At 48.7% G+C, this 130,584-nt stretch overlaps 1 protein-coding gene across 4 annotated transcripts; it reads left to right on the top strand.

The window, feature by feature from the left end:
• Nucleotides 1-12,929: 12,929 nt before the first annotated feature.
• Nucleotides 12,930-127,789, top strand: LOC146073577 (uncharacterized). Of its 4 annotated transcripts, none has more exons than XM_083180813.1 (28): nucleotides 12,931-13,131; nucleotides 15,588-15,682; nucleotides 23,263-23,374; nucleotides 24,028-24,128; nucleotides 25,135-25,222; nucleotides 27,519-27,616; nucleotides 36,446-36,517; nucleotides 40,382-40,523; nucleotides 46,784-46,881; nucleotides 47,296-47,407; nucleotides 47,644-47,741; nucleotides 48,336-48,447; nucleotides 57,911-58,008; nucleotides 59,645-59,786; nucleotides 60,292-60,476; nucleotides 82,980-83,090; nucleotides 83,370-83,522; nucleotides 85,553-85,630; nucleotides 89,483-89,683; nucleotides 105,732-105,842; nucleotides 106,403-106,522; nucleotides 121,408-121,571; nucleotides 122,020-122,162; nucleotides 123,859-123,944; nucleotides 125,542-125,682; nucleotides 125,882-125,956; nucleotides 126,265-126,440; nucleotides 127,170-127,789. In XM_083180813.1, the coding sequence occupies exons 2-27, from the start codon at nucleotides 15,590-15,592 to the stop codon at nucleotides 126,328-126,330; spliced, it is 3,000 nt and encodes a 999-aa protein (XP_083036939.1). In that variant the 5' UTR covers nucleotides 12,931-13,131; nucleotides 15,588-15,589; the 3' UTR covers nucleotides 126,331-126,440; nucleotides 127,170-127,789. The 4 variants fall into 4 exon arrangements, with proteins under 4 accessions (XP_083036942.1, XP_083036939.1, XP_083036940.1 ...); XM_083180814.1 differs by having other exon boundaries at nucleotides 12,932-13,131; nucleotides 24,031-24,128; XM_083180815.1 differs by lacking the exon at nucleotides 126,265-126,440 and having other exon boundaries at nucleotides 12,933-13,131.
• The last annotated feature ends 2,795 nt before the right edge of the window (nucleotides 127,790-130,584 follow it).

Here is a 130,584-nt window from a genome sequence, read left to right as displayed (position 1 = left end):
AAACTTAACATTACAGTAAATAAATAACAGAAATAGGAACAGGTAACAGAGCGCCACAGTTCAATACATATTACAGCTTAGATGTAAGTAGTGAGCGTACTACTAGGGGCTGGTGGTAAAAGATGGAGAGGAGGACGAAGATGGTCGCGGAGTGTGAGTATGGGAGAGCAATGAGTGACATGTGAAGAGAAGAGGGCTCTGACAACAGGAGGGAATAGGGCCCTGCTCGGAGGAGCTTACAATCTAGTAGGAAGGGGAGACAGACAGATTACAAGAGGTGCAAGCGAGGGGGTGGTGGCTAGATAGCAGGATGTAAACAGGTAAGGGGTCGGAGAACCAGCTGGTTTATGCAGTGGAAGGGTACGCTTTGATGAATAGGTGAGTTTTCAGTGCCCGTTTGAAGCTTTGTAAAGTCGGGGAGAGTCTAATGGAGCGAGTGAGTGCATTCCACTGAAGGGGTGCAGCACGGGCAAAGTCCTAGTGTGGGAAGCAGTGATCAGGGTGGAGGAGAGATGACAGTCGTCAGCCGACCGTAGAGGGCGGGAGGGTGTATGAATGGAGATGAGGTTAGAGATATAGAGGTTTCCCTCGTGGACTCCCATGAGGGAAAATAGCGGGTGGCCGTCGGGCACCCAGCTGTCGGGGTTTTGACAGTCGGGTAAACGACTGCCGGGAACCCATCCGGCTCCCATATGGATGTGGGGTGCAAAGGAGAGGGAGGAGTCAAGAGTGACACCCAGGCAGCGGAGTTGGGGAACGGGGGAGATGATGGTGTTGTTAACAGTGATAGAGATATTAGTAGGGGGCATAGCTCTGGGTGGGGGAAAAATAATAAGTTCGGTTTTGTCCATATTCAGCTTCAGAAATTGCTCGGACATCCAGGAGGAGATAGCAGAGAGGAAGTTGGAAACCTGAGAGAGAACAGTGGGGGACAGGTCAGGAGAGGAGAGGTAGATTTGGGTGTCATCCGCATAGAGGTGGTATTGGAGGCCAAAGGAGAACGGATCTCTCAGGTGGCCCCGCCAGGAAGGTGGTGAGGTGGAGCCAGAGACTAAGAAGGAACCTTGGTGAGGTAAGAAGTAAACCAGTCAAGGACAGAGCCAGAGAGGCCAATGTTTTGGAGTGTGTGGAGGAGGAGAGGGTGATCCACAGTGTCCGAGGCAGCAGAGAGGTCCAGATGGATAGCAACATATGAAATCCAGAGCAGTCACTTGTTACTAATGCTTAGAAATGAAGCACAACTCGCTCAGAGTGTATGCCCCGTAGCGATGGCGATGTGGGGTCCAGCTCGTCACCATTACCAGGCTGGATCATTCGAGCCTACAGTATAAATCAAGTCCTCACCAGAGAACAATGGCTGTGACAGATCGCTCAGCGCTGGTGCGTCGCTGTGTGCTGAGCAATAGGTACTACACTACATTGCTGGTACGTCGCTGTGTGCTAAACGATCTGTACTACACTACATCGCTGTGTGCTGAGCAATAGGTACTACCCTACATCACTGTGTGCTGAGTGATCAGTACTACACTACATCACTGTACTGAGCAATCAGTACTACACTACATCACTGTGTGCTGAGCAATCGGTACTACACTACATTGCTGGTGCGTCGCTGTGTGCTAAACGATCTGTACTACACTACATCGCTGTGTGCTGAGCAATCGGTACTACACTACATCGCTGTGTGCTGAGCAATCGGTACTACACTACATCGCTGTGTGCTGAGCAATCTGTTCTATACTACATCACTGTGCTGAGCGATCGGTACTACACTACATCGCTGTGTGCTGAGCAATAGGTACTACACTACATCGCTGTGTGCTGAGCGATCGGTACTACACTACATCACTGTGTGCTGAGCAATTGGTACTACACTACATTGCTGTGTGCTGAGCGATTGGTACTACACTACATTGCTGTGTGCTGAGCGATCGGTACTACACTACATCACTGTGTGCTGAGCGATCGGTACTACACTACATCACTGTGTGCTGAGCGATCGGTACTACACTACATTGCTGGTGCGTCACTGTGTGCTGAGCGATAGGTACTACACTACATTGCTGTGTGCTGAGCGATCGGTACTACACTACATCGCTGTGTGCTGAGCGATCGGTACTACACTACATTGCTGGTGCGTTGCTGTGTGCTGAGCGATCTGTACTACACTACATTGCTGTGTGCTGAGCAATCGATACTACACTACATCACTGTGTGCTGTGCGATCTGTACTACACTACATCGCTGTGTGCTGAGCGATCGGTACTACACTACATCACTGTGTGCTAAGCAATCGGTACTACTCTACATTGCTGTGTGCTGAGCGATCGGTACTACACTACATTGCCGGTGCGTCGCTGTGTGCTGAGCGATCTGTACTACACTACATTGCTGTGTGCTGAGCAATAGGTACTACACTACATCACCATGTGCTGTGCGATCTGTACTACACTACATCGTTGTGTGCTGAGCAATAGGTACTACAGTCACTACATCACTGTGTGCTGAGCGATCGGTACTACACTACATCACTGTGTACTGAGCAATCGGTACTACTCTACATTGCTGTGTGCTGAGCGATCGGTACTACACTACATCACTGGTTATTGAAAAGGCCAATCATCTTGTGTGTGTACAGATACATGTGTAAATAAACAACACTTTATTTTGTCAAAAAGAGGGGTTGACACCATGCGCTGCTAGTGGATAGGGGTATTTACCTTGCTGAATAGAAATGAAATGAATACTGGACACACTGTATAATTATAAGTTTATAAATGGCAACATGCAAATATACAATTTAATAAAAAACATATGCAGCTCTGATAGGTGGCTGATCTAGACACCATCATTCTGCAAATCCCAAACTTTATTTTGTCAAACAAAACATTATGTTGCTGAATTTGTTTTCCTTCCTTATGTCGCCTCCTGCTGGTTGCACATGGTTTATCACTTAGCAAATGCTGGTTTATCACTTAAATGCTGTGCTCGCCACGCTGCGGGCACGGTGGCTCGCTATGCTCGCCACCTATTCTATTCTCCCTCTATGGGGGTCGTGGACCCCCATGAGGGAGAATAGCCGGTGGCTGTCGAGCCCCCGTGTGTCGGGGTTGTGACTGTCGGGATCCCGACGCCGGGTAAATGACTGTCGGGACCCCGTCCGTCACCCGTACAGTATATAAGATGATTGTGTATGTCACAGGTCTACGTCGCACTATTTTCCATAAAGAATCATCTAAATTCCATTTCTAAAAGCAGAGACACAGAAGCCGCTATTATTTTTATTACATCAGATATATAACAAGGTGGGAAGTCACAGATACATCCATGCCTACATTCTGATTGTATATACTGCTCGTCCCAATCCGAATGAGCCCCATAATATTCATACCGCTCTCTGCGCCTATATAAGCACAGCGCCAGTGACCGGTCTCATTTTCCGCTGTGGCCATGATTCAGCGTTGCGAGCAATTTTTAGCAACATTGTCAAAGCCTGCATTCGCATCTAGGGGTGATAGAGAAATGCGTGCGTCTCCAGCTGTGCGGGTGTAACTCGGTGCGGGCACATAGGATAAGTATGGCATGCGTGTAGGCAGAATTACAGGCGACTCAGAGGTGAGTATCTGCAGAGAAACCGCAGATCTCCTGTACCATGAATAAGGCTGGAGCCGCTGATAGCGCTACCGAGCGGATGTATAGCATCACTGAGCGCACAAGGGCTGCACATGGACTGACATCACTGGGCGCATGTGGGCTGGCATCACTGGGCGCATGTGGGCTGGCATCACTGGCTGCACATGGACTGACATCACTGGGCGCATATGGGCTGGCATCACTGGGTGCATGTGGGCTGGCATCACTGGCTGCACATGGACTGACATCACTGGGCGCATGTGGGCTGGCATCACTGGGTGCATGTGGGCTGGCATCACTGGGTGCATGTGGGCTGCACATGGACTGACGTCACTGGGCGCATGTGGGCTGGCATCACTGGGCGCACAAGGGCTGCACATGGACTGACGTCACTGGGCGCACAAGGGCTGCACATGGACTGACATCACTGGGCGCATGTGGGCTGGCATCACTGGGTGCACATGGACTGACATCACTGGGCGCACAAGGGCTGCACATGGACTGACATCACTGGGTGCATGTGGGCTGGCATCACTGGCTGCACATGGACTGATGTCACTGGGCGCACAAGGGCTGCACATGGACTGACGTCACTGGGCGCACAAGGGCTGCACATGGACTGACATCACTGGGCGCATGTGGGCTGGCATCACTGGGCGCATGTGGGCTGGCATCACTGGGTGCACATGGACTGACATCACTGGGCGCACAAGGGCTGCACATGGACTGATGTCACTGGGCGCATGTGGGCTGGCATCACTGGGTGCATGTGGGCTGGCATCACTGGCTGCACATGGACTGATGTCACTGGGCGCACATGGACTGACATCACTGGGCGCATGTGGGCTGGCATCACTGGGCGCATGTGGGCTGGCATCACTGGGCGCATGTGGGCTGGCATCACTGGGCGCATGTGGTCTGGCATCACTGGGTGCATGTGGGCTGGCATCACTGGCTGCACATGGACTGACATCACTGGGCGCACAAGGGCTGCACATGGACTGACATCACTGGGCGCACAAGGGCTGCACATGGACTGACATCACTGGGCGCACAAGGGCTGCACATGGACTGACATCACTGGGCGCACAAGGGCTGCACATGGACTGACATCACTGGGCGCACAAGGGCTGCACATGGACTGACGTCACTGGGTGCACAAGGGCTGCACATGGACTGACGTCACTGGGTGCACAAGGGCTGCACATGGACTGACGTCACTGGGCGCACAAGGGCTGCACATGGACTGACATCACTGGGCGCACAAGGGCTGCACATGGACTGACATCACTGGGCGCATGTGGGCTGGCATCACTGGCTGCACATGGACTGACATCACTGGGCGCACAAGGGCTGCACATGGACTGACATCACTGGGTGCACAAGGGCTGCACATGGACTGACATCACTGGGTGCACAAGGGCTGCACATGGACTGACATCACTGGGTGCACAAGGGCTGCACATGGACTGACGTCACTGGGCGCACAAGGGCTGCACATGGACTGACATCACTGGGTGCACAAGGGCTGGACATGGACTGACATCACTGGGTGCACAAGGGCTGCACATGGACTGACATCACTGGGTGCACAAGGGCTGCACATGGACTGACATCACTGGGCGCACAAGGGCTGCACATGGACTGACATCACTGGGTGCACAAGGGCTGCACATGGACTGACATCACTGGGTGCACAAGGGCTGCACATGGACTGACATCACTGGGCGCACAAGGGCTGCACATGGACTGACGTCACTGGGCGCACAAGGGCTGCACATGGACTGACATCACTGGGCTCATGTGGGCTGGCATCACTGGGCGCATGTGGGCTGGCATCACTGGGTGCATGTGGGCTGGCATCACTGGGTGCACATGGACTGATGTCACTGGGCGCACATGGACTGACATCACTGGGCGCATGTGGGCTGGCATCACTGGGCGCATGTGGGCTGGCATCACTGGGCGCATGTGGGCTGGCATCACTGGGCGCATGTGGGCTGGCATCACTGGGTGCATGTGGGCTGGCATCACTGGCTGCACATGGACTGACATCACTGGGCGCACAAGGGCTGCACATGGACTGACATCACTGGGCGCACAAGGGCTGCACATGGACTGACGTCACTGGGTGCACAAGGGCTGCACATGGACTGACGTCACTGGGTGCACAAGGGCTGCACATGGACTGACGTCACTGGGCGCACATGGACTGACATCACTGGCTGCACATGGACTGATGTCACTGGGCGCACATGGACTGACATCACTGGGCGCATGTGGGCTGGCATCACTGGGTGCATGTGGGCTGGCATCACTGGCTGCACATGGACTGACATCACTGGGCGCACAAGGGCTGCACATGGACTGACATCACTGGGCGCACAAGGGCTGCACATGGACTGACGTCACTGGGTGCACAAGGGCTGCACATGGACTGACGTCACTGGGTGCACAAGGGCTGCACATGGACTGACGTCACTGGGCGCACATGGACTGACATCACTGGCTGCACATGGACTGATGTCACTGGGCGCACATGGACTGACATCACTGGGCGCATGTGGGCTGGCATCACTGGGTGCATGTGGGCTGGCATCACTGGCTGCACATGGACTGACATCACTGGGCGCACAAGGGCTGCACATGGACTGACGTCACTGGGTGCACAAGGGCTGCACATGGACTGACGTCACTGGGTGCACAAGGGCTGCACATGGACTGACGTCACTGGGCGCACAAGGGCTGCACATGGACTGACATCACTGGGTGCACATGGACTGACATCACTGGGCGCACAAGGGCTGCACATGGACTGACATCACTGGGCGCATATGGGCTGGCATCACTGGGTGCATGTGGGCTGGCATCACTGGCTGCACATGGACTGACATCACTGGGCGCATATGGGCTGGCATCACTGGGTGCATGTGGGCTGGCATCACTGGCTGCACATGGACTGACATCACTGTGCGCATATGGGCTGGCATCACTGGGTGCATGTGGGCTGGCATCACTGGCTGCACATGGACTGACATCACTGGGCGCATATGGGCTGGCATCACTGGGCGCATGTGGGCTGGCATCACTGGGTGCATGTGGGCTGGCATCACTGGCTGCACATGGACTGATGTCACTGGGCGCACATGGACTGACATCACTGGGCGCATGTGGGCTGGCATCACTGGGCGCATGTGGGCTGGCATCACTGGGCGCATGTGGGCTGGCATCACTGGCTGCACATGGACTGACGTCACTGGGCACACAAGGGCTGCACATGGACTGACATCACTGGGCGCACATGGACTGACATCACTGGGTGCATTTGGACTGGCATCACTGGGTGCATGTGGGCTGGCATCACTGGGTGCATGTGGGCTGGCATCACTGGGTGCACATGGACTGACGTCACTGGATGCACAAGGGCTGCACATGGACTGATGTCACTGGGTGCATGTGGGCTGGCATCACTGGGCGCATGTGGGCTGGCATCACTGGCTGCACATGGACTGACGTCACTGGGCGCACAAGGGCTGCACATGGACTGACATCACTGGGCGCACAAGGGCTGCACATGGACTGACATCACTGGGCGCACAAGGGCTGCACATGGACTGACATCACTGGGCGCACAAGGGCTGCACATGGACTGACATCACTGGGTGCACAAGGGCTGCACATGGACTGACATCACTGGGTGCACAAGGGCTGCACATGGACTGACATTAATGGGTGCACAAGGGCTGCACATGGACTGACATCACTGGGTGCACAAGGGCTGCACATGGACTGACATCACTGGGCGCACAAGGGCTGCACATAGACTGACATCACTGGGCGCACAAGGGCTGGACATGGACTGACATCACTGGGTGCACAAGGGCTGCACATAGACTGACATCACTGGGCGCACAAGGGCTGCACATGGACTGACATCACTGGGTGCACAAGGGCTGCACATGGACTGACATTAATGGGTGCACAAGGGCTGCACATAGACTGACATCACTGGGCGCACAAGGGCTGCACATGGACTGACATCACTGGGCGCACAAGGGCTGGACATGGACTGACATCACTGGGTGCACAAGGGCTGCACATAGACTGACATCACTGGGCGCACAAGGGCTGCACATGGACTGACATCACTGTGTGCACAAGGGCTGCACATGGACTGACGTCACTGGATGCACAAGGGCTGCACATGGACTGACATCACTGGGTGCACAAGGGCTGCACATAGACTGACATCACTGGGTGCACAAGGGCTGCACATAGACTGACATCACTGGGTGCACAAGGGCTGGACATGGACTGGCATCACTGGGCGCACAAGGGCTGGACATGGACTGACATCACTGGGTGCACAAGGGCTGCACATAGACTGACATCACTGGGCGCACAAGGGCTGCACATGGACTGACATTAATGGGTGCACAAGGGCTGCACATGGACTGACATCACTGGGCGCACAAGGGCTGCACATAGACTGACATCACTGGGTGCACAAGGGCTGGACATGGACTGGCGTCACTGGGCGCACAAGGGCTGCACATAGACTGACATCACTGGGCGCACAAGGGCTGCACATGGACTGACATCACTGGGTGCACAAGGGCTGCACATGGACTGACGTCACTGGGTGCACAAGGGCTGCACATGGACTGACATCACTGGGTGCACAAGGGCTGCACATAGACTGACATCACTGGGCGCACAAGGGCTGCACATAGACTGACATCACTGGGCGCACAAGGGCTGCACATGGACTGACATCACTGGGCGCACAAGGGCTGCACATGGACTGGCGTCACTGGGCGCACAAGGGCTGCACATGGACTGACATCACTGGGTGCACAAGGGCTGCACATGGACTGACATCACTGGGTGCACAAGGGCTGCACATAGACTGACATCACTGGGCGCACAAGGGCTGCACATAGACTGACGTCACTGGGTGCACAAGGGCTGCACATGGACTGACATCACTGGGCGCACAAGGGCTGCACATGGACTGACATCACTGGATGCACAAGGGCTGCACATGGACTGACATCACTGGGTGCACAAGGGCTGCACATAGACTGACGTCACTGGGTGCACAAGGGCTGCACATAGACTGACATCACTGGGTGCACAAGGTCTGCACAAGGACTGACATCCCTGGGTGCACAAGGGCTGCACATGGACTGACATCACTGGGCGCACAAGGTCTGCACATGGACTGACATCACTGGGTGCACAAGGGCTGCACATGGACTGACGTCACTGGGTGCACAAGGGCTGCACATGGACTGACATCACTGGGCGCACAAGGGCTGCACATAGACTGACATCACTGGGTGCACAAGGTCTGCACAAGGACTGACATCCCTGGGTGCACAAGGGCTGCACATGGACTGACATCACTGGGCGCACAAGGTCTGCACATGGACTGACATCACTGGGTGCACAAGGGCTGCACATGGACTGACATCACTGGGCGCACAAGGTCTGCACATGGACTGACATCACTGGGCGCACAAGGTCTGCACATGGACTGACATCACTGGGTGCACAAGGGCTGCACATGGACTGACGTCACTGGGCGCACAAGGGCTGCACGGGGGCTGACGTCACTAGGCGCACAAGGGCTGCACATAGACTGACATCACTGGGTGCACAAGGGCTGCACATGGACTGACATCACTGGGTGCACAATGGCTGCACATGGACTGACATCACTGGGCGCACAAGGGCTGCACATGGACTGACGTCACTGGGCGCACAAGGGCTGCACATGGACTGACATCACTGGGTGCACAAGGGCTGCACATAGACTGACATCACTGGGCGCACAAGGGCTGCACATGGACTGACATCACTGGGTGCACAAGGGCTGCACATGGACTGGCATCACTGGGTGCACAAGGGCTGCACATGGACTGGCATCACTGGGTGCACAAGGGCTGCACATAGACTGACATCACTGGGTGCACAAGGGCTGCACATAGACTGACATCACTGGGCGCACAAGGGCTGACATCACTGGGCACACAAGGGCTGCACATGGACTGACATCACTGGGTGCACAAGGGCTGCACATAGACTGACATCACTGGGTGCACAAGGGCTGCACATAGACTGACATCACTGGGTGCACAAGGGCTGCACATGGACTGGCATCACTGGGTGCACAAGGGCTGCACATAGACTGACATCACTGGGTGCACAAGGGCTGCACATGGACTGACATCACTGGGTGCACAAGGGCTGCACATGGACTGACATCACTGGGCGCACAAGGGCTGCACATGGACTGACATCACTGGGCGCATGTGGGCTGGCATCACTGGGTGCACAAGGGCTGCACATGGACTGACATCACTGGGCGCACAAGGGCTGCACATGGACTGACATCACTGGGCGCATGTGGGCTGGCATCACTGGGCGCACAAGGGCTGCACATGGACTGACATCACTGGGTGCACAAGGGCTGCACATGGACTGGCATCACTGGGTGCACAAGGGCTGCACATGGACTGACGTCACTGGGTGCACAAGGGCTGCACATGGACTGGCATCACTGGGTGCACAAGGGCTGCACATGGACTGGCGTCACTGGGCGCACAAGGGCTGCACATGGACTGACATCACTGGGTGCACAAGGGCTGCACATGGACTGGCGTCACTGGGCGCACAAGGGCTGCACATAGACTGACATCACTGGGCGCACAAGGGCTGCACATGGACTGGCGTCACTGGGCGCACAAGGGCTGCACATAGACTGACATCACTGGGCGCACAAGGGCTGCACATAGACTGACGTCACTGGGTGCACAAGGGCTGCACATGGACTGACATCACTGGGTGCACAAGGGCTGCACATGGACTGGCGTCACTGGGCGCACAAGGGCTGCACATGGACTGACATCACTGGGTGCACAAGGGCTGCACATGGACTGGCGTCACTGGGCGCACAAGGGCTGCACATGGACTGACATCACTGGGCGCACAAGGGCTGCACATGGACTGGCGTCACTGGGCGCACAAGGGCTGCACATAGACTGACATCACTGGGCGCACAAGGGCTGCACATGGACTGACATCACTGGGCGCACAAGGGCTGCACATAGACTGACATCACTGGGTGCACAAGGGCTGCACATGGACTGACATCACTGGGTGCACAAGGGCTGCACATGGACTGACGTCACTGGGTGCACAAGGGCTGCACATGGACTGACATCACTGGGTGCACAAGGGCTGCACATAGACTGACATCACTGGGTGCACAAGGGCTGCACATGGACTGACATCACTGGGTGCACAAGGGCTGCACATGGACTGACATCACTGGGTGCACAAGGGCTGCACATGGACTGACATCACTGGGTGCACAAGGGCTGCACATGGACTGACATCACTGGGTGCACAAGGGCTGCACATGGACTGACATCACTGGGTGCACAAGGGCTGCACATAGACTGACATCACTGGGTGCACAAGGGCTGCACATGGACTGACAAATACACCAGGAAAATGAAGTGTATTTTCCTGGAGTATCTGACGGCAATTATCGGCCGTTTACCGCTAATTAGTGGCCGTATTAAAATGCTTAGTAAATTAGGAATTACCATTCTTTTGAAAGTAGTAGTCTATTGATGGTGTATACATTCGTATTTGTTAATACAAATACGAATGTGCCATCAATACGAATTGCCGTATTTTCGGGATAGTAAATCCCGAAAATACCAATGTGAAAAAAATAGTTTCCTTTAGTAAATTTCCCGCACAATTTCTAGGTATACAAGCACTAGGCCTAATACTAATAGTCGACAGTGACTAAATCAACACCTAAGAATGGTCGACATACCCTAGCTCGACATTGACAGAGGGTTGACATGGATTAGATCAACATAAGTTTTTCACATTAGTCTCACTCTATGTCCGCTTGGATAGTAAAGTATGAAAACCCACCTTTAAAGGAAAAAAATAGTGAAAAACTCATGTTGAACATATTTATTTCAACCATGTCTACCTTAATCTTGCGTCGGGTGTGGTATGACTCAACGACAGTCGGTATCCCGACTGCCTGGCCAGCGCAACAAAGCCTCTTGCGGGCTCGCTGCGTTCGCCACCTATTCTATTCTCCCTCTATGGGGGTCGTGGAATAGCCGCCGGCCGTCGGGAACCCGGCCGTCGGTGTTTTAACAGTCGGGATTAGGGATGCCAATCCCGGGGCATTTTTTCAATCCCGGATTTCGGGATTGAAAAATGCTCAATCCCGGGATTCTCGGGATCCCGGGATTGGCATCCCTAAAAGAAAAACATGCCCTGTCCACCCGTTTAATCGACATGGCAGGGGGGGGGGGTGGACATGGTCGGGCATCGACAACAAGGGGTGGGCATCGACATGGGGGGCGGGCATCGACATGGGCGGGCGGACAGAGCAGCGCTGCGGGGGTGCCTGCTGCAGCCCCGCAGATTACCTTACATAGGCGGGCTGGAGTGGGGCACATAGCGCTGCGGACGGTGAAGCTTGCAGGAGGGGAGGTCAGTGCGGCCGGAAGCAGTCACCTGTGATAGGCTGCTGTGGCCTGCGCAGCGTGACAGTCAGAGGTCACGCTGTGCAGGCCGCACGCCGGGGTCTGGAACAGCCGGGCAGCTTCAGAGCGGGTGCTCAGAAGCTGCTCGGCATTAGACTGCGTGCGCAGTCTAATCCCGAAATCCCGGGATTGGATACTCCAATCCCGGGATTGAAATCCCGGACATTTTGGGGCCAAATCCCGGGATTGGCCACCCTAGTCGGGATACCGACGTCAGGTTAATGACTGTCGGGATCCGGACTGTCGGGACCCCGTCCGGCACCCTCTTGCGTCAACCTTCAGTCATTGTCCCCGCCGACCGCACTGCCCTGCCGGTGTTCTAAAAAATTTATTTGAGCCCCTTGGAATTTACTAATATAATACTGGTAGCTAATTCCTTATCATCACCAGCGCGTACACCGGTACGTGGTCGACGTTTCACTGGTTTTTCACATTTTTTTCCCATCTTGTATATTATGCACCTATTATAGTGCACTAATGCAGTGCTCATTGTTATACCAGTCATGCACACACACAGTGTATATATATATATATATATATATGCAGCTTATATTGCTGTGTTACCGCTTCACACTGTCTACTGATGCTGCTGCTTTACTTCCACTTGTGTAGAAGCTGCCATTGTCTCTGACTCCTGTTGCCGTGGTATCATTTCCGGTCAGGTGACCAGAAGTGGGCGGAGCGAGCTTGAATGCAGGCCGGGCGACACTTTCCTGCTCCCCCTGCCCTCCCGGCTCAGATGGTACGTCCCGTCAGCCGGAACATTCGCGAAAGAGGATATAGACCGAGCGGCGTCCGGGCCCCGCCCTGTGCGAATGGCAGCAGCTGCAGTACTTCCCAGGCTGTGGATGTAGCCGTGGATCACGTGACACTGTGCAAACTATTGGGGACTATTCGGGGGGTGGGTTGGGTAAGTGTGTGTTTATTAAATGTTTGTATTGCGTTTATGTCCTGAGGAATAGGACACGTTCCCCGAAACGTAGTCTTGTATTAAAGGGTGTTTTACATTGTTAGTAGTCTCCTAGTTCTACCTTCATCTTTGCTGGATATATATCTATAGATGTGTGTGTGCATATATTATCTATATAGATGTATAGATAAATATCTATAATGGACATCTCGTGGTGGCACCCAATTTCAATAAGGAGTCAAACACATGTCGTAAGCGTCAACGTTTAGAGGCTTTTTATTGCGCCTCTTTGTCAGGACATACAAGTCAAGGGGGACAATCCCCCCGTTTTGCTACAGGTTGGGATAATTTGGTCTACAGCATGATGGTCGACACCATTAGGTCGACATGGGAAAAGGTCAACATGGTTCTAGGTTGAAAGGTTATTAGTTCGACAGGTCATTAGTTCACAGGTCATTAATTCGACAATGTCTAGGTAAACAGTGAAAAGGTCGACATGGGGTTTTTCACAGGTTTTTTTACCTGAATGTCAACACAGTCGACATGGACACAGTTTAAAGTGCACCGCATCCCCTCGCGATGCGTCGGGCCTCGATGCGCTCGGCACACTACTTTATTCTCCCACCACACCCTAGTGGATGGTAGGGCATGAAATACCACCTGTCGGCACATGTCGGCTCAAAAAACGGTGAAAAACCCCATGTCGACCTTTTGACTGTCGACCTAGACAGTGTCGAACTAATGACCTGTCGGACTAATGACCTGTCGACCTTTTCATATGTTGACCTAGAATCATCTCGACCTTTTCGTGTCGACCTAATGACTGTCTACCATCATGCTGTAGACCAAATGACCGCACCCCCTCTGCTACCCTGCCACTCAGCTTCCCCGCAGCCTCTCCTGCCCGGCCACTCATCTACCCAGCTCTACTGTACAGCCACTCAGCTTCCCTGCATCCCCTCTGCTACCCGGCCACTCAGCTTCCCCGCAGCCTCTCCTGCCCGGCCACTCATCTACCCAGCTCTACTGTACAGCCACTCAGCTTCCCTGCATCCCCTCTGCTACCCGGCCACTCAGCTTCCCCGCAGCCTCTCCTGCCCGGCCACTCATCTACCCAGCTCTACTGTACAGCCACTCAGCTTCCCCGCATCCCCTCTGCTACCCGGCCACTCAGCTTCCCCGCAGCCTCTCCTGCCCGGCCACTCATCTACCCAGCTCTACTGTACAGCCACTAGCAATGCAAATGAACATTTACAATTGTTTGTATAATACAATAAAATAGCTTGGTGGTAAGGCATCGATAACAATGAGGTATTAATATTATATATATATTGACAATTTGTTTTACCTGTTACAGGTTGAGTATCCCCTATCCGAAATGCTCGGGACCACGAGCATTCCGGATAGGGGAATTTTTCGGTTTTTGGAATATATTTTTTAAAGCATACTTACCTGTCCCCTGATGGTGTCCGGTGGTCCCTCGGCGTCCACAGCAGGCCTCCGGCATCTTCTCTGGGTCTCCAGCGGTCCCAGGAATGCATTGCGCGAGTGTGCGCGCGCATCGGTGACGTCACCGGCGCGCGCGCACACTCGCGCAATGCATTCCTGGGACCGCTGGAGACCCTGGAGAAGATGCCGGAGACCTGCTGTGGACGCCCGGGGACTTGGTAAGTATGAAAAGAGGGTTAGGGGGTTAAAAAAAAAAAAATTCGAATGATTCCAAAAACCACGGTTTTTGGAATAATTCGGATAAGGGATGTCCGGATACCGGATACTCAACCTGTATCATTATTCTCTATAAATATACAATTACAATAAAATAGAGTACATTATGAAAAATCGAGCATAAATATTTGAAGTGGTTTTTTTTACCAATGAATCAATTAATTATATAGAGCTGGGGGCCCGGAGCCTTAAGGAGACGCTAGTCAAGTGTAAAATTAAGGATTTAAGACAATGGGTGAGAGAATCAGAAAGTGAGAGATTTGGTAAGAAATCTCCAGTTTTTTTAAAGCAGCAATCATTTACACTTCAAAATCAAACTGGTTTTGCAGTGTAAATGATTGCCGCTTTAAAAAAACTGGAGATTTTTATACCAAATCTCTCACTTTCTGATTCTCTCATCCTATTAAATCTCACCCAGTGTGTCAGTCTGCAGTGCTGGCGTATGTAGCCCCACCCCCTTGCGGCTGTTTACCCCAATCCGCGGGTCGGCGGTGAGGAGGTGGAGCCAACATGACACACCTGTAATGTAATTGTCATGTTGGCCCCGCCCCTCACTACCGACCCGCAAATTGTGCGATTGGAGCCTGGTGACAATGCATACTTAGCATTGAGACATTGCTGTGATAAATAAAAAGTTTATTATATTGATGTAGTGCTGCTTCTAAATTGGAATTATATATATTTAAAATTTATTTTTTTCCCTGACAATTACTATGTCTATTCTGTTGTAGTCATGGATCGTACTATTGCACCATTGCCTGAACTATTAACACCAGAAATAACATTAAAGGACAATACAAATTCATCTGATCCGTGTAATAATAAGGTAACCCACTGATCACCTCTGGTTGTCTTATGGGGATTACAATATTTAATATCATTAAAGGTTTTTTCCTGATTAGATTCGTTATTCAAATAAATTAAACTTCCAACACAAACAACTAAACACTGATTTATTGTAACCTGTTTTTACATTTTTTTAGTAACTATTTTCGCCAACGACCCTATTTGTGAATTGTGTATTTTATTTAGTTTTTATTTATCAACATTAGTTTACATTGAAATTGTAATTTTATAATTGATATGTTAAGAAATTAGTTTCACTGCGGCCTATCTTAAACTCGTTTAATGCCAACTTACATTTGCGGCCCCAATATATGAGATATGGTTGATAAAACCGACATCACATCATGTGGTAAAACGGATTCGTTATGAAATACCGACGATCAAAATATCGACAGCTATTGACCGACGATCAAAATCCCCACATGGTCAAAATACCGACATTTAAAATTACAACAAGGTCAAAATACCGACATTTAAAATTCCGTCAAGGTCAAAATACTGACATATAGAATGTAGACATGGACACAGTTGGAAGTCAACCGCAGCCCCTCGCATCGCTCGATTCGCTCGTAATGCTTCAGGCACACTATTTTATTCTCCCACCACGGCCTAGTGGATGGTAGGGCATGAAATACCGCCTGTCGGCACATGTCGGCTCAAAAAACAGTGAAAAAACCCATGTCGACCGCGACCTGACGACCGAAAGTCATGTAGACTTTTTCACCTGTCTACATTCTATATGTCGCTATTTTGACCATGTCTGGATTTGAAATGATGGTATTTTGACCTTGTCGGTATTTTGACCTTGTCGGGATTTTAAATGTCGGTATTTTGACCTCGTCAGGATTTTGACCTTGTCAGGATTTTGACCGTCGGTCAATGGTTGTCGGTATTTTGACCGTTGGGATTTTGACTCCAAAGGTGGTTGTTATAAGTGTTCTGTGGTGGTTGTGTTACGTGCAATGATATGGCCTTACAGAAGGTATTCATTGACGTGTACCTCAAGGTATGTGATGTACTCAAGACAGGGGTAAGAAACTGCTCCAACTTGAAAGTAAATGGATTCATGTGCGCGGTCATACAGTCAGTCTGGGAGGTCTGAAGGAATCTTTAAACTTATGGTGTGTACACACGGTGAGATTCCCTTTCTATTCGACTTAAGATTCGATTGCTTTGCAATCTTTGCTATCTCTGTACTATTTACATACAATTCATACAATCTGCATTAGATTTGCACTATATAGTCATTGCTGCCCTTTCTATTTCGCTATCCGAAATGTGCGGAACGGGAGCGCGCTTCGTATCGGGATTGAAAGGTTAAAAAACCTGTTCATTCCCCATGCGATGTACTGTATATGCGATCGATGCGATTTAGACTAAATCTCCCCGTGTGTACACAGCTTAGGCTGTTTTTTTGTAAGTATTTTGCTTTTTGTGTTTGGACTATTTCTCTGACATGCAGCAGGGACCACTGGAATCACTTCGGGTATTAGAGCTGGGAATGCTGGGAGCTAGGCACGTCTTAATATTAATTAGGGGATACTGGCTCCTCCCCTCTAAGACCCACAATCCCCCAGTGAGAAAATTGTGCCAGGGAGTTAGGTCACAGTTTTTTCTGCTCCTGCACATTTTTCAAGCTTTTTGCTCTATTTTTTTACAAGAGTACTTTTCTCTTGGTAGCTATTGTGAATCCCTTCCCCACCTATTTAAAGGTGTGGGTCCGGGTATTCAGCGCCCCTGGAGATCCAGGTCGTCAGTCAGGACCTCATTAAAGGTGCCTGCCTGCACGGGTTCCGTGTTCCTGCCGCCCCTCCAGCAAAGGGGCCGCCAGTCACGAAGTGGAAGCCTCCGGTGGTGAGTAATGCGCTGAGCGCACTTTCCACACGCCGTCCCCTGCTCTCCGTCTGCCGCGCTGTGCGTTGTTCCTCTGCAGCGTTGTGAGGCGCCGCCATCTTGCGGACGGCGCGTCCTCGTGTACAGGTCCCACTCGGCAGAACTAAGTGCCGGAGGCATTACACGGAGGAGCGCTAGCAAGCGGGTGGCTCTGGACGCTGTCAGGTCTGTACAGGCTGGCTAGGTAAGAGGGAGAGGGGACTCGCTATTCAACGGAGGCGGGCATGGCGCGGCCATTACGCAGATACACAGTAAGGCTGACTCTTTCCTGTTCACAGGTGACTGCAGCTTAGAAGGCTCTGAAAAAGGTTTATTACGGACACAGTGTTTTGCGCTGTATTGGTCTTGGTGTTAACAGGGCTCATTCTCCTCCAGGTCTCACAGAACCCTGAGGTTTTTGGCTTGTGAGAGGTGTATCTGTACTCAGTGTGTGTGTGTGTGTAAGATCCTGTATCGCGCGCTGTTATTGGACCGGGCGAGCAGGGATCATGACGGGCAAGTCCAAAGCCTCTCAGAAGGTTTTTGCTTGTACTGTTTGTACAGCAAAGTTTTCTCAATACACAGCTGAGGGTAATGCCACTGTTTGTCAGTCATGTTCAGGTGCTGAATCTGCATCACTGGCGGGGTCTCAGGCGCCCCAGTGGGCCTCAACCTTGGTAGGTACTATGTCCAAGCTCACTTCTGAGTTGGCGCTGGCTCGCAGAGCTGAGCCTTCGTGGGCTACAGCCCTCGCAAGGTCTGTGGAGGGGTTAGCTAGCTCCATGAGCAGACCAGAGAGGCCCTCTACATCCACCAATAAGCGACCTTATCAGGCTCTTATTGTGGAGGATGATTTAGATGAGGAACAGGATCCATTTCATGAAATGGAGGATGGTGAATGGGAAGAGGTTCAGGATGCCATTCCTGAGGGAGAGCCGACACCTTTAGGTATAGAGGCTCTTATTATGGCGGTAAAGGAGGTGCTTCGTTTACCGGAGGATCCTAGACCAGAGCCGCAGGAGTTTGATCTGTTTGGCGGGGTTCAGAAAACGTCAGTGGTCTTTCCCTGTCCAAATCAGGATCAGCTTGTGGCAGCATGGAAGAACCCGGACAAACGGTTCCAGATTCCCAGACGTTTTCCTTCTCTGTATCCCTTTGAGCCAGCCGCTCTAAGCAAGTGGGAAACTCCACCGCCTGTGGACACCTCAGTTTCCCGGCTGTCCAAGAAGACGACACTGCCAGTCCCTGGGGCTTCGGCCTTGAAGGATCCTTCAGATAGAAAGATGGAGGCTACCCTCAAGGCCATTTATGTAGCAGCAGGGACTCAACTCAGACCGGCTATAGTTTCGGCCTGGGTAAATAGGGCAAATGTCAAATGGGCGGAGTTAATCATTGAGGAGTTGGAAGCCGGTATACCTATGGAGGAGCTACGCCGCCTAGCCGAACACATTAAGGAGTCGGCTATGTTCTTAGGAGAGGCTGCTAAGGATGTATCCTTAATTTCTTCTAGAATCTCAGCTAGCGCCATTTCTGCGCGGCGAGCTCTCTGGATTCGCTCTTGGCAGGCGGATGCGGAATCTAAAAGGGCTGTGGAGGGACTTCCCTTTTCTGGGGACATCCTCTTCGGGCCTGAATTAGACAAATGGATCTCATAGGCGACGGGGGGAAAGTCGGCCTTCCTACCGTCTGCAACTCCTCCCCCTCCTAGGCGACAGTTCGCAGGTCCGTCCTTTCAGTCCTTTCGGACCCAGCGCCCCTTTCGGGGCAGAGGAAGAGGCTTCCAGTCGTCCAGAGGTTCCAGGGCCAGAGCCCGTCCCCAGGCTGCTCCAAGAGTCCAGGACCCTAAGCCCCAGCAGAAGCCGGTGGCATGACGGTTTACCAGCTTCCGTCAATATTTTACCGGTAGGTGCCCGTCTGTTGGCCTTCAGAACCCAATGGTTCTCCCTGTCGGAGGATCCTTGGGTTCGCAGGGTAGTTTCAGAGGGGTACCGAATTCAGTTCGATTCCACTCCTCCGGTACGGTTCTTCACAACAGCTCTACCAGCAGCTCAGGAAAAGAGAGCGAGCCTGCTAGAGGCCATTCGGATCTTGCTGGAGGCTCAGGTCATCATGCCGGTCCCAGCAGCTCAGAGGAACACAGGGTACTACTCAACCCTCTTTGTAGTCCCCAAGCCGGATGGGTCAGTCAGGCCCATTCTCAACCTGAAGCCTTTGAATCTGTTAGTCTCTTATCAACCATTCAAGATGGAATCAATCCACTCAGTGATTGCCTCGTTGGAGCCAGGGGAGTACATGATATCCTTGGATATCAAAGATGCTTACCTACACATCCCGATTTGGATTTCTCACCAGGCCTTTCTCCGTTTTGCCATCGGTCGGGATCATTTTCAGTTCAGGGCTCTGCCCTTCGGATTATCGTCAGCGCCCAGAGTATTCACCAAAACTCTATCAGTGGCCATCGCATACCTCAGATGTCAGGGGGTGACCATAATCCCCTATTTGGACGATCTCCTAATCAAGGCCCCAACGAGGGAGTTACTGGAGAGTCAGGCGAGGTTAACTACTCAGACGCTCACCAGCCTGGGGTGGATAATGAATTTCAAGAAATCCTCTCTAGTCCCATCCAGGAGGATCTTGTTTCTAGGTCTTTGGCTAGACACGGAGGCTCTGAGAATCTACCTGCCGGAGGACAAGATCCAGGCGATCTTGCTCTTGGTTCAGAGGATCTTACGTCCACAAAAGATCAGCCTTCACCTGTGCACGCAGCTTCTAGGGAAGATGGTGGCAGCTTTCCCAGCTCTGACGTGGGGACGTTTCCACTCAAGACCGTTTCAGTGGGATCTTCTCAGGAAGGGTGCGGGCTCGCACCTGAATCTTCACAGAAGGATCCACTTGTCGGCCGAGGCGAGACATTCACTACTGTGGTGGCGACACAGGAGGAACTTGATAGAGGGTCGTCTGTTTGCAGTCCAGGACTGGATTGTGTTGACGACGGACGCAAGCCTCCGCGGCTGGGGTGCCGTAGTACTTCACCTCTGTCTCCAGGGCAGGTGGGACCTGCAGGAAAGTCACTTGTCCATCAATGTCTTGGAGATCAAAACCATATACAATGCTCTGCTGGAGGCTCAGGAATTCCTTCAGGGTCAACACGTAAAAATAAGATCGGACAATGCCACGGCAGTCGCCTATGTGAACAGGCAGGGCGGCACGAGAAGCAGCATGGCCATGAAGGAGGTAAGGAAGATCCTTCAGTGGGCGGAACGGTCAGGAGTAATTCTGCTGGCGGTATTCCTTCCAGGTCGGGAAAATCTAGAGGCCGATTTCCTCAGCAGGGAGGACCTACACCCAGGCGAGTGGTCTCTCAACCCCGAGGTGTTTTGAGAGCTCACCGACAGATGGGGAGTTCCCGAGGTGGACCTGATGGTGTCTCGGAAGAACCATCAGCTACCAGCATACGTGGCACGTACAAGAGACCCTCAGGCCATAGCGGCAGACGCTCTGTCAACGCCGTGGGAGTTCAGATTTGTCTATCTGTTCCCTCCACTTCAACTTCTGGGCCAGGTACTGAAGAGACTCAAGAGGGAACCAGTGCAGGCTATTCTCATAGCGCCCTGGTGGCCTCGCAGAACGTGGTTCTCAGACATCCAGAAGTTACTGGCAGACGAGCCAGTTCGGTTGCCCCTCAGACTGGATCTTCTTCTACAAGGACCCTTTTTTCATCAGAATCTGCCACAGCTGCATTTGACGGCGTGGCTGTTGAGACCGAGGTCTTGCGGGAGAAGGGAATTCCAAGAGCTGAAATTCCTACGATGTTAAGGGCCCGAAAGCCCGCCTCAGCAGCGCATTATCACAGAATATGGCGCTCATATGCGGGCTGGTGCAAGTCTAAGGGCTGGCCATTCCGGGTCTTCAGGTTGTCCCGCCTTCTGTTGTTCTTACAGAGAGGGTTGGACGGTGGTCTGAGACTGGGTTCGCTTAAGGTCCAGGTCTCAGCCCTGTCCGTCCTCTTTCAGAAAAGATTGGCCCTCATGCCTGAGGTGCAAACATTCTTTCAGGGGGTTCTTCGGGTCCAGCCTCCCTTCGTACCCCCCACAGCTCCTTGGGATCTGGATTTGGTACTGGCCTTCTTGAGGTCTGAGACCTTTGAGCCACTGGACAGGGTGGAACTGAAGTTCTTGTGCTGGAAGACAGTGCTTTTGCTAGCCCTGGCCTCAGCTCGCCGGGTTTCGGAGCTGAGTGCTCTGTCCTGTAAGCCTCCGTATTTAATTTTCCACGAGGACAGAGCAGAACTGCGTACCCGGGCCGGGTTCCTTCCGAAGGTGGTATCCTCATACCACATTAACCAGCCTATTGTGGTGCCGGCTTTCCAGGGAGATTCTCCGGAACAATCCTCTTTGGACGTGGTCAGGGCTCTTCGGATTTACGTCAATAGAACCAGGTCTATACGCAAATCGGATTCCTTATTTGTTCTCTATGACGCTTTCCGCAGGGGGTGGCCTGCGTCTAAACAGACAATTGCACGATGGATCAAGTGGACGATCCGCAGTGCTTATCTTCAGGCGGGACAGGTGCCCCCTGTCTCCTTGACGGCGCACTCTACCAGATCGGTGAGTACGTCGTGGGCCGCTGAGAGAGGGGCTTCTATCTCTCAGCTGTGCAGAGCGGCCACTTGGTCGTCTCAGAACACGTTTGTAAAATTTTACCAGTTCGATACCTTTGCCGCTTCGGCTTCGACTTTCGGTCGTCTGGTTCTGCAGAATCCTCAGCACTCTCCCTCCCGGGGCTTGGTCTTTGGAACCTCCCCGAAGTGATTCCAGTGGTCCCTGCTGCATGTCAGAGAAAAGAGGATTTTGGTACTTACCGGTAAATCCATTTGTCTGAGATCAGCAGGGACCACTGGACACCCGCCCGGCTGCTGGATTCTGCCTGTTGTGGTTGCTGTTGCAGCCCGGTCCGATACCTGCGTGTGGTATGTATGGTTATGGTTTTTTTATGTTTTTCTGTAACCCTTTCCTCTGGTGGGCCAATTTCCTCACTGGGGGATTGTGGGTCTTAGAGGGGAGGAGCCAGTATCCCCTAATTAATATTAAGAAGTGCCTAGCTCCCAGCATTCCCAGCTCTAATACCCGAAGTGATTCCAGTGGTCCCTGCTGATCTCAGAGAAATGGATTTACCGGTAAGTACCAAAATCCTCTTTTTGGCTTCAAAAGTGTTATAACCAGGGGGTTACGGTAATATCATATATTCCTATAGTCTTATTGCGCTATGGGTAACGGCGTGTATATTTTAGTGTGAAATTAAGATGAAATATAGAAATGCCATTTAACTTTAGTTGATAGTAAAATTTTATAAATACCAGCTAGTGAATAGGAGCTCGTTCCCCTTTTTTATAACTTGTTCCCCTTTTTTGTAACTTTTTTTATAATTGTTTTTTTTTTTTTTTTTTACAGTCAAGCGTCGCTTACATGTTCTAATAAAAAAACTGTTTCTAATATTAACACATTTTGAATATTTTCATTGCCCAGATATTGGTGTAGGTTTTTTAAAATATCATTACAATCACGTATTTAATATTTACACAAAACAAAGATTTATGTATGTCATTTGTGATGTCACTTTATATGTGAATATATACACGTGATATGTTATGGACTTTTTATGGATGTAAGCTTGTTGCATATTCCCCAGGGGCCGCTCCTTCTCCCAGCCCAGAGTCCTGATACATTACTTCTGGTGGTGAGGCCGGTAGCTGGTGCTCCTGGCCCGGGCGGAGGAGGGACCGTAGACAGGGGCAGTTCAGGTAAGTTATCTGTTTATTTACTGTCTTGTCACTTTATATAATTGTTGATTGTCCTAAAGACGGCTTTGCCCAGAACACCATAGACATTAATAAACCATACAGCATTCAGACACTGGAAGCACAGGAGCTAGATCATTGATCCAGGTTATTGCACTATACCTAGTGGAAATATCATCCTTTAATCCTACTTGAGATTCTCTTATCCTGTGGGAAGAGTTCTTTTCCATATTCTTTAACACTATCAAGAAATCTTTAAACCTAACTTCAAATGGTTTAGAGAACTTAACCCCTGATGAAGTCATTTATGACGAAACGCGTCGGATCATTTTTGGAAGAATTATATTATGGAATCCGTGTCTGTTTTGATCTAATAAATTTTACTGATTTTAATTGTATGGTCTACCATTTAATTGTTGATTGAGGTGGTGGATCACATCAAGCACACTTTATATCTTTTTCTTCTATCTATCTATCTATCTATTCCATCCTCCACTAACAGGGAGGATTTATAGAATGCTGCTATAACAACCAGCGCAAACGAAAGTCTATTCCACTTTTGAGAGATATATATATATATATATATATATATATATATCATGTATGTGTGTGCATTTATATATTTTTTCCTGATATTTACTATGTCTATTTTATTGTAGGCGTGGCTTGTGCTACTAATGAACCATTACCTGTACTAGTAACACCAGAAATAAGAAGAACGGACGGTACACCTTCATCTGATCCGTGTAATAATAAGGTAACACATTGATCACCTCTGGTTGTCTTATGGGGATTACAGTATTTAATAGGATTATAGTTTTTTTTTCCTGATTAGATTTGTCATTCAAACAAATTAAACCTCCAACACATCCAACTATACACTGATTTATTGTGACCTGTTATTACCGGTACATTTATTTTTAGCCAACGACTATTTTGAATTACATATTTTATTGAGCTTTAATTCTTAAGCATTAGATAACTTAGATCCAACAGATTGGTGCGACTCGCAGGCTCCGGTGCAATGCACGCGTGACTGCGCATCTCATCAGACCTGCTGTCATGTGATTGGTCGCCTCAATCGCATGAAAAGTGCCCAAATTGCATGTGAACGGCCCGAGTGTACAAGAGTCATACTTGATTGCACCAGTTGTTTTGGCCAAGTCACATATTCTTCTACCTCCTCCACTAGAGGAGACGGGGACTACGATGGGTATAGAATAGCCTGAGAGCAGAGTCTGGGCTCCAAACATTTAGTTTATTTCCCAGCAGTCCTGACTCCGCCTCGTTACCCCGTCCCCAGCCTCTGTATCTGTACTTGTATATAAGTTATGGGTGATGGCGTGTATATTGCAGCATGAAATTAAAATCAAATCTATAAAGGCCATTAAACGTGAAAGTTGATAGTAAAATGATATTTATACCAGGTAGTGATTGGGAGCTTGTTCCCCTTTTTTTATATAACGTATTTTTTTTTTTTTTCAGTCACGCGTCATTTAAATTTATCACTATAATCTAATAACAGATATTTTAAATATTAACACATTTTTTATATTTTCAGTGCCCAGATATAGGTGTAGGTTTTTAATGTTATATAGCAGCACTCACTGGATAAAAATGTTATTCCAATCACGCATTTACTTTTTACACAATGTCCTTTGTGATGTGTATGTCCTTTGTGATGTCACTTATATGTGAATATATACGCGTGATATGTTATGGAATTTTTTTTTATTGATTTAAGCATGTTGCATATTCCCCAGATTCCTGATCCCTCACTTCCGGTGGTGAGGCCGGTAGCTGGCGTGCCTGGCTCAGACGGAGGAGGGACCGGAGACAGGGGCAGCTCAGGTACCTATCTATTATCTTTGTCACTTTTTTTATAACTGTTGAATGTCCTGAAGACGTTATATGTGTACAAAAAAACGTTTTTTTTTGTTCACACCTTAAAAAAGAGGCCCAGCAGCCTCGAAACGTCGGTCTATGGCCCTTATTCTGGTCGGTGCGGATATATCCGCGTGCGTTCGGCCCGCCGATGTTTTGTGTCTGCGCATGTGCAGAGGCGTCTCTGCGCATGTGCGAGTGGGGCGTACGGCCAAATCCCGCATGATATGTGAACACTCCGAACAGGGGGTGGAGAGGGGCGTGAAGGGCTATTTGGGCTCATTACCATATGCATACGCCCCACGTTTCATGGGCGTTCCCATGGAAACGCTGGGCGTACGTATGGTAATGCGGCCGTGACGCACGTGTAGGGGGCGGACATATGACATCGCCGGATGTCAGCTGCCCGCCCAGATCCCTGCTTTTGCACGGAAAAATGTCCGTGTGGTCTGAGGTTGCGGGAGCTGGTGGAGCACTCGGTCCTGCAATCTGCGACCATCGAATGGTGGGGGAGGTTCCCTTAGATGGAGGAGGCATATTCCGTGAAAAATACACGTGCAGTCCGTTCGGCCAGCTTCTTACCGTGTACGGACGGAGTTGGCGATCCGTATGGAAGGCGGGGTTTCGGACGCACGGTCCTGGCCGCATAATCGGATCCGGCCGCACCGATCAGAATAAGGGCCTATGTGACACCTTTTTCACTAAAGATTTTTTCACATTCAAATCCGTGAGTGCCGCCCTCTTCCTTTTTACTTTGTATTACTATTGCTGGGAAGGCAACACGATATTGGGAGCTGTCAACCAGAATGCCGACCTACCTTCGAAAAAATATATATTTTTATAAATATAATTTTATATATATTTTTTTCTTTTATATTTAACTTGTTACTCGCAAATTATTATCCTATGTTGTAACTTAAATTTTTTAAGAATTTTTAAAACATACTGGGAATATCCTTTGCGCAAAAATTCATATAAAATGACAATTATTGATGGTAATTTAGAAATTAGGTCGCTGCTACTCTATATACTGTGCGGAGTTTGTATATTCTCCCCGTGCTTGTGTGGGTTTCCTCCAGGTACTCCGGTTTCCTCCAACACTCCAAAAATATAATGGTCGGATAATTGGCTCCCACAAAAATATAACCCTAGAATTTCTGTGTGTGCGTGTACATGTGGTAGGGAACATAGATTGTAAGCTCTACTGAGGCAGGGACTGATGTGAGTGTTCAATTATTCTCTGTACAGCGCTGCAGAATATGTGTGCGCTATATAAATAACAATAATAATAATATATCCTGACAACATTTCTTTAAGTGAAATGAAGCTTCCTTATATAATGGTTTTCAGGGCAGAGTCACCTTGCTCTTGAGGGTGGAATTGCTGCCCAAGCGATAGGCTGAGGGTGGGTTATTATAGGGACCATTGGAGCCTTGCAAGAGTCTGTTATGCGTAGATTGCCTGTATGTTACTGCAGAAAATTCAACCTATGTTGAAGGATTGAGCGCTATTACCCAAGCTGTCTTCCCAAAAGCGGCTGCTTGAATAAGGGGAAGGTCAAACCCTTAAAATATGCAAAGAAAAAAGGTAGTTTGAGCAGCGCTGACAGTGAAGGACACTTAATAATTAAGAATAACAATTTATTACACAATTGAAAATATATATTGAATCAATGAAAACATAACCACATGATAATTAGGGCAATGGGGCAACTGTCGGTAGGACCAAGTGGTGGGGGGGGGGGGACCAAAGAATATAACCTGCACTGATCCGTGGAAATGAGTCCCGATGGAATACAGTCCAAGGATAGATTGTCCGGGATATCGCTGGAGGAATCGGTCCTGAGGGATGTTGATAGGACCAATCTTAAACCTCAACCAGTGTTGCGAAGAGTAGTCCCAATGATGGTCTGTGGCTTCCAAATCGGGTGTATTTGGTATCAAAGGTGATCAGATGGATTAGCAGGAGATGGTCCAAAATGTCACTCAGGGTCCAAACCAAGGGGGGGCCCCAACGCGTTTCGCTGGGACTAAATGCCAGCTTTATCAACCTTTTTTCTTTGCCTGTATGTTACTGCCTGTAATTATCATTGCATATGGATTTAACCTGCTATACTGTGACCTGCTGTTGAAAATAAACATCAGTGTCTTCATCTGAGTCCCCATGTTTGTGATGCTTGTCTCCGTGCATATAAAATATGTGTGTGTGTGTGTGTCTGTGTGTATTTTTCTTCCTGATATTTACTATGTCTATTTTATTGTAGGCGTGGCTTGTGCTACTAATATACCATTACCTTTACTAGTAACACCAGCACTTAAAAGAAAGGACGATACAAATTTATCTGAGCCGTGTAATAAAAAGGTAACACATTGATCATCTCTGGTTGTCTTATGGGGATTACAGTATTTAATAGCATTATAGTATTTTTTTCACTACTTGTTTCCTAGCAGGGCGCCCAGATTTCATACGTATGCTAAGTAGTTCATTTATTCACTGCACCCTGAGTGAAATCGCATCGCATGGCCCTTTTTTGTGGCGTGAGATGAGAGGTGAGATGAGAGGTGAGATGAGAGGTGAGGTGAGATGAGAGGTGAGATGAGAGGTGAGATGAGAGATGAGAGGTGAGATGAGAGGTGAGATGAGATGTGAGATGAGAGGTGAGATGAGATGTGAGATGAGAGATGAGATGCGAGATGAGAGATGAGAGATTAGAGATGAGGAGAGGTGAGATGAGAGATGAGATGTGAGATGTGAGAGGAGAGATGAGATGAGATGAGAGATGATGAGAGATGAGATGAGAGATGAGATGAGAGAAGAGATGAGAGAAGAGATGAGAGAAGAGATGAGAGAAGAGATGAGAGAAGAGATGAGAGAAGAGATGAGAGAAGAGATGAGAGAAGAGATGAGAGAAGAGATGAGAGAAGAGATGAGAGAAGAGATGAGAGAAGAGATGAGAGATGAGATGAGAGATGAGATGAGAGATGAGATGAGATGCGAGATGAGAGATGAGATGAGATGAGAGATGAGATGAGAGATGAGATGAGATGAGAGATGAGATGAGAGATGAGATGAGAGATGAGATGAGAGATGAGATGAGAGATGAGATGAGAGATGAGATGAGAGATGAGATGAGAGATGAGATGAGAGATGAGATGAGAGATGAGATATGAGATGAGATGAGATATGAGAGATGAGATGTGATGATTTCCTCGTTGTACCAGAAGATATTGTTATGCAGTGCATCCACCCCAAGCAGTGTCGGTTGTACCGAATACCAATCACCGACACACCTATAGTTGGTGACGACTATCTGGGTGAGCTTGGGGAATCACCCATAATAACGGTCCATGGGATTGAACAAATTAACAATTTATTTAAAACATCTTTAAGTAATACATACAACAGTGTATATTATCCAATACAGGTGGGTAATAGCCATACACACCATACACACCATACACAGTGTATATTATCCAATACAGGTGGGTGATATATATTATATATAAATAGTGATATAGCACACACCACACACACCACACACACCATACACAGTGTATATTATCCAATACAAGTGGGTGATATATATTATATATAAATAGTGATATAGCACACACCACACACACCACACACACCATACACACCATACACACCATACACAGTGTATATTATCCAATACAGGTGGGTAATAGCAAGATATATTATATACAGGGATTTTGTACTTACCGTAAATCCTTTTCTCCGAGTCCACAGGTGTCACTGGAGTTACACTGGGGAATAGAAGGCGACCACAGGGAGCATGGGCACTTTAAAATAATTAATCAGTGTGACCAACTCCTCCCCTTCTACTTCCCCTCCCAGGCAGTCATAAAGATCGTGCCCGAAAGGGAGCAGAAAGATATAACACACATCCGAGAGGAGGTTCATCACAACATAACATCATTCAATACAAATAGTAGAAAAAGAATGTATATATATGAAAAAACAACACACACACAGAGTCAAACCAGACGAGACAGGTGTGTAATAACCATGTTTATATAACCCTGACAAGGGAAAACTCCAGAGGTTACCCAATAGGAACCTAACACTGAACATAACAGGTGGAGAACAGCGCTGAGGCGGGCGTCCAGTGACACCTGTGGACTCGGAGAAAAGGATTTACGGTAAGTACAAAATCCCTGTTTCTCCTTCATTCACTAGGTGTCACTGGAGTTACACTGGGGACGTCCCAGAGCTTTCAACCCGGGTGGGTGAGCGCTGAGATCCCCTTAAAACAGAGCGGCCAAACTGAGAAGCTGGTGCCGCAAAGGTATCAAACCTATAAAAGCGCACAAAGGTGTGCCGACCAGACCATGTCGCAGCACGACAGAGCTGCTGCAAGGAGACCCCACGGGCAGCCGCCCATGAAGGACCCACCGATCTGGTGGAGTGCGCACCTATGTTAGTAGGAGGCGTCTGAGCCTCAGCAAGGTATGCCTGACGAATTGTCAGACGGATCCATCTGGCCAGCGTTTGCTTTGAAGCTGGCCATCCACGACGCACTGGGTCGTAGGTAACAAACAAGACATCCGTCTTGCGAAGAGAGGCCGTGCGAGAGACATAAATCTGCAGGGCCCTCACCACATCCAAAGACCTATCCTCAGGTGAAGCCTCTGTGAATGCTGGAACCACTATGGTTGGTTCACGTGGAACGCTGAGACCACCTTTGGAAGGAAGGAGAGACTGGTACGGAGCTCCGCTCTGTCCGGGTGAAACTGGAGGAACGGTGAGCGACAAGAAAGCGCCCCTAGTTCCGAAACGCGTCTGGCCGAGGCCAGAGCCAAAAGAAGAACCACCTTCCAAGTGAGATATCGAAGATCCACCTCTTCTAACGGCTCAAATATCGATGACCTCAAATATCTGAGGACCAACTCTAGGTCCCAGGGAGCCGTAGGCGGACGAATAGGGGGCTGAAGCCTCAGCACCCCCTGGAAAAAAGTGTGGACTTCCGGAATGAGAGCTATACGTTTCTGGAAAAAAACTGAAAGTGCTGAAACCTGCACCTTAAGTGTATTCAGTCTAAGTCCAGAGTTTAACCCCTCCTGTAAAAACAGGAGCAACCGAGCCTTCTTGAACAGAGTAGAGGACACTCTGCGTCTTTCGCACCACGCCACATAGGATCTCCAAATACGATGATAGTGTCTGGAGGTGACTTCCTTCCTGGCCCTCATCATTGTAGGTATCACCGCCCTAGGGATACCTGCATGTCTCAAGATGGACCTCTCAGCAGCCACGCCGTCAAATGTAGACGTCCTAAATCTGGGTAGATGAAGGGACCCTGACTGAGGAGGTCCTCTTGGAGAGGTAGCGGCCACGGCTCGTCGATTAGAAGATCCGTCAGGTTGGTGTACCACGAGCGCCGGGGCCAATCCGGCGCTATCAGAAGCGCTGTTACCCCCTCCCTTCGGAAAGAGGTAAATGAACTGGAGCGGCCAAGGGGCGACCAGAGCGTCCACCCCTGCGGCCTGAGGATCTCGAGTCCGCGCGAAGTATGTTGGGAGCTGGAAGTTATGGCGGGACGCCATCAGATCCGCCTGCGGACACCCCCAACGATGTATTAGGGACTGAAATACCTGAGGGTTGAGGCACCACTCCCCCTGGTGGGCATGTTGCCGAATTAGAAAGTCGGCCTCCCAATTGTCTACTCCGGGGATGAACACCGCTGACAAGGCCTGAGCATGGTTCTGAGCCCAGAGGATGATCCTGCTTACTTCCTTCATCGCCGCCTTGCTCCGAGTGCCGCCCTGTTTGTTTATGTAGGCGACGGCTGTGGCGTTGTCGGACTGAACTCTGATTGCTCTGCTCCGCAGCAGGTGTCCCGCCTGCAGAAGAGCATAGTAGACTGCTCTGAGTTCCAGCACATTGATGGGGAGTAAGCTCTCCTGCCTCGTCCATAAACCCTGGAACTGGTGTTCCAGCGTTACCGCCCCCCAGCCTCGAAGGCTGGCGTCTGTGGTGAGGAGAGTCCACTCCCATATGCCGAACCTCCTGCCCCTTTGCAGGTTTTCGGAGTTGAGCCACCACAGCAGAGACAGACGGGCTCGAGGAGACAGGGTCACCCGCTGCTGAAGATGCAGGTGAGACCCTGACCACTGGTGAAGGAGAGACAACTGGAATTGGCACGAGTGGAAGCGGCCATATTGTACCGCCTCGAAGGAGGACACCATCTTCCCCAAGAGTCTGGTGCAAAGGTGCACCGTTACCTGTGGCCGTCGCAAGACCGACCTGACCAGGACCTGCAGGGACTGAACTTTGTCGGGCGGTAGAAAAACCTTCATCTGCTGGGTGTCCAGAATCATCACCAAAAAGAGAAGACGTTGGGACGGCTGTAGCTGAGACTTTGCAAAGTTCAGAATCCACCCATGACTGATGAGAGTCTCCTGGGTGAGCCGTATGTTGGACAACAGGGCCTCCCTCGAACGATTCTTCAGAAGAAGATCGTCCAAGTAGGGGATGATGGTAATCCCCTGTGCCCTGAGGACCTCCATCATCACCGCCATCACCTTGGTGAAGACCCTGGGGGCTGATGAGAGACCGAATGGCAGGGCCTGGAACTGTCAGTGTTGTTCCTGTATAGCGAACCGGAGGAAGGCCTGGTGAGGAGGCCAGATGGGGATGTGCAGGTATGCGTCCCTGATATCCAAGGATACCAGGAACTCTCCCTGTTCCAGTCCCTGAATCACCGACTGCAGGGACTCCATCTTGAATTTGACCGCTTGTAGAAACGGATTCAAATCCTTTAGATTTAGTATAGGCCTTACCGAGCCATCCGGCTTCGGCACCAGGAACAGACTGGAGTAGTATCCCTGAGTACGCTGATCCTCGGGTACTGGTATCACAACTCCCGTTGTCCGCAGCTTGTTGATTGCTGACAACAGAAGTTGCGCCTTGTCTCCTGAGACTGGAAAAACCTGTTTGGAGGGACTAACCTGAAATGGATCTTGTAACCCTGGGACACCAGATCCCTTACCCACGAGTCCTGACAAGACTGCAGCCAGATGTGACAGAAGGACAGCAGTCGGGCCCCGACTCTGGGATCCCCCAGATGAGACCGTGGACAGTCATGCGGCTGGCTTGGAGGACTTGGGCTCCTGGACAGCTGCCGAGGCGCCTCTGCCTCGTCCTCTGGAGCCTCTAGATGGAGCTCCGCCTCTGGAACGACCTCTGAATCTGGTCGTAGGCCGAAAGGACCGAAAGGAGGGGCCTTGAGGTGTCCTGCGTGTAGTTGGAGGAGCCGCTGAGGGAAGGAAGTGGGACTTACCCCCCGTTGCTTGGGAGATCCACTTGTCGAGCTCTGGCCCGAAGAGAACCTCCCCATTGAACGCCAGGGCCTCCACAGCACGCTTGGACTCTGCGTCAGCCTGCCATTGGCGTAACCAGAGAGCTCTGCGAGCTGAAATAGATAAGGCCGAAACCTTGGCTGCAACCATGCAGACGTCAGAAGAGGCGTCTATTAAATAATTGGATGCCTCCTAGATCTGTTCAGCAAGCTGAACAATAGAAGCAGGATCAGAGCCCTCACGGACCTCTGTTAGGATCTGAGAAGCCCATACCCCCATGGCTTTATTTACCCAGCACCCGACCTGGGCCGGACGCTGAATAATTCCAGCTGCAGAAAAAATGTTCTTAAGGGTTACCTCCAACTTACGGTCAGAAGTATCCTTAAGAGTGGTTGCACCCGGCACCGGGAGAACCGTCTTTTTGGACAGTCGTGAGACTGAAGAGTCCACTACTGGAGGAATCTCGACCCTCTTTCTACCCTCTGGTGGAAGAGGATAGGCAGCCAGAAACCTCTGAGGTACCTGGAATTTTTTATCAGGATGATTCCAAGCCTGCAATATATGTTCATCCAACTCCTCCGCTGGGGGGAAGGTGGGTGACTGCCTTTGTCTCTTTCCAAAGAAAGAAGGACGAGCAGGAATGTCTGTGTCATCTGACACCTTGCAGGCAACTTTTACCATATGTATAAGGTCCTCCAGACCTGGAGTGGCTGGGGCCGGCTCTTGCGTAACTAACGCCTGAGCCTCAGGTTCCACATCATCATCATAATTATCTGGAAGGGCAAATTCGCCCTCCTCCAGATCAGGCATATCATTGTAAAGCGCAACGGAATATGCTGCGCTATATAAGAAACTGTTAATAAATAAATAAATATCATCATACTCCCCAGAATCCCCAGAGGGCTGTAATACCCTTTTCCTGAGTAAGGTAGGGGGATTTTGCCTAGAAGATGAAGCAATGGCGCCCTCTGCAGGTGTCAAGGCCTTTGTTAAGCTCTGCACAGCAGAAGTCAAGGAAGCCTGTTGAGTTCTGGAAGTCTCTCTGTCCTTTTGAGCTGCAGAGAGCTCGCAAGCTAAATGAGACATCACATCAGCTAATTGTGATGCCCAAACAGGGGTATGCACGGGGGACTCTGGAGCTGGGGGTAAAGCAGTGCATTTGTCACATACAGAGTCACCCTCCTTAGAAGGTGTAAACTTAACAGCACACTTCTTGCAAGTAACCCTCTTGGAGCTACCCCCTGCCATGGTTCAACAGAACACCCAGCAATCACCACACACTACCAGACTGATCACAGATAGTAGGTATAGGATAGGCAGCAATATATTATGCTGGAAGGGAGAGACAGTGAAAGTAAAAGAGCTGTCACAGAGCCTTGTACAGCGCTATGGCATATACCTAGGAGCGCTATAGCTCTAAATTTGAGACACAGCCCAAACTGTCTCCACCTAGCTCTAATCCCCACTGTAACTCACAGACCGGATAGAGCGTTCAGCAGGACGGTCACCAGGGGACAGGAATCGCCCAACTGCAGTCAGGATAGATCTGCAGCGCAACTGTGGAGCCTCCAGCAGCGTGTTCAAACGGCGCCAAATGTCCAAGATGGCCGCCACGACTTGCAGGAACGCTGGGGTATGCCAAGGCCTGCTGGGAAGTACCGCACGGTAACTCCACCCCCCGCCTGGCAGCTCCGTCACCCATAATGGCGCCAGGTTTAAAAAACCCTCTGCTGCACCGCCGTTTGTGTCCCTGACCTTCCTCTAATAGGAAGGCAGGGTAATACTCACAGTGCTGCGGCCATGCCGTCGGCGGTGGGGCTGGGGGAGGATCGGGTGCACGCTGCGTGTGAGCGGCGCCCGTTACAGCTCCAGAGACGGTGGTCTCTATCAGCCAGGGAGCCGGGCGCAAACCCTTAAGCAGCAGCCGGCTCCCTCCGGCAGGCTCCCACGTCGCAGGCAGATAGTAGCAGCAACTATCTGCCTGTCCTCAAAGGCAAAACTTGCTGCTTTATGCCCTAATTACAAAAAGCCCAGGAGATGAGCCACATGTGACCTGCTCCCTTTTGGGCACGATCTAAGACTTCTTTTGGGGTTGAGTTGGATTGGCACAGGTAAGGTTTTAATGTTAATTTGAAATGTAAACCAACATATGTGCCGGTGCTCGGTAATGAATTAAACGGCAAGGGCTAACGGTTGGTGGTGCTCCCAAATGGAGTTCAAATGTTGAACTGTAAAGGAAAGTCAGAGGTGACTTGAAGGGAACCCGACAAGGTTTTTTGGGGCACGCTTGTAAGTAATAATATATGTTTGATATGGTGTCTAATATTTAAAACTTAACTTTTAATTATCGAAACACTTAAAAAATGGATTTAGCATAAGAGGGGTTGTACATTTACTGAGGAAATTCAGTTAGTTGGATTAATTCTTCCTCCTCCAAGCAATAAATCAAAGTAATGCTGACTAGGTCAGGTATTTAATTAGATAAACTTAGCGAAAATTGGTCACACATATAGCTATTTCTTATTCTGACATTTGTAACAAAAAATGATGTCTGTTTGTCATCTAGGATTGAAATAGCAATTCAGATGGCGCAGGACACACCACCCCTCAGTAGTCAATTAAAATTGTCTGTAATATCAGACGAGAAGACAGGGGTTTAAAATCACAGATTGACAGGAGAAAATCAGGATAGAAGTAAAGAGGTGTGAATGGAGCGTCACTCTCACAGCTGTTGGCTTCTGCTGTTGTGGTGAATTACGGCCGTAATTCACCACAACAGCAGAAGCCAACAGCTGTGAGAGTGACGCTCCATTCACACCTCTTTACTTCTATCCTGATTTTCTCCTGTCAATCTGTGATTTTAAACCCCTGTCTTCTCGTCTGATATTACAGACAATTTTAATTGACTACTGAGGGGTGGTGTGTCCTGCGCCATCTGAATTGCTATTTCAATCCTAGATGACAAACAGACATCATTTTTTGTTACAAATGTCAGAATAAGAAATAGCTATATGTGTGACCAATTTTCGCTAAGTTTATCTAATTAAATACCTGACCTAGTCAGCATTACTTTGATTTATTGCTTGGAGGAGGAAGAATTAATCCAACTAACTGAATTTCCTCAGTAAATGTACAACCCCTCTTATGCTAAATCCATTTTTTAAGTGTTTCGATAATTAAAAGTTAAGTTTTAAATATTAGACACCATATCAAACATATATTATTACTTACAAGCGTGCCCCAAAAAACCTTGTCGGGTTCCCTTCAAGTCACCTCTGACTTTCCTTTACACGATCTAAGACTGCCTGGGAGGGGAAGTAGAAGGGGAGGAGTTGGTCACACTGATTAATTATTTTAAAGTGCCCATGCTCCCTGTGGTCGCCTTCTATTCCCCAGTGTAACTCCAGTGACACCTAGTGGATGAAGGAGAAATAAATAGTGATATAGCACACACCATACACACCATACACACCATACACAGTGTATATTATCCAATACAGGTGGGTGATAGCAAGATATATTATATATAAATAGTGATATAGCACACACCACACACACCACACACACCACACACACCACACACACCACACACACCATACACACCACACACACCATACACAGTTTTATTTTACTGGATCCAGAACTTGTTGATACCGTACTCCTAGTCGTCTGGACTGATTCATATCTTACTTTACCTTATATTGCTTTACACCTTAAAGTAGATTATCCTATATTGCTTCAATTAATGTAGGCTAATAACCTCTAGAATACTAATTCGTTAGCGATATTTATATTATTGCCCAATAATCTTAACTCTTTTACTAATCCTTTCTTATACTTTAAATGAATAAGCGCTTTCTTTCCCTTCTAGGTGATCACCCTATTACCTCAGGTAGAAAAGTCTGTACACAAGCCAATAATATCCCGACTGTTAAGGCCAAAGGTGAGTATGACGTGGTTCCTCAGTTGTGTAGTTAAAGATACGGTTACAATTGTCTGTCAGTGCGTTCACTGGCTGCGGCTTCCACATTCAGAATACTATATATATATATACATTGACTTGGTGGCAATAGATCACTTTTCTTCGGGATAGCTCCTATGTGGCTGCAGTCTTGAAAGAGCGTCCCCTGGCTCTTGGAGAACCGGGTTTAGCTCTTTTAATTACTCCAAAATAGTTACATTGAATTAACTTATTTTCCTATAGCACCTCTGTTCTCGTATATCTCTGTTTCCCCTGTTCTACGGCTGTTATCCAGATTATATGTTTATGACGTTAGATCAACGGGCGGAGGGAAGCTAAATGCTATACGTAGCTGTCTCTTCTCTATTGCTGTGACAACTGCCTCTAGATTCTGATTCGCTGAGGTCTACCAATATGTTCCCGGCCCAAATTCTCCTGCACCTGTGTCGGTATAGCAGTATTGCCCTTAACTAGCTTCCCCAGGCTGGGTCACCGGGTTTCGCTATTTGTAAATTGAGCTGTAGCGTAAACTACACAAGGCTGGTCACTACCGCCGCTCCCTTGCTTGAAAGTGTCAGTGAGGTGTCCCCTGGCTCATAAGCCGGGTTTAACCCTCTCTTGGTCCTTGGTTTTGCTATATAAGATGATGGGAGACTAACTTTGATTTACTACATTCAGTGGAATAAAATCTATTCAGAGATCAGAATACTGAAGTATCATTTAGACTGAAGGAGTACTCTGAGGTGTCATCTAGTTTTCTGGCTGGAGTACTAGGAATGCGGTGCAAGCTAGGCTGTCTGCTGTCCCTAGCAATAACTTCACACTAGATAGGCAAGTGGGGTGCACTGTCTCTTCACTCACCACCTCTCTGGCAGATCTGTCACTTCTCCCCGGGCATCCTCAGGGCTTGGCGCCGCCTATCTATGACGCAGCCACTATCTAACTATATGCTGCTGCCCTCCCCGGCTGGTAGTCACCGCCCAGGATCTCCTCCTCTCTGTCGGGGCCTCGGCGTCACTCCTTAAGGTAGCCCCTCCCTCGTTTTCCGATGTAGGGAGAACTGGGGCTGGCCCGTATGGGGGCTGGACTCACCACGCCTCTTGAGGTGAGGTAAAACTCCGGACTCCCTATCCTGCTCCCTGCCTGGCCGTCAATGACGCGGCCTCTTCAGCGCCGCCCAGGTATGACGCGATCTCAGAGGGCTTCCCCGCCGGTGTCTCAGCTCCGGGAACCACCAGACTGGATGCCGGCTGTCAGCCTCCGGTCTCAGCGTATTCTTCTCTCACTCCCGGACCGGGTAATTATTCTCCCTTACACAGCACCGCTCTCCGCTTCTGCTATGCTGCGTTGCTCTGCACACACCATTAACGGCTCTCTGCTCCCTTAACCCTTTCTCCGCGCTCTCCTCCTGCTGGAAAGTTCTCTCCCCCTCCTTATATCCACTCTGTCTGAGCGGGCAACTGCTTTCTTGGGCACTCGCGCACCCCAACTTTATTTAACCCTATAAGTGGGCATCCACAGCCACTCGTCAGTCTCTCCCCCAACAGCAGCGATAATAGTACAGTCCACCATAAGTCATACGATTGGGCATATTCCATTTTGTTAGTGATAAGGGAGGTTCCGTTAGACTCGTATATTCATTCCTTTAATAACCATATTATTTCTGATACCCATGTCTGTTTCAAGAAAGGTATATAGTACTTTAGCCTATGCTAAACCATTTGGTTTATTTTAACCCCTCCGGTATTTCCTTTTTTTGAGGGGGCTAACATCTGTACAGTCTCATCCTTATATGTGCACATATACGGTACTTCTATAAAGTCCAAGGGTATGACTTAATAAAAAACATATTTTTAGCATGTTTATAAACATTTTACACTGTCTTAACGTCTTGTTTATATACCTAGGACGTGGTATTACAATGAGATCTCAGTAGTTCATATGGTAAAACCCCTAAAACAGCACCACTCTCCACGTCACCCCGAAGCGTGGCGAGGAGTGGCGGTACGCGTCCTCCGACCTTTTCATACCCCACTATTCACGACGACATGGATTTGATTTTATATAGTGTGGTGAGCGCAGCAAGGGGACGCAGAATACATGTAAAGTAATCCGCGTACCCTCGCGGGGCTCACTAGGCTCGCCACGCTTCAGGCTCGGTGGCTCGCTGCGCTCACCTCACTATGTAAAATAGACTCCACGCCGACGTGGATAGTGGGGGTATGAAAAGGTCAGAGGATGTGTTCCGCTGCACTCGCCGCGCTTCGGGGTGACGTGGAGAGTGGTGGTGTTTTAGGTGTTTTTTAGGTGCAGTGAATCGCAGCAGGGGGGGAAACGCGCGGGGGGGGGGCGGTGTGCCGCGAATTGAGGTAGGGGGGGTTCACGGGGGAGCGCGCGAATCGCGGGAGGGGGCGCTCACCTGGTGTGTCTGGTGAGTAGCTGTGTCTTTGCTGGGTAACATGGGGAGGCAGAGGGTGTCTGGCACTGTGCATACCTCCCAACATGACCCATGCCAGGAGGGACACAATGCTCTGCCGCTGGACTTTCTTCCTAATGTATGATTACCTCCATCTGTGTTGAACAGGTTAATTGATAGGAAAGGTGCTTCAACACAGGTGATGGCAATCATACATTAAAAGGAAAGTGCAGGAGCAGAGCAATGTGTCCCTCCTATGACTGTGGGCTCACTGGGCTGGTTCTCTGTCATGTGAGTCAGAGGCTCCACCCAGCGTTAGAGGGTCAGACACACTTTGAGTGACAGATGTAGCCAAATATATAAGAGATATACACACACAGTGCTATTTTTCAGCATATATATATACAGGGCTATTTTTCAGCAGGCTCCAGCAGGAACTGAGGCCCTTATTCTAGTTCACTCTTTCTGACAAAATCCTTCTTAGATGGACAAAGCCATGTGCACTGCAGGTGGGGCAGATGTAACATGTGCAGAGAGAATTAGATTTGGGTGGGGTTTTACTTCAAAGTGAGATCTATATTGCAGTGTAAAAATAAAGCAGCCAGTATTTACCCTGCACAGAAACAAAATAACTCACCCAAATCTAATTCTCTCTGCACATGTTACATCTGCCCCACCTGCATTGCACATGGTTTTGTCCATCTAAGAAGGATTTTGTCAGAAAGAGTGAACTAGAATAAGGCCCTCCGTTCCTGCTGGAGCCTGCTGAAAAATAGCACTGTATATATAAATATACTCCTGTAGGTGTGTCTGCTAATGGGACATACCATGTAAACTGCATTATAAGGGGGGGGGGGGGGCATCAAAGGATAAAACAGGGCACCCAAAGTGTATCCACGGAGGTTCGCTGTGCTGTCCACGGTTCGGGCCCGGTTGTTCGCTTCTGCTCCACGGGAGGTTTTTGTCCTCCCTGAGCTTGCCTTAGGACACCTGCGTTACACCCCCCCCCCCCCCTCATTACAAGAGCCGTTACCTTCTCCCTTGGGGCCTCCGTTAAATTCTCCTGGGCAGCCTGAATCAGGACCATTGATGGGGGGGATGTACCTGGTGATCTACATCAGGGGGGTTCCCTCCTCTGCCTCCGCCATGCTTCTCTGGGGGCCTAGGATGGTAAGCTACGTCAATGGGAGATCCCCGCCCCCCACCGAAAGTAGATACCAAGTCCATTTAAATGGACATTGCATTTTTATTATTTGGGATAATATTTATTTTAATAATATGTTAATTAAATTATTAAAAATGTTACTCTACCAGCGTCATCAATGGGCCATAAAGGGGTGTTACAGTGAAGTTGGCATTTTCCAACCACTTTGTGCTGTTTAGAATCGATAAATGATTTTCCTAATCAAATCCTTTTCTTGATTTTTAAGGCTAAGTACGAGTCCGGACAGGCGTTAAATTATCAAAGATTTGTCTCCGTACAACTGTTGAACAAAGTGATACCTGAATTGCCGCAAATTACAATAACAAACTTTGTTATACCACAAAAGAGTCAAGATGTTGGCAATAAGGGTAATTATTCTAATGAATGTACTTATAGTTTTACTGTAGTCATTATTTATAGAACAGATTTGATATTTGCAATTTGTATGTTATATGAAATATGACTTTTATTACTGGTATAAGGGATAGTCTGGGAAGCAGAGGCATCAGAAGGGAGATGAGCGTTACTCGCATAATTACAGAGGGATTCTGTGTGATCGGACCCAGGATACATTGCGTCTCTCCGCCATGTACTGTGCGATAGGACCCAGGATACATTGCATCTCTCCGCCATGTGCTGTGTGATAGGACCCAGGATACATTGCATCTCTCCGCCATGTACTGTGTGAATAGGACCCAGGATACATTGCATCTCTCCGCCATGTACTGTGTGATAGGACCAGGATACATTGCATCTCTCCGCCATGTACTGTGTGATAGGACCCAGGATACATTGCGTCTCTCCGCCATGTACTGTGTGATAGGACCCAGGATACATTGCATCTCTCCGCCATGTACTGTGCGATAGGACCAGGATACATTGCATCTCTCCGCCATGTACTGTGTGATAGGACCCAGGATACATTGCATCTCTCCGCCATGTACTGTGTGATAGGACCCAGGATACATTGCGTCTCTCCGCCATGTACTGTGTGATAGGACCCAGGATACATTGCATCTCTCCGCCATGTACTGTGTGATAGGACCCAGGATACATTGCGTCTCTCCGCCATGTACTGTGTGATAGGACCCAGGATACATTGCATCTCTCCACCATGTACTGTGTGATAGGACCCCAGGATACATTGCATCTCTCCGCCATGTACTGTGTGATAGGACCCAGGATACATTGCGTCTCTCCGCCATGTACTGTGTGATAGGACCCAGGATACATTGCATCTCTCCGCCATGTACTGTGTGATAGGACCCAGGATACATTGCATCTCTCCGCCATGTACTGTGCGATAGGACCCAGGATACATTGCATCTCTCCGCCATGTGCTGTGTGATAGGACCCAGGATACATTGCATCTCTCCGCCATGTACTGTGTGATAGGACCCAGGATACATTGCATCTCTCCGCCATGTACTGTGCGATAGGACCCAGGATACATTGCGTCTCTCCGCCATGTACTGTGCGATAGGACCCAGGATACATTGCATCTCTCCGCCATGTACTGTGTGATAGGACCCAGGATACATTGCATCTCTCCGCCATGTACTGTGCGATAGGACCCAGGATACATTGCGTCTCTCCGCCATGTACTGTGCGATAGGACCCAGGATACATTGCATCTCTCCGCCATGTACTGTGTGATAGGACCCAGGATACATTGCGTCTCTCCGCCATGTACTGTGTGATAGGACCCAGGATACATTGCGTCTCTCCGCCATGTACTGTGTGATAGGACCCAGGATACATTGCGTCTCTCCGCCATGTACTGTGTGATAGGACCCAGGATACATTGCATCTCTCCGCCATGTACTGTGTGATAGGACCAGGATACATTGCGTCTCTCCGCCATGTACTGTGTGATAGGACCCAGGATACATTGCGTCTCTCCGCCATGTACTGTGTGATAGGACCCCAGGATACATTGCGTCTCTCCGCCATGTACTGTGTGATAGGACCAGGATACATTGCATCTCTCCGCCATGTACTGTGTGATAGGACCCAGGATACATTGCGTCTCTCCGCCATGTACTGTGTGATAGGACCCCAGGATACATTGCATCTCTCCGCCATGTACTGTGTGATAGGACCCAGGATACATTGCGTCTCTCCGCCATGTACTGTGTGATAGGACCCAGGATACATTGCATCTCTCCGCCATGTACTGTGTGATAGGACCCAGGATACATTGCATCTCTCCGCCATGTACTGTGCGATAGGACCCAGGATACATTGCATCTCTCCGCCATGTGCTGTGTGATAGGACCCAGGATACATTGCATCTCTCCGCCATGTACTGTGTGATAGGACCCAGGATACATTGCATCTCTCCGCCATGTACTGTGCGATAGGACCCAGGATACATTGCGTCTCTCCGCCATGTACTGTGCGATAGGACCCAGGATACATTGCATCTCTCCGCCATGTACTGTGTGATAGGACCCAGGATACATTGCATCTCTCCGCCATGTACTGTGCGATAGGACCCAGGATACATTGCGTCTCTCCGCCATGTACTGTGCGATAGGACCCAGGATACATTGCATCTCTCCGCCATGTACTGTGTGATAGGACCCAGGATACATTGCGTCTCTCCGCCATGTACTGTGTGATAGGACCCAGGATACATTGCGTCTCTCCGCCATGTACTGTGTGATAGGACCCAGGATACATTGCGTCTCTCCGCCATGTACTGTGTGATAGGACCCAGGATACATTGCATCTCTCCGCCATGTACTGTGTGATAGGACCAGGATACATTGCGTCTCTCCGCCATGTACTGTGTGATAGGACCCAGGATACATTGCGTCTCTCCGCCATGTACTGTGTGATAGGACCCCAGGATACATTGCGTCTCTCCGCCATGTACTGTGTGATAGGACCAGGATACATTGCATCTCTCCGCCATGTACTGTGTGATAGGACCCAGGATACATTGCGTCTCTCCGCCATGTACTGTGTGATAGGACCCAGGATACATTGCGTCTCTCCGCCATGTACTGTGTGATGGGACCCAGGATACATTGCGTCTCTCCGCCATGCACTGTGTGATAGGACCCAGGATGCATTGCGTCTCTCCGCCATGTACTGTGTGATAGGACCCAGGATACATTGCATCTCTCCGCCATGTACTGTGCGATAGGACCCAGGATACATTGCGTCTCTCTGCCATGTACTGTGCGATAGGACCCAGGATACATTGCATCTCTCCGCCATGTACTGTGTGATAGGACCCAGGATACATTGCATCTCTCCGCCATGTACTGTGTGATAGGACCCAGGATACATTGCATCTCTCCGCCATGTACTGTGTGATAGGACCCAGGATGCATTGCGTCTCTCCGCCATGTACTGTGTGATAGGACCCAGGATACATTGCGTCTCTCCGCCATGTACTGTGCGATAGGACCCAGGATACATTGCGTCTCTCCGCCATGTACTGTGCGATAGGACCAGGATACATTGCATCTCTCCGCCATGTACTGTGTGATAGGACCCAGGATACATTGCATCTCTCCGCCATGTACTGTGTGATAGGACTCAGGATACATTGCATCTCTCCGCCATGTACTGTGTGATAGGACCCAGGATACATTGCGTCTCTCCGCCATGTACTGTGTGATAGGACCAGGATACATTGCGTCTCTCCGCCATGTACTGTGTGATAGGACCCAGGATACATTGCGTCTCTCCGCCATGTACTGTGTGATAGGACCCAGGATACATTGCGTCTCTCCGCCATGTACTGTGTGATAGGACCCAGGATACATTGCGTCTCTCCGCCATGTACTGTGTGATAGAACCCAGGATACATTGCGTCTCTCCGCCATGTACTGTGTGATAGGACCCAGGATACATTGCGTCTCTCCGCCATGTACTGTGTGATAGGACCCAGGATACATTGCGTCTCTCCGCCATGTACTGTGTGATAGGACCCAGGATACATTGCGTCTCTCCGCCATGTACTGTGCGATAGGACCCAGGATACATTGCGTCTCTCCGCCATGTACTGTGCGATAGGACCAGGATACATTGCATCTCTCCGCCATGTACTGTGTGATAGGACCCAGGATACATTGCATCTCTCCGCCATGTACTGTGTGATAGGACTCAGGATACATTGCATCTCTCCGCCATGTACTGTGTGATAGGACCCAGGATACATTGCGTCTCTCCGCCATGTACTGTGTGATAGGACCCAGGATACATTGCGTCTCTCCGCCATGTACTGTGTGATAGGACCCAGGATACCTTGCGTCTCTCCGCCATGTACTGTGTGATAGGACCAGGATACATTGCATCTCTCCCCCATGTACTGTGTGATAGGACCCAGGATACATTGCATCTCTCCGCCATGTACTGTGTGATAGGGCCCAGGATACATTGCATCTCTTCGCCATGTACTGTGTGATAGGACCCAGGATACATTGCATCTCTCCGCCATGTACTGTGTGATAGGACCCAGGATACATTGCATCTCTCCGCCATGTACTGTGTGATAGGATCCAGGATACATTGCGTCTCTCCGCCATGTACTGTGTGATAGGACCCAGGATACATTGCATCTCTCCGCCATGTACTGTGTGATAGGATCCAGGATACATTGCGTCTCTCCGCCATGTACTGTGTGATAGGACCCAGGATACATTGCATCTCTCCGCCATGTACTGTGTGATAGGATCCAGGATACATTGCGTCTCTCCGCCATGTACTGTGTGATAGGATCCAGGATACATTGCGTCTCTCCGCCATGTACTGTGTGATAGGACCCAGGATACATTGCATCTCTCCGCCATGTACTGTGTGATAGGACCAGGATACATTGCATCTCTCCGCCATGTACTGTGTGATGGGACCCAGGATACATTGCATCTCTCCGCCATGTACTGTGTGATAGGACCCAGGATACACTGCATCTCTCCGCCATGTACTGTGTGATAGGACCCAGGATACATTGCGTCTCTCCGCCATGTGCTGTGTGATAGGACACAGGATACATTGCATCTCTCCGCCATGTACTGTGTGATAGGACCCAGGATACATTGCGTCTCTCCGCCATGTACTGTGTGATAGGACCCAGGATACATTGCGTCTCTCCGCCATGTACTGTGTGATAGGACCCAGGATACATTGCATCTCTCCGCCATGTACTGTGTGATAGGACCCAGGATACATTGCATCTCTCCGCCATGTACTGTGTGATAGGACCCAGGATACATTGCATCTCTCCGCCATGTACTGTGTGATGGGACCCAGGATACATTGCATCTCTCCGCCATGTACTGTGTGATAGGACCAGGATACATTGCATCTCTCCGCCATGTACTGTGTGATAGGACCAGGATACATTGCATCTCTCCGCCATGTACTGTGTGATAGGACCAGGATACATTGCGTCTCTCCGCCATGTACTGTGTGATAGGACCAGGATACATTGCGTCTCTCCGCCATGTACTGTGTGATAGGACCAGGATACATTGCATCTCTCCGCCATGTACTGTGTGATAGGACCCAGGATACATTGCGTCTCTCCGCCATGTACTGTGTGATAGGACCCAGGATACATTGCGTCTCTCCGCCATGTACTGTGTGATAGGACCCAGGATGCATTGCGTCTCTCCGCCATGTACTGTGTGATAGGACCCAGGATGCATTGCGTCTCTCCGCCATGTACTGTGTGATAGGACCCAGGATGCATTGCGTCTCTCCGCCATGTACTGTGTGATAGGACCCAGGATGCATTGCATCTCTCCGCCATGTACTGTGTGATAGGACCCAGGATACATTGCATCTCTCCGCCATGTACTGTGTGATAGGACCCAGGATACATTGCGTCTCTCCGCCATGTACTGTGTGATAGGACCCAGGATACATTGCATCTCTCCGCCATGTACTGTGTGATAGGACCAGGATACATTGCGTCTCTCCGCCATGTACTGTGTGATAGGACCCAGGATACATTGCGTCTCTCCGCCATGTACTGTGTGATAGGACCCAGGATACATTGCGTCTCTCCGCCATGTACTGTGTGATAGGACCCAGGATACATTGCATCTCTCCGCCATGTACTGTGTGATAGGACCCAGGATACATTGCATCTCTCCGCCATGTACTGTGTGATAGGACCCAGGATACATTGCGTCTCTCCGCCATGTACTGTGTGATAGGACCCAGGATACATTGCATCTCTCCGCCATGTGCTGTGTTTGAAACAGAGCAGTATTCTCTAATTTTCCAATGGCGGAGTCATTCGTATTTGGAAGCCGAATTTACCGGTAGCCAATTACACACGACCCACCATCATCGCACCCATTTGGTCAGGATTTTGTTTACAATGGAGATGATAGTGTTCTTGGAAGTCTGCATTTATAAACCATTGGGCCGGATGTATCAAGCTGTAAAAAGTGATAAAGTGGAAAGTGATATAAAATCCGCCCCTACATGTCATTTTTCAAACCCAGACTGTACCATGACAGGAGCTGATTGGCTGGCTGTTTATCACTCTCCATTTTATCTCTATGTAAAGTTTGATACATCGGACCCCTTATGAGTTGACAATGATTTCACAGTTCACGTTTTGTAATCATACATTGATGTCATCTCTATTTTATTGTAGGCATGGCTTGTGCTGCCAATAAACCATTACCTGTACTGGTAACACCAGAAATAAGACGGACGGACGATACACCTTCATCTGATCCGGGTAATAATAAGGTAACACACTGATCGCCTCTGGTTGTCTTATGGGGATTACAGTATTTTGTAGGATTATAGTTTTTTGATTACATCTGTCCTTCAATTAAATTTAAATGAAATCTCCAACACATCCAACTAAACATTGATATATTGTGACCTGTTTGTACATTTTTAGTAACTGTTTTAGCCAACGACCCTATTGTGAATAATGTATTTTATTCAGTTTTAGTTTATCAGCATTGGATAGTTACTTTACATTGACATTGTCATTTTATAATTGATATGTGAACTAATGAGCTTATGTTAGAAGCACTTGTTCACGTCTCATGGGTGTCAGCAGTATTGTAAATCTTCTGTCACTTTATATGTGAATATATACACGTGATATGTTAGGGATTTTTTATTGATTTAAGCATGTTGTGTATCCCCCAGGGGCCGCTCTTTCACCTGGTCCAGATTCCCTCTTCCTCAGTTCCGGTGGTGAGGCCGGTAGCTGGTGCGCCTGGCCCGAGCGGAGGAGGGACCGGAGACAGGAGCAATTCAGGTACGTTATCTATTTATATATGTCTAGTGTCCACGTGTCTAGCAAACACTGCCATCTGTGGGCAGGAAGCGATACTACGTTGGGTGAAACTACGTCTCTTTCTCTCACACATGCAAAAACACAGAAGGTAGCAGACTGGGTTTCAAAGCTTTTTCTTTGAGCGGGCTTACTAGTGTGTGTGTGTGTGTATATATATATTTTTCTTCCTGACAGTTACTATGTCTATTTTATTGTAGGCGTGGCTTGTGCTGCTAATAAACTATTACCTGTACTAGTAACACCAGAAATAAGAAGAAAGGACGATACACCTTCATCTGATCCGGGTAATAATAAGGTAACACATTGATCATCTCTGGTTGTCTTATGGGGATTTCAGTATTTCATAGCATTATAGTTTTTTTTTTCCCTGATTAGATTTTTTATTCAAATAAATTAAACCTCCAACACATCCAACTAAACACTGATTTATTGTGACTTTTTTCCACTATTTAAGCCAACGACCCTATTGTGAATTGCGTATTTTATTCAGTTTTAATTTATCAGCATTGGATACTTTACGGCATTGAATACTGTGATGGGGAGCGATCGACACAGCTCAACGTATAGAGTCAGAGGCTTCGGGCACCATTGAATATACCTCTATGTAGCAAGGCAATTTTAGGTTGCGGAGTTATGGGGAAGCCCCGGACATTAGAAAACCGAGTGAAAACCGCGGTCCAGAGATTGGTTATCAGCAGCCACTGGATAAAAATGTTATTACAATCATGTATTTCATTTTTACAAATAGCAAACATTTATCTATGGAATTTGTGATGTCACTTTATATGTGACATCACATATATATATATATATATATATATATATATATATATATATGTGATATGTAACGGATTTTTTAACTGATTTAAACATGTTGCGTATTCCCCAGGGGCCGCTCTTTCACCTGGTCCGGATCCCCTTTTCATCACTTCCTGCGGGATGGGTGGTAGCTGGTGCGCCTGGCCCGGGCGGAGGAGGGACCGGAGACAGGGGCAGCTCAGGTACGTTACCTATTTGTTCACTGTTTTGTCTCTTTTTATATTTGGTGAACGTCCTGAAAACGGCTTTGCCCAAAATGCCATGGACATTAATAAATACCACAGTTGTTTAGATTATTGGGGTCACCCAGACAATTTTGTGTTTTACATGAAAACTGACTTTTAATCATCAAACGAGTTGCAAAATGACTAGAACGTACAGTCCGGACATTGGTGAGGGTAGAAATAACCATACGGTCACGCTGCTCCCACATCAGCTCAATGGGGGTGAGATCTGGTGACTGCTCTGGCCACAGACACAATACCAGCTGCCTGCTTCTTCCCTAAATAGCTCTTGCATCATTGGGAGGTGTGCACTGGGTCATTGTCCTGTTGGAGGAGGAAATTGGCTCCAACCAGACGCTGTCCCCAGGGTATAGCATTGCAAAATGGAGTGATAGCCCTTCCTTATGCAAAATCCCTATTACCCTGTACAAATCCCCCACTGCCTAGCACCAAAGCAGCCGCAGACCCTCACATTACCTCCACCATGCTGACAGGTGGCGTCAGGATCTCCCACTATACCAGCACCAAAGCAGCCGCAGACCATCACATTACCTCCACCATGCTGACAGGTGGCGTCAGGATCCCCCACTGCCCAGCACCAAAGCAGCCGCAGACCCTCACATTACTTCCACCATGCTGACAGGTGGCGTCAGGATCTCCCACTATACCAGCACCAAAGCAGCCGCAGACCATCACATTACCTCCACCATGCTGACAGAGGGCGTCAGGATCCCCCACTGCCCAGCACCAAAGCAGCCGCAGACCCTCACATTACCTCCACCATGCTGACAGGTGGCGTCAGGATCCCCCACTGCCCAGCACCAAAGCAGCCGCAGACCCTCACATTACCTCCACCATGCTGACAGAGGGCGTCAGGATCTCCCACTGCCCAGCACCAAAGCAGCCGCAGACCATCACATTACCTCCACCATGCTGACAGGTGGCGTCAGGATCTCCCACTATACCAGCACCAAAGCAGCCGCAGACCATCACATTACCTCCACCATGCTGACAGGTGGCGTCAGGATCTCCCACTGCCCAGCACCAAAGCAGCCGCAGACCATCACATTACCTCCACCATGCTGACAGGTGGCGTCAGGATCTCCCACTATACCAGCACCAAAGCAGCCGCAGACCATCACATTACCTCCACCATGCTGACAGGTGGCGTCAGGATCCCCCACTGCCCAGCACCAAAGCAGCCGCAGACCCTCACATTACTTCCACCATGCTGACAGGTGGCGTCAGGATCTCCCACTATACCAGCACCAAAGCAGCCGCAGACCATCACATTACCTCCACCATGCTGACAGAGGGCGTCAGGATCCCCCACTGCCCAGCACCAAAGCAGCCGCAGACCCTCACATTACCTCCACCATGCTGACAGGTGGCGTCAGGATCCCCCACTGCCCAGCACCAAAGCAGCCGCAGACCCTCACATTACCTCCACCATGCTGACAGAGGGCGTCAGGATCTCCCACTGCCCAGCACCAAAGCAGCCGCAGACCCTCACATTACCTCCACCATGCTGACAGGTGGCGTCAGGATCTCCCACTATACCAGCACCAAAGCAGCTGCAGACCATCACATTACCTCCACCATGCTGACAGGTGGCGTCAGGATCTCCCACTGCCCAGCACCAAAGCAGCCGCAGACCATCACATTACCTCCACCATGCTGACAGAGGGCGTCAGGATCTCCCACTGCCCAGCACCAAAGCAGCCGCAGACCCTCACATTACCTCCACCATGCTGACAGGTGGCGTCAGGATCTCCCACTGCCCAGCACCAAAGCAGCCGCAGACCCTCACATTACCTCCACCATGCTGACAGGTGGCGTCAGGATCTCCCACTATACCAGCACCAAAGCAGCCGCAGACCCTCACATTACCTCCACCATGCTGACAGAGGGCGTCAGGATCTCCCACTGCCCAGCACCAAACCAGCTGCAGACCATCACATTACCTCCACCATGCTGACAGGTGGCGTCAGGATCTCCCACTGCCCAGCACCAAAGCAGCCGCAGACCCTCACATTACCTCCACCATGCTGACAGGTGGCGTCAGGATCTCCCACTATACCAGCACCAAAGCAGCCGCAGACCATCACATTACCTCCACCATGCTGACAGAGGGCGTCAGGATCTCCCACTGCCCAGCACCAAACCAGCTGCAGACCATCACATTACCTCCACCATGCTGACAGAGGGCGTCAGGATCTCCCACTATACCAGCACCAAAGCAGCCGCAGACCATCACATTACCTCCACCATGCTGACAGAGGGCGTCAGGATCTCCCACTGCCCAGCACCAAACCAGCTGCAGACCATCACATTACCTCCACCATGCTGACAGGTGGCGTCAGGATCTCCCACTGCCCAGCACCAAAGCAGCCGCAGACCATCACATTACCTCCACCATGCTGACAGGTGGCGTCAGGATCTCCCACTGCCCAGCACCAAAGCAGCCGCAGACCATCACATTACCTCCACCATGCTGACAGGTGGCGTCAGGATCTCCCACTGCCCAGCACCAAAGCAGCCGCAGACCCTCACATTACCTCCACCATGCTGACAGATGGCGTCAGGATCTCCCACTGCCCAGCACCAGAGCAGCCGCAGACCATCACATTACCTCCACCATGCTGACAGGTGGCGTCAGGATCTCCCACTATACCAGCACCAAAGCAGCCGCAGACCCTCACATTACCTCCACCATGCTGACAGGTGGCGTCAGGATCTCCCACTGCCCAGCACCAAAGCAGCCGCAGACCATCACATTACCTCCACCATGCTGACAGGTGGCGTCAGGATCTCCCACTGCCCAGCACCAAAGCAGCCGCAGACCATCACATTACCTCCACCATGCTGACAGGTGGCGTCAGGATCTCCCACTGCCCAGCACCAAAGCAGCCGCAGACCCTCACATTACCTCCACCATGCTGACAGGTGGCGTCAGGATCTCCCACTATACCAGCACCAAAGCAGCCGCAGACCATCACATTACCTCCACCATGCTGACAGGTGGCGTCAGGATCTCCCACTGCCCAGCACCAAAGCAGCCGCAGACCCTCACATTACCTCCACCATGCTGACAGAGGGCGTCAGGATCTCCCACTATACCAGCACCAAAGCAGCCGCAGACCATCACATTACCTCCACCATGCTGACAGAGGGCGTCAGGATCTCCCACTGCCCAGCACCAAACCAGCTGCAGACCATCACATTACCTCCACCATGCTGACAGGTGGCGTCAGGATCTCCCACTATACCAGCACCAAAGCAGCCGCAGACCATCACATTACCTCCACCATGCTGACAGAGGGCGTCAGGATCTCCCACTGCCCAGCACCAAACCAGCTGCAGACCATCACATTACCTCCACCATGCTGACAGGTGGCGTCAGGATCTCCCACTGCCCAGCACCAAAGCAGCCGCAGACCATCACATTACCTCCACCATGCTGACAGGTGGCGTCAGGATCTCCCACTGCCCAGCACCAAAGCAGCCGCAGACCATCACATTACCTCCACCATGCTGACAGGTGGCGTCAGGATCTCCCACTGCCCAGCACCAAAGCAGCCGCAGACCCTCACATTACCTCCACCATGCTGACAGATGGCGTCAGGATCTCCCACTGCCCAGCACCAGAGCAGCCGCAGACCATCACATTACCTCCACCATGCTGACAGGTGGCGTCAGGATCTCCCACTATACCAGCACCAGAGCAGCCGCAGACCCTCACATTACCTCCACCATGCTGACAGGTGGCGTCAGGATCTCCCACTGCCCAGCACCAAAGCAGCCGCAGACCATCACATTACCTCCACCATGCTGACAGAGGGCGTCAGGATCTCCCACTGCCCAGCACCACAGCAGCTGCAGACCCTCACATTACCTCCACCATGCTGACAGGTGGCGTCAGGATCTCCCACTGCCCAGCACCAAAGCAGCCGCAGACCATCACATTACCTCCACCATGCTGACAGATGGCGTCAGGATCTCCCACTGCCCAGCACCAAAGCAGCCGCAGACCCTCACATTACCTCCACCATGCTGACAGGTGGCGTCAGGATCTCCCACTATACCAGCACCAAAGCAGCCGCAGACCATCACATTACCTCCACCATGCTGACAGGTGGCGTCAGGATCTCCCACTATACCAGCACCAAAGCAGCCGCAGACCATCACATTACCTCCACCATGCTGACAGAGGGCGTCAGGATCTCCCACTATACCAGCACCAAAGCAGCCGCAGACCATCACATTACCTCCACCATGCTGACAGGTGGCGTCAGGATCTCCCACTATACCAGCACCAAAGCAGCCGCAGACCCTCACATTACCTCCACCATGCTGACAGGTGGCGTCAGGATCTTCCACTATACCAGCACCAAAGCAGCCGCAGACCATCACATTACCTCCACCATGCTGACAGAGGGCGTCAGGATCTCCCACTATACCAGCACCAAAGCAGCCGCAGACCATCACATTACCTCCACCATGCTGACAGGTGGCGTCAGGATCTCCCACTGCCCAGCACCAAAGCAGCCGCAGACCCTCACATTACCTCCACCATGCTGACAGGTGGCGTCAGGATCTCCCACTATACCAGCACCAAAGCAGCCGCAGACCCTCACATTACCTCCACCATGCTGACAGAGGGCGTCAGGATCTCCCACTGCCCAGCACCAAAGCAGCCGCAGACCCTCACATTACCTCCACCATGCTGACAGGTGGCGTCAGGATCTCCCACTGCCCAGCACCAAAGCAGCCGCAGACCCTCACATTACCTCCACCATGCTGACAGGTGGCGTCAGGATCTCCCACTGCCCAGCACCAAAGCAGCCGCAGACCCTCACATTACCTCCACCATGCTGACAGGTGGTGTCAGGATCTCCCACTGCCCAGCACCAAAGCAGCCGCAGACCCTCACATTACCTCCACCATGCTGACAGGTGGCGTCAGGATCTCCCACTGCCCAGCACCAAAGCAGCCGCAGACCCTCACATTACCTCCACCATGCTGACAGGTGGCGTCAGGATCTCCCACTGCCCAGCACCAAAGCAGCCGCAGACCCTCACATTACCTCCACCATGCTGACAGGTGGGGGGAAATTTACCAAAATGGATTCGTAGAAAAAAGGTGTATTCGTAGGGAGAAATACACCTTTTTTTTACGAATTTGTATTTTCGGGATTTACAATCCCAAAAATACAACAATTCGTAGTCCTAAAGATGGAACATTCGTATTTGTAGTTACAAATACGAATGCCCTACACCATCGATAGGATATGACAGAAATCACCATTCAAAAGAATGGTGGTTTCTGATTTACTAAGCAGCCGTATAATAATAGTATATGATAATACGGCTGCTTAGTGGTGTTAAACACCCACGCAAATACGACAGGAAAATAGAACACCATTTTCCTGTTCTATTTGCATTTTAGCCTGCACGGATCAGTCAGATCCGTGCAGGCTGCAGTGTTAAAAAATAGAAAAATAAATAAATAAAAAAAAAAAACCGGCGTGGGGTCCCCCCCACAGCTGTAACCAGCACCAGGCTGAAGGAGCCGGGGCCGGTAATTAAAAATCAGGGAACCTGACAAATAGGGGCTCCCCGATTTTTAACAACCAGCCCCAGGCTCCAGGTCCGGGGCTGGTTCCCAAAATACGGGGGACAAAATGACTAGGGGTCCCCCGTATTTCTAGAACCAGCCCCAGGCACAACCAGCCGGCAGGCTAATGCCACAGCCGGGGGGAGACTTTTTATGCAAGTCCCCCCGGCCAAAGCATTAACTCTACCGACCAGTCAGCCTGGCCAGGGGCCCTGGGGGAGTGGGGACCCCCCCAATAAAGGGGTCCCCCCCCTCCAGGACTTACCTGACCAGGCTGAAGCCTGGTGCTGTCCTCGATGCCCCTGGGCGGTGGGCATCGAGCTGATAAATGTAGTAAAAAAAAGATGAACCTATTGTTTTTTACTGTGGCACTACAAGTGCCAGCAAGCCTCCCCAGCAAGCTGGGACTTGGAGAACCACAAGTCCCAGCCTGCTGGGCATTAAAGGGCCCGCTGGCACTTGCAGTTCTACAGTTAAAAAAATAGTGCACAAAACACACTGACACACTTTTAAAATAAAACTTTATTACACACAAAGCCCACACATACTAATACTTACCTATCTTCTTCCCATAGGTCGCCCTGGTCCTGTGTCGGCGTCTTCTGGTCCATGTCGTCTTCTTCCTTCATGTCGACGTCGCTGTCGGCGATGGCGTCCCCGTCCGGATCCGACGAAATCCATGTGGAGCTGTGGAAGGAAACCATACTCACCTGTCCCAGCGCGACGTAGTCCAGGTAAGGGTCTTTGCAAAAAAACAAACCGGCACCCGAAACCAGACCGGACTCACGGAGACGCACGTGTGTTTGTTTACATCGTGCGGCTCCGCCTCCCGAATGCCGCTATTGGCCGCCTTGCGGCCTAGCGGCTCCTGATTGGCCGCTAGGCCGCAAGGCGGCCAATAGCGGCATTCGGGAGGCGGAGCCGCACGATGTAAACACCGTGCGTCTCCGTGTCCGGCTGGTTTCGGGTGTCGGTTTGTTTTTTTGCCAAGACCCTTACCTGGACTACGTCGCGCTGGGACAGGTGAGTATGGTTTCCTTCCACAGCTTCCTCCATGGATTTCGTCGGACTCCGGACGCCGATGCCATCGCCGACAGGGATGCCGACATGGAGGAAGAAGACGACATGGACCAGAAGACGCCGACACAGGACCAGGGCGACCTATGGGAAGAAGATAGGTAAGTATTAGTATGTGTGGGCTTTGTGTGTAATAAAGTTTTATTTTAAAAGTGTGTCAGTGTGTTTTGTGCACTATTTTTTTAACTATAGAACTGCAAGTGCCAGCGGGCCCTTTAATGCCCAGCAGGCTGGGACTTGTGGTTCTCCAAGTCCCAGCTTGCTGGGGAGGCTTGCTGGCACTTGTAGTGCCACAGTAAAAAACAATAGGTTCATCTTTTTTTTACTACATTTATCAGCTAGATGCCCACCGCCCAGGGGCATCGAGGACAGCACCAGGCTTCAGCCTGGTCAGGTAAGTCCTGGAGGGGGGGGTCCCCACTCCCCCAGGGCCCCTGGCCAGGCTGACTGGTCGGTAGAGTTAATGCTTTGGCCGGGGGGACTTGCATAAAAAGTCTCCCCCCGGCTGTGGCATTAGCCTGCCGGCTGGTTGTGCCTGGGGCTGGTTGTTGAAATACGGGGGACCCCTAGTCATTTTGTCCCCCGTATTTTGGGAACCAGCCCCGGACCTGGAGCCTGGGGCTGGTTGTTAAAAATCGGGGAGCCCCTATTTGTCGGGTTCCCTGATTTTTAATTACCGGCCCCGGCTCCTTCAGCCTGGTGCTGGTTATGGCTGTGCGGGGGACCCCACGCCGGTTTTTTTTTTATTTATTTATTTTTTCTATTTTTTTTTTACACCTTGCAGCCTGCACGGATCTGACTGATCCGTGCAGACTGCTAGAAATAATTCGTATTAGCGGCCGTATATACGGCCGCTAATACGAATCATTACACCATCGGAGGGTTACAAAGCAGTCGTATATGACTGCTTTGTAACTGATCCTCCGGAACACGACTTTGCATACGACTTAAACAGTCGTATGCAGTCGTAGGGAAACTACCAATACGAAAAACTAGGTTTTTCATATTGGTAAATTTCCCCCGTGGTGTCAGGATCTCCCACTGCCCAGCACCAAAGCAGCCGCAGACCCTCACATTACCTCCACCATGCTGACAGAGGGCGTCAGGATCTCCCACTGCCCAGCACCACAGCAGCTGCAGACCCTCACATTACCTCCACCATGCTGACAGGTGGCGTCAGGATCTCCCACTATACCAGCACCAAAGCAGCCGCAGACCATCACATTACCTCCACCATGCTGACAGGTGGCGTCAGGATCTCCCACTGCCCAGCACCAAAGCAGCCGCAGACCCTCACATTACCTCCACCATGCTGACAGGTGGCGTCAGGATCTCCCACTCTACCAGCACCAAAGCAGCCGCAGACCCTCACATTACCTCCACCATGCTGACAGAGGGCGTCAGGATCTCCCACTATACCAGCACCAAAGCAGCCGCAGACCATCACATTACCTCCACCATGCTGACAGGTGGCGTCAGGATCTCCCACTATACCAGCACCAAAGCAGCCGCAGACCATCACATTACCTCCACCATGCTGACAGGTGGCTTCAGGATCTCCCACTATACCAGCACCAAAGCAGCCGCAGACCATCACATTACCTCCACCATGCTGACAGGTGGCGTCAGGATCTCCCACTGCCCAGCACCAAAGCAGACGCAGACCATCACATTACCTCCACCATGCTGACAGGTGGCGTCAGGATCTCCCACTATACCAGCACCAAACCAGCCGCAGACCCTCACATTACCTCCACCATGCTGACAGGTGGCGTCAGGATCTTCCAGCATCTGTTGCCTTGTTCTGCGTCTCACAAATGTTCCTCTGTGTGATCCAAACACCTCAGACTTCCATTCATCTGTCCATAACACTATTCCAATCTTCATCTGTGCAATGTCTGTGTTCTATTGCCCATATTAATCTTTGCCTTTTATTGGCCAGTCTCAGATACGGCTTTTTCTCTGCCTAGAAGGCCAGCACCCCGGAGTCACCTCTTCACTATAGATGTTGACACTGGCGTTTTCTGGGTATTATTTAATGGAGCAGCCAGTTGAGGACCTGCGAGGCATCTTTTTCTCAAACTAGAGACTCTATTGTACTTGTCTTCTTGCTCAGTTGTGCATTGAGGCCTCACACTCTTCCTACTCTGGTTAGAGCCTGTTTGTGCTGTTCTCTAAAGGGAGTAGTACACACCCTTGTTGGAAATGTTCAGTTTCTTGGCCGTTTCTCGCATGGAATAGCCTTCATTTCTAAGAACAAGAATAGACTGTTGAGCTTTACATGAAAGTTCTCTTCTTAGGCCATTTTGAGAGTATAATCGAAGCCACAAATGTGATGCTCCAGATAGTCCACTAGCTCAAAGGAAGGCCAGTTTTATAAATTCTCTAATGAGCAAACCCATTTTCAGCTGTGCTAACATAATTGCACAAGGGTTTTTAAAGGGTTTTCTAATAATCCATTAGTCTTCTAACGTGATTAGCAAACACAATGTACCGTTAGAACACTGGAGTGATGGATGCTGGAAGCATAATCACTTACCAAATTAACAATGTATAGAGTGTATTTCTGATTAATTTAAAGTTATCTTCATTGCTTTTCCTTCAATAATAAGGAAATATTTAGGTGACCCCAAACTTTTGAGTGGTAGTGTGTATGTTTGTGTTTGTCTGTGTGTCTGTGTGTCTGTATTTTTGTTTCCTGACAGTTACTATGTCTGTTTTATTGTAGGCGTGGCTTGTGCTACTAACATACCATTACCTGTGCTAGTAACACCAGAAATAAACAGAAAGGACGATACACCTTCATCTGATCCGGGTAATCATAAGGTAACACATTGATCCCCTCTGGTTGTTTTATGGGGATTACAGTATTTAATACAGGTTGAGTATCCCTTATCCGAAATTCTCAGGACCACGAGCATTCCAGATAAGGGATTTTTCCGGATTTTGGAATCATTTAATTATTACATACTTACATAATAACATACTTTCCTGTCCCCTGGTGGTGCCCCGATGGTCACTCGGCGTCCACTTTGTCCCCCCGGCGTCCACGGCAGGCCTCCAGCACCGTCTCCGGCATCTCCAGCGGTCCCAGGAGTGCATTGTGCGAGTTCCCAGGCGTGCCGGTGACGTCACCGGCGCGCGCACACACTTGCGCAATGCACTCCAGGGACCGCTGGAGAGGATGCTGAAGTCCTGGCATGGACGCCGGGGGACTGGGTAAGTACAAAAAAAGGGTTAGGGGGTAAAAAAAAAAAAATAATTATTATTAAAAAAAACACTGTTTTTGGAATAATTCGGATAAGGGATGCCCGGATACGGGATACTCAACCTGTAGCATTATAGTTTTTCCTGATCAGTCTTGTCCTTCAAATAAATTAAACATCCAACACATCCAACTAAACACTGATTTATTGTGACCTGTTTGTACATTTTTAGTAACTGTTTTAGCCGACGACCCTATTGTGAATGATGTATTTTATTCTGTTTTAATTTATCAGCATTGGATACTTTACATTGACATTGTCATTTTATAATTGATATGTTAGCTAATTAGTTTATGTTAGAAGCACTTGTTCACGTCTCATGGGTGTCAGCAGTATTGTAAATGTTCTTTCTAATAAATATTCTGATGTGTTCTTATGGCCCCCATACACTGGGGCGATTCACATACAATGTAGGTTCTTCTCGTGCGATTGCAGCGGTCAGTCGCATGGAAAGTGTCCAAATTGCATGTGATTGACAGCAGGTTCAATGCGATGTGCTGTCCCATGCTCCTGGCACTGGAGCCTTCATACATTAGGGCGACTTCCGCCCTCGGAGAAGTTTGTGATCGTCCCCTTGAGCCACCTGTGAGCTCCCTGGGCGGTGGTACTGCATGCGATCTATCACATGCGGTGCTTTTGCTTGGGATCGCAGCCTAGCCTGCCTAGCTCGGAAGCATCCCAACAGATCCGGTGCGACCCGCAAGCTACGATACAATGCGCACGTGACTCATCGCATCTCAACGGACCTGCTGTCAGTGACGTGCAATTTGGGCGCTTTTAATGCGATTGGTCGCCGCATTCTTATCAGAAGAGCTCACATTGCATGTGACACATAATACGTCCTCCACTAGGGGGTACGATGGGTATAGAATAGCCTGGAGAGCAGAGTCTGGGCTCCAAACATTTCGTTTATTTCCCAGCAGTCCTGACCCCCCCTCTGTACCCCGTCCCCAGCCTCTCGCAAACCACTTCAATAGTTGTATCTGCCTATGAGAAATAAGAATTTCTTAACCCTTTATGATTCATTTAAATGGACATTGTTTTTTATTATATTAGATATTTATATTTATTTTATATATCATTTTTTGGGAGGTGTTACTTAGAACCTAATTTGCATACTCTACCAGCGTCATCAATGGGCCATAAAGGGGTGTTACAGTGAAGTAACTGAGCAAATCCTTTTCTTGATTTTGAAGGTAAAATCCAGACTTGATGTCAATTATCAGGCGGAAAGCTTCCTTTCCTTACAAGTGTTGAACAAAGCGATATGTGAACTGCAGCAAAATACAAGGACAAAGTATGTTATTCGGCAAAAGAGCAAAGATTTTGGCAATGAGGGTAATTATTGAAATTAATGTATTTAAATTTGTATTTTGTCATTACTTCAACTTCAATGTCCTTTCTCTTTTAGCTGTGACAGTTTTCACTTTCACTTTGAGCTGTGACCATTTTTAGCCCACAAACTCTCCACCGCACCCCCAGTCTCCATCTGCTCCTACCTCCAGTCTCTGTCTTCACAGCTCCCTCCCTCCATATCCAGCAAGTTTGAAACAGTGTTCCTGCAAAACTTGCTTTCACTTTCTGTTATGACATCTTTTAACACACAAAGGAGCAATTTGGTCTGTCGAGTGGCCTCTAGTGGTCAGCGGTAGTACTTCTCATAGAGGTGAGGAGTAGTTAGCCTTTACACACACACACACATATAATTATTTTTATAAATTTGTGTGTATATTTATGTAATTAAATGTTTTGTGGTATATGATAACGAGTGAATCGTCTCCTAATATATGAATTGTACATGGAATTTATCAATATCCTATTTTTTTCAACAACCCTCTTAAAGCAAAGACACCAAATTCACGATCTAGAATTTTCTGGATGAGTCATGATGCGCAGCACGGTAAACTCATCCCATTTTCTGGAGTTCCTTTCGTGTATATCGGGAGGAAATCACTTGATTGTCATTTGGGAAAAGACGTCAATCTGTCGTGGAAGAGGAAATATGCTGAGCGAAGAGAAAGGAGAGAGGTGCTTAGCTTTGCTTTTTACATTCAATTCCGTTTTTTCCCCTCGTATTGCATGCTGTTCTAATTGTGACCTTCAATGTCCTTGTTCTTTCTAAGTTCTAGCCTCTCTGCTCCCAAATGTCCAAGGCATTTGTCTTGTAGGGTTCCAAGGATATGATGCTAAAGAGAGTATGGGAATTCTGTAGGGGACACCGGAGCTTAAGACGTGGGTATAGATGCGTGATGAGTGGAGCTGGAACTTTACATTAAAAAGTGATAGTTTTGTGCAATACGGGGCTGCTGGGTTGGCCAACTTCAAAGTAGACATTGGCCAGTTGAATCTGTTTGGACATCCGTCAGTCTTACCTTGCCATTGCTAGACCTCCGCCCACCACCATTTAGGCAACGTATTCTGTGAGTACAAGTTGTGCTGCTTGTGAAGGCATCTCCTAGGTTGCAGCTTTACCGAGTCACTGCTTGGTCCATGGAACCACACGCTTGTTAGATTTGACCAGTTTGACACTGGCGGTTTCCCATTCCAGTACTGGTCGCTGAATTTTGCAGGTACCTCAGGACTCTACCACCCGTGGCAGCAACTTTGGTATGTCCCCAATGTTCCTAGTGGATGAAGGAGAAAATAGGATTTTGGTAATTCCGGTAAATCGATTTCTCAGAATTCACAGGGGACACTGGACGCCCACCCAAAGCTGTTTAACCTGCCTTGTTTTTGTTGCTGTTCTTTGCGTGTTGTTTTGTGCAGCCCAGAGGTTCTCGAATTGTACCTGTAACGTGCCTCTGTTCTCCTTCTCCTCATTGTACCTGTTACGTGACTCTGTTCTCCTCCTCATTGTACCTGACGTGTCTTTGTTCTCCATCTCCTCATTCTACCTGTTACGTGTCTCTGTTCTCCTTCTCCTCATTGTACCTGTTACGTGTCTCTGTTCTCCTTCTCCTCACTGTACCTGTTACGTGTCTCTGTTCTCCATCTCCTCATTGTACCTGTTACGTGTGTCTGTTCTCCATCTCCTCATTGTACCTGTTACGTGTCTCTGTTCTCCTTCTCTTCATTGTACCTGTTACGTGTCTCTGTTCTCCTTCTCCTCATTGTACCTGTTAGGTGTCTCTGTTCTCCTTCTCCTCATTGTACCTGTTACGTGTCTCTGTTCTCCATCTCCTCATTGTACCTGTTACGTGTCTCTGTTCTCCATCTCCTCAATGTACCTGTTACATGTCTCTGTTCTCCTTCTCCTAATTGTACCTGTTATGTGTCTCTGTTCTCCTTCTCCTCATTGTACCTGTTACGTGTCTCTGTTCTCCATCACCTCATTGTACCTGTTACGTGTCTCTGTTCTCCTTCTCCTCATTGTACCTGTTACGTGTCTCTGTTCTCCTTCTCCTCATTGTACCTGTTACGTGTCTCTGTTCTCCTTCTCCTCATTGTACCTGTTACGTGTCTCTGTTCTCCATCTCCTCATTGTAGCTGTTACGTGTCTCTGTTCTCCTTCTCCTCATTGTATCTGTTATGTGTCTCTGTTCTCCTTCTCCTCATTGTACCTGTTACGTGTCTCTATTCTCCTTCTCCTCATTGTACCTGTTACGTGTCTCTGTTCTCCTTCTCCTCATTGTACCTGTTACGTGTCTCTGTTCTCCATCTCCTCATTGTACCTGTTATGTGTCTCTGTTCTCCATCTCCTCATTGTACCTGTTACGTGTCTCTGTTCTCCATCTCCTCATTGTACCTGTTACGTGTCTCTGTTCTCATTCTGCTCATTGTACCTGTTACGTGTCTCTGTTCTCCTTCTCCTCATTGTACCTGTTACGTGTCTCTGTTCTCCATCTCCTCATTGTAGCTTACGTGTCTCTGTTCTCCTTCTCCTCATTCTACCTGTTACGTGTCTCTGTTCTCCATCTCCTCATTGAACCTGTTACGTGTCTCTGTGCTCCATCTCCTCATTGTACCTGTTACGTGTCTCTGTTCTCCTTCTCCTCATTGTACCTGTTTCTTGTGTCTCTGTTCTCCTTCTCCTCATTGTACCTTTTACGTGTCTCTGTTCTCCTCCTCATTGTACCTGTTTCGTGTGTCTCTGTTCTCCTTCTCCTCATTGTACCTGTTACGTGTCTCTGTTCTCCTTCTCCTCATTGTACCTGTTACGTGTCTCTGTTCTCCTTCTCCTCATTGTACCTGTTACGTGTCTCTGTTCTCCTTCTCCTCATTGTACCTGTTACGTGTCTCTGTTCTCCTTCTCCTCATTGTACCTGTTACGTGTCTCTGTTCTCCTTCTCCTCATTGTAGCTGTTACGTGTCTCTGTTCTCCTTCTCCTCATTGTACCTGTTACGTGTCTCTGTTCTCCATCTCCTCATTGTACCTGTTACGTGTCTCTGTTCTCCTTCTCCTCATTGTACCTGTTACGTGTCTCTGTTCTCCATCTCCTCATTGTACCTGTTATGTGTCTCTGTTCTCCATCTCCTCATTGTAGCTGTTACGTGTCTCTGTTCTCCTTCTCCTCATTGTACCTGTTATGTGTCTCTGTTCTCCTTCTCCTCATTGTAGCTGTTATGTGTCTCTGTTCTCCTTCTCCTCATTGTACCTGTTACTTGTCTCTGTTCCCCATCTCCTCATTGTACCTGTTACGTGTCTCTGTTCTCCTTCTCCTCATTGTACCTGTTATGTGTCTCTGTTCTCCTTCTCCTCATTGTGCCTGTTACGTGTCTCTGTTCTCCATCTCCTCATTGTACCTTTTACGTGTCTCTGTTCTCCATCTCCTCATTGTACCTGTTATGTGTCTCTGTTCTCCTTCTCCTCATAGTGCCTGTTACGTGTCTCTGTTCTCCTTCTCCTCATTGTGCCTGTTACGTGTCTCTGTTCTCCATCTCCTCATTGTACCTGTTACGTGTCTCTGTTCTCCATCTCCTCATTGTACCTGTTACGTGTCTCTGTTCTCCATCTCCTCATTGTAGCTGTTACGTGTCTCTGTTCTCCTTCTCCTCATTGTACATGTTATGTGTCTCTGTTCTCCTTCTCCTCATTGTGCCTGTTACGTGTCTCTGTTCTCCATCTCCTCATTGTACCTGTTACGTGTCTCTGTTCTCCTTCTCCTCATTGTGCCTGTTACGTGTCTCTGTTCTCCATCTCCTCATTGTGCCTGTTACGTGTCTCTGTTCTCCTTCTCCTCATTGTACCTGTTACGTGTCTCTGTTCTCCATCTCCTCATTGTAGCTGTTACGTGTCTCTGTTCTCCATCTCCTCATTGTAGCTGTTACGTGTCTCTGTTCTCCATCTCCTCATTGTACCTGTTACGTGTCTCTGTTCTCCATCTCCTCATTGTACCTGTTACGTGTCTCTGTTCTCCTTCTCCTCATTGTACCTTTTACGTGTCTCTGTTCTCCATCTCCTCATTGTACCTGTTACGTGTCTCTGTTCTCCTTCTCCTCATTGTACCTGTTACGTGTCTCTCTTCTCCTTCTCCTCATTGTACCTGTTATGTGTCTCTGTTCTCCTTCTCATTGTACCTGTTACGTGTCTCTCTTCTCCTTCTCCTCATTGTACCTGTTGTGTCTCTGTTCTCCTTCTCCTCATTGTAGCTGTTACGTGTCTCTGTTCTCCTTCTCATTGTACCTGTTACGTGTGTCTCTTCTCCTTCTCCTCATTGTACCTGTTATGTGTCTCTGTTCTCCTTCTCCTCATTGTAGCTGTTACGTGTCTCTGTTCTCCTTCTCCTCATTGTACCTGTTACGTGTCTCTGTTCCCCTTCTCCTCATTGTACCTGTTATGTGTCTCTGTTCTCCTTCTCCTCATTGTACCTGTTACGTGTCTCTGTTCCCCATCTCCTCATTGTACCTGTTATGTGTCTCTGTTCTCCTTCTCCTCATTGTGCCTGTTACGTGTCTCTGTTCTCCATCTCCTCATTGTGCCTGTTAAGTGTCTCTGTTCTCCTTCTCCTCATTGTACCTTTTACGTGTCTCTGTTCTCCATCTCCTCATTGTACCTGTTACGTGTCTCTGTTCTCCTTCTCCTCATTGTACCTGTTACGTGTCTCTGTTCTCCATCTCCTCATTGTAGCTGTTACGTGACTCTGTTCTCCATCTCCTCATTGTACCTGTTACGTGTCTCTGTTCTCCATCTCCTCTTTGTAGCTGTTACGTGTCTCTGTTCTCCTTCTCCTCATTGTACCTGTTACGTGTCTCTGTTCTCCATCTCCTCATTGTACCTGTTACGTGTCTCTGTTCTCCTCCTCCTCATTGTACCTGGTACGTGTCTCTGTTCTCCTCCTCATTGTAGCTGTTACGTGTCTCTGTTCTCCTTCTCCTCATTGTGCCTGTTACGTGTCTCTGTTCTCCTTCTCCTCATTGTACCTGTTACATGTCTCTGTTCTCCTTCTCCTCATTGTACCTGTTACATGTCTCTGTTCTCCTTCTCCTCATTGTACCTGGTACATGTCTCTGTTCTCCTTCTCCTCATTGTACCTGTTACGTGTCTCTGTTCTCCTCCTCCTCATTGTGCCTGGTACGTGTCTCTGTTCTCCTTCTCCTCATTGTGCCTGTTACGTGTCTCTGTTCTCCTTCTCCTCATTGTGCCTGTTACGTGTCTCTTTTCTCCATCTCCTCATTGTGCCTGTTACGTGTCTCTGTTCTCCATCTCCTCATTGTACCTGTTACGTGTCTCTGTTCTCCATCTCCTCATTGTACCTGTTACGTGTCTCTGTTCTCCTTCTCCTCATTGTACCTGTTATGTGTCTCTGTTCTCCTTCTCCTCATTGTACCTGTTACGTGTCTCTGTTCTCCATCTCCTCATTGTACCTGTTACGTGTCTCTGTTCTCCTCCTCCTCATTGTACCTGGTACGTGTCTCTGTTCTCCTCCTCCTCATTGTAGCTGTTACGTGTCTCTGTTCTCCTTCTCCTCATTGTGCCTGTTACGTGTCTCTGTTTTCCTTCTCCTCATTGTGCCTGTTACGTGTCTCTGTTCTCCATCTCCTCATTGTGCCTGTTACGTGTCTCTGTTCTCCTTCTCCTCATTGTACCTGTTACGTGACTCTGTTCTCCATCTCCTCATTGTACCTGTTACGTGTCTCTGTTCTCCATCTCCTCATTGTACCTGTTACGTGTCTCTGTTCTCCATCTCCTCATTGTAGCTGTTACGTGTCTCTGTTCTCCTTCTCCTCATTGTACCTGTTACGTGTCTCTGTTCTCCATCTCCTCATTGTACCTGTTACGTGTCTCTGTTCTCCATCTCCTCATTGTACCTGTTACGTGTCTCTGTTCTCCATCTCCTCATTGTACCTGTTACGTGTCTCTGTTCTCCTTCTCCTCATTGTACCTGTTACGTGTCTCTGTTCTCCTTCTCCTCATTGTACCTGTTACGTGTCTCTGTTCTCCTTCTCCTCATTGTACCTGTTACGTGTCTCTGTTCTCCTCCTCATTGTACCTGTTACGTGTCTCTGTTCTCCTTCTCCTCATTGTACCTGTTACGTGTCTCTGTTCTCCTTCTCCTCATTGTACCTGTTACGTGTCTCTGTTCTCCTTCTCCTCATTGTACCTGTTACGTGTCTCTGTTCTCCCTCTCCTCATTGTACCTGTTACGTGTCTCTGTTCTCCTTCTCCTCATTGTACCTGTTTTTTGTGTCTCTGTTCTCCTTCTCCTCATTGTACCTTTTACGTGTCTCTGTTCTCCTTCTCCTCATTGTACCTGTTACGTGTCTCTGTTCTCCTTCTCCTCATTGTACCTGTTTTTTGTGTCTCTGTTCTCCTTCTCCTCATTGTACCGGTTACGTGTCTCTGTTCTCCATCTCCTCATTGTACCTGTTAGGTGTCTCTGTTCTCCTTCTCCTCATTGTACCTGTTACGTGTCTCTGTTCTCCTTCTCCTCATTGTACCTGTTACGTGTCTCTGTTCTCCTCCTCCTCATTGTACCTGTTTCGTGTGTCTCTGTTCTCCTTCTCCTCATTGTACCTGTACGTGTCTCTGTTCTCCATCTCCTCATTGTACTTGTTAGGTGTCTCTGTTCTCCTTCTCCTCATTGTACCTGTTACGTGTCTCTGTTCTCCTTCTCCTCATTGTACCTGTTAGGTGTCTCTGTTCTCCTTCTCCTCATTGTACCTGTTAGGTGTCTCTGTTCTCCTTCTCCTCATTGTACCTGTTACGTGTCTCTGTTCTCCTTCTCCTCATTGTACCTGTTACGTGTCTCTGTTCTCCTTCTCCTCATTGTACCTGTTTTTTGTGTCTCTGTTCTCCTTCTCCTCATTGTACCGGTTACGTGTCTCTGTTCTCCATCTCCTCATTGTACCTGTTAGGTGTCTCTGTTCTCCTTCTCCTCATTGTACCTGTTACGTGTCTCTGTTCTCCTTCTCCTCATTGTACCTGTTACGTGTCTCTGTTCTCCTCCTCCTCATTGTACCTGTTTCGTGTGTCTCTGTTCTCCTTCTCCTCATTGTACCTGTTACGTGTCTCTGTTCTCCTTCTCCTCATTGTACCTGTTACGTGTCTCTGTTCTCCATCTCCTCATTGTACCTGTTACGTGTCTCTGTTCTCCATCTCCTCAATGTACCTGTTACGTGTCTCTGTTCTCCTTCTCCTCATTGTACCTGTTACGTGTCTCTGTTCTCCTTCTCCTCATTGTACCTGTTACGTGTCTCTGTTCTCCTTCTCCTCATTGTACCTGTTACGTGTCTCTGTTCTCCTTCTCCTCATTGTACCTGTTACGTGTCTCTGTTCTCCCTCTCCTCATTGTACCTGTTACGTGTCTCTGTTCTCCTTCTCCTCATTGTACCTGTTTTTTGTGTCTCTGTTCTCCTTCTCCTCATTGTACCTTTTACGTGTCTCTGTTCTCCTTCTCCTCATTGTACCTGTTAGGTGTCTCTGTTCTCCTTCTCCTCATTGTACCTGTTACGTGTCTCTGTTCTCCTTCTCCTCATTGTACCTGTTACGTGTCTCTGTTCTCCTCCTCCTCATTGTACCTGTTAGGTGTCTCTGTTCTCCTTCTTCTCATTGTACCTGTTACGTGTCTCTGTTCTCCTTCTCCTCATTGTACCTGTTACGTGTCTCTGTTCTCCTTCTCCTCATTGTACCTGTTACGTGTCTCTGTTCTCCATCTCCTCATTGTACCTGTTACGTGTCTCTGTTCTCCTTCTCCTCATTGTACCTGTTACGTGTCTCTGTTCTCCTTCTTCTCATTGTACCTGTTACGTGTCTCTGTTCTCCTTCTCCTCATTGTACCTGTTACGTGTCTCTGTTCTCCATCTCCTCATTGTACCTGTTAAGGGTCTCTGTTCTCCATCTCCTCATTGTACCTGTTAAGTGTCTCTGTTCTCCATCTCCTCATTGTACCTGTTACGTGTCTCTGTTCTCCTTCTCCTCATTGTACCTGTTACGTGTCTCTGTTCTCCTTCTCCTCATTGTACCTGTTACGTGTCTCTGTTCTCCTTCTCCTCATTGTACCTGTTACGTGTCTCTGTTCTCCTTCTCCTCATTCTACCTGTTACGTGTCTCTGTTCTTCATCTCCTCATTGTACCTGTTACGTGTCTCTGTTCTCCTTCTCCTCATTGTACCTGTTACGTGTCTCTGTTCTCCTTCTCCTCATTGTACCTGTTACGTGTCTCTGTTCTCCTCCTCATTGTACCTGTTACATGTCTCTGTTCTCCTTCTCCTCATTGTACCTGTTACGTTTCTCTGTTCTCCTTCTCCTCATTGTACCTGTTACGTGTCTCTGTTCTCCTTCTCCTCATTGTACCTGTTACGTGTCTCTGTTCTTCATCTCCTCATTGTACCTGTTACGTGTCTCTGTTCTCCATCTCCTCATTGTACCTGTTACGTGTCTCTGTTCTTCATCTCCTCATTGTAGCTGTTACGTGTCTCTGTTCTCCATCTCCTCATTGTACCTGTTACGTGTCTCTGTTCTTCATCTCCTCATTGTACCTGTTACGTGTCTCTGTTCTCCATCTCCTCATTGTACCTGTTACGTGTCTCTGTTCTCCTTCTCCTCATTGTACCTGTTACGTGTCTCTGTTCTCCTTCTCCTCATTGTACCTGTTACGTGTCTCTGTTCTCCTTCTCCTCATTGTACCTGTTACGTGTCTCTGTTCTCCATCTCCTCATTGTACCTGTTACGTGTCTCTGTTCTTCATCTCCTCATTGTACCTGTTACGTGTCTCTGTTCTCCTTCTCCTCATTGTACCTGTTACGTGTCTCTGTTCTCCTTCTCCTCATTGTACCTGTTACGTGTCTCTGTTCTCCTCCTCATTGTACCTGTTACGTGTCTCTGTTCTCCTTCTCCTCATTGTACCTGTTACGTTTCTCTGTTCTCCTTCTCCTCATTGTACCTGTTACGTGTCTCTGTTCTCCTTCTCCTCATTGTACCTGTTTTGTGTCTCTGTTCTCCTTCTCCTCATTGTACCTGTTACATGTCTCTGTTCTCCTTCTCCTCATTGTACCTGTTACGTGTCTCTGTTCTCCTTCTCCTCATTGTACCTGTTACGTGTCTCTGTTCTCCTTCTCCTCATTGTACCTGTTACGTGTCTCTGTTCTCCTTCTCCTCATTGTACCTGTTACGTGTCTCTGTTCTCCTTCTCCTCATTGTACCTGTTACGTGTCTCTGTTCTCCTTCTCCTCATTGTACCTGTTACGTGTCTCTGTTCTCCTTCTCCTCATTGTACCTGTTACGTGTCTCTGTTCTCCTTCTCCTCATTGTACCTGTTACGTGTCTCTGTTCTCCATCTCCTCATTGTGCCTGTTACGTGTCTCTGTTTTCCTTCTCCTCATTGTACCTGTTACGTGTCTCTGTTCTCCATCTCCTCATTGTGCTTGTTACGTGTCTCTGTTTTCCTTCTTCTCATTGTACCTGTTACGTGTCTCTGTTCTCCATCTCCTCATTGTACCTGTTACGTGTCTCTGTTCTCCATCTCCTCATTGTACCTGTTACGTGTCTCTGTTCTCCTCCTCCTCATTGTACCTGTTACGTTTCTCTGTTCTCCTTCTCCTCATTGTACCTGTTACGTGTCTCTGTTCTCCTTCTCCTCATTGTACCTGTTTTGTGTCTCTGTTCTCCTTCTCCTCATTGTACCTGTTACATGTCTCTGTTCTCCTTCTCCTCATTGTACCTGTTACGTGTCTCTGTTCTCCTTCTCCTCATTGTACCTGTTACGTGTCTCTGTTCTCCTTCTCCTCATTGTACCTGTTACGTGTCTCTGTTCTCCTTCTCCTCATTGTACCTGTTACGTGTCTCTGTTCTCCTTCTCCTCATTGTACCTGTTACGTGTCTCTGTTCTCCTTCTCCTCATTGTACCTGTTACGTGTCTCTGTTCTCCATCTCCTCATTGTGCCTGTTACGTGTCTCTGTTTTCCTTCTCCTCATTGTACCTGTTACGTGTCTCTGTTCTCCTTCTTCTCATTGTACCTGTTACGTGTCTCTGTTCTCCATCTCCTCATTGTACCTGTTACGTGTCTCTGTTCTCCATCTCCTCATTGTACCTGTTACGTGTCTCTGTTCTCCTTCTCCTCATTGTACCTGTTACGTGTCTCTGTTCTCCTTCTCCTCATTGTACCTGTTACGTGTCTCTGTTCTCCATCTCCTCATTGTACCTGTTACGTGTCTCTGTTCTCCTCCTCCTCATTGTACCTGGTACGTGTCTCTGTTCTCCTCCTCCTCATTGTAGCTGTTACGTGTCTCTGTTCTCCTTCTCCTCATTGTGCCTGTTACGTGTCTCTGTTTTCCTTCTCCTCATTGTGCCTGTTACGTGTCTCTGTTCTCCATCTCCTCATTGTGCCTGTTACGTGTCTCTGTTCTCCTTCTCCTCATTGTACCTGTTACGTGACTCTGTTCTCCATCTCCTCATTGTACCTGTTACGTGTCTCTGTTCTTTATCTCCTCATTGTACCTGTTACGTGTCTCTGTTCTCCATCTCCTCATTGTAGCTGTTACGTGTCTCTGTTCTCCTTCTCCTCATTGTACCTGTTACGTGTCTCTGTTCTCCATCTCCTCATTGTACCTGTTACGTGTCTCTGTTCTCCATCTTCTCATTGTACCTGTTACGTGTCTCTGTTCTCCATCTCCTCATTGTACCTGTTACGTGTCTCTGTTCTCCTTCTCCTCATTGTACCTGTTACGTGTCTCTGTTCTCCTTCTCCTCATTGTACCTGTTACGTGTCTCTGTTCTCCTTCTCCTCATTGTACCTGTTACGTGTCTCTGTTCTCCTCCTCATTGTACCTGTTACGTGTCTCTGTTCTCCTCCTCATTGTACCTGTTACGTGTCTCTGTTCTCCTTCTCCTCATTGTACCTGTTACGTGTCTCTGTTCTCCTTCTCCTCATTGTACCTGTTACGTGTCTCTGTTCTCCCTCTCCTCATTGTACCTGTTACGTGTCTATGTTCTCCTTCTCCTCATTGTACCTGTTTTTTGTGTCTCTGTTCTCCTTCTCCTCATTGTACCTTTTACGTGTCTCTGTTCTCCTTCTCCTCATTGTACCTGTTACGTGTCTCTGTTCTCCTTCTCCTCATTGTACCTGTTTTTTGTGTCTCTGTTCTCCTTCTCCTCATTGTACCGGTTACGTGTCTCTGTTCTCCATCTCCTCATTGTACCTGTTAGGTGTCTCTGTTCTCCTTCTCCTCATTGTACCTGTTACGTGTCTCTGTTCTCCTTCTCCTCATTGTACCTGTTACGTGTCTCTGTTCTCCTCCTCCTCCTCATTGTACCTGTTTCGTGTGTCTCTGTTCTCCTTCTCCTCATTGTACCGGTTACGTGTCTCTGTTCTCCATCTCCTCATTGTACTTGTTAGGTGTCTCTGTTCTCCTTCTCCTCATTGTACCTGTTACGTGTCTCTGTTCTCCTTCTCCTCATTGTACCTGTTAGGTGTCTCTGTTCTCCTTCTCCTCATTGTACCTGTTAGGTGTCTCTGTTCTCCTTCTCCTCATTGTACCTGTTACGTGTCTCTGTTCTCCTTCTCCTCATTGTACCTGTTACGTGTCTCTGTTCTCCTTCTCCTCATTGTACCTGTTTTTTGTGTCTCTGTTCTCCTTCTCCTCATTGTACCGGTTACGTGTCTCTGTTCTCCATCTCCTCATTGTACCTGTTAGGTGTCTCTGTTCTCCTTCTCCTCATTGTACCTGTTACGTGTCTCTGTTCTCCTTCTCCTCATTGTACCTGTTACGTGTCTCTGTTCTCCTCCTCCTCATTGTACCTGTTTCGTGTGTCTCTGTTCTCCTTCTCCTCATTGTACCTGTTACGTGTCTCTGTTCTCCTTCTCCTCATTGTACCTGTTACGTGTCTCTGTTCTACATCTCCTCATTGTACCTGTTACGTGTCTCTGTTCTCCATCTCCTCAATGTACCTGTTACGTGTCTCTGTTCTCCTTCTCCTCATTGTACCTGTTACGTGTCTCTGTTCTCCTTCTCCTCATTGTACCTGTTACGTGTCTCTGTTCTCCTTCTCCTCATTGTACCTGTTACGTGTCTCTGTTCTCCTTCTCCTCATTGTACCTGTTACGTGTCTCTGTTCTCCCTCTCCTCATTGTACCTGTTACGTGTCTCTGTTCTCCTTCTCCTCATTGTACCTGTTTTTTGTGTCTCTGTTCTCCTTCTCCTCATTGTACCTTTTACGTGTCTCTGTTCTCCTTCTCCTCATTGTACCTGTTAGGTGTCTCTGTTCTCCTTCTCCTCATTGTACCTGTTACGTGTCTCTGTTCTCCTTCTCCTCATTGTACCTGTTACGTGTCTCTGTTCTCCTCCTCCTCATTGTACCTGTTAGGTGTCTCTGTTCTCCTTCTTCTCATTGTACCTGTTACGTGTCTCTGTTCTCCTTCTCCTCATTGTACCTGTTACGTGTCTCTGTTCTCCTTCTCCTCATTGTACCTGTTACGTGTCTCTGTTCTCCATCTCCTCATTGTACCTGTTACGTGTCTCTGTTCTCCTTCTCCTCATTGTACCTGTTACGTGTCTCTGTTCTCCTTCTTCTCATTGTACCTGTTACGTGTCTCTGTTCTCCTTCTCCTCATTGTACCTGTTACGTGTCTCTGTTCTCCTTCTCCTCATTGTACCTGTTACGTGTCTCTGTTCTCCTTCTCCTCATTGTACCTGTTACGTGTCTCGGTTCTCCTTCTCCTCATTGTACCTGTTACGTGTCTCTGTTCTCCATCTCCTCATTGTACCTGTTACGTGTCTCTGTTCTCCATCTCCTCATTGTACCTGTTAGGTGTCTCTGTTCTCCATCTCCTCATTGTACCTGTTACGTGTCTCTGTTCTCCTTCTCCTCATTGTACCTGTTACGTGTCTCTGTTCTCCTTCTCCTCATTGTACCTGTTACGTGTCTCTGTTCTCCATCTCCTCATTGTACCTGTTAAGGGTCTCTGTTCTCCATCTCCTCATTGTACCTGTTAAGTGTCTCTGTTCTCCATCTCCTCATTGTACCTGTTACGTGTCTCTGTTCTCCTTCTCCTCATTGTACCTGTTACGTGTCTCTGTTCTCCTTCTCCTCATTGTACCTGTTACGTGTCTCTGTTCTCCTTCTCCTCATTCTACCTGTTACGTGTCTCTGTTCTTCATCTCCTCATTCTACCTGTTACGTGTCTCTGTTCTCCTTCTCCTCATTGTACCTGTTACGTGTCTCTGTTCTCCTTCTCCTCATTGTACCTGTTACGTGTCTCTGTTCTCCTCCTCATTGTACCTGTTACATGTCTCTGTTCTCCTTCTCCTCATTGTACCTGTTACGTTTCTCTGTTCTCCTTCTCCTCATTGTACCTGTTACGTGTCTCTGTTCTCCTTCTCCTCATTGTACCTGTTACGTGTCTCTGTTCTTCATCTCCTCATTGTACCTGTTACGTGTCTCTGTTCTCCATCTCCTCATTGTACCTGTTACGTGTCTCTGTTCTTCATCTCCTCATTGTAGCTGTTACGTGTCTCTGTTCTCCATCTCCTCATTGTACCTGTTACGTGTCTCTGTTCTTCATCTCCTCATTGTACCTGTTACGTGTCTCTGTTCTCCATCTCCTCATTGTACCTGTTACGTGTCTCTGTTCTCCTTCTCCTCATTGTACCTGTTACGTGTCTCTGTTCTCCTTCTCCTCATTGTACCTGTTACGTGTCTCTGTTCTCCTTCTCCTCATTGTACCTGTTACGTGTCTCTGTTCTCCATCTCCTCATTGTACCTGTTACGTGTCTCTGTTCTTCATCTCCTCATTGTACCTGTTACGTGTCTCTGTTCTCCTTCTCCTCATTGTACCTGTTACGTGTCTCTGTTCTCCTTCTCCTCATTGTACCTGTTTTTTGTGTCTCTGTTCTCCTTCTCCTCATTGTACCTTTTACGTGTCTCTGTTCTCCTTCTCCTCATTGTACCTGTTACGTGTCTCTGTTCTCCTTCTCCTCATTGTACCTGTTTTTTGTGTCTCTGTTCTCCTTCTCCTCATTGTACCGGTTACGTGTCTCTGTTCTCCATCTCCTCATTGTACCTGTTAGGTGTCTCTGTTCTCCTTCTCCTCATTGTACCTGTTACGTGTCTCTGTTCTCCTTCTCCTCATTGTACCTGTTACGTGTCTCTGTTCTCCTCCTCCTCATTGTACCTGTTTCGTGTGTCTCTGTTCTCCTTCTCCTCATTGTACCGGTTACGTGTCTCTGTTCTCCATCTCCTCATTGTACTTGTTAGGTGTCTCTGTTCTCCTTCTCCTCATTGTACCTGTTACGTGTCTCTGTTCTCCTTCTCCTCATTGTACCTGTTAGGTGTCTCTGTTCTCCTTCTCCTCATTGTACCTGTTAGGTGTCTCTGTTCTCCTTCTCCTCATTGTACCTGTTACGTGTCTCTGTTCTCCTTCTCCTCATTGTACCTGTTACGTGTCTCTGTTCTCCTTCTCCTCATTGTACCTGTTTTTTGTGTCTCTGTTCTCCTTCTCCTCATTGTACCGGTTACGTGTCTCTGTTCTCCATCTCCTCATTGTACCTGTTAGGTGTCTCTGTTCTCCTTCTCCTCATTGTACCTGTTACGTGTCTCTGTTCTCCTTCTCCTCATTGTACCTGTTACGTGTCTCTGTTCTCCTCCTCCTCATTGTACCTGTTTCGTGTGTCTCTGTTCTCCTTCTCCTCATTGTACCTGTTACGTGTCTCTGTTCTCCTTCTCCTCATTGTACCTGTTACGTGTCTCTGTTCTCCATCTCCTCATTGTACCTGTTACGTGTCTCTGTTCTCCATCTCCTCAATGTACCTGTTACGTGTCTCTGTTCTCCTTCTCCTCATTGTACCTGTTACGTGTCTCTGTTCTCCTTCTCCTCATTGTACCTGTTACGTGTCTCTGTTCTCCTTCTCCTCATTGTACCTGTTACGTGTCTCTGTTCTCCTTCTCCTCATTGTACCTGTTACGTGTCTCTGTTCTCCCTCTCCTCATTGTACCTGTTACGTGTCTCTGTTCTCCTTCTCCTCATTGTACCTGTTTTTTGTGTCTCTGTTCTCCTTCTCCTCATTGTACCTTTTACGTGTCTCTGTTCTCCTTCTCCTCATTGTACCTGTTAGGTGTCTCTGTTCTCCTTCTCCTCATTGTACCTGTTACGTGTCTCTGTTCTTCATCTCCTCATTGTAGCTGTTACGTGTCTCTGTTCTCCATCTCCTCATTGTACCTGTTACGTGTCTCTGTTCTTCATCTCCTCATTGTACCTGTTACGTGTCTCTGTTCTCCATCTCCTCATTGTACCTGTTACGTGTCTCTGTTCTCCTTCTCCTCATTGTACCTGTTACGTGTCTCTGTTCTCCTTCTCCTCATTGTACCTGTTACGTGTCTCTGTTCTCCTTCTCCTCATTGTACCTGTTACGTGTCTCTGTTCTCCATCTCCTCATTGTACCTGTTACGTGTCTCTGTTCTTCATCTCCTCATTGTACCTGTTACGTGTCTCTGTTCTCCTTCTCCTCATTGTACCTGTTACGTGTCTCTGTTCTCCTTCTCCTCATTGTACCTGTTACGTGTCTCTGTTCTCCTCCTCATTGTACCTGTTACGTGTCTCTGTTCTCCTTCTCCTCATTGTACCTGTTACGTTTCTCTGTTCTCCTTCTCCTCATTGTACCTGTTACGTGTCTCTGTTCTCCTTCTCCTCATTGTACCTGTTTTGTGTCTCTGTTCTCCTTCTCCTCATTGTACCTGTTACATGTCTCTGTTCTCCTTCTCCTCATTGTACCTGTTACGTGTCTCTGTTCTCCTTCTCCTCATTGTACCTGTTACGTGTCTCTGTTCTCCTTCTCCTCATTGTACCTGTTACGTGTCTCTGTTCTCCTTCTCCTCATTGTACCTGTTACGTGTCTCTGTTCTCCTTCTCCTCATTGTACCTGTTACGTGTCTCTGTTCTCCTTCTCCTCATTGTACCTGTTACGTGTCTCTGTTCTCCTTCTCCTCATTGTACCTGTTACGTGTCTCTGTTCTCCATCTCCTCATTGTGCCTGTTACGTGTCTCTGTTTTCCTTCTCCTCATTGTACCTGTTACGTGTCTCTGTTCTCCATCTCCTCATTGTGCTTGTTACGTGTCTCTGTTTTCCTTCTTCTCATTGTACCTGTTACGTGTCTCTGTTCTCCATCTCCTCATTGTACCTGTTACGTGTCTCTGTTCTCCATCTCCTCATTGTACCTGTTACGTGTCTCTGTTCTCCTCCTCCTCATTGTACCTGTTACGTTTCTCTGTTCTCCTTCTCCTCATTGTACCTGTTACGTGTCTCTGTTCTCCTTCTCCTCATTGTACCTGTTTTGTGTCTCTGTTCTCCTTCTCCTCATTGTACCTGTTACATGTCTCTGTTCTCCTTCTCCTCATTGTACCTGTTACGTGTCTCTGTTCTCCTTCTCCTCATTGTACCTGTTACGTGTCTCTGTTCTCCTTTTCCTCATTGTACCTGTTACGTGTCTCTGTTCTCCTTCTCCTCATTGTACCTGTTACGTGTCTCTGTTCTCCTTCTCCTCATTGTACCTGTTACGTGTCTCTGTTCTCCTTCTCCTCATTGTACCTGTTACGTGTCTCTGTTCTCCATCTCCTCATTGTGCCTGTTACGTGTCTCTGTTTTCCTTCTCCTCATTGTACCTGTTACGTGTCTCTGTTCTCCTTCTTCTCATTGTACCTGTTACGTGTCTCTGTTCTCCATCTCCTCATTGTACCTGTTACGTGTCTCTGTTCTCCATCTCCTCATTGTACCTGTTACGTGTCTCTGTTCTCCTTCTCCTCATTGTACCTGTTACGTGTCTCTGTTCTCCTTCTCCTCATTGTACCTGTTACGTGTCTCTGTTCTCCATCTCCTCATTGTACCTGTTACGTGTCTCTGTTCTCCTCCTCCTCATTGTACCTGGTACGTGTCTCTGTTCTCCTCCTCCTCATTGTAGCTGTTACGTGTCTCTGTTCTCCTTCTCCTCATTGTGCCTGTTACGTGTCTCTGTTTTCCTTCTCCTCATTGTGCCTGTTACGTGTCTCTGTTCTCCATCTCCTCATTGTGCCTGTTACGTGTCTCTGTTCTCCTTCTCCTCATTGTACCTGTTACGTGACTCTGTTCTCCATCTCCTCATTGTACCTGTTACGTGTCTCTGTTCTTTATCTCCTCATTGTACCTGTTACGTGTCTCTGTTCTCCATCTCCTCATTGTAGCTGTTACGTGTCTCTGTTCTCCTTCTCCTCATTGTACCTGTTACGTGTCTCTGTTCTCCATCTCCTCATTGTACCTGTTACGTGTCTCTGTTCTCCATCTCCTCATTGTACCTGTTACGTGTCTCTGTTCTCCATCTCCTCATTGTACCTGTTACGTGTCTCTGTTCTCCTTCTCCTCATTGTACCTGTTACGTGTCTCTGTTCTCCTTCTCCTCATTGTACCTGTTACGTGTCTCTGTTCTCCTTCTCCTCATTGTACCTGTTACGTGTCTCTGTTCTCCTCCTCATTGTACCTGTTACGTGTCTCTGTTCTCCTCCTCATTGTACCTGTTACGTGTCTCTGTTCTCCTTCTCCTCATTGTACCTGTTACGTGTCTCTGTTCTCCTTCTCCTCATTGTACCTGTTACGTGTCTCTGTTCTCCCTCTCCTCATTGTACCTGTTACGTGTCTATGTTCTCCTTCTCCTCATTGTACCTGTTTTTTGTGTCTCTGTTCTCCTTCTCCTCATTGTACCTTTTACGTGTCTCTGTTCTCCTTCTCCTCATTGTACCTGTTACGTGTCTCTGTTCTCCTTCTCCTCATTGTACCTGTTTTTTGTGTCTCTGTTCTCCTTCTCCTCATTGTACCGGTTACGTGTCTCTGTTCTCCATCTCCTCATTGTACCTGTTAGGTGTCTCTGTTCTCCTTCTCCTCATTGTACCTGTTACGTGTCTCTGTTCTCCTTCTCCTCATTGTACCTGTTACGTGTCTCTGTTCTCCTCCTCCTCATTGTACCTGTTTCGTGTGTCTCTGTTCTCCTTCTCCTCATTGTACCGGTTACGTGTCTCTGTTCTCCATCTCCTCATTGTACTTGTTAGGTGTCTCTGTTCTCCTTCTCCTCATTGTACCTGTTACGTGTCTCTGTTCTCCTTCTCCTCATTGTACCTGTTAGGTGTCTCTGTTCTCCTTCTCCTCATTGTACCTGTTAGGTGTCTCTGTTCTCCTTCTCCTCATTGTACCTGTTACGTGTCTCTGTTCTCCTTCTCCTCATTGTACCTGTTACGTGTCTCTGTTCTCCTTCTCCTCATTGTACCTGTTTTTTGTGTCTCTGTTCTCCTTCTCCTCATTGTACCGGTTACGTGTCTCTGTTCTCCATCTCCTCATTGTACCTGTTAGGTGTCTCTGTTCTCCTTCTCCTCATTGTACCTGTTACGTGTCTCTGTTCTCCTTCTCCTCATTGTACCTGTTACGTGTCTCTGTTCTCCTCCTCCTCATTGTACCTGTTTCGTGTGTCTCTGTTCTCCTTCTCCTCATTGTACCTGTTACGTGTCTCTGTTCTCCTTCTCCTCATTGTACCTGTTACGTGTCTCTGTTCTACATCTCCTCATTGTACCTGTTACGTGTCTCTGTTCTCCATCTCCTCAATGTACCTGTTACGTGTCTCTGTTCTCCTTCTCCTCATTGTACCTGTTACGTGTCTCTGTTCTCCTTCTCCTCATTGTACCTGTTACGTGTCTCTGTTCTCCTTCTCCTCATTGTACCTGTTACGTGTCTCTGTTCTCCTTCTCCTCATTGTACCTGTTACGTGTCTCTGTTCTCCCTCTCCTCATTGTACCTGTTACGTGTCTCTGTTCTCCTTCTCCTCATTGTACCTGTTTTTTGTGTCTCTGTTCTCCTTCTCCTCATTGTACCTTTTACGTGTCTCTGTTCTCCTTCTCCTCATTGTACCTGTTAGGTGTCTCTGTTCTCCTTCTCCTCATTGTACCTGTTACGTGTCTCTGTTCTCCTTCTCCTCATTGTACCTGTTACGTGTCTCTGTTCTCCTCCTCCTCATTGTACCTGTTAGGTGTCTCTGTTCTCCTTCTTCTCATTGTACCTGTTACGTGTCTCTGTTCTCCTTCTCCTCATTGTACCTGTTACGTGTCTCTGTTCTCCTTCTCCTCATTGTACCTGTTACGTGTCTCTGTTCTCCATCTCCTCATTGTACCTGTTACGTGTCTCTGTTCTCCTTCTCCTCATTGTACCTGTTACGTGTCTCTGTTCTCCTTCTTCTCATTGTACCTGTTACGTGTCTCTGTTCTCCTTCTCCTCATTGTACCTGTTACGTGTCTCTGTTCTCCTTCTCCTCATTGTACCTGTTACGTGTCTCTGTTCTCCTTCTCCTCATTGTACCTGTTACGTGTCTCTGTTCTCCTTCTCCTCATTGTACCTGTTACGTGTCTCTGTTCTCCATCTCCTCATTGTACCTGTTACGTGTCTCTGTTCTCCATCTCCTCATTGTACCTGTTAGGTGTCTCTGTTCTCTATCTCCTCATTGTACCTGTTACGTGTCTCTGTTCTCCTTCTCCTCATTGTACCTGTTACGTGTCTCTGTTCTCCTTCTCCTCATTGTACCTGTTACGTGTCTCTGTTCTCCATCTCCTCATTGTACCTGTTAAGGGTCTCTGTTCTCCATCTCCTCATTGTACCTGTTAAGTGTCTCTGTTCTCCATCTCCTCATTGTACCTGTTACGTGTCTCTGTTCTCCTTCTCCTCATTGTACCTGTTACGTGTCTCTGTTCTCCTTCTCCTCATTGTACCTGTTACGTGTCTCTGTTCTCCTTCTCCTCATTCTACCTGTTACGTGTCTCTGTTCTTCATCTCCTCATTGTACCTGTTACGTGTCTCTGTTCTCCTTCTCCTCATTGTACCTGTTACGTGTCTCTGTTCTCCTTCTCCTCATTGTACCTGTTACGTGTCTCTGTTCTCCTCCTCATTGTACCTGTTACATGTCTCTGTTCTCCTTCTCCTCATTGTACCTGTTACGTTTCTCTGTTCTCCTTCTCCTCATTGTACCTGTTACGTGTCTCTGTTCTCCTTCTCCTCATTGTACCTGTTACGTGTCTCTGTTCTTCATCTCCTCATTGTACCTGTTACGTGTCTCTGTTCTCCATCTCCTCATTGTACCTGTTACGTGTCTCTGTTCTTCATCTCCTCATTGTAGCTGTTACGTGTCTCTGTTCTCCATCTCCTCATTGTACCTGTTACGTGTCTCTGTTCTTCATCTCCTCATTGTACCTGTTACGTGTCTCTGTTCTCCATCTCCTCATTGTACCTGTTACGTGTCTCTGTTCTCCTTCTCCTCATTGTACCTGTTACGTGTCTCTGTTCTCCTTCTCCTCATTGTACCTGTTACGTGTCTCTGTTCTCCTTCTCCTCATTGTACCTGTTACGTGTCTCTGTTCTCCATCTCCTCATTGTACCTGTTACGTGTCTCTGTTCTTCATCTCCTCATTGTACCTGTTACGTGTCTCTGTTCTCCTTCTCCTCATTGTACCTGTTACGTGTCTCTGTTCTCCTTCTCCTCATTGTACCTGTTACGTGTCTCTGTTCTCCTTCTCCTCATTGTACCTGTTACGTGTCTCTGTTCTCCATCTCCTCATTGTGCCTGTTACGTGTCTCTGTTTTCCTTCTCCTCATTGTACCTGTTACGTGTCTCTGTTCTCCTTCTTCTCATTGTACCTGTTACGTGTCTCTGTTCTCCATCTCCTCATTGTACCTGTTACGTGTCTCTGTTCTCCATCTCCTCATTGTACCTGTTACGTGTCTCTGTTCTCCTCCTCCTCATTGTACCTGTTACGTGTCTCTGTTCTCCTTCTCCTCATTGTACCTGTTACGTGTCTCTGTTCTCCTCCTCCTCATTGTACCTGTTACGTGTCTCTGTTCTCCTTCTCCTCATTGTGCCTGTTACGTGTCTCTGTTCTCCTTCTCCTCATTGTGCCTGTTACGTGTCTCTGTTCTCTTTCTCCTCATTGTAGCTGTTACGTGTCTCTGTTCTCCTTCTCCTCATTGTACCTGTTACGTGTCTCTGTTCTCCTTCTCCTCATTGTACCTGTTACGTGTCTCTGTTCTCCATCTCCTCATTGTACCTGTTACGTGTCTCTGTTCTCCATCTCCTCATTGTACCTGTTACGTGTCTCTGTTCTCCATCTCCTCATTGTAGCTGTTACGTGTTTCTGTTCTCCTCCTCCTCATTGTACCTGTTACGTGTCTCTGTTCTCCTTCTCTTCATTGTACCTGTTACGTGTCTCTGTTCTCCATCTCCTCATTGTACCTGTTACGTGTCTCTGTTCTCCATCTCCTCATTGTACCTGTTACGTGTCTCTGTTCTCCTTCTCCTCATTGTACCTGTTACGTGTCTCTGTTCTCCTTCTCCTCATTGTACCTGTTACGTGTCTCTGTTCTCCTTCTCCTCATTGTACCTGTTACGTGTCTCTGTTCTCCATCTCCTCATTGTAGCTGTTACGTGTCTCTGTTCTCCTTCTCCTCATTGTACCTGTTACGTGTCTCTGTTCTCCATCTCCTCATTGTACCTGTTACGTGTCTCTGTTCTCCTTCTCCTCATTGTACCTGTTACGTGTCTCTGTTCTCCTTCTCCTCATTGTACCTGTTACGTGTCTCTGTTCTCCTTCTCCTCATTGTACCTGTTACGTGTCTCTGTTCTCCTTCTCCTCATTGTACCTGTTACGTGTCTCTGTTCTCCTTCTCCTCATTGTACCTGTTACGTGTCTCTGTTCTCCTTCTCCTCATTGTACCTGTTACATGTCTCTGTTCTCCTTCTTCTCATTGTACCTGTTACGTGTCTCTGTTTTCCTTCTTCTCATTGTACCTGTTACGTGTCTCTGTTCTCCATCTCCTCATTGTACCTGTTACGTGTCTCTGTTCTCCATCTCCTCTTGGGCAGTTTGTTTTTTGAATGGGATCAATCTGTCGTGTTAAGTGGGAGTAGTCTATTAAGGGCCCTACACATGGAGAGGTTTGTGCCAGAGATTCAGCATGATAGATTTCACACTTCAGCGGAATAAAAAAAATAGAATAAAAAAAAAAAGTCTTGAAATTGAAATAATGGGTTGGAATAAAACCTGTGTCATCTTCATTTGTCTTTATTAGAAAAATAAATGAATAATGTAAAAAAAATGGTGTGGGGTCCCTCCCCATGATCATGACCAGTCCTGGTTTTTCAAATACCAGGGGGAAAAAAGGTCCCTCCATATTCAAGAAACAAGCAATCAGCACTTGAGCATTCCTGGTTCCCAAAATACCAAAATATGAGGGACAAAAGGAGTAGGGGTCCCCATGTTTTGGAAACCATCACCAGGATCACACAGACATTAGGGTAATGTCACAGCCGGGGGACACTTATTATATAAGGTCCCACGGCCAAAGCATTACCTCTGTGGCTGGTCAGCCCAGGTCGGGTCCCTGAGGGAGTGGGACCAACCCAATTAATGGCCCCCTTCCTTTAGCTCCAGTGACCTGTGTGGAATTAGAGAAAATTTTTTTTTTTTTTGGTAATGAACAAAATTCAGTTTCAGTTTGAGTATCCCTTATTGAAAAAATGTTCGGGACCATGAACATTTTGCAAAAGGGATTATTACGCATTTTTTTACATATTCACCTGGTCCCCTGGCGGTCCCTCAACATCCACAGTACCACCTGGCATCACAGCGACTATCAGATTCATCTTCAGTGGCATCCCCAGTCCTAAGGATGCAGTGCATGGGTGACGCCATGACATCACTGGTGCACCCGCGCAATGCCTCCTTGGGACCGGGGATGGCGCTAAAGACTATTCCAATGTCATGGACACCAGGGGACGAGGTGAGCATGAAAAAAAGGTGCATGTGGGTGGAACCCTGAAATACTCTGAAAACCTACGGTTTTTGGTATATTTCGGTTATTGGATATACGGATAAGGGATACATTATGGTCCACCTCTCTCACACCAGATTTTCAGCCGATGCTATATAATCCCGTTTTATTGCTTGTTTTGTTATTTTAACATATTCTTTCAATAAAATACAATTACTTTGGGCCATTTCTTTATAGTCACTGTAATGACATTATGCCATCACTGTAATATGGGGACCCAAGTAGGATAATGGTCAAAAGAGAATAAAACATTTAATTCCTCTTTTCTTACAGGTTGAAGATCACATCTTCGTAAAACGGAGAAGGACTTTAAAGCTCTGCAAGAAAATCGGATGCCCAGCAGAAATCTACATATTACACGTCGTCTATTTCCCAGAGTTTAAGGTTAATATATCCCGCCGCTGTTTATTTTATCAGTGAGTTTATGGTACTGAATTGTTTATCAGCATGTAATTAAGGAATATTCTTTTTTTTTTTTGAAAATATATTATTGGCATGGTATATTTTACTGTAAGCATAATAATATTACATTACGGTGTGTGGCAATAGGATTTATAGAAAGTGTGTGTGCGTGCGTATGCACATGTGTGCGTGCGTCCGTGTGCGTCCGCGTGCGTGCGTATAGAGAAGGAAAGACAACGAATCTGTTGCTGGCTTCTGTAGATATCAATTAATACTGAGAAACGAAGACGTCTCGCATCCAAGAACCTGAAAGAGGCGTTGCAACGTGATCCAGAGAAGGTCGCAGTAATTCACACCTACGAAGCGTATTTTCCAAAAATATCTGCTCACAAATATCATGAAACCATCGGACGGGTAAGATTATTATGTTTGTTTTTTATTTGTAGTAATATTTTTTTCATTCGTTTATGACTTTGTTCTCCCATATATTTAGTAGACACGTGGTGCACGTGCCTTACTCATGTAGATACCTGGGCCTCATTCGTCACAGCGACAAAGGTCCTCCTCGCCCCGCTAATGCTGCCCTCCTCTCCTGCCTACTGGTTACCTCTTCCCACCTCCAAAATTCTACTTGTGCTTATCCCTACCTCTGTAATTGTGTACCTCTCCCCATTAGACGCTAAACCTCTCTACCCATGACATGGTCCAGCATCCTCTAGACTAACTTTCCTCTGACTGCCGGACTGTAACGCTGCCGCATACACCTAGAATTATCCAGCAGACCAACCGCATTCTCTACACCGTCTGATGTCACAGATATGACGGCTGTTACTCATGCATGCTTTTAATCATTCTTTCATTGCAGTAAAAGTTTTTTTTTTTTACCATTTACCCAGGGAGCTGCTCATGCACAGTAGTCTCTGGGGGGTTCCTGTATGTGTGCAGTAGACTCTGGGAGAGGTTTCCTGTACGTGTGCAGTAGACTCTGGGGGGTACCTGTATGTGTGCAGTAGACTCTGGGGGAGGGGTCCTGTATGTGCACAGTAGACTCTGGCTCTGGGGGGGGGGGTACCTGTATGTGTGCAGTAGACTCTGGGGGAGGGGTCCTGTATGTGCACAGTAGACTCTGGAGGGTCCTGTATGTGCACAGTAGACTCTGGAGGGTCCTGTATGTGCACAGTAGAATCTGGAGGGGTCCTGTATGTGCACAGTAGACTCTGGGGGGTCCTGTATGTGCACAGTAGACTGGGGGGTCCTGTATGTGCACAGTAGAATTTGGAGGGGTCCTGTACGTGCGCAGTAGACTCTGGGGGGTCCTGTACGTGCACAGTAGACGCTGGAGGGTCCTGTATGTGCACAGTAGACTCTGGAGGGTCCTGTATGTGCACAGTAGACTCTGGGGAGGGGTCCTGTACATGCGCAGTAGACTCTGGGGGGTCCTGTGTGCGCAGTACACTCTGGGCGGTCCTGTATGTGCACAGTAGACTCTGGGGAGGGGTCCTGTACATGCGCAGTAGACTCTGGGGGGTCCTGTATGTGCACAGTAGACTCTGGGGGGTCCTGCGTGTGCACAGTAGACTCTGGGGGGTCCTGTATGTGCACAGTAGACTCTGGAGGGTTCTGTATGTGCACAGTAGACTCTGGGGGGTCCTGTATGTGCACAGTAGACTCTGGAGGGTTCTGTATGTGCACAGTAGACTCTGGAGGGTTCTGTATGTGCACAGTAGACTTTGGGGGGGGGTCCTGTACGTGCGCAGTAGACTCTGGGGGTGTCCTGTACGTGCACAGTAGACTCTGGGGAGGGGTCCTGTACGTGCGCAGTAAACTCTTGGGGGTCCTGTATGTGCACAGTAGACTCTGGGGAGGGGTCCTGTATGTGCACAGTAAACTCTGGAGGGTCCTGTATGTGCACAGTAGACTCTGGGGGGTCCTGTATGTGCACAGTAGACTCTGGGGGGTCCTGTATGTGCACAGTAGACTCTGGGGGGTCCTGTATGTGCACAGTAGACTCTGGGGGGTCCTGTATGTGCACAGTAGACTCTGGCTCTGAGGGGGGGGGGGTGTCCTGTACGTGCGCAGTAGACTCTGGGGGGGTCCTGTATGTGCACAGTAGACTCTGGGGTGTCCTGTATGTGTGCAGTAGACTCTGGGGGGTCCTGTATGTGTGCAGTAGACTCTGGGGGGTCCTGTATGTGCACAGTAGACTCTGGGGGGTCCTGTATGTGCACAGTAGACTCTGGGGGGTCCTGTATGTGCACAGTAGAATCTGGAGGGGTCCTGTACCTGCACAGTAGACTCTGGGGGGGTTTCAGGGGTCCTGCCCGATGTCTGCACCTGGGCCCTCTCCTCTCGCCCCTGGTCTCCATCTCTATAGCACTGATATATTATTAGTACAGGTTGTGTATAACATCCTCTCACCGCTGCTTTTCTTCTTTCCTGTACAGAACGCTAAAAACGGCGGCAGTGAGAATGGCGCTGCCGTTTGCAACAGCGCTGAGGATACCATGCCCGGAGCCTTCAGGGTGAGTTGTGCCTGTCCTCTGCATGTATGAACTATATCATGGCGCTTTACTGAGTACTGCAGCAATTACATAGATTGCAGCATTTCACATCAATCTCCAAGTCTCCTGGTATTTGGTGCCTGGACATAAAGTAGTCACTGCCAGGAGCTAAACCTTACAGGGATTGCTGGGACATGTTGTTTGACAACAGTAGGAGAGCTTCTGAGGTGGAGCAGGGGAGGCTGAGGTGGAGCAGGGGAGGCTGAGGGGAAGCAGTGGAGCTGTGGGGGAGCATGAGAAGCTGTGGGGGAGCATGAGAAGCTGTGGGGGAGCATGAGAAACTGAGGGGGAGCAGGGGAAGCTGAGGGGGAGCAGAGAAGGCTAAGGGGAGAGGCTGAGGGGGAGCAGGGGAGGCTGAGGTGGAGCAGGGGAGGCTGAGGTGGAGCAGGGGAGGCTGAGGGGCAGCAGGGGAAGCTGAGGGGGAGCAGGGGAGGCTTTGGGGGAGCAGGGGACACTGAGGTGGAGCAGGGGAAGCTGAGGGGAGCAGAGAAGGCTAAGTGGAGAGGCTGAGGGGGAGCAGGGGAAGCTGAGGGTGAGCAGAGGAGGCTGAGGGGGAGCAGGGGAGGCTGAGGGGAAGCAGGGCAAGCTGAGGTGGAGCAGGGGAAGCTGGGGGTGAGCAGAGGAGGCTGAGGTTAAGCAGGAGAGGCTGAGGGGGAGCAGGGGAAGCTGGGGGAGCAGGGGAAGCTGAGGGGGAGCAGGGAAAGCTGAGGGGGAGCAGGGGAAGCTGAGGGGGAGCAGAGAAGGCTGAGGTGGAGCAGGAGAGGCTGAGGGGGAGCAGGGGACACTGAGAGGGAGCAGTGGATGCTGAAGGGAGAGGCTAAGGTGGAGCAGAGGAGGCCCCACATTAATGGCTGAAGGGCTTGATTCAGACCTGATTGCATTAGGCTGTGGGTGGCTGCCCAGCACAGGGTAAGACCACCCCGCTCACCATGTCCCGCCCTGCGATGTGCCCGCATGTGCGGTGGGTACAGTTGGAGCCTGTTGCTGTATTATATCCATAGAGATCATGGGTTCGGCTGTGAATTGATCCCTAATGTTCGGCTGTGTTGATTTGTCACAGTTTAGGGCGTGATTACGCAGAGATCGCTAATTAGATTATTCCCACATCGACTGATAATTGAACGCGTCCGTGCATGTGTACTGCTCCCCTCGTATAAATAGTGACTGAAAATGCGTCTGGATGGGAAGTGTGATGGACCCGCAGTTTTACTGACAGAAAGCCGACGTTCTGGGGTGGAAACCGTCCATTTTATGGGTGTGGCAGAAAAACCGCAGGCGTGCCTGTAAGGATAAATGTGTAGCCCCTCGACCTGGTGGCCCCTTAGGTACCAGTGAGAATGTAAATTAACCCTACACACCAAACACACGGTGGCGAGTCAAGAAACATTCTGTTTAATATCACAAAGGCAGCTAGTTAAAAGCATAATACATGGGAGTATACAATATGTATGTGTTACATTCTGATTGGTCTGTTGGTCTGTTGTAGAGCAGATTCAACAGGGGGGGGCATACAAAATATCATACACAAAGAAAATGAGTAACAAGGGGGGTTTTCGATTATACAAGAGTTTGTGCAGGTGCACGCTGCATAGCAATTCCAAGAGGGGGGGTTGGGAGTAGAAGCTCAGTAGAAACAGATAAGACACACAAACTTAATATCAGCAACCTTGGAATGTAGCTAAGGAAAACATGATGAGAACAGACTACGTGCAAATTCTTATATGCTAAATGGGTTCTAAATTTTAACCCTTCAGTGCCCAGGTGTCTTAGGGGAGGGTCGGTGACACAGACGGCATTTGCGGGTGGATAGCGATTAGCGATACATCTACATTTCATTTGCAGATTTGCGCGGGACGCTCCCTCTGTCTGCCTGGGCGCCGGCTATCTTCTCGCAGGCAACCGCAACTTCTCACATTTACGATCCATGCTGAATGAGGCCCTTAGTGAAATTGCGTTTTCACAAGCAATCAATAACATGAAGGGCCTGACTCGGACGCACCAGTGATATCGATTGAGAGAAGAGATTCCCTTCTGTGTGCGCATGTACATAGCGCTGGGCATGCCGATAGTGTGTGCGTGTACATAGCGCTGGGCACGCCGATAGTGTGTGCGTGTACATAGCGCTGGGCACGCTGATAGTGTGTGCATGTACATAGCGCTGGGCATGCCGATAGTGTGCGCGTGTACATAGCGCTGGGCACGCCGATAGTGTGTGCGTGTACATAGCGCTGGGCATGCCGATAGCGTGTGCGTGTACATAGCGCTGGGCACGCCGATAGCGTGTGCGTGTACATAGCGCTGGGCACGCCGATAGTGTGTGCGTGTACATAGCGCTGGGCACGCCGATAGTGTGTGCGTGTACATAGCGCTGGGCATGCCGATAGTGTGTGCGTGTACATAGCGCTGGGCACGCCGATAGTGTGTGCGTGTACATAGCGCTGGGCACGCCGATAGTGTGTGCGTGTACATAGCGCTGGGCATGCCGATAGCGTGTGCGTGTACATAGCGCTGGGCATGCCGATAGCGTGTGCGTGTACATAGCGCTGGGCATGCCGATAGCGTGTGCGTGTACATAGCGCTGGGCATGCCGATAGCGTGTGCGTGTACATAGCGCTGGGCATGCCGATAGCGTGTGCGTGTACATAGCGCTGGGCATGCCGATAGCGTGTGCGTGTACATAGCGCTGGGCATGCCGATAGCGTGTGCGTGTACATAGCGCTGGGCATGCCGATAGCGTGTGCGTGTACATAGCGCCGGGCATGCCGATAGCGTGTGCGTGTACATAGCGCCGGGCATGCCGATAGCGTGTGCGTGTACATAGCGCTGGGCATGCCGATAGCGTGTGCGTGTACATAGCGCTGGGCATGCCGATAGCGTGTGCGTGTACATAGCGCTGGGCATGCCGATAGTGTGTGCGTGTACATAGCGCTGGGCATGCCGATAGTGTGTGCGTGTACATAGCGCTGGGCATGCCGATAGTGTGTGCGTGTACATAGCGCTGGGCATGCGGATAGTGTGTGCGTGTACATAGCGCTGGGCATGCGGATAGTGTGTGCGTGTACATAGCGCTGGGCATGCCGATAGTGTGTGCGTGTACATAGCGCTGGGCATGCCGATAGTGTGTGCGTGTACATAGCGCTGGGCATGCCGATAGTGTGTGCGTGTACATAGCGCTGGGCATGCCGATAGTGTGTGCGTGTACATAGCGCTGGGCATGCCGATAGTGTGTGCGTGTACATATCGCTGGGCACGCCGATAGTGTGTGCGTGTACATAGCGCTGGGCATGCCGATAGTGTGTGCGTGTACATAGCGCTGGGCACGCCGATAGTGTGTGCGTGTACATAGCGCTGGGCACGCTGATATCGTGTGCGTGTACATAGCGCTGGGCATGCCGATAGTGTGTGCGTGTACATAGCGCTGGGCACGCCGATAGCGTGTGCGTGTACATATCGCTGGGCATGCCGATAGTGTGTGCGTGTACATAGCGCTGGGCACGCCGATAGTGTGCGCGTGTACATAGCGCTGGGCATGCCAATAGTGTGTGCGTGTACATAGCACTGGGCATGCGGATAGTGTGTGCGTGTACATAGCGCTGGGCACGCCGATAGCGTGTGCACGGAGTGAGGATAGACGGGAGAGACGAGGACTCTGAAATGAATATGTATTGGGGGCTCGTTACTGCAGCGTTATACCAGCTTTGTGTCTCTGTACAATCTGATACATCGCGGTCACATTAGTAACGGTCTGATTGATGTTTGTCCTCTGTTGCCCGTGGTTACGATTGCTCAGGTTCTGTCCTCTCTCACCTTCAGGCATCGGACGTCACCATTGAACGAACCACCTCCCCAAAGGACAAGCCAGACCCAAAGACGCTGGTTTTCGGCAGCGTGTTCACCGATCACATGTTCATGGTTGAGTGGTCGGTGGAGAAAGGATGGGAACAACCGGCTATCAAACCGTTCCAGAATATCCCCATGCACCCGGCCTGTTCTGCCCTCCATTACGCCATCCAGGTGAGTACGGGGGAAGGGGGCACCGTATTGTCTAGCTTTGTGTTCAGCTTTTGGGCCCATTGCGATGTTATTATATAATATTATATCTGTTGTAGACAAAAGAAAAAGGTGGGTGTACAGCACTAGGTTTGTTCTGGAGAAGTATACACTACCACATGTGAATATTCATAGCATTTAATAATACAAATATAATTCAATGAGAGCTCTCATAATAATTCATAAACAATAAAAATACATAAAAAATACATATAATAGGACAGAGGCTCTCTGATGTAAATATCTCCACAATATTGGCACCAGCACGTTATATTTACCAGGGGGAGACGGGGGAAGTGGAAAGTCTCCTTAAAGGTCTGGCTGGATAGGTTATGTCCCAATCCGGATAAATGCCCAGTAGGTCCAGGTGATCCAAGCAGGTTTGTTATGGCAGTCCTTTTGGTATAAGCATACCTGGCACGACACTGCTGATGGCTGCTGAATTGGAGAGGTCCTGGAGACAATAGTGAAACCGGTCCGGAATAAAGTGCGGGATATAGTGCAGTCCTGGTATTGTGCAAATGGCAGTTAGGTGCAGTGGAGAGATACTGGATGCTGCTCAATGCGTTTCGACGCTAGCTCGCGTCTTCATCAGGAGCTTGACCAAGCTCCTTGACCATTTCCTTTTCTCCTTTTTGCTATATCCATACCTCTCCTACCCAATTGTACAGTATATCCATACCTCTCCTACCCAATTGTACAGTATATCCATACCTCTCCTACCCGATTGTACAGTATATCCATACCTCTCCTACCCGATTGTACAGTATATCCATACCTCTCCTACCCGATTGTACAGTATATCCATAAACCTCTCCTACCCGATTGTACAGTATATCCATACCTCTCCTACCCGATGGTACAGTATATCCATACCTCTCCTACCCGATTGTACAGTATATCCATACCTCTCCTACCCGATGGTACAGTATATCCATACCTCTCCTACCCGATTGTACAGTATATCCATACCTCTCCTACCCGATTGTACAGTATATCCATAAACCTCTCCTACCCGATTGTACAGTATATCCATACCTCTCCTACCCGATTGTACAGTATATCCATACCTCTCCTACCCGATTGTACAGTATATCCATACCTCTCCTACCCGATTGTACAGTATATCCATAAACCTCTCCTACCCGATTGTACAGTATATCCATACCTCTCCTACCCGATGGTACAGTATATCCATAAACCTCTCCTACCCGATTGTACAGTATATCCATACCTCTCCTACCCGATTATACAGTATATCCATACACCTCTCCTACCCAATTGTACAGTATATCCATACCTCTCCTACCCAATTGTACAGTATATCCATACCTCTCCTACCCGATTGTACAGTATATCCATACCTCTCCTACCCGGTTATACAGTATATCCACACCTCTCCTACCCAATTGTACAGTATATCCATACCTCTCCTACCCGATTGTACAGTATATCCATACCTCTCCTACCCGATTGTACAGTATATCCATACCTCTCCTACCCGATGGTACAGTATATCCATACCTCTCCTACCCGATTGTACAGTATATCCATAAACCTCTCCTACCCGATGGTACAGTATATCCATAAACCTCTCCTACCCGATGGTACAGTATATCCATACTTCTCCTACCCGATTATACAGTATATCCATTCCTCTCCTACCCGATTGTACAGTATATCCATACCTCTCCTACCCGATTGTACAGTATATCCATAAACCTCTCCTACCCGATTGTACAGTATATCCATGCCTCTCCTACCCAATTGTACAGTATATCCATACCTCTCCTACCCGATTGTACAGTATATCCATACACCTCTCTCTACCCGATTGTACAGTATATCCATACCTCTCCTACCCGATTGTACAGTATATCCATACCTCTCCTACCCGATTGTACAGTATATCCATACCTCTCCTACCCGATGGTACAGTATATCCATACCTCTCCTACCCGATTGTACAGTATATCCATACCTCTCCTACCCGATTGTACAGTATATCCATACCTCTCCTACCCGATGGTACAGTATATCCATACCTCTCCTACCCGATTGTACAGTATATCCATACCTCTCCTACCTGATTGTACAGTATATCCATACCTCTCCTACCCGATTGTACAGTATATCCATACCTCTCCTACCCAATGGTACAGTATATCCATACCTCTCCTACCCGATTATACAGTATATCCACACCTCTCCTACCCAATTGTACAGTATATCCATACCTCTCCTACCGATTGTACAGTATATCCATAAACCTCTCCTACCCGATTGTACAGTATATCCATAAACCTCTCCTACCCAATTGTACAGTATATCCATAAACCTCTCCTACCAGATGGTACAGTATATCCATACCTCTCCTACCCGATGGTACAGTATATCCATACCTCTCCTACCCGATTGTACAGTATATCCATACCTCTCCTACCCGATTGTACAGTATATCCATAAACCTCTCCTACCCAATTGTACAGTATATCCATAAACCTCTCCTACCAGATGGTACAGTATATCCATACCTCTCCTACCCGATGGTACAGTATATCCATACCTCTCCTACCCGATTGTACAGTATATCCATACCTCTCCTACCCGATTGTACAGTATATCCATAAACCTCTCCTACCCGATTGTACAGTATATCCATAAACCTCTCCTACCCGATTGTACAGTATATCCATACCTCTCCTACCCGATTGTACAGTATATCCATACCTCTCCTACCCGATTGTACAGTATATCCATACCTCTCCTACCCGATTGTACAGTATATCCATACCTCTCCTACCCGATTGTACAGTATATCCATACCTCTCCTACCCGATGGTACAGTATATCCATACCTCTCCTACCCGATTGTACAGTATATCCATAAACCTCTCCTACCCGATTGTACAGTATATCCATAAACCTCTCCTACCCGATTGTACAGTATATCCATAAACCTCTCCTACCCGATTGTACAGTATATCCATAAACCTCTCCTACCCGATTGTACAGTATATCCATAAACCTCTCCTACCCGATTGTACAGTATATCCATACCTCTCCTACCCGATTGTACAGTATATCCATACCTCTCCTACCCGATGGTACAGTATATCCATCCCTCTCCTACCCGATTGTACAGTATATCCATAAACCTCTCCTACCCGATTGTACAGTATATCCATAAACCTCTCCTACCCGATTGTACAGTATATCCATACCTCTCCTACCCACTTGTACAGTATATCCATACCTCTCCTACCCGATTGTACAGTATATCCATACCTCTCCTACCCGATGGTACAGTATATCCATACCTCTCCTACCCGATTGTACAGTATATCCATAAACCTCTCCTACCCGATTGTACAGTATATCCATACCTCTCCTACCCGATTGTACAGTATATCCATACCTCTCCTACCCGATTGTACAGTATATCCATTCCTCTCCTACCCGATTGTACAGTATATCCATACCTCTCCTACCCGATTGTACAGTATATCCATACCTCTCCTACCCGATGGTACAGTATATCCATAAACCTCTCCTACCCGATTGTACAGTATATCCATACCTCTCCTACCCGATGGTACAGTATATCCATACCTCTCCTACCCGATGGTACAGTATATCCATAAACCTCTCCTACCCGATTGTACAGTATATCCATACCTCTCCTACCCGATGGTACAGTATATCCATACCTCTCCTACCCGATTGTACAGTGCTCACATATCCTCACGTATTGGATTTCCCATCCTGACCCCCAGCTAACGTAGCTGTGTCACCCTATCATACAGCCACCAAGAGCCACAACACCTATCCCTGTGTAGCACATGCCTATTCCCCTATAGGGTGTAAGGGCGGTATTCAATCCCGGGTCCCAACAGTCGTGACCCGGTCCCGTTCTCGCCCGCTTGACTGCATCTCGGCAGGCGGGATTCAATATCCCGCCTGCCAAATGCTGAAAAGGGGGCGTGGCCGCGAGATACGTCCGGGAGCTAGCCAATCCATGGCAGTTCGCGTCAGAAAGGGCCCGACTGCTTCTAAAGTCGGGTCCGTTCTCCGCAATGCCCGTCCAATGCTGATATGTACCCCTATGGGTGGGCGTCACATAGAGCAAATATAGTCCTTTATTCCCAATAGTCCCCGGCAGATCTGTCCATCGTCCACATCACGTGTAGGTGACAGGATGCTGTGTGATGTGTGTGACGTGTGTGCAGGGTACATATTGCCTCCTGTGTAAGATGCTGTGTGACGTGTGAGTGCAGGGTACATATTGTCTCCTGTGTAAGATGCGGTGTGACAGGTGTGACGTGTGTGACGTGTGTGTGTAGGGTACATATCGTCTCCTGTGTGACGTGTGTGTGCAGGGTACATATCGTCTCCTGTGTAAGATGCTGTGTGACGTGTGTGACATGTGAGTGCAGTGTACATATCGTCTCCTGTGTAAGATGCTGTGTGACATGTGTGACGTGTGTGACATGTGAGTGCAGTGTACATATCGTCTCCTGTGTAAGAAGCTGTGTGACATGTGTGACGTGTGTGTGTGTGTAGGGTACATATCGTCTCCTGTGTGACGTGTGTGACGTGTGTGTGCAGGGTACATATTGTCTCCTGTGTAAGATGCTGTGTGATGTGTGTGACATGTGAGTGCAGTGTACATATCGTCTCCTGTGTAAGATGCTGTGTGACGTGTGTGACATGTGAGTGCAGTGTACATATCGTCTCCTGTGTAAGATGCTGTGTGACGTGTGTGAAGTGTGTGACATGTGAGTGCAGTGTACATATCGTCTCCTGTGTAAGAAGCTGTGTGACGTGTGTGACATGTGAGTGCAGTGTACATATCGTCTCCTGTGTAAGATGCTGTGTGACGTGTGTGACATGTGAGTGCAGTGTACATATTGTCTCCTGTGTAAAAAGCTGTGTGACGTGTGTGACATGTGAGTGCAGTGTACATATCGTCTCCTGTGTAAGAAGCTGTGTGACATGTGTGACATGTGAGTGCAGTGTACATATCGTCTCCTGTGTAAGAAGCTGTGTGACGTGTGTGACATGTGAGTGCAGTGTACATATCGTCTCCTGTGTAAGATGCTGTGTGACGTGTGTGACATGTGTGACATGTGAGTGCAGTGTACATATTGTCTCCTGTGTAAAAAGCTGTGTGACGTGTGTGACATGTGAGTGCAGTGTACATATCGTCTCCTGTGTAAGAAGCTGTGTGACATGTGTGACATGTGAGTGCAGTGTACATATCGTCTCCTGTGTAAGAAGCTGTGTGACATGTGTGACGTGTGTGCAGGGTACATATCGTCTCGTGTGTGACGTGTGTGACGTGTGTGTGCAGGGTACATATCGTCTCCTGTGTAAGATGCTGTGTGACGTGTGTGACATGTGAGTGCAGTGTACATATCGTCTCCTGTGTAAGATGCTGTGTGACGTGTGTGACATGTGAGTGCAGTGTACATATCGTCTCCTGTGTAAGATGCTGTGTGACATGTGTGACGTGTGTGACATGTGAGTGCAGTGTACATATCGTCTCCTGTGTAAGATGCTGTGTGTGACATGTGTGACATGTGAGTGCAGTGTACATATCGTCTCCTGTGTAAGAAGCTGTGTGACATGTGTGACATGTGAGTGCAGTGTACATATCGTCTCCTGTGTAAGAAGCTGTGTGACATGTGTGACGTGTGTGTGTGCAGGGTACATATCGTCTCCTGTGTGACGTGTGTGTGCAGGGTACATATCGTCTCCTGTGTAAGATGCTGTGTGACGTGTGTGACATGTGAGTGCAGTGTACATATCGTCTCCTGTGTAAGATGCTGTGTGACGTGTGTGACATGTGAGTGCAGTGTACATATCGTCTCCTGTGTAAGATGCTGTGTGACATGTGTGACGTGTGTGACGTGTGTGACATGTGAGTGCAGTGTACATATCGTCTCCTGTGTAAGATGCTGTGTGACATGTGTGACGTGTGTGACGTGTGTGACATGTGAGTGCAGTGTACATATCGTCTCCTGTGTAAGATGCTGTGTGACATGTGAGTGCAGTGTACATATCATCTCCTGTGTAAGAAGCTGTGTGACGTGTGTGACATGTGATTGCAGTGTACATATCATCTCCTGTGTAAGAAGCTGTGTGACGTGTGTGACATGTGAGTGCAGTGTACATATCATCTCCTGTGTAAGATGCTGTGTGACATGTGAGTGCAGTGTACATATCGTCTCCTGTGTAAGAAGCTGTGTGACATGTGTGACATGTGAGTGCAGTGTACATATCGTCTCCTGTGTAAGAAACTATGTGACGTGTGAGTGCAGGGTACATATCGTCTCCTGTGTAAGAAGCTGTGTGACGTGTGAGTGCAGTGTACATATCGTCTTCTGTGTAAGAAGCTGTGTGACGTGTGTGTGTGTGCAGTGTACATATCGTCTCCTGTGTAAGAAGCTGTGTGACGTGTGTGACATGTGAGTGCAGTGTACATATCGTCTCCTGTGTAAGAAGCTGTATGACGTGTGAGTGCAGTGTACATATCATCTTCTATGTAAGACGCTGTGTGACGTGTGAGTGCAGGGTACATATCGTCTCCTGTGTAAGATGCTGTGTGACGTGTGAGTGCAGTGTACATATCGTCTCCTGTGTGAGAAGCTGTATGACGTGTGTGACATGTGAGTGCAGTGTACATATCGTCTCCTGTGTAAGATGCTGTGTGACGTGTGTGACGTGTGAGTGCAGGGTACATATCGTCTCCTGTGTAAGATGCTGTGTGACGTGTGTGACGTGTGAGTGCAGGGTACATATCGTCTCCTGTGTAAGATGCTGTGTGACGTGTGTGACATGTGAGTGCAGTGTACATATCGTCTCCTGTGTGAGAAGCTGTGTGACGTGTGTGACATGTGAGTGCAGTGTACATATCGTCTCCTGTGTAAGATGCTGTGTGACGTGTGTGACGTGTGAGTGCAGGGTACATATCGTCTCCTGTGTAAGATGCTGTGTGACGTGTGAGTGCAGTGTACATATCATCTCCTGTGTAAGAAGCTGTGTGACGTGTGTGACATGTGAGTGCAGTGTACATATCGTCTCCTGTGTAAGAAGCTGTATGACGTGTGAGTGCAGTGTACATATCATCTTCTATGTAAGACGCTGTGTGACGTGTGTGACGTGTGTGTGTGCAGTGTACATATCGTCTCCTGTGTAAGATGCTGTGTGACGTGTGAGTGTGCAGTGTACATATCGTCTCCTGTGTAAGAAGCTGTGTGACGTGTGTGACATGTGAGTGCAGTGTACATATCGTCTCCTGTGTAAGAAGCTGTATGACGTGTGAGTGCAGTGTACATATCATCTTCTATGTAAGACGCTGTGTGACGTGTGAGTGCAGGGTACATATCGTCTCCTGTGTAAGATGCTGTGTGACGTGTGAGTGCAGTGTACATATCGTCTCCTGTGTAAGAAGCTGTGTGACGTGTGTGACATGTGAGTGCAGTGTACATATCGTCTCCTGTGTAAGATGGTGTGTGAGTGCAGGGTACATATCGTCTCCTGTGTAAGATGCTGTGTGACGTGTGAGTGCAGTGTACATATCATCTCCTGTGTAAGAAGCTGTGTGACATGTGAGTGCAGTGTACATATCGTCTCCTGTGTAAGATGCGGTGTGACGTGTGTGACATGTGAGTGCAGTGTACATATCGTCTCCTGTGTAAGATGCTGTGTGACGTGTGTGACATGTGAGTGCAGGGTACATATCGTCTCCTGTGTAAGATGCTGTGTGACGTGTGAGTGCAGGGTACATATCGTCTCCTGTGTAAGATGCTGTGTGACGTGTGAGTGCAGGGTACATATCGTCTCCTGTGTAAGATGCTGTGTGACGTGTGAGTGCAGGGTACATATTGTCTCCTGTGTAAGATGCTGTGTGACATGTGAGTGCAGTGTACATATCGGGGCAAATGTAATAGGGTGAGAGTTTCAGAAAATGAGAGATTTTGGGAGAGTTTTCCCATGTTTTTTAAAGCAGCAATCAATTACACTGCAAAACCAGGTTGAATTTGCAGTGTAATTGATTGCTGCTTTAAAAAACATGGGAAAACTCTCCCAAAATCTCTCACTTTCTGAAACTCTCACCCTATTACATTTGGCCCATCGTCTCCTGTGTAAGATGCTGTGTGACGTGTGTGACGTGTGAGTGCAGGGTACATATCGTCTCCTGTGTAAGATGCTGTGTGACATGTGTGACGTGTGAGTGCAGTGTACATATCGTCTCCTGTGTAAGATGCTGTGTGACGTGTGAGTGCAGGGTACATATCGTCTCCTGTGTAAGAAGCTGTGTGACGTGTGTGACATGTGAGTGCAGTGTACATATCGTCTCCTGTGTAAGATGCTGTGTGACGTGTGTGACATGTGAGTGCAGGGTACATATCGTCTCCTGTGTAAGATGCTGTGTGACGTGTGTGACATGTGAGTGCAGGGTACATATCGTCTCCTGTGTAAGATGCTGTGTGACGTGTGTGACATGTGAGTGCAGGGTACATATCGTCTCCTGTGTAAGAAGCTGTGTGACGTGTGTGACATGTGAGTGCAGTGTACATATTGTCTCCTGTGTAAGATGCTGTGTGACGTGTGTGACATGTGAGTGCAGGGTACATATCGTCTCCTGTGTAAGATGCTGTGTGACGTGTGAGTGCAGTGTACATATCGTCTTCTGTGTAAGAAGCTGTGTGACGTGTGTGACATGTGAGTGCAGTGTACATATCGTCTCCTGTGTAAGATGCTGTATGACGTGTGTGACATGTGAGTGCAGGGTACATATCGTCTCCTGTGTAAGATGCTGTATGACGTGTGTGACATGTGAGTGCAGTGTACATATTGTCTCCTGTGTAAGATGCTGTATGACGTGTGTGACATGTGAGTGCAGGGTACATATCGTCTCTTGTGTAAGATGCTGTATGACGTGTGTGACATGTGAGTGCAGTGTACATATTGTCTCCTGTGTAAGATGCTGTGTGAGTGCAGTGTACATATCGTCTCCTGTGTAAGATGCTGTGTGACGTGTGTGCCATGTGAGTGCAGTGTACATATTGTCTCCTGTGTAAGATGCTGTGTGACGTGTGTGACGTGTGTGACATGTGTGATGTGTGTGACGTGTGAGTGCAGGTACATATCATCTTCTGTGTAAGAAGCTGTGTGACATGTGTGATGTGTGTGACGTGTGAGTGCAGGGTACATATCATCTTCTGTGTAAGAAGCTGTGTGACATGTGTGATGTGTGTGACATGTGAGTGCAGGGTACATATCGTCTTCTGTGTGACGTGTGTGACGTGTGTGACATGTGTGACATGTGTGATGTGTGTGACGTGTGAGTGCAGGGTACATATCATCTTCTGTGTAAGAAGCTGTGTGACATGTGTGATGTGTGTGACATGTGAGTGCAGGATATATATCGTCTTGTGTGTGACATGTGTGACGTGTGTGATGTGTGTGACGTGTGAGTGCAGTGTACATATCATCTTCTGTGTAAGAAGCTGTGTGACGTGTGTGACGTGTGTTGTGTGTGACGTGTGTGACGTGTGAGTGCAGGGTACATGTCATCTTCTGTGTAAGAAGCTGTGTGACGTGTTTGACATGTGTGATGTGTGTGACGTGTGTGACGTGTGAGTGCAGGGTACATGTCATCTTCTGTGTAAGAAGCTGTGTGATGTGTGTGACGTGTGTGACGTGTGAGTGCAGTGTACATATCATCTTCTGTGTAAGAAGGTGTGTGACGTGTGTGACGTGTGTGACGTGTGTGACATGTGAGTGCAGGGTACATATCATCTTCTGTGTAAGAAGCTGTGTGACGTGTGTGACGTGTGTGTGCAGGGTACATATCATCTTCTGTGTAAGAAGCTGTGTGACATGTGTGACGTGTGTGACGTGTGTGTGCAGGGTACATATCATCTTCTGTGTTAGATACTGTGTGTGACATGTGAGTGCAGTGTACATATCGTCTCCTGTGTAACAAGCTGTGTGACGTGTGAGTGCAGTGTACATATCGTCTCCTGTGTAAGAAGCTGTGTGATGTGTGTGACATGTGAGTGCAGGGTACATATCATCTTCTGTGTAAGAAGCTGTGTGACGTGTGTGACATGTGTGACGTGTGTGACATGTGAGTGCAGTGTACATATCGTCTCCTGTGTAAGAAGCTGTGTGACGTGTGTGACATGTGAGTGCAGTGTACATATTGTCTTCTGTGTAAGATGTGTGTGACGTGTGTGTGCAGTGTACATATTGTCTTCTGTGTAAGATGCTGTGTGACGTGTGTGACATGTGAGTGCAGTGTACATATCGTCTTCTGTGTAAGATGCTGTGTGACATGTGAGTGCAGGGTACATATCGTCTTCTGTGTAAGAAGCTGTGTGACGTGTGTGACGTGTGTGACGTGTGTGACGTGTGTGACATGTGTGAGATGTGTGATGTGTGTGACGTGTGAGTGCAGGGTACATATCATCTTCTGTGTAAGAAGCTGTGTGACGTGTGATGTGTGTGACATGTGAGTGCAGGATATATATCGTCTTCTGTGTGACGTGTGTGATGTGTGTGACGTGTGAGTGCAGTGTACATATCATCTTCTGTGTAAGAAGCTTTGTGACGTGTGTGACATGTGTGTTGTGTGTGACGTGTGAGTGCAGGGTACATGTCATCTTCTGTGTAAGAAGCTGTGTGACGTGTGTGATGTGTGTGACGTGTGTGACGTGTGAGTGCAGGGTACATGTCATCTTCTGTGTAAGAAGCTGTGTGATGTGTGTGACGTGTGAGTGCAGTGTACATATCATCTTCTGTGTAAGAAGCTGTGTGACGTGTGTGACGTGTGTGATGTGTGTGACATGTGAGTGCAGGGTACATATCATCTTCTGTGTAAGAAGCTGTGTGACGTGTGTGACGTGTGTGTGCAGGGTACATATCATCTTCTGTGTAAGAAGCTGTGTGACGTGTGTGACGTGTGTGTGCAGGGTACATATCATCTTCTGTGTTAGATACTGTGTGTGACATGTGAGTGCAGTGTACATATCGTCTCCTGTGTAACAAGCTGTGTGACGTGTGAGTGCAGTGTACATATCGTCTCCTGTGTAAGAAGCTGTGTGATGTGTGTGACATGTGAGTGCAGGGTACATATCATCTTCTGTGTAAGAAGCTGTGTGACGTGTGTGACGTGTGTGTGCAGGGTACATATCATCTTCTGTGTAAGAAGCTGTGTGACGTGTGTGACGTGTGTGTGCAGGGTACATATCATCTTCTGTGTTAGATACTGTGTGTGACATGTGAGTGCAGTGTACATATCGTCTCCTGTGTAACAAGCTGTGTGACGTGTGAGTGCAGTGTACATATCGTCTCCTGTGTAAGAAGCTGTGTGATGTGTGTGACATGTGAGTGCAGGGTACATATCATCTTCTGTGTAAGAAGCTGTGTGACGTGTGTGACGTGTGTGTGCAGGGTACATATCATCTTCTGTGTAAGAAGCTGTGTGACGTGTGTGACGTGTGTGTGCAGGGTACATATCATCTTCTGTGTTAGATACTGTGTGTGACATGTGAGTGCAGTGTACATATCGTCTCCTGTGTAACAAGCTGTGTGACGTGTGAGTGCAGTGTACATATCGTCTCCTGTGTAAGAAGCTGTGTGACGTGTGTGACATGTGAGTGCAGTGTACATATTGTCTTCTGTGTAAGATGTGTGTGACGTGTGTGTGCAGTGTACATATTGTCTTCTGTGTAAGATGCTGTGTGACGTGTGTGACATGTGAGTGCAGTGTACATATCGTCTTCGGTGTAAGATGCTGTGTGACATGTGAGTGCAGGGTACATATCGTCTCCTGTGTAAGATGCTGTGTGACGTGTGAGTATAGTGTACATATCGTCTCCTGTGTAAGATGCTGTGTGACGTGTGTGTGCAGTGTACATATCATCTTCTGTGTAAGAAGCTGTGTGACGTGTGTGACATGTGTGACGTGTGTGTGCAGGGTACATATCATCTTCTGTGTAAGATACTGTGTGTGACATGTGAGTGCAGTGTACATATCGTCTCCTGTGTAACAAGCTGTGTGACGTGTGAGTGCAGTGTACATATCGTCTCCTGTGTAAGAAGCTGTGTGATGTGTGTGACATGTGAGTGCAGGGTACATATCATCTTCTGTGTAAGAAGCTGTGTGACGTGTGTGACGTGTGTGACGTGTGTGACGTGTGTGACGTGTGTGACATGTGTGACGTGTGAGTGCAGTGTACATATCGTCTCTTGTGTAAGAAGCTGTGTGACGTGTGTGACATGTGAGTGCAGTGTACATATTGTCTTCTGTGTAAGATGTGTGTGACGTGTGTGTGCAGTGTACATATTGTCTTCTGTGTAAGATGCTGTGTGACGTGTGAGTGCAGGGTACATATCGTCTTCTGTGTAAGATGCTGTGTGACATGTGAGTGCAGGGTACATATCGTCTTCTGTGTAAGATGCTGTGTGACATGTGAGTGCAGGGTACATATTGTCTCCTGTGTAAGATGCTGTGTGACGTGTGTGACATGTGAGTGCAGGGTACATATCGTCTCCTGTGTAAGATGCTGTGTGACGTGTGTGACGTGTGAGTGCAGGGTACATATCGTCTCCTGTGTAAGATGCTGTGTGACGTGTGTGACATGTGAGTGCAGGGTACATATCGTCTCCTGTGTAAGATGCTGTGTGACGTGTGTGACATGTGAGTGCAGGGTACATATCGTCTCCTGTGTAAGATGCTGTGTGACGTGTGTGACATGTGAGTGCAGGGTACATATCGTCTCCTGTGTAAGATGCTGTGTGACATGTGTGTGCAGGGTACATATCGTCTCCTGTGTAAGATGCTGTGTGACGTGTGTGTGCAGTGTACATATCATCTTCTGTGTAAGAAGCTGTGTGACGTGTGTGACGTGTGTGACGTGTGTGACATGTGTGACGTGTGTGTGCAGGGTACATATCATCTTCTGTGTAAGATACTGTGTGTGACATGTGAGTGCAGTGTACATATCGTCTCCTGTGTAACAAGCTGTGTGACGTGTGAGTGCAGTGTACATATCGTCTCCTGTGTAAGAAGCTGTGTGATGTGTGTGACATGTGAGTGCAGGGTACATATCATCTTCTGTGTAAGAAGCTGTGTGACGTGTGTGACGTGTGTGACGTGTGTGACGTGTGTGACGTGTGTGACGTGTGTGACATGTGTGACGTGTGAGTGCAGTGTACATATCGTCTCTTGTGTAAGAAGCTGTGTGACGTGTGTGACATGTGAGTGCAGTGTACATATTGTCTTCTGTGTAAGATGTGTGTGACGTGTGTGTGCAGTGTACATATTGTCTTCTGTGTAAGATGCTGTGTGACGTGTGAGTGCAGGGTACATATCGTCTTCTGTGTAAGATGCTGTGTGACATGTGAGTGCAGGGTACATATCGTCTTCTGTGTAAGATGCTGTGTGACATGTGAGTGCAGGGTACATATTGTCTCCTGTGTAAGATGCTGTGTGACGTGTGTGACATGTGAGTGCAGGGTACATATCGTCTCCTGTGTAAGATGCTGTGTGACGTGTGTGACGTGTGAGTGCAGGGTACATATCGTCTCCTGTGTAAGATGCTGTGTGACGTGTGTGACATGTGAGTGCAGGGTACATATCGTCTCCTGTGTAAGATGCTGTGTGACGTGTGTGACATGTGAGTGCAGGGTACATATCGTCTCCTGTGTAAGATGCTGTGTGACATGTGTGTGCAGGGTACATATCGTCTCCTGTGTAAGATGCTGTGTGATGTGTGTGACATGTGAGTGCAGGGTACATATTGTCTCCTGTGTAAGATGCTGTGTGACATGTGAGTGCAGTGTACATATCGTCTCCTGTGTAAGATGCTGTGTGACGTGTGTGACATGTGAGTGCAGGGTACATATCGTCTCCTGTGTCAGATGCTGTGTGACGTGTGAGTGCAGGGTACATATCGTCTCCTGTGTAAGATGCTGTGTGACGTGTGTGACATGTGAGTGCAGGGTACATATCGTCTCCTGTGTAAGATGCTGTGTGACGTGTGTGACATGTGAGTGCAGGGTACATATCGTCTCCTGTGTAAGATGCTGTGTGACATGTGAGTGCAGGGTACATATCGTCTTCTGTGTAAGATGCTGTGTGACATGTGAGTGCAGGGTACATATCGTCTCCTGTGTAAGATGCTGTGTGACATGTGAGTGCAGTGTACATATCGTCTCCTGTGTAAGATGCTGTGTGACATGTGAGTGCAGGGTACATATCGTCGTCTGTGTAAGATGCTGTGTGACATGTGAGTGCAGGGTACATATCGTCTTCTGTGTAAGATGCTGTGTGACATGTGAGTGCAGGGTACATATCGTCTTCTGTGTAAGATGCTGTGTGACATGTGAGTGCAGTGTACATATCGTCTCCTGTGTAAGATGCTGTGTGACGTGTGTGACATGTGAGTGCAGGGTACATATCGTCTTCTGTGTAAGATGCTGTGTGACATGTGAGTGCAGGGTACATATCGTCTTCTGTGTAAGATGCTGTGTGACATGTGAGTGCAGTGTACATATCGTCTCCTGTGTAAGATGCTGTGTGACGTGTGTGACATGTGAGTGCAGGGTACATATCGTCTCCTGTGTAAGATGCTGTGTGACGTGTGTGACATGTGAGTGCAGGGTACATATCGTCTCCTGTGTAAGATGCTGTGTGACATGTGAGTGCAGGGTACATATCGTCTTCTGTGTAAGATGCTGTGTGACATGTGAGTGCAGTGTACATATCGTCTCCTGTGTAAGATGCTGTGTGACGTGTGTGACATGTGAGTGCAGGGTACATATCGTCTCCTGTGTAAGATGCTGTGTGACGTGAGTGACATGTGAGTGCAGGGTACATATCGTCTCCTGTGTAAGATGCTGTGTGACGTGTGTGACATGTGAGTGCAGGGTACATATCGTCTCCTGTGTAAGATGCTGTGTGACATGTGAGTGCAGGGTACATATCGTCTTCTGTGTAAGATGCTGTGTGACATGTGAGTGCAGTGTACATATCGTCTCCTGTGTAAGATGCTGTGTGACGTGTGTGACATGTGAGTGCAGGGTACATATCGTCTCCTGTGTAAGATGCTGTGTGACGTGAGTGACATGTGAGTGCAGGGTACATATCGTCTCCTGTGTAAGATGCTGTGTGACATGTGAGTGCAGGGTACATATCGTCTTCTGTGTAAGATGCTGTGTGACATGTGAGTGCAGGGTACATATCGTCTTCTGTGTAAGATGCTGTGTGACATGTGAGTGCAGGGTACATATCGTCTTCTGTGTAAGATGCTGTGTGACATGTGAGTGCCGGGTACATATCGTCTTCTGTGTAAGATGCTGTGTGACATGTGAGTGCAGGGTACATATCGTCTTCTGTGTACGATGCTGTGTGACGTGTGTGATGTGTGTGACGTGTGAGTGCAGTGTACATATCGTCTTCTGTGTAAGAAGCTGTGTGACGTGTGTGATGTGTGTGACGTGTGAGTGCAGTGTACATATCGTCTTCTGTGTAAGAAGCTGTGTGACGTGTGTGACGTGTGTGATGTGTGTGACGTGTGAGTGCAGTGTACATATCTTCTCCTGTGTAAGAAGCTGTTTCTCATCTCAGTTCTAAGGATAAAGGATCTGACCTATCTCTCCGGCATCATCTCTGCAATTACAAAGGGAGTGATCTATATGAATGATGTATTGGGAATAAAGGACCATATCTGCTCTATGTCATTCCCAGCCATAGGGTTACATATCAGTGTACGTGTCACACTTACTATAGTTATCCGTGACACTTAGCGCTTCCGTGCTGCGTATTGTTCTCTCTACATTGCACTTACTGCCGGTCATGGTGAAGCCTCGAACATTAGCGCCACCTGCAGGGTATCTGCGGAATCAGGTGATTATTATTCCTCCTGTTGTATTGTAACAGAATATGCAGCACTATATATATAACCATTAACTCTGATCTGTCCTGTCTGTGAAGGTCTTTGAAGGATTCAAAGCTTATCGGGGAGCAGATGGGAAGATCCGCCTGTTCCGACCCCAACTCAATATGAAGCGGATGCAGCGATCGGCGAAACGGATGACTCTGCCGGTAAGTGGGAGAGGGCAGATATGTGTGTGTGTGTATGTGTATATATATATATATATATATATATATATATATATATATATATATATATATATATATATAGGAGAAGGATATATATAAGAAGGACAGAAAACCAAGGGACTGCTTTGAGTGAGCTCACTTCATACTCCCAACATCCTGCTCCCGGCTGCTTGATCTGGATATTCAGCTGTGATATCACCATCTCTACATCTGCTAAGACTGAATATCACTCTTTATGCTTCTATTTGCACTGTCAGGTGCAAACAAAAAGTCCAAGTGATAGGAGGCACTCAAAAAATGAATACTCCAGGCCAATGTAAGCAATACATCTGTATTAGCGCTGGACATGGTCACACATTAGTGTAGGCGGTACCAGGAGTAAAGAGGTCATATCGGTTCTGCGGATTCTTTGCAGTAAGAGTGGTAACAGTACCGTTGCTGAGGATACACCCTGTGGTATTCCCGGGCTGAAGGGCCTCTCCTGAGTATAACAGGACACTCAGTGAGTGTACACTCATATTTACACTCTGTTCTCATTCCAGGCTTTTGATAAGAAGGAGCTTCTGAAATGCATCAGTAAACTGATAGACGTGGACAGAGACTGGGTCCCGGACTCCACCGTGAGCAGCCTGTACGTCCGTCCAATCATCATCGGCACCGAGGTGAGATTCCCTTTGAACACATTGTATAACTCTAATAAAGAGTAACACTGTCTCTGGGCTGGATATCTTGGATATCTCATCGTGTAAATACACTGTACATCTTTAATAATTAAGGTGATCCACCCTATACTGTTAAACCATATCAACCCACTAATTGCTATTAGACAAGTTGGAAATAATCCCACGGATAACATCGGTCCAGGTGTGCCGATGGGACATACTTTGTCTGAATAAGGAACAGTTTAATGGTACATGATTGAAATTACACACACATCGAGGCAATAACACACAGCTTCATTTTAAATCACACTTTATTTTCTGCACCTGTCTGTATTTGAAGTTGAAAAGGTAATTTTAGAATATACCTAATAAAGTTATTTTTATTGTAGTCGTATTTAGTGTCTAGAGAATAGATCATCTCTTTTCTTTTCCCTATACACACTATAAATAAGGGATATTAATCAGTCCTGGTTACTATTACCCACACTAGGGGCTCAGGGGGTTATTAATCAGTCCTGGTAACTATTACCCACACTAGGGGCTCAGGGGGTTATTAATCAGTCCTGGTAACTATTACCCACACTAGGGGCTCAGGGGGTTATTAATCAGTCCTGGTTACTATTACCCACACTAGGGGCTCAGGGGGTTATTAATCAGTCCTGGTAACTATTACCCACACTAGGGGCTCAGGGGGTTATTAATCAGTCCTGGTAACTATTACCCACACTAGGGGCTCAGGGGGTTATTAATCAGTCCTGGTTACTATTACCCACACTAGGGGCTCAGGGGGTTATTAATCAGTCCTGGTAACTATTACCCACACTAGGGGCTCAGGGGGTTATTAATCAGTCCTGGTAACTATTACCCACACTAGGGGCTCAGGGGGTTATTAATCAGTCCTGGTAACTATTATCCACACTAGGGGCTCAGGGGGATATTATTCAGTCCTGGTAACTATTATCCACACTAGGGGCTCAGGGGGTTATTAATCAGTCAGGGTAACTATTATCCACACTAGGGGCTCAGGGGGTTATTAATCAGTCCTGGTAACTATTACCCACACTAGGGGCTCAGGGGGTTATTAATCAGTCCTGGTAACTATTACCCACACTAGGGGCTCAGGGGGTTAATAATCAGTCCTGGTAAATATTACCCACACTAGGGGCTCAGGGGGTTATTAATCAGTCCTGGTAACTATTACCCACACTAGGGGATCAGGGGGTTAATAATCAGTCCTGGTGACTATTACCCACACTAGGTGCTCAGGGGTTATTAATTAGTCCCGGTATTTATTATCCACGCTAGGGGCCCAGGGGGTTATTAATCAGTCCTGGTGACTAGTACCCACACTAGGGGCTCAGAGGGTTATTAATCAGTCCTGGTAACTATTACCCACACTAGGGGCTCAGTGGGTTCTTAATCAGTCCTGGTAACTATTACCCACACTAGGCACTCAGGGGGTTATTAATCAGTCCTGGTAACTATTATACACACTAGGGGCTCAGGGGGGTTATTAATCAGTCCTGGTAACTATTACCCACACTAGGGGCTCAGGGGGTTATTAATCAGTCCTGGTAACTATTACCCACACTAGGGGCTCAGGGGGTTATTAATCAGTCCTGGTAACTATTACCCACACTAGGGGCTCAGGGGGTTATTAATCAGTCCTGGTAACTATTACCCACACTAGGGGCTCAGGGGTTATTAATCAGTCCTGGTAACTATTATCCACACTAGGGGCTCAGGGGGTTATTAATCAGTCCTGCTAACTATTATCCACACTACGGGCTCAGGGGGTTATTAATCAGTCTTGGTAACTATTACCCACACTAGGTGCTCAGGGGGTTATTAATCAGTCCCGGTATTTATTATCCACGCTAGGGGCCCAGGGGGTTATTAATCAGTCCTGGTAACTATTATCCACACTAGAGGCTCAGGGGGTTATTAATCAGTCCTGGTAACTATTACCCACACTAGAGGCTCAGGGGGTTATTAATCAGTCCAGGTAACTATTACCCACACTAGGGGCTCAGTGGGTTATTAATCAGTCCTGGTAACTATTATACACACTAAGGGGTCAGGGGGGTTATTAATCAGTCCTGGTAACTATTACCCACACTAGGGGCTCAGGGGGTTATTAATCAGTCCTGGTAACTATTACCCACTCTAGGGGCTCAGGGGGTTATTGATCAGTCCTGGTAACTATTATACACACTAAGGGGTCAGGGGGGTTATTAATCAGTCCTGGTAACTATTACCCACACTAGGGGCTCAGGGGGTTATTAATCAGTCCTGGTAACTATTACCCACTCTAGAGGCTCAGGGGGTTATTGATCAGTCCTGGTAACTATTATCCACACTAGGGGCTCAGGGGGTTATTAATCAGTCCTGGTAACTATTATCCACAATAGGGGCTCAGGGGGTTATTAATCAGTCCTGGTAACTATTACCCACATTAGGGGCTCAGGGCTTTATTAATCAGTCCTGGTAACTATTACCCTCACTAGGTGCTCAGGGGGTTATTAATGAGTCCTGGTAACAATTACCCACACTAGGGGATCAGGGGGTTATTAATGATTCCTGTTAACTATTACCCACACTAGGGGCTCAGGGGATTATTAATCACTCCTGGTTACTATTACCCACACTAGGGGCTCAGGGGGTTCTTAATCAGTCCTGGTAACTATTATCCACACTAGGGGCTCAGGGGGTTATTAATCAGTCCTGGTAACTATTACCCACACTAGGGGCTCAGGGGGTTATTAATCAGTCCTGGTAACTATTATACACACTAGGGGCTCAGGGGGGTTATAAATCAGTCCCGGTAACTATTACCCACACTAGGGGCTCAGGGGATTATTAATCACTCCTGGTTACTATTACCCACACTAGGGGCTTAGGGGGTTCTTAATCAGTCCTGGTAACTATTATCCACACTAGGGGCTCAGGGGGTTATTAATCAGTCCTGGTAACTATTATCCACACTAGGGGCTCAGGGGGTTATTAATCAGTCCTGGTAACTATTACCCACACTAGGGGCTCAGGGGGTTATTAATCAGTCCTAGTAACTATTATCCACACTAGGGGCTCAGGGGGGATATTATTCAGTCCTGTAACTATTATCCACACTAGGGGCTCAGGGGGTTATTAATCAGTCCTGGTAACGATTACCCACTCTAGGGGCTCAGGGGGGTTATTAATCAGTCCTGGTAACTATTATCCACACTAGGGGCTCAGGGGGTTAATAATCAGTCCTGGTACCTATTATCCACACTAGGAGCTCAGGGGGTTATTAGTCAGCCCTGGTAAGTATTATCCACAATAGGGGCTCAGGGGGTTATTAATCAGTCCTGGTAACTATTACCAACACTAGGGGCTCCGGGGGTTATTAATGAGTCCTGGTAACTATTATCCACACTAGGGGCTCAGGGGGTTATTAATCAGTCATGGTAACTATTATCCACACTAGGGGCTCAGGGGGTTATTAATCAGTCCTGGTAACTATTATCCACACTAGGGGCTCAGGGGATTATTAATCAGTCCTGGTAACTATTATCCACACTAGGGGCTCAGGGGGGTTATTAATCAGTCCTGGTAACTAGTACCCACACTAGCGGCTCAGGGGGTTATTAATCAGTCCTGGTAACTGTTACCCACACTAGAGGCTCATGGGGTTATTAATCAGTCCTTGTAACTGTTACCCACACTAGGGGCTCAGGGGGTTATTAATCAGTCCTGGTAACTAGTACCCACACTAGGGGCTCAGGGGGTTATTAATCAGTCCCGGTAACTATTACCCACACTAGGGGCTCAGGGGATTATTAATCACTCCTGGTTACTATTACCCACACTAGGGGCTTAGGGGGTTCTTAATCAGTCCTGGTAACTATTATCCACACTAGGGGCTCAGGGGGTTATTAATCAGTCCTGGTAACTATTATCCACACTAGGGGCTCAGGGGGTTATTAATCAGTCCTGGTAACTATTACCCACACTAGGGGCTCAGGGGGTTATTAATCAGTCCTGGTAACTATTATACACACTAGGGGCTCAGGGGGGTTATAAATCAGTCCCGGTAACTATTACCCACACTAGGGGCTCAGGGGGTTATTAATCAGTCCTAGTAACTATTATCCACACTAGGGGCTCAGGGGGGATATTATTCAGTCCTGTAACTATTATCCACACTAGGGGCTCAGGGGGTTATTAATCAGTCCTGGTAACGATTACCCACTCTAGGGGCTCAGGGGGGTTATTAATCAGTCCTGGTAACTATTATCCACACTAGGGGCTCAAGGGGTTATTAATCAGTCCTGGTAACTATTATCCACACTAGGGGCTCAGAGGGTTAATAATCAGTCCTGGTACCTATTATCCACACTAGGAGCTCAGGGGGTTATTAGTCAGCCCTGGTAAGTATTATCCACAATAGGGGCTCAGGGGGTTATTAATCAGTCCTGGTAACTATTACCAACACTAGGGGCTCCGGGGGTTATTAATGAGTCCTGGTAACTATTATCCACACTAGGGGCTCAGGGGGTTATTAATCAGTCATGGTAACTATTATCCACACTAGGGGCTCAGGGGGTTATTAATCAGTCCTGGTAACTATTATCCACACTAGGGGCTCAGGGGGTTATTAATCCGTCCTGGTAACTATTACCCACACTAGAGGCTCAGGGGGTTATTAATCAGTCCAGGTAACTATTACCCACACTAGGGGCTCAGGGGGTTATTAATCAGTCCTGGTAACTATTATACACACTAAGGGGTTAGGGGGGTTATTAATCAGTCCTGGTAACTATTTCCCACACTAGGGGTTCAGGGGGTTATTAATCAGTCCTGGTAACTATTATCCACACTAGGGGCTCAGGGGGGATATTATTCAGTCCTGTAACTATTATCCACACTAGGGGCTCAGGGGGTTATTAATCAGTCCTGGTAACTATTACCCACTCTAGGGGCTCAGGGGGGTTATTAATCAGTCCTGGTAACTATTATCCACACTAGGGGCTCAGGGGGTTATTAATCAGTCCTGGTAACTATTATCCACACTAGGGGCTCAGGGGGTTATTAATCAGCCCTGGTAAGTATTATCCACAATAGGGGCTCAGGGTGTTATTAATCAGTCCTGGTAATTATTACCCACACTAGGGGCTCAGGGGGTTATTAATCAGTCCTGGTAACTATTATCCACACTAGGGGCTCAGGGGATTATTAATCAGTCCTGGTAACTATTATCCACACTAGGGGCTCAGGGGGGTTATTAATCAGTCCTGGTAACTAGTACCCACACTAGCGGCTCAGGGGATTATTAATCAGTCCTGGTAACTGTTACCCACACTAGGGGCTCAGGGGGTTATTAATCAGTCCTGGTAACTAGTACCCACACTAGGGGCTCAGAGGGTTATTAATCAGTCCTGGTAACTGTTACCCACACTAGGGGCTCAGGGGGTTATTAATCAGTCCTGGTAACTATTATACACACTAGGGGCTCAGGGGGTTATTAATCAATCAGTCCTGATAACTATTACCCACACCAGGGGCTCAGGGGGTTATTAATCAGTCCTGGTAACTATTACCCACACTAGGGGCTCAGGGGGTTATTAATCAGTCCTGGTAACTATTATCCACACTAGGGGCTCAGGGGGATATTATTCAGTCCTGGTAACTATTATCCACACTAGGGGCTCAGGGGGTTATTAAACAGTCACGGTAACTATTACCCACACTAGGGGCTCAGGGGGTTATTAATCAGTCCTGGTAACTATTACCCACACTAGGGGCTCAGGGGTTAGTTATCAGTCCTGGTAACTATTATACACACTAGGGGCTCAGGGGGGTTATTAATCAGTCCTGGTAACTATTACCCACATTAGGGGCTCAGGGCTTTATTAATCAGTCCTGGTAACTATTACCCTCACTAGGTGCTCAGGGGGTTATTAATGAGTCCTGGTAACAATTACCCACACTAGGGGCTCAGGGGGTTATTAATGATTCCTGTTAACTAGGGGCTCAGGGGATTATTAATCAGTCCTGGTTACTATTACCCACACTAGGGGCTTAGGGGGTTCTTAATCAGTCCTGGTAACTATTTTCCACACTAGGGGCTCAGGGGGTTATTAATCAGTCCTGGTAACTATTATCCACACTAGGGGCTCAGGGGGTTATTAATCAGTCCTGGTAACTATTACCCACACTAGGGGCTCAGGGGGTTATTAATCAGTCCTGGTAACTATTACACACACTAGGGGCTCAGGGGGGTTATAAATCAGTCCCGGTAACTAATACCCACACTAGGGGCTCAGTGGGTTATTAATCAGTCCTGGTAACGATTATCCACACTAGGGGCTCAGGGGGGATATTATTCAGTCCTGTAACTATTATCCACACTAGGGGCTCAGGGGGTTATTAATCAGTCCTGGTAACTATTACCCACTCTAGGGGCTCAGGGGGGTTATTAATCAGTCCTGGTAACTATTACCCACTCTAGGGGCTCAGGGGGGTTATTAATCAGTCCTGGTAACTATTATCCACACTAGGGGCTCAGGGGGTTATTAATCAGTCCTGGTAACTATTATGCACACTAGGGGCTCAGGGGGTTATTAATCAGTCCTGGTAATTATTACCCACACTAGGGGCTCAGGGGGTTTTTAATGAGTCCTGATAACTATTATCCACACCAGGGGCTCAGGGGGTTATTAATCAGTCATGGTAACTATTATCCACACTAGGGGCTCAGGGGATTATTAATCAGTCCTGGTAACTATTATCCACACTAGGGGCTCAGGGGATTATTAATCAGTCCTGGTAACTATTACCCACACTAGGGGATCAGGGGGTTATTAATCAGTCCTGGTAACTATTACCCACACTAGGGGCTCAGGGGGTTATTAATCAGTCCTGGTAACTATTATACACACTAGGGGCACAGGGGGTTATTAATCAATCAGTCCTGATAACTATTACCCACACCAGGGGCTCAGGGGGTTATTAATCAGTCCTGGTAACTTTTACCCACACTAGGGGCTCAGGGGGTTATTAATCAGTCCTGGTAACTATTATCCACACTAGCGGCTCAGGGGGATATTATTCAGTCCTGGTAACTATTATCCACACTAGGGGCTCAGGGGGTTATTAAACAGTCACGGTGACTATTACCCACACTAGGGGCTCAGGGGGTTATTAATCAGTCCTGGTAACTATTACCCACACTAGGGGCTCAGGGGGTTATTAATTAGTCCCGGTATTTATTATCCACGCTAGGGGCCCAGGGGGTTATTAATCAGTCCTGGTGACTAGTACCCACACTAGGGGATCAGAGGGTTATTAATCAGTCCCGGTTTTTATTATCCACGCTAGGGGCCCAGGGGGTTATTAATCAGTCCTGGTGACTAGTACCCACACTAGGGGCTCAGAGGGTTATTAATCAGTCCTGGTAACTATTACCCACACTAGGGGCTCAGTGGGTTCTTAATCAGTCCTGGTAAATATTACCCACACTAGGCACTCAGGGGGTTATTAATCAGTCCTGGTAACTATTATACACACTAGGGGCTCAGGGGGGTTATTAATCAGTCCTGGTAACTATTACCCACACTAGGGGCTCAGGGGGTTATTAATCAGTCCTGGTAACTATTACCCACACTAGGGGCTCAGGGGGGTTATTAATCAGTCCTGGTAACTATTACCCACACTAGAGGCTCAGGAGGTTATTAATCAGTCCTGGTAACTATTACCCACACTAGGGGCTCAGGGGTTATTAATCAGTCCTGGTAACTATTATCCACACTAGGGGCTCAGGGGGTTATTAATCAGTCCTGGTAACTATTATCCACACTAGGGGCTCAGGGGGTTATTAATCAGTCTTGGTAACTATTACCCACACTAGAAGCTCAGGGGGTTATTAATCAGTCCTGGTGACTATTACCCACACTAGGTGCTCAGGGGGTTAATAATCAGTCCCGGTATTTATTATCCACGCTAGGGGCCCAGGGGGTTATTAATCAGTCCTGGTGACTAGTACCCACACTAGGGGCTCAGAGGGTTATTAATCAGTAACGGTAACTATTATCCACACTAGGGGCTCAGGGGGTTATTAATCCGTCCTGGTAACTATTACCCACACTAGAGGCTCAGGGGGTTATTAATCAGTCCAGGTAACTATTACCCACACTAGGGGCTCAGGGGGTTATTAATCAGTCCTGGTAACTATTATACACACTAAGGGGTCAGGGGGGTTATTAATCAGTCCTGGTAACTATTTCCCACACTAGGGGCTCAGGGGGTTATTAATCAGTCCTGGTAACTATTATCCACACTAGGGGCTCAGGGGGGATATTATTCAGTCCTGTAACTATTATCCACACTAGGGGCTCAGGGGGTTATTAATCAGTCCTGGTAACTATTACCCACTCTAGGGGCTCAGGGGGGTTATTAATCAGTCCTGGTAACTATTATCCACACTAGGGGCTCAGGGGGTTATTAATCAGTCCTGGTAACTATTATCCACACTAGGGGCTCAGGGGGTTATTAATCAGCCCTGGTAAGTATTATCCACAATAGGGGCTCAGGGGGTTATTAATCAGTCCTGGTAATTATTACCCACACTAGGGGCTCAGGGGGTTATTAATCAGTCCTGGTAACTATTATCCACACTAGGGGCTCAGGGGATTATTAATCAGTCCTGGTAACTATTATCCACACTAGGGGCTCAGGGGGGTTATTAATCAGTCCTGGTAACTAGTACCCACACTAGCGGCTCAGGGGGTTATTAATCAGTCCTGGTAACTGTTACCCACACTAGGGGCTCAGGGGGTTATTAATCAGTCCTGGTAACTAGTACCCACACTAGGGGCTCAGAGGGTTATTAATCAGTCCTGGTAACTGTTACCCACACTAGGGGCTCAGGGGGTTATTAATCAGTCCTGGTAACTATTATACACACTAGGGGCTCAGGGGGTTATTAATCAATCAGTCCTGATAACTATTACCCACACCAGGGGCTCAGGGGGTTATTAATCAGTCCTGGTAACTATTACCCACACTAGGGGCTCAGGGGGTTATTAATCAGTCCTGGTAACTATTATGCACACTAGGGGCTCAGGGGGTTATTAATCAGTCCTGGTACCTATTATCCACACTAGGAGCTCAGGGGGTTATTAATCAGTCCTGGTAACTATTATACACACTAGGGGCACAGGGGGTTATTAATCAATCAGTCCTGATAACTATTACCCACACCAGGGGCTCAGGGGGTTATTAATCAGTCCTGGTAACTTTTACCCACACTAGGGGCTCAGGGGGTTATTAATCAGTCCTGGTAACTATTATCCACACTAGCGGCTCAGGGGGATATTATTCAGTCCTGGTAACTATTATCCACACTAGGGGCTCAGGTGGTTATTAAACAGTCACGGTGACTATTACCCACACTAGGGGCTCAGGGGGTTATTAATCAGTCCTGGTAACTATTACCCACACTAGGGGCTCAGGGGGTTATTAATTAGTCCCGGTATTTATTATCCACGCTAGGGGCCCAGGGGGTTATTAATCAGTCCTGGTGACTAGTACCCACACTAGGGAATCAGAGGGTTATTAATCAGTCCCGGTTTTTATTATCCACGTAGGGGCCCAGGGGGTTATTAATCAGTCCTGGTGACTAGTACCCACACTAGGGGCTCAGAGGGTTATTAATCAGTCCTGGTAACTATTACCCACACTAGGGGCTCAGTGGGTTCTTAATCAGTCCTGGTAAATATTACCCACACTAGGCACTCAGGGGGTTATTAATCAGTCCTGGTAACTATTATACACACTAGGGGCACAGGGGGTTATTAATCAATCAGTCCTGATAACTATTACCCACACCAGGGGCTCAGGGGGTTATTAATCAGTCCTGGTAACTTTTACCCACACTAGGGGCTCAGGGGGTTATTAATCAGTCCTGGTAACTATTATCCACACTAGCGGCTCAGGGGGATATTATTCAGTCCTGGTAACTATTATCCACACTAGGGGCTCAGGTGGTTATTAAACAGTCACGGTGACTATTACCCACACTAGGGGCTCAGGGGGTTATTAATCAGTCCTGGTAACTATTACCCACACTAGGGGCTCAGGGGGTTATTAATTAGTCCCGGTATTTATTATCCACGCTAGGGGCCCAGGGGGTTATTAATCAGTCCTGGTGACTAGTACCCACACTAGGGAATCAGAGGGTTATTAATCAGTCCCGGTTTTTATTATCCACGTAGGGGCCCAGGGGGTTATTAATCAGTCCTGGTGACTAGTACCCACACTAGGGGCTCAGAGGGTTATTAATCAGTCCTGGTAACTATTACCCACACTAGGGGCTCAGTGGGTTCTTAATCAGTCCTGGTAAATATTACCCACACTAGGCACTCAGGGGGTTATTAATCAGTCCTGGTAACTATTATACACACTAGGGGCTCAGGGGGGTTATTAATCAGTCCTGGTAACTATTACCCACACTAGGGGCTCAGGGGGTTATTAATCAGTCCTGGTAACTATTACCCACACTAGGGGCTCAGGGGGTTATTAATCAGTCCTGGTAACTATTACCCACACTAGAGGCTCAGGAGGTTATTAATCAGTCCTGGTAACTATTACCCACACTAGGGGCTCAGGGGTTATTAATCAGTCCTGGTAACTATTATCCACACTAGGGGCTCAGGGGGTTATTAATCAGTCCTGGTAACTATTATCCACACTAGGGGCTCAGGGGGTTATTAATCAGTCTTGGTAACTATTACCCACACTAGAAGCTCAGGGGGTTATTAATCAGTCCTGGTGACTATTACCCACACTAGGTGCTCAGGGGGTTAATAATCAGTCCCGGTATTTATTATCCACGCTAGGGGCCCAGGGGGTTATTAATCAGTCCTGGTGACTAGTACCCACACTAGGGGCTCAGAGGGTTATTAATCAGTAACGGTAACTATTATCCACACTAGGGGCTCAGGGGGTTATTAATCCGTCCTGGTAACTATTACCCACACTAGAGGCTCAGGGGGTTATTAATCAGTCCAGGTAACTATTACCCACACTAGGGGCTCAGGGGGTTATTAATCAGTCCTGGTAACTATTATACACACTAAGGGGTCAGGGGGGTTATTAATCAGTCCTGGTAACTATTTCCCACACTAGGGGCTCAGGGGGTTATTAATCAGTCCTGGTAACTATTATCCACACTAGGGGCTCAGGGGGGATATTATTCAGTCCTGTAACTATTATCCACACTAGGGGCTCAGGGGGTTATTAATCAGTCCTGGTAACTATTATCCACACTAGGGGCTCAGGGGGTTATTAATCAGCCCTGGTAAGTATTATCCACAATAGGGGCTCAGGGGGTTATTAATCAGTCCTGGTAATTATTACCCACACTAGGGGCTCAGGGGGTTATTAATCAGTCCTGGTAACTATTATCCACACTAGGGGCTCAGGGGATTATTAATCAGTCCTGGTAACTATTATCCACACTAGGGGCTCAGGGGGGTTATTAATCAGTCCTGGTAACTAGTACCCACACTAGCGGCTCAGGGGGTTATTAATCAGTCCTGGTAACTGTTACCCACACTAGGGGCTCAGGGGGTTATTAATCAGTCCTGGTAACTAGTACCCACACTAGGGGCTCAGAGGGTTATTAATCAGTCCTGGTAACTGTTACCCACACTAGGGGCTCAGGGGGTTATTAATCAGTCCTGGTAACTATTATACACACTAGGGGCTCAGGGGGTTATTAATCAATCAGTCCTGATAACTATTACCCACACCAGGGGCTCAGGGGGTTATTAATCAGTCCTGGTAACTATTACCCACACTAGGGGCTCAGGGGGTTATTAATCAGTCCTGGTAACTATTATCCACACTAGGGGCTCAGGGGGATATTATTCAGTCCTGGTAACTATTATCCACACTAGGGGCTCAGGGGGTTATTAAACAGTCACGGTAACTATTACCCACACTAGGGGCTCAGGGGGTTATTAATCAGTCCTGGTAACTATTACCCACACTAGGGGCTCAGGGGGTTAGTAATCAGTCCTGGTAACTATTATACACACTAGGGGCTCAGGGGGGTTATTAATCAGTCCTGGTAACTATTACCCACATTAGGGGCTCAGGGCTTTATTAATCAGTCCTGGTAACTATTACCCTCACTAGGTGCTCAGGGGGTTATTAATGAGTCCTGGTAACAATTACCCACACTAGGGGCTCAGGGGGTTATTAATGATTCCTGTTAACTAGGGGCTCAGGGGATTATTAATCAGTCCTGGTTACTATTACCCACACTAGGGGCTTAGGGGGTTCTTAATCAGTCCTGGTAACTATTTTCCACACTAGGGGCTCAGGGGGTTATTAATCAGTCCTGGTAACTATTACCCACACTAGGGGCTCAGGGGGTTATTAATCAGTCCTGGTAACTATTACACACACTAGGGGCTCAGGGGGGTTATAAATCAGTCCCGGTAACTATTACCCACACTAGGGGCTCAGTGGGTTATTAATCAGTCCTGGTAACGATTATCCACACTAGGGGCTCAGGGGGGATATTATTCAGTCCTGTAACTATTATCCACACTAGGGGCTCAGGGGGTTATTAATCAGTCCTGGTAACTATTACCCACTCTAGGGGCTCAGGGGGGTTATTAATCAGTCCTGGTAACTATTACCCACTCTAGGGGCTCAGGGGGGTTATTAATCAGTCCTGGTAACTATTATCCACACTAGGGGCTCAGGGGGTTATTAATCAGTCCTGGTAACTATTATGCACACTAGGGGCTCAGGGGGTTATTAATCAGTCCTGGTACCTATTATCCACACTAGGAGCTCAGGGGGTTATTAATCAGCCCTGGTAAGTATTATCCACAATAGGGGCTCAGGGGGTTATTAATCAGTCCTGGTAATTATTACCCACACTAGGGGCTCAGGGGGTTATTAATGAGTCCTGGTAACTATTATCCACACCAGGGGCTCAGGGGGTTATTAATCAGTCATGGTAACTATTATCCACACTAGGGGCTCAGGGGATTATTAATCAGTCCTGGTAACTATTATCCACACTAGGGGCTCAGGGGATTATTAATCAGTCCTGGTAACTATTACCCACACTAGGGGCTCAGGGGGTTATTAATCAGTCCTGGTAACTATTACCCACACTAGGGGCTCAGGGGGTTATTAATCAGTCCTGGTAACTATTATACACACTAGGGGCACAGGGGGTTATTAATCAATCAGTCCTGATAACTATTACCCACACCAGGGGCTCAGGGGGTTATTAATCAGTCCTGGTAACTTTTACCCACACTAGGGGCTCAGGGGGTTATTAATCAGTCCTGGTAACTATTATCCACACTAGCGGCTCAGGGGGATATTATTCAGTCCTGGTAACTATTATCCACACTAGGGGCTCAGGGGGTTATTAAACAGTCATGGTGACTATTACCCACACTAGGGGCTCAGGGGGTTATTAATCAGTCCTGGTAACTATTACCCACACTAGGGGCTCAGGGGGTTAGTAGTCAGTCCTGGTAACTATTATACACACTAGGGGCTCAGGGGGGTTATTAATCAGTCCTGGTAACTATTATCCACACTAGGGGCTCAGAGGGTTATTAATCAGTCCTGTTTACTATTACCCACACTAGGGGCTCAGGGGGTTATTAATCAGTCCTGGTGACTATTACCCACACTAGGTGCTCAAGGGGTTATTAATCAGTCCCGGTATCTAGTATCCACACTAGGGGCCCAGGGGGTTATTAATCAGTCCTGGTGACTAGTACCCACACTAGGGGCTCAGGGGGTTATTAATCAGTCCTGGTGACTAGTACCCACACTAGGGGCTCAGGGGGTTATTAATCAGTCCTGGTAACTAATTCCCACACTAGGGGCTCAGGGGGTTATTAATCAGTCCTGGTAACTATTACCCACACTAGGGGCTCAGGGGGTTATTAATCATTCCTGGTAACTATTACCCACACTAGGGGTTTAGGGGGTTATTAATCAGTCTTGGTAACTATTATACACACTAGGGGCTCAGGGGGGTTAATAATCAGTCCTGGTAACTATTACCCACACTAGGGGCTCAGGGGGTTATTAATCAGTCCTGGTAACTATTATACACACTAAGGAGTCAGGGGGTTATTAATCAGTCCTGGTAACTATTACCCACATTAGGGGCTCAGGGGGTTATTAATCAGTCCTGGTGACTATTACCCACACATGGGGCTCAGGGGGTTATTAATCAGTCCTGGTAACTATTACCCACACTAGGGGCTCAGGGGGTTATTAATCAGTCATGGTAACTATTACCCACACTAGAGGCTCAGGGGGTTATTAATCAGTCCTGGTAACTGTTACCCACACTAGGGGCTCAGGGGGTTATTAATCAGTCCTGGTGACTATTATACACACTAGGGGCTCAGGGGGTTATTATTCAGTCCTGGAAACTATTTTCCACACTAGGTGCTCAGGGGGTTATTAATCAGTCCTGGTAACTATTACCCACACTAGAGGCTCAGGGGGTTAGTAATCAGTCCTGGTAACTGTTACCCACACTAGGGGCTCAGGGGGTTATTAATCAGTCCTGGTAACTGTTACCCACACTAGGGGCTCAGGGGGTTATTAATCAGTCCTGGTAACTGTTACCCACACTAGGGGCTCAGGGGGTTATTAATCAGTATTGGTGACTATTATACACACTAGGGGCTCAGGGGGTTATTATTCAGTCCTGGAAACTATTTTCCACACTAGGTGCTCAGGGGGTTATTAATCAGTCCAGGTTACTATTATGGGGCTATGGGGGGGGGGGGGGGGGGGGTTATTAATCAGTCCAGGTTACCATGTATCTGTCCCATCCCGTTCAGCCCTCTCTAGGAGTGAAAAGACCGTCCAAGGCCTTACTGTACGTCATTCTGAGCCCAGTCGGGCCCTATTTCTCAGGCGGAGGTTTTAATCCAGTTTCATTGTGGGCCAACTCCAAATACGTCCGGGCCTGGAAGGGCGGAACCGGAGACAGCAAAGTGGGAGGGTGAGTTTATTTCATGTTATGACTAATATAGTAATGTCTATATGTAGCCAGGCCAGCTATGACATACAGCAGTGGTACAGGTAAGAGTGGGCCACATAAACACTTAAGGCACAATATATGCCCCCCCCCCCCCCCCCCATCATAGCCACCGCCAATCACAGCAGTTGAATCGTAGCCCCCCCAATCAGGGTGTATTTGTACCCCCCCCCCCCCTTCCCCCCCCAGCGTTTCCGCAATCTTGCTCCCACGCACTTTCTGTTATAGCCGGGTGTAATTATGTAACGCAGCCCCCTGGTATTTTGTGCTCTGGGTTTGCACCTTCTCATTATCACGCGGGAACATTCTGCTTTACATTAAGTGTTCATGTAGATTCCTCAGGGATCGGATCTCAGCGCTATACAATGAGAGGTTCAGGCTTGTCACGTACGTTTGGCGTCTTGTTCTTCAGGAACTACGGAAATGCGCTGTGCGCGAAGTACGAGGCTGTTGATGCCGGGTGTCGGCAGGTGCTCTGTTTATACGGAGAGGACGAACAGATCAAAGAAGTGGGGACCATGAATCTCTTCCTCTTCTGGACGAATGAAAATGGCGGTAGGACGATGCTCATATACAGTGTAACCCGCCACGGTGATAGAATCCCCCACTGTACAAAATACGGGGTTACAGACACATTTGGATACGTATTCCTGTACCCCATGTAGTTGGTTTATATACATAAGACGCTTTTAGATCTCTTGTAATTTTCGAATCCAATTTGTGGATAAGATTCCATTGTCCGGCAGAGGAAGCTCCTTTTCCAGACGCTGTGACATGTGGTCACTTTCCCAGGGTACGGCCTCCCCATCCCATAGGTGGTCCAGGATCACTCTGTTATGACTAGTGTTACATATGTATCTAGTGGACAGGAGAATTCAGTCTGGGAGGAAAGCGGGGAGGTGAGAGTTCCCCTTTATTAATTGTGATGTAATCTCTGAGCAGTGGTGCTGAGAGGAGGTCGGGTACTTTGTACCTGTTCCCAGGTCCCGCTCCCCCACTGCAGCACACCCTCTCTTCCCATCCCAGTACACGCTGCTCGGTTCCGTTGGCTGAGCGGGGGAGGGGGGGGGGTGAGAGGCAGCGGCAGTGGAAGCTTGTTTTCCCTCTCCCTGAGTGCTGAGTTACTACCCATAATAAAGAGAATTCCTAATGAACCTACAGAATGATGCCGCCAGTCACTGGTTCCCTGCGATACCCTGCCTGTGCCAGTGGCGGAACTACGAATACTGTGCCACAAAGACTTTGACACCCTCCTCCTCCATACCACATTATTGTCATGGGATCTCCCGGCTGCGGCAGTGGGTCTGTGGTACCGGCAGGGCTTGCTGCTACACCACTGATGTTCGGTCACTGCGTCCCAGCAGAAAGATGGTGTCACTGCCGGACCGTGGCTAGATTTCTCTTTCATCTATAGGGGACACTGGGAGTCATTACGATGGGGTATAGATGGGTGATAAGTGGAGCCAGACACTTAAAAGGCCATATGTATCAAGCTTCAAAATTGATAAAGCGGAGAGTTATCTCAAGCACAGAACAGTGTTAGTAACATGCCCGGGGGACAGGGCCTTTTTTTTAAATTCTAAATTAAAATCTAAAAGAACTTAAAAGCTTCTTCAACAGGCTGACTGGTTAGCCGCTGCCAGTTTCCTATGGGGGAGCTGGTCCCACTGTGGGGTCAGAGCCTGGGTCCCCAGCAGCAGGGACATCCGGTCCTGGGGACCTCACATCCTGCAGCGTTGTGCTGAAATGGAGTTCTCATGGGCACTCCCCCTGCTGGCTACCCCTGGCATATGCAGCCTGAGTTCCGCCTCTTGCATCAGCTGACGAGGAGCGGCCGGCAGCCTGCGGTTTCCAGATTTCTGCAGCGCACAGCTAGTGCAGTTGAGGCATTTTTAGGGGGAAAGGAGCCACTCCACTAATCACCTATCTATACCCCATCGAAATGACTCCCAGAGTCCCCTATGGAATCCGAGAAAGACCTTTATCGGTAAGTACCAAAAACCTGTTTCATGCACCCAGTCCCCTAACATACAATAAGCCCTACAGCAGATGGCGGACAGTAATAAACCTGCGGTACCGGGGATGTTGCACGTTACCGCATGTGCTCTCAAAGATTAAATAATTGGGGGGGTAAAACTAGTCCCGCTGTCAGCTGCTGTACTACATGAGGAACCATCTGACTGTGACCCAGTATTAGGAGATTTATAGATTATTACAGAGTAACTCAGATAATATTACTGTTATGTTTCAGAACTGGAGTTGGCCACCCCACCACTAGATGGCACCATTTTCCCTGGGGTTACAAGGCAAAGCATTCTAGATCTGGCCCGGGAGTGGGTGAGTACACGGAATATACCATGTTACACAGATCCTTATGTCATCTCCTGTTTTATCCCATTAATACAACAATCCCTACAGGGCACTCAGACTGGTAGTAACGCGCGGGTATTCCTGCTCTGTGATGGCTTTTTCTATACACGTCAGTTACTTTTTCTACTACTACTATCGTCCTTATGGGGATGTCAGAAATACCAATAATAGATCAATATTAATGTGACCATAATCCGGCATGTTGGCATATTCTGCGGCAGAATAAGGATAAGATCACGCTAGCCGAATCCTTCTCCATATCTGTTATATATTTAGCCAGATCTGTCACTCATCCCCTGTGTATATAACGCTCCCACCCAGTAGGATACACAAACCAGCCCCCCTAGGGAAAAGTGTTCTATGTGTATAACGTTGTACACACCCCACCCCCTTGACATCACCTCCCCCGCCCAGCCAGGGCTACAGTACACACCCACCATCCACCATTACTCCACAGCCACCATCCACCATTACTCCCCCCTCTGCCAGCAAACACACCCCTGCCCGGACACCCGCGACCCTCCCTCCCACGATTCGCGAGACCACTGCGACCCCCCCCCCCCCCTCCTGCGATTCACGGCAAACCCCCCCCCCCCCCCCCGCGCGATTCACGGGACCACCGCGGCCCCTCCACCGATTCGCCGCGCCCCCCGCCCGCTATTTGCAAACCCCCTCCCGCGATTCACGGCACCCCCCTCCTGCGTTTTGCCCCCCACCCCCCCTGCGATTCACGGCACCCCCGCGCCCCCCCCTGCTGCGATTTGCGGACCCCCTCCCACGATTCATGACTTCCCTCGATTCACGTCACCCCCCCGCCCCCCCTCCCGTGATTCGCGGCCCCCCACCTCCCACGATTCATGACCCCCTCCCGCGATTCGCGGACCCCCACGGCCCCCCTCCCTTCATTCACGGCACCCCTCCCGCGATTCACAGACCCCCACAACCCCCCTCCCGCAATTCACTGACCCCCAGAGGGAAACAGGCATTGATACACAAGGATATTCTTTATTGCATTAATTCCACCAGAATGTAAGGTTCCTGGTGTGCTGTATGATACGGTGACCCAGCAGTTTGGCCCGAGGTCAGGAGGATGGAAAATCTGAAAAAGAAAGAGAGGCCTGTATGTGTGGCCTGTACAGTGGGGATATGATTGGAAAGGAAATGCCCATGGTGGTGTCCCAGCGATATAAGGGCTGCCTCCATCACCCGTCACTCTGATGTAATACACATGTAAATGGGTGGTGCCAATATTTATACTCCGGGGGGGGGGGGGGGGGGAGTCACGTTCAGTATTTACATTACTCCTCACCCCATGAGATGAGACTCCACCCCTCACCATGTCCCCCCATCCCATGAGACGAGACTCCACCCCTCACCATGTCCCCCCCACCCGAGTCGAGACTCCACCCCTCACCATGTCCCCCATCCCATGAGATGAGACTCCACCCCTTACCATGTCCTCCCCACCCCATGAGACTAATCTCCACCCTTTACCATGTCCCCCCCCCCACCCCATGAGACGAGACTCCACCCTCACCATGTCCTCCCATCCACCTCTCTCCAGGGGGAGTTTAAAGTGTCTGAGCGTTGCCTCACCATGCAGGATCTGTTGTCGGCACTGAAGGAGAACCGGTTGAAGGAGATGTTCGGTGCGGGCACCGCGTGCGTGGTCTGTCCTGTCGGCAAAGTCCTGTACAAGAAAAAGGTGAGCAATGAGCATTCACAGAGCCACACCATCGGGCCCCAGCACGAATACGCTGGGAACCAATCAGTGCTGAATCAGGCCCATAGTCAGCAGTGACGATACAGGGTGTTTTATCTCCACGCTTCATGTTGGTAAATGTCAGTTTTAGGGATTATTGGTTCCTTCATCAATATAAACTGTCTGTCCTGTGTCTCACTAGAACTTACACATCCCAACTATGGAGAATGAACCCAAGATGGCCGCTCGCTTCCTGAAGGAGCTGACTGACATCCAGGTGAGGAGTCTGGTATCACTGTGCTGTTACCTCAGTCCAGGCCCCGCCATCATGTACAACAGAACTACACATCCCAGCATGCCCTGGCACAGGTTTCCCATTTCCTATTAGGAAAGATGTGGCAAGGTATCCTGGGACTTGTAGTTCCAGCTGGAGATCCACAGTCTGATCAGGCCTCAGTCCTATTCAGGACAGAGTAGAGATTACTGTAGCCACGTAAGGCGAGATGGGCACATCAGCCGGAATGTGGGCACATGGAGGTCGCGGTTTCTTATTCCATCCTGACTTCAAGATGTTTTTTAACATAGGAAAACCGGATGAAGGTGGGAACAACCCAGATGTGTGACTGGCGGTGCCCCGGATCAACACTGTAATGTTCCGTTTCTTATGCAGATACAGTGTCAGTCACACACTAAACATCACTTTACTCAGCAGAAGCTGCTTGTGCTTCGGTCTTATGCCAACCGAATTATTGCCATAAGAGGTACTTATGTAATATCTGGGCTCCCGTTTTTCTTATGAGACCGCGTCCCCTCGCCACGCTTCGGGCACGGTGGCTCGCTGCGCTCGCCACACTATATGAAATCAACTCCGTGCGTAGTTGGATAGTAGGGGTATGAAAAAATGGGGTGCATTTAACATGGGAGCCCACATAATATATAAGTACCCCATAAGAAAAATTTTGGTTTAAATCTCTAGGACGGGGGCTGGTCACTGGTGTAGTAGCCTATAGCACTGCAGGGATGGGGTATTAGTGGTTGCTTATTTAAGGAGCTGGTGTCTCCAGGCTTCCCGCCCTCCCTTCCCTTTCAGTCTTGTTGGGGTATTTGTGTTGGCTTTGTTGCTCCGGGACAGATCACCAGTGCGGGTACCGCCTTATGCGATGGAAGGTTTATGGCGACCTCTGTTGGGCAGTTGCTGTAATGACACGTGGGCCGCAGGAGGTGGGACTGACATCACAGGTGGCAACTGCTGCTTCATGACTTCTGTGGCCACATGATCAGGAAAAGGCGGGCATTCGTGCACTAGAGGTCCACGGTCCCTTCCCTATGGCTGCAGCCATCATGGCCGACACTGTGTAAATAATAACGCGGTGCTTCGCACATTTCTCCTATTTTATCCAGGGGGCGCTGATAAGAGCGACTTCTGTTTAATCACAGATTTATTTATTGATTTCTATTTTAATTATCTGCCTTGTTTGTTTGTCTTTCAGTACGGGAGAAGGGAGAGTAAGTGGACGGTGCTCGTAGGCAGCTCCTAACGACCCGACGCCAAGTCACCAGCGGGACGACGGAACGTAACCAATATAGCATTAGCTGTAGGCTCCGGAATCTAGAATCACTGCTGTGACGTGATTACTACTTTTCTCGTGATATGATCCCGTGACGTCCTTGTGTGTTGTGTTATTGTAAATGCTCAATATCTCTATCTGCAATTGTTCCACTATCGTATACTCAGGTCTTGTAGCACAAGGCTGGGACTGCAAGTTTGCTTTGGAACTGGTTATTCAGGACTTTGTGTTGGAGAACTTTTGGGGGGGGGGGGGTTATTCTGTACAGGAGAAGGAGCCGGGAAGTGGATTCTGCAGTTTTGCAACAAAACTCGGCCACAAATATTTTGTTTAAGTAGGAAGCGACGCAGCTTCTAGTTTTTCTTTTACCATTGTTTATTATGCTGGTTTACCTGTAGATTGCACTCATTTTGAATCACGGCTGCGGGGAAGCAGCCCTTCCCCAACCAACGTGTACAGCAGAAATATGAAGAGGTTGCGTAGGTTGGTCGCACACGGACAGTTATTAAAAGTTAACTTTCAATAAATTAAAACACCCTTTGTATCGTTTTTTTGTTAAATGATAAAAGGGGGGAGAAAAGAAAGAAAATAAATTGGTGGTGGTTAAAGATAGAGGTTAAAATTGGACAGAACATATATATGCTCAAGGAAAGTAAGAGTTAAGTGTTATAGATAGCACTAGTGAGATGTTCGCTGTGTGTCACTTCTATTTGTTACATAATTCCCTTTTCCGCCTACTCAGTATTGGATATATAATGCATCAGTAGTCAGCCCGCTCAAAGCAAAAGCTTCGAAAGCTAGTCTGCTACTTTCTGTGTTTGTGTGAGAAAGAGATGTAGTTCCCCTCTCTGTCAGCAGATGGCAGTGCTTTGGAGACTCGCGCCAGGTTGCGAGTCAATCGGAGATTGCGGTCCGACAGCCAATCAGGAGCGGCAGTGGTGGCTGCTAGACCGCGAGCTCTGATTGGCTCGTGAGCTGCCGCGAGATTTGTTATATCCGCGGACCTGCTGTGATACAGCCGTGCTGACCACTGCTCTCTTCCCGGCTGTCACCGCTATGGAAGAATTTGGCAACGAGCTTGAAGCCCCTGACATTGAACATTTAACCCCTGGCAATAAGCAAGAAACTCCTAGCAATGAACATGTAGATAAGCATCACCTATGTGACATAATATGTAATAGCCATTCGGTGTGTGGTATAATATGTAGTGGGCACTATGGTGTGTGGCACAATGTGTAATGGGCACTATGGTGTGTGATGTGACGTGAAGTAGCATTACGGTGTGCAAAATCAAGTATAGATTTGAAGCAAAGGTTAAAAAAATAAAAGTATAAGGAGGGTTAATGGGTGAGCTGTGGGCAAACACGGATGGATGTCACTGGCGCACAAGGGCTGCACGCGGGCTGACGTCACTGGGCGCACAAGGGCTGCACGTGGGCTGAAGTCACTGGCGCACAAGAGCTGCACGCGGGCTGAAGTCACTGGGTGCACAAGAGCTACGCGCGGGCTGACGTCACTGGGCGCACAAGAGCTGCACATGGACTGACGTCACTGGGTGCACAAGGGCTGCACGCGGGCTGACGTCACTGGGTGCACAAGGGCTGCACGCGGACTGACGTCACTGGGTGCACAAGAGCTACGCGCGGGCTGACGTCACTGGGCGCACAAGGGCTGCACGTGGGCTGAAGTCACTGGGTGCACAAGGGCTGCACATGTACTGACATCACTGGGTGCACAAGGGCTGCACATAGACTGACGTCACTGGGTGCACAAGAGCTACGCGCGGGCTGACGTCACTGGGCGCACAAGGGCTGCACGCGGGCTGACGTCACTGGGTGCACAAGGGCTGAACGCGGGCTGAAGTCACTGGGCGCACAAGAGCTGAACGCGGGCTGACGTCACTGGGCGCACAAGGGCTGCACATGGACTGACGTCACTGGGCGCACAAGGGCTGAACGCGGGCTGACGTCACTGGGTGCACAAGGGCTGAACGCGGGCTGACATCACTGGGCGCACAAGGGCTGAACGCGGGCTGACGTCACTGGGTGCACAAGGGCTGAACGCGGGCTGACGTCACTGGGCGCACAAGGGCTGCACGCGGGCTGACGTCACTGGGCGCACAAGGGCTGCACGCGGGCTGACGTCACTGGGTGCACAAGGGCTGCACGCGGGCTGACGTCACTGGGCGCACAAGGGCTGCACGCGGGCTGACGTCACTGGGCGCACAAGGGCTGCACGTGGGCTGACGTCACTGGGCGCACAAGGGCTGCACGCGGGCTGACGTCACTGGGCGCACAAGAGCTGAACGCGGGCTGACGTCACTGGGTGCACAAGGGCTGCACGCGGGCTGACGTCACTGGACGCACAAGGGCTGCACGCGGGCTGACGTCACTGGGCGCACAAGGGCTGAACGCGGGCTGACGTCACTGGGTGCACAAGGGCTGAACGCGGGCTGACGTCGCTGGGCGCACAAGGGCTGAACGCGGGCTGACGTCGCTGGGCGCACAAGGGCTGAACGCGGGCTGACGTCACTGGGCGCACAAGGGCTGAACGCGGGCTGACGTCACTGGGCGCACAAGGGCTAAACGCGGGCTGACGTCACTGGGTGCACAAGGGCTGAACGCGGGCTGACGTCACTGGGTGCACAAGGGCTGAACGCGGGCTGACGTCACTGGGTGCACAAGGGCTGAACGCGGGCTGACGTCACTGGGCGCACAAGGGCTGAACGCGGGCTGACGTCACTGGGCGCACAAGGGCTGCACGCGGGCTGACGTCACTGGGCGCACAAGAGCTGAACGCGGGCTGACGTCACTGGGCGCACAAGGGCTGCACGCGGGCTGACGTCACTGGGCGCACAAGGGCTGCACGCGGGCTGACGTCACTGGGCGCACAAGGGCTGCACGTGGGCTGACGTCACTGGGCGCACAAGAGCTGAACGCGGGCTGACGTCACTGGGCGCACAAGGGCTGCACGCGGGCTGACGTCACTGGGTGCACAAGGGCTGCACGCGGGCTGACGTCACTGGGCGCACAAGGGCTGCACGCGGGCTGACGTCACTGGGTGCACAAGGGCTGCACGTGGGCTGACGTCACTGGGCGCACAAGAGCTGAACGCGGGCTGACGTCACTGGGTGCACAAGGGCTGCACGTGGGCTGACGTCACTGGGTGCACAAGAGCTGCTCGCGGGCTGACGTCACTGGGTGCACAAGAGCTACGCGCGGGCTGTCGTCACTGGGTGCACATGGGCTGCACATGGACTGACATCACTGGGCGCACAAGGGCTAAACGCGGGCTGACGTCACTGGGTGAACAAGGGCTGCACGCGGGCTGACGTCAC

The sequence above is a fragment of the Crinia signifera genome, chromosome 4 (assembly GCF_055691185.1).
Source record: "Crinia signifera chromosome 4, ASM5569118v1, whole genome shotgun sequence".
Taxonomy (NCBI): domain Eukaryota; kingdom Metazoa; phylum Chordata; class Amphibia; order Anura; family Myobatrachidae; genus Crinia; species Crinia signifera.
This window is presented reverse-complemented; position numbering and strand designations above follow the sequence as displayed.

Excerpts from the sequence above, each read along its gene's own strand:
- LOC146073577 (XM_083180813.1), top strand. The coding sequence starts at position 15,590 with ATGGATCGTACTATTGCACCATTGCCTGAACTATTAACACCAGAAATA. Across the intron at positions 36,518-40,381 it reads CCCGACTGTTAAGGCCAAAG|GCTAAGTACGAGTCCGGACA; the intron begins GTGAGTATGACG and ends TTGATTTTTAAG. Across the intron at positions 121,572-122,019 it reads GGAGACAGCAAAGTGGGAGG|GAACTACGGAAATGCGCTGT; the intron begins GTGAGTTTATTT and ends CTTGTTCTTCAG.